Below are 144075 nucleotides of genomic sequence, written 5' to 3'. Positions count from 1 at the left end.
CAAACGGTCTGTTCTGCTGCGACTCTGCTCTGATGATTGTATTTGTTGATAACTTCTGGAAACTACGGAGAGATTCAACAATCTGCCATTGGATCCCATCAAGAAAGAACAAATATGACTGGACACTCTCTCTCTTAACGTGGCTCCGTCCCAGGTGAGTGCAGGTGGAGCTTCCTGTCCTCTTGTCCTGCGAGTCTTGAGGTGCTGAACTGACTTCATCACAGCTGCAGCTCAGTGCAGCAGCTGCTCTGAAGTTCAGACTTTACTTGGTAATAAAACAAGTGTTGATGAAGTCAGTCCTTACACATGACTTAATGAACCACAGCACCGGAGGAACCTGTTCTTACACTGAGCTCAGTTGTTACTAAATGTTTCCATCTCACAGTTACAGGACAGACAGCATAATACTTGTTTTTGCCAGTAGGTGTCAGTGGCAGCTCATGTATGCAAAAGGCCTTCCTGGTTTATAGCACAAGACCGTCAGGATATCAGCAAATGAGCAGATATTTATTCAAGACTGTTTGTATTTCTGATTCTGCTTGTGTAAAATAAAAAATCTGTAATCTGGGTTTTCATAATTCTGTGTGTGTAACATCAAATATGTTGTCTTGCTCGAGTAAGATAAGATAAAGATGAGATAGTACTTTATTGATCCCCAGAGGGGAAATTCGGTTGTTGCAACAGTACAAAGACAAGCAAGAAGCAAGTATCAAGAAGGCAACAAAAAGAAACAGGAATAGATACAAATAAAATTACATAAAATACAACTGATACACAAAAGGAAGAGCGTACTAAATGAAGAGTTGAACAATTCATACCCAATAATTTAACTACATGTCAGCCAGAGTTCCTTTGCACAGCATTATTTCTAATACTTCCCTGGTTTTTAAAATGTAGACCATCAAAATCTAATAATAATCTAATATAATGGTCCATTGGCGCTCCCTAGTGGCGTAATTAAGAGAGTGAAGTGATATACCTGTGACGGGGTTTCCTCTCGCTTCTTTATCCAGAGAGAGAGTACAGACACGAGCACGACAGTAGCGTTAGCAGGTAGCTCTCGAGAGGGAAATAAAATTGATTCATGGCTTAAATTAAAGTACAACCTATTAACAGTAGATGAGTACAGATTCTCGGAAACTGGAAAACAAAGTTATCCAACAGCCAGCGGCGAGTGTATTAAATATTCCGGTGAGTTAGCTGCTAGCTAATGTAAACAGCTAATTAGCATTATTGGTTTTGCTAAATTAGGAGAACTGTACCTCTTGTATATGTTAAAAACCAGTCGGGTTAAGCTTATGACCAGATGAAAGTAAAGAAAAATATTGTCTAAAGTGAAATTATTGATGTTTATGCACTTCAAAAAGTTAAGTTAGTGGTTTATCAACAGTTAATATATATTTTCTGTCCTTTTGTTATGATTGTTATGCTTTATACCCATTAATCTGTGCAGATAACCGAATGTTTTGGCGTGTGTAGCTCTTACAATGAATGTGGTTAGTTACAATATTATATTACACTTTAACATGTACAACTCAGTGATTGCTTTGCACGTTTTGTGCAGGCTGTTTTTTTGTGTGTGTTGCTGCAGACATAAGTGGGTTGCTCAGATCTCATCAGGCGCCATCACTGCGTCCTTGTCTCCATCTCCATGATCTCACCGCGCACTGGATCTTCACAGCAGTCATCATCTTCAGTTCTCATCTCCAACACTCATCAGACAACAATGGACAGTTTCTTGCTATGGGTGGTAGGAACTCGAGTGTGTCTCTTAAAAAAACATGGAACAGTGCTGAACAAACATTAAAGGTCACATATTATGGAAAACACGTTTTTCCTTGCCCATATACAGTTAAGCACAAGATTATTCATACCCCTGGCAAATTCTGACTTAAAGTTACTTTTATTCAACCAGCAAGTTTTTTTTTGATGGGGAATGACACAGTCTTCTCCCAAAAGATAATAGGACAATGTACAAGAGGCATCAATGTGGGAAAAAAAAATTCTCAGCTTTTGTTTACATTTGAACAAAAAGTGGCATGTCCAAAATTATTCATACCCATTACAAACTGTCAGAGTCTATGGGAAAATCCAAGGTTCTATACCATTCCAAATAGTCCAAGCTGTTCTAAAGCATCCTAATGACCCTGACTCATTGGGAACAGCTGTTTTAATCAACTCAACAGGTGAAAAACAGCAGCTCTCTGCAGGTGGTTCGTGGACAGTCATGGCTAAGACAAAGGAGCTCACTGAGGACCTGCGGCTGCGCATTGTGGCTGCTCACAAGTCAGGAAAGGGTTATAAGGCCATATCTAAATGTTTTCAAATTCCAGTGGCTACAGTGTAAAGTATTATTAAAAAATACAAGACGTTCCACACTGTGGAAAATCTCAGAGGACGTGGTCGGAAGCCAAAAGTGACACCTGTGCTGGCCAGGAGGATAGTGAGAGAGGTGAAAAAGAATCCAAGGATCACCACCAAGGCCATCCTAGAGAATCTGGGCCCTGCTGGTGGCAACGTCTCAAGGCAGACAGTCCAAGAGACACTGCACACTGCTGGGTTCCACAGATGCAGACCAAGGAGGACGCCACTTCTCCAGATAAGGCACACAAAAGCCCGCTTGGCCTTTGCAAACGCTCATCTGGATAAAGAAGATTTCTGGTCTTCTGTTTTACGGTCAGATGAAACAAAATTTAAATTGTTTGGCCACAATGATGTAGCCTTCATTTGGCGTATAAAAGGAGAAGCCTTCAACCCTAAGAACACCATCCCCACTGTCAAACATGGTGGTGAGAACCTAATGCTTTCAGCCAATGGACCAGGGAACCTAATCACAGTAAACGGCACCATGAAAAAAGAGGAATACATCAAGATTCTCAACAACAACATCAGGCAGTCTGCAGAGAAACTTGGCCTTGGGCACCACTGGACATTTCAGCACGACAACGACCCAACACACACAGCAAAAGTGGTGAAGAAATGGTTAGCGGAAAAAAAACATAAACGTTTTGGAGTGGCCCAGCCAGAGTCCTGACTTGAATCCAGTTGAGAATCTGTGGAGGGAGCTACAGATCAGGGTGATGGCAAGGAGACCCTCCAATCTGAAAGAGTTGGAGCTCATCACAAAAGATGAATGGGCAAAAATACCAGTGGAGACATGCAAAAAGCTGGTCAGCAATTATAGGAAGCGTTTGATTGCTGTAATAGCCAATAAAGGCTTTTCTATTGATTATTGAGAAAGGTATGAATCATTTTGGACATGCCACTTTTTGTTCAAATGTAAATAAAAGCTGAGAAATATTTTTTTTCCACATTGATGCCTCTTGTATATTGTCTTATTGTCTTTTGGGAGAAGTCTGTGTCATTTCCCATCAAAAAAAAAATTGCTGGTTGAATAAAAGCAACTTAGAGTCAAAATTTGCCAGGGGTATGAATAATTTCGGGCTTGACTGTATATATATTTTAGTCATCCTTCAGCCTAGCAAACCCCTCTGCTGTCTGTGCAAGACAGCCACCATTGTTGTTCTTCGCTGCTGCAGACTCTGAGATGTCGGAGGTTAGCGCAAGACACGCCAACTGTTCTGTTATTGGCTGCAGGAACCAACCATGTCTTTATGCCCTCTCAGCATCGGAGGATAAAAAGAAACAGTGGTTAGTGTTTATAACGTTCAAGCTGCAGCTGCTGTTAACTTGTTCGTCTGTGTTAACCACTTCACGTCAGATTACCTCAACAATGAGTGTCAGTACAAGGCTGGCTTTGCCTCCAAACTGACCCTTAAAGATGGATCCATACCAACTGTACTTGACCCAACAACAGCTGTGCGACAGTGTTGCCACTTTGTGATGATATTTACAGTTAATTCCAATTAACATGTCGCACTTTGCTAACGAGTGTTAGTTAGTAGAGGCATTGTTTAGTTAGATTTTTATGTAGTCTATTGCGCTTTGTTGATAAATTAGCTGCCTTGTGTGGAGAGAAAGAGAAACCGATATTAACGGGTATTTTATGGTGATGTGTGTGTTTTTTTGGAACAGAATTCATAACCGTGTTTATTGGAGTAGCATGTGTATGCAGAGCCGGAGGCTGCAGATGCAGGACCACAATTCTGGGACCGCATTTTATCAACATGGCTGACGACCGTAGCGTGAGTTTTGAATGTGAATCAAATTATTTGTTCAGGGCCTTAAAACATATTTTTTCTTGAATTTGACTGCGAAATTAATGTTTTACTGTCATACGATCAATATGATATGACTATATTAACTACTATGATTAGTCTGAAAGGCACTACAAACATTCATCTGATAGCTAATGATAGCTTGCTGGAAACAAACTGTTTGGTGGGAAAGGAGAATTTGTTACTTCTAATGAAACTGAAGTGTGATTTTGCCAAGACCAACTAAGTGATGACTTAATTACTATGAAAAATAATTTTAGTCTGTGCATTTAAATACACTTGAAAAGAGGATGAAAGCAATAGTCTGGATGATATGGGAAAAACATTACGTTTTCATTAAAGCCTGTTTTTATTGTATTAATGTCTTACCATTTTAGTTGTAACAATCAAGTCTGAATAACATCACCGCCCACTATTCCTTTTGTTCATCCCTGTCTCCCACAAGCAACACCCACCATCATTCAATAACCCAATCACACGCTTCCAAAACCCCGGGCAATCTAAAACGTAAACCCGGAAATACCTGTATGTGAGAGGTGAGTTTTGTGTGTTCAGTGGAGGAGAGGAATGCCAGCTTACCACAGCAATCAATCACGTTGTACAATCCGCGTTTTAGTGTTTGTGCTGGAGGACAAGCCTTGCCTTCTGGAGTCGGTTCAGATGGAGGATTTCAACGTTGGAGTGATATTTTCTTCCCATATTTCTGACAGAGTTTTCCCTGGAGTTACCGATCCGTGCGCCACAAGACCCCGGTTTGTGTCGATTACAGAAAGGTTAATGAAAACACAGTAACTGATGCCTACCCCCTTCCCACAATCCAGGAGATACTGGATAGTCTCGCAGGAGCTGCTGTATTCTCTTCACTGGACTTAAATAGTGGATACTGGCAGGTGGAAATGGACCCAGAGGTACAAGAAATCACAGCCTTCGTCTGCCCTCTAGGTCTGTTTCAATTTAAAGTTATGCCATTTGGACTGAAGAATGCCCCTGCTACATTCCAGAGGCTCACGAAGAGGGCACTCGGAGAACTGAAAGGAGCCATCTATTTCGTGTACCTGGATGACATCATCATTTTCTCCTCGTCTTGGGAGCAACGTTTCTACGACGTCCAAGCTGTCCTTGACAAACTCCAAAGTGCTGGCCTGTCTGTCAACATGAAAAAAAGCAAGTTGTTTAGGACCTCTCTAAAAGTCCTCGGCCATCTTGTCTCTGCCACTGCAGTTCATGTGGATCCGGACAAAATTGAGGCTGTGCACAGCTTCCCCATTCCCACCAACCTGAAAGCCTTACAGAGGTTCCTGGGTATGGCAGGGTGGTATCATCGATTTGTCCCCAACTTTCCACAGATTGCTGAGCCACTTAATGCTTTGAAGAAAAGGTTCCTCTGGTCACCTGCTTGTCAAACTGCCTTTGATACACTAAAACAACATCTGGTAAAACCACCTATCCTGGGCCATCCAAACTTCAATGCTCCATTTGTGGTGTATATGGACACCAGTGAGATTGGACTTGCTGCAGTACTAGTCCAGAAATCAGACCACAGAGATGATGAAGTCCTTGCTTTTGCCAGCAGCAGCCTTAATCCAGCTGAGAGGAATTATGCTGTCACTGAGTTGGAATGCTTGGCTGTGGTGTGGGGAGTTGAAAAATGGAGGACCTTTCTGGAAGGTCGACTGTTCACTGTGGTGACTGATCATGACTCTCTTCTGTGGGTGTTTAAAACGACCAAACAAAGCACTGGACTCATCAGGTGGGCCCTCAGGCTTCAAGAGTTCACATGGAATACAGAAAAGGAAAGAACAACAGTGTGCCCGATGCCCTCTCCCGAGCCCCAACAGAACATCAGCCAACCTTACCTGTGTGTGCTACCATTATGGCTGCCTCTCCAAGACCATCTAAAGAACTTCCCATCTCGATCAAGGCAAACTCTGGTACAACGCCCCTGGGAAATGCTTGGGATGGATTTGATGGGTCTGTTTCCCAAGAGCTCTAAGCAAAATGTCTATTTACTTGTGTTCGTGGACTACTACTCCTGGTGTTGGAACTGTTTCCCCTATTAAATGCCACTGCAGAAACCATCTCACAGGTCATGGGTAAGGACATCTTGACCCGGTGGTTCATCCCTGTCTTCCACAAGCAACACCCACCATCACACCCTTCCAAGACCCCGGGCAATCTAAAACGTAAATGGAGGATTTCAACGTTGGAGTGATATTTTCTTCCCATATTTCTGACGGAGGTTTCCCTGGAGTTGCCAATCTCAGTGGAGCGCCCCAAGACCGACACTTTAAACCGGACTGACTCACTGACTGACTGACTGACTGCCACGGTACTGTAAGTAGGCCTACACTGTTTTGCATCTTGTATTCTTTTTTATTGACGGCGAAGAGAGACGCTATTATTTCAGTTGATTATTTCATTGTTTGGTTTGCACTGAGTATCCGCGGTAAAACCCGGACCGGATTATTTGAGTTGTGTTTTTGGTTGTGTATACCGGATTGGACTGAACTGTGGGGCTTGTGTGAAACTCTGTTACAGACTTTTCACCAGAGTGGATCGAACTCTGAGAAGTGGACATTTACACACACCATCCGCTCACATTCATATTGTTGTGTTGTTCTTTGACTGTGTAAATATATTTTGAAAAGCTGTTTTGGGTTGTGCTCCTTCTTATTGCTCGTTGCTTTTGAAGAATGCATTTAATTACTGTGTGCTTATTTATTGTTTGTATGGGTTGACAAAACAGTTTTTGTTCTTTATTATTATTATTTGTCATACTTGCCTCTGACTGGCACCCTGCATTATTTTATATATAGTCAAACCCGCTACATAGTTAAGTTTAAATATTCTCATAATTTAACTGCTTACTGTCTGTTTACCCCACAATTAGTATTATCAGACAGTTTACTTTATTTTGATTTTCTTTTGTAATGTTGGATGACACATTTTTCATTTTTAATAGGATTTATTTTCGGCCTTTTCTGCAGGTCTGCACCTTGTTAGATCATGTAAATTACTGTATAGCTGAGCCTATATGAAGTGATTTTGTGGACACAAATTACAAATACAATCTTAATAAGCTGATGAATGTCCTGACCTGACCTGATGTCCTCACTGACCACCTGTCATGCTCAGTGTGTATTTTATGACGTTTTATTTTTCTGTTCAGAAAAATGTTTTTCATTGTTTGTGCTTTTTTTTGTACTTTAATAAAGATTCTATTTCAATATCTCAAGAATTTGAATGTTATATTTCATTTATACAAACAATATATATTTGGGTGTAAAAACTTTAAACTGTTGTTAGAATTCGTATTTGGGTGTAATAAACCTTTAAACTATAAGTTGTTGTCAACAAAAAAGTGGTATTTGGGCAGAAAACAGCATTATTTGCTTTTTCAGTTGTCCAATAGGGGGCACTGTCGCAAAAACACAAGGGTCCTAGAAATGCTGTCCCAGAATTACGGTCCTGAATCTGCAGCCTCCGGCTCTGCAGACACATAGTATTGGGGTTAAATGGTGGAGAGCAACAGTTTTCTAACACATTGCAGATTAATCACATTAAATCCTGTGTTTCATTATGTTTTGTTTTTCTTCAAAGTCAACCAGAGTTTATCCTCAAAAAATATTGTGTCAGTTCTTGCTGCCGATATCTCGGTGCATGCTTTATGAAAAGTGTGTGTGTGTGTGTGTGTGTGTGTGTGTGTGTGTGTGTGTGTGTGTGTGTGTTTGTGTGCGTGTGTGTGTGTGTGTGTGTGTGACTCAGGTGGCTAAATGAAGATGTCTGATGAACCATTTCACTGCTTTTACACCGTCTTTGTAGGTTTAGGTTTTTAGAAAATGACGTCTCTGTTAGGAAGCAGAGTGTCGAGGTCGTGTCCAGTCTTCTTCTCTCCACATAACAAAGGAAGCTCCTTGTGGTTAAAAGTTTGGACCGGTGTTATTCAACTTGTGTAAATGATATCACACTTCACTGTACAATCACATTTTCCATCTTTATGCCTTTACCTTTAAATGTTATCAATGTTCCTCGTTGAACCTCGTTGTGTTCTTTCCTTATAGCTCCCCCTGGGCTTCCAAGATGATGATGTTGATGATTACCATAATTACGATGAGGAAGATGACGAAGACAAACATGAGGACGAGCTAATACAACGATTACAACATGTACAAATTTGGAAGAGATCAAGTGGAACTTATGACACGTGACTGAAAGAATAAGGTTCTTTTTTAGTTTAATACAATTCAAAACTTTTCCAGCTTTTCTAGTTTATTTGTTGAAATGTTTTAGTCATAAAATCATTTTAGTATGAAATAAAATAAGAAATGAGCTGAGCTGCACGGACATGAACAGGCCAATTATCGCATAATAGTTAATGTTGCAACTTTATGCTTTTTACACGAGACAAGTCAACTGTTCTACACAGACTCCAAGTTAATCCCCTCCTGAGACCCAAACCAAACTTTGAGAATTTCACTAAATTAAGTCTTTGTGATGAAACAAACATGTTACAGTGAACTATATATTTTACAGCATGTCCTTTATAGTGGACAACAGGACGTTCATTATTTTTCATATTTATTGCTTCCTTCAGCATCAGATCAAAACCCTGCTGCAACATCAGCACCATCTAAAACAATCATGGAGCTAATTGAAATGAAAAGTGAGTTAGTTTGAACAGTGTGAACCTTTCTGACAGCATTCGGACAATTTCCCACTTTTAGCAGTTTCACTGGTGCTTAGCAGACACACTGGATATCAACTAGGAACACAGGTTCGTTCTCAGGAAAAAGAATGACCTCATTACAACAGGCGTCACTCACTTTGACAACGGATACAAACTTATTTCTCAAACATGTGTACCCTGATCCAGGTGTCACAATGTTTTTTAGCCACACGAGCTAAACTTGTGTCCGTCAGTCCAAAATGTTTGAAGCCAAAGTTTCAGAATTTCCACGGGAGGTACCGAACATAACACCACGTCAGCTGAATCCCCACCAGCCTTAGCAGTGCTTTTGTGTCCTACACTCTCCACTGCACCACACTCTGCTTCTTCATTTCCTCATCATCTGAACGCTCAGAGTCTCTATCCACAATCCTGAGCAAAATGTTGTCTGTGTCAGTCAAATTCCTGTCGCCTGTGATTCCATGAACTTCATATAAAAACAGATTGTTCGTACAAATGTCCACCACGGAGGACATCAGAAAAGTACACTGTTAGGGGGTTAAACTTTTATGCATTTGAGTAGAAAGCTTTGCTTTGTCAGTCAGTTGAAACCCTTTCCTGTCTAAAACACATCAACTATGTTCTGTAGAAACATCATACATGTGTATTTTTCACTATTTACCTCTTGCTCCAGTAAAATGTGGCTGCTGAGATGGCAGCCAGTTTGAAAAGGCAGAACTCCTGTTGTGAATGACACACCCCAACAAATGATAGCTCATTGGAAAGGCCAGGATGTCCTCTACGTGGCACAACAGGTTTCAGCACAATAGCTTTTAAGGGTTTAGAAATATCCTTTGGACACTCATGTGCCCCACAGAGGACAACAATGTCTTGCTGGCTCTCAGGAGGATATAGTAAGATCATGTAAAGTACATCTCCATCACAGCTCTCGGTGCCTTTTTAGTGTTATAAAAAAAAGTCCTAATATCCACTCTTTCATTACCAAACTCATGTAGATGAATAGAAGTTGTGGGTTTCCTGATGGAATAGACTTTATTATTGTCTGTGGAGGTTCTCAGTCCTCCTGGTCATGGCAATCCGAAGCTTCATCCAAAAGGCAACTGGACTCGGTCGAAGCTCTTGAAGACGTTTCACCTCTCATCAGAAAGGCTTCTTCAGTTCTGAACTGACTGGTGGACGGAGCTAGAAATATAAGCCTCTGTAGGTCATTAGTGTGCTAATAGATGTGTAATCAGGGGAGAGTCGTTAACCTGGGCTGTTGACCTAATGGCAACGAGCGTCGTGAGCACCCTCTGGCGTTGATGGGTGGTCACATGATCCTGAGTGTGAGTGTGATCTCAGCTGTTTGGGCAGAGAATTCAACACTGCGTTGTAAGTGGGTGATAGGTGGTGTCTTAGGCCACCACCTCTGTTAAGGGATGGTTTTTCAGAGAGATGGCTTCTTTGACGCCTCTTCCAAACCAGGACCAGAACCTTGCTGTCTTCAAAGGAGTGTCCTTTGTCCTTTTGATGTAGGTGGACAGCTGAGCTGCTCTCCTATGCTGGGCCGTGCGTTGAAGTGTACAGGAATATTGTGTTTGTTTAAAATCCTCCTGAGTTTCTCCGATTCTGCAGACAGGTCGGGAATAACAACGCTGTGGCGTTTGTTCTCTTCCTTCCTGTCGGAGTTGTGTTTCAGGAACATCTCAGGGAGTTTTAAACTATTGTTACGTCCACTGATTGAACCCTGTCTCTTTTTGGATGACAGCTCTGTGTTCTTGCTCTCTCTCACTCTGTTTGTGTTGCGGGTCAGCCGAGCCCTCCTGCTCCCAGTTTGCCACACCTCTGAGCCGAGATCTCACACTCCTCACACCTGAGACTCACCTGTCATCAGTGGAGCTGAGGATGTAATAAATCCCAGTGTTTCTCCCTTTAACTTGTGCTTCAGACGCCAAGCTGTATGGTGCTACTTGTTGTATCTTTGCCTGTTAAAAATCCTGATCTGTAGCGCCTCCCAGCATTGTCAGTGTTTTGCACTTTTTTAAACCTTAAGACTTTCAGTGAACTTTAGAGAAGTAGCTGCTCGGGATTCTCTGCCGTGTTTGTTTGGCACATGTTTCTCCTGTTTTGTGGTCCAGGAGTTTAGAATTGTGTTATTTTGCAGGTTGGCAACTAGTGAGTGTTTAATAGTGAGTATTTATTTTATGTGTCTTTTTTTTCTTTTGTTTTAGATCAATTTATTTTTTATTTATTTTAAGTTATAAAGTTATATTAAGAGCAGGATGACCCGCACAGGGACAGTTGATTGACAGCTTGAGAGAAAAAAATAAGAGAAATAAAATAAATGAAATAATTTAAACATATAAAGAAACTAATTAAATAATTAAATAACAATTCATTTCCCAAAATATTTAAATGTGTTCTTTATGTAAGTTATAAATGATTATAAACATCAGTATAAATTAAATAATGCTTTTACTTTTTATTTGTCTTGATATTCCTTCAGCTTTTATTAATTTAGCTTCATATTTCCACATATTTGAATAACTTATTTATTCTTTTAACTACACTTCATTATCCCACATTTATTTTATTTTACAGATTAATTATCTTATGGCTCTCTTATGTCTTCACATTATTAAACTCTAAAGAGCGATTTAATCACAGTAATATTTAAAGTAAAATCAATCAATCAATCAAATTTTATTTGTATAGCGCCAAATCATAACCAGAGTTATCTCGAGACACTTTACAGAAAGAGCAGGTCTAGACCGACTCTTTGTTCTGTTATTTAAAGAGAGGCCCAACATGAATCCACCATGAGTAGCACTTAGCAATATTCGGCACATTGGCAGAAAAACTTCCTTTAACAGGCAGAAACCTCGAGCAGAACCAGACTCATGTTGAACAGCCATCTGCCTCGAAAATGGGATAGAAGGAGATGCAGGATAGAGACAGGCAAAGAGAGCAACAACAACATATGTTCTTGTTACCACAACAACAGGTAATACATACTTATGGTTACAGTGCCAATAATAGTGGTACACTAGTGTGAAAATTCGCGCAACAAAATAAATTAGCGAGAGAAGCAGAGTAATGATAAAGGCTGCAGTAATCGTAACAATTGAATTCGACAGGTCTACTATTAGCATTAGCAGCAACAATAATGATACTATGGGGAAGACTGATGTTAGTAGTTGTCCAGGTCCACAGCAGCAGGTGGTCTGCAGCAAGGATCCCCAAAAACCTACAAGACAAGGGAGCACGAGAACTCCCGGGAAGATATATGGTTAGTAATGTTAATGGGACCAGAAGATACAGAGTTAATGAGCTTCATTAATATGACAGAGAGAGAGAGAGAGAGAGAGAGAGGAGCTTGGTGTGTCAGATGTCAGATCCCCCCGGCAGTCTAAACCTATAGCAGCATAACTATGGGCTAGTCCAAGCCTGAGCCAGCCCTAACTATAAGCTTTATCAAAGAGGAAAGTTTTAAGTCTACTCTTAAAAGAAGAGAGGGTGTCTGCCTCCCGGACCTTGACTGGTAGATTGTTCCAGAGGAGGGGGGCCTGGTAATTGAAGGCTCTACCTCCAACACTACTCTTAGAGACTTTAGGTACCACAAGCAGGCCTGCATCCTGGGAGCGCAATGTTCTAGAGGGGTAATATGGCACTATGAGCTCTTTAAGATATGATGGTGCCTGACCATTAAGAGCTTTGTAAGTAAGAAGAAGGATTTTAAATTCTATTCTAGATTTTACAGGAAGCGGAAGAGGAAGAGGCTAATACAGGAGAGATGTGATCTCTCTTCCTAGTTCTTGTCAGCACACGTGCTGCAGCATTTTGTACCAGCTGCAGAGTTTTTAGTGACTTATTAGGGCAGCCTGATAGTAAGGTGTTTCAATAATCCAGCCTGGAAGTAACAAATGCATGGACTAGTTTTTCTGCGTCGTTTTGAGACAATTTTTGTCTGATTTTTGCTATGTTGCGAATGTAGCCCGTGGAATTAGATGCCACACAGGACACATTTACTTCAAGGGTTCTTTGAGCGCCACATTTATTTCTGACCACATCTGTAACAGGTCATTCTTTAACAGAGTGTTTCAACTTCTCAGTCCAGGAGCAAACAGCCTGTTTGTGGCTGACTTCTAAAAAAAAAATGAATGAGGAAGGAAGAAATAATAAAAAAACAAAATCAAATACGGCAGTGGACTGGGTTATTACAGAAAATATGAAATAACCTGTAATAATAATCTGTTAAATACATATTTTACACCATAAACCTTGACTGTATCTGTACAAAACAACCAAGAAATGTACAACATATTTTAAGCTTCACCAAACCTATGTGGGACTTCCCTGAGATTGCACAACTCCACACATGGTCAATTACCATGTACTTGAGAACACCATGGTTGACGACAAACATTCAAAATGCCAGGACACAAACTCCAGTAGTACCTGCTACTTTACACGACGGGACCGTCCACTCTGCATATCTCCGGGTTGTCCGTTAAACAGGAAAAACAACTCTGGCGCACATCGCGGGGTAACAATAACATTACCAACTACTGCCGCCTTGTGGCCAAAGTCCGCAATAACAAGTAAGCCTGTGACAGTGCACTTACAGTCTGTTGTTACTCAATTTAAAGGACATTACACCAAAAGGAAAACAACAAAGATCACATGTACTAACACTCAATTAACTAGGGGAATTATATCAACCCTTAATGGAGAATAATGCTGGATTTTACCACCCAATTACACAAAGATGAAAGAAGGCTGTCCTTGATATTTGTTTTATGTGGGAGATGAAGGACATATCCTGATCAAATAGAACTCCCAGATTCCTAACAGTAGTGCTGGATGCCAGGCTGATGCCATCTAGGGCAGCTATATCATTAGAGAAAGAGTCTCTAAGGTGTTTTGGGCCGAGCACAATAACTTCAGTTTTGTCTGAATTAAGTAGCAGAAAGTTTCTAGTCATCCAGATCTTTATGTCCTTAAGACATGCTTCTAGTTTAGATAGCTGATTTGTTTTGTCTGGCTTCATAGATAAGTATAATTGAGTATCATCTGCATAACAATGAACATTAATGGAGTGTTTCCTCATGATATTACCCAGAGGAAGCATATATAAGGTAAAAAGAATCGGTCCGAGCACAGAACCTTGTGGTACTCCATGACTAACTTTGGTGTGCATAGAGGACACATCATGAACATTAACAAACTGAGATCGATCTGATAGATAAGATTTAAACCAACTTAGTGCAGATCCTGTAATGCCAATTAAATGTTCTAGTCTCTGTAACAGGATGTGATGGTCTATCGTGTCGAAAGCGGCACTAACATCTAACAGGACGAGTACAGAGAGAAGTCCTCTGTCTGAAGCAGTAAGTAGATCATCTGAAACTCGCACAAGTGCTGTCTCAGTGCTATGGTGGACTCTAAATCCTGACTGAAAGTCCTCAAATAAACTGTTGTTATGAAGAAAGTCACATAATTGATTAGCGACTGCTTTCTCGAGGATCTTTGAGATAAAAGGAAGGTTAGATATAGGTCTATAGTTAGCTAAGGTGCCTGAATCAAGGATAGGCTTTTTAAGAAAGTGGCTTAATTACAGCTAGTTTAAAAGACTGGGGTACATAGCCCGTCGATAAAGACATATTGATCATATCTAGTAAAGAAGCGCTAATTAGTGCTAATTGTGTTTATAAGGGTTAGTGTGTGTGAGGAACACAAATGTTCACATTTGTTCTCTAAGTTTAATGTGTCTGTAAACACATGTTTATGAAATGCTGTAAATAAGCTCATTGTGTTTAATAGTAAGGGTGGACATCTTCATTTAGAGACAAATGTGTAAATCTCAGGAAGTTTGCTGAGCTTTTATTTTGGTAGTTCATTAGAGTTACTTCCTCTTTGTGTCAGGATTGTTCAGTGGAAAACATTTGTGACATTAAAAACACAATCAGCCAAATATGAACCAAAGTGAAGCCTCGTCCAGCAACATTTAGACCCCAGGACTGAAAGGAGACTCTCCCTCCTGCAGAGAACACAGACACACTGAGGAACCAGATGACAAGAACATAAACCCAGGAAAAAGAGGTCGAGTGAATGTGGTGTTGAAGGTGTGGAGGTGGATCAGTGTGTCAGAGGAGACTCTGTAGAAGGACAGAGTGCCAGCAGGACAGTCCACATACACTGCTACTCTGTGAGAGACAGAGGAGGAGGAGGGAGGGAGGAATGTTGTTCTGTTATTGTGACGGACAGAGAAACTTTCTTTTGAGCACATCAGACTCCAGGACTGATCACTCCATCCAAACCCACAGTCATTACTGTCTCCTTTCCTTCTGACTCCTCTGTAACTCACTGATATATGAACCTTTTCTCTCCACTCGACCTCCCAGTAACAGCGACCAGTCAGACCATTTCTACACAGCAGCTGAGGCCATTGTTCAAATCTGTCTGGATGATCAGGATATGACTGATCCTCTCTCACACATGTCACCTTCCTGTTGTTGTCAGACAGTTTGAGCTCTCTGTGTGCTGTGTTTGAGTCCAGAGTGAGTTCACAGAAATCTGATGGAGAGAAAAGACACAACACAGCAGCAGTTTATCATCAGACACACCTGAAGGGTTTATTCTTTGTTAACTGACAGTCTGCTGTTTGGTCATCATGAGTCAAACTGATTCCACACTTACACTTCTTCAGACCAGGCTTTAACCTCTGCCATCCACCATGGTCCACCCTGGAGGAAGAAACACAGTCAGAATGATTTTCTATCCAACATGAGTCCTAACTGCTGTTCAACATGAAGCAGTGTTCCTCAGTTTGTCACTGTGACAGAGAAACAGGCTGAAACTCATCTGTGTCAACTGTCTGCATCAGTCTGTCACTTTATCTGAGAGAAGAAGAAGAAGACATTGGGCCTCATTCACTAATATCTGCGCAGAAATGTTCTTACTCTCTGCAAAAAATAAGTACTTGCGCAAAATCACCGTCGGATTTATGACACGTGCGTACCGGCCAATTTTGTTCTCACCACCGTGCGTATGATAGTAAATCAGAACCATTCTAAATCGACAGGTGCGTGTCCGCGATCTGCCATCAGCATACTGCCACGCCTCTATTTCTCTATATAAGGACATCTGTTTGGTGCCGCATGAAGAGAGCGGTGTTACGGAGAAGCTGAAAGAACGTGAACGATGGCCTCAAAAGGTAAAAAGAAAAATTTCACATCAGCAGAAATAGAAAAAATTGTAACAAAAGTGTTACATTTCAATGTGAACATTTTCATATGGTCTACTCTATTGTAAACTTAATAAACTAACTCAACTGAATATTGCTATATACATATATATATATATATATATGCTATAATAGAATATTTTAATTATATGACAATAAATTATGAGGATGACACAGCATTTACGTTTGGTCCATACATTAGTAAATTCAATTATTGTTGTCTATTAAAGCCTTTTTTTTCAATAAATGAAGTTTTAATATAGTATGCATTTAGTTAAAAGGGTGTGTGTTAACATTCCCTAGGACATTTCTTTCATCATTTGTGCGTACGCATGGTCAGAGGGAGTTCTACATTTGTTCGCAGAGTACGAAGAAATTTAGGTAAGAACAATTTGATGAATCCAAGATTTGTGCGTCAAATGTGCGTACGCACAGTTCAAGCACAGATTTGTGCGTACGCACTGTTCGTAAATGAGGCCCATTGTGATCTCCATATATGACTTCAGGCCTGTTACTATGACATCTATTGTCATGAAGTGTTTTGAGTGGTTGATGGTGACACACTCATCAGAAAGGAGGTAGATGTGTTTTTAAATCCCTTTCAGTTTGCCTATAAGTGGGGCCTAGGCACAGATGATGCTATGAATACTGTCACACATCTGGTAAGCAAACACCTTGATGACCCTAAATCTTTTGCACGTCTGTTGATTGTTGATTTTATCTACGATTTTACCACTGTGCAGCCACACATGCTTACATTAAAAATAAAACAGATGATTGTTAATCCTTTCATCCTAAAATGGTACCATTCCTTCCTGACACACAGCAGGTCAGGGTCAACAGCGTCCTCTCCAAACCCAGGTCTATCAGCACTGGTGTCCCACAGGGCTGTGTCAGCTCCCCTGTCCTCTTCACATTGTACACAATGACTGTATAAGAACCCATCCTAAGAACTTCATTATTAAGTTCTCTGATGATACAGCCATTATGAGCGTGCTGTAAAGTCACAGCAACCCACTGAACGACTGTGGGAATTTTCCAGGGATCATCAAGGGGGTAACTCTTCTAAATTTAAATTTATATGGGGGGGCAATTTAGTTTATGACGTTTACTTGGTGAACCCCGGCTTCCCCCTGGAGAGCAGAGAAGGATCATCTTATCTTGCTGACGAAGGCCAGGTGACTGATTGAAGTACCATGTGGGGATGGGGTAGGGGGTTTGTTGATGTTGTATATAAGCTTGAACACTGTAACAGCAAGGGAGAGAACTGCTGTACTTCTCTCCATGCTGCATGTAAAATGTAAGTAAAGAGACTTGATTCATAACATTGAGTTTGCTTGTTCTTCACAAATTATCTTCAGGAGGAGAATTTCCCTCACACGACTTCTCTGAAATAGAGAAATTAGTGCAGTGGTGTTTTTTATTGTGTAATTTATGTTTTTGAATGAGTTTCATTTGATGTACGGCTTGTCAAACCTTTTAAACCATTAAATGTGGTTTGGGGCCTACCAAATCAAACTGACTTGACTTGAATTGAATAGAATATGTTTATTGTCATTGAGCAGGTATATACAACAAAATTATGTGTCACTGCCTGAATGGGGCTCAAATAGAATAAGATGGGGAATTTCCCTCACACTTGGTGTCAGAAGTGGGATGGACATTTCGCTGATCGACTCCTGAGTCTGGACTGAGGGTAAACTGCTGGCAGGGGTCTTTTTTGAGACTCAGGGTGACCTCCCCACAAAAAAGGGTGATAGGAACCCGCCTAAAGTCAGACAAGGGTTTCGAACAGTGGATGCTCCATCTTTTTTTATTGGGGTGAGTACGGTGTTATGAATAATTTTCTCAATGGTAACTGTGTAATTGTTGTGTGATAGGACAACTGTTTCCTTGTAATTCCTTTGTGGTATTGGAAACTAGTTTCAGCGTAATTCCAGACAAGCGGTTGTGAAACTAACGTATGGTTGTATTTCTCTGATGGATTTCCTTGGGGGAGCAGAGCCCGTTGGCATGTAAATCCTTTGTGGTATTGTAGACCAGTTCTATGTAATTCCGGAAAAAAGGTTGTTAGAACTGACAAGGGGAATCAAGAAAAGAAAAAAAAAGGGTAAAAGGGTGGAGGAGTATTAGATAATCCTCACAGAAGTTAAATATGTTTGGTTGAAACATAATGATATTACAGTAATTTAACACATTATAAGGGTATAGCACATTGTGATAAAATGGGCGTAAGATTGAAAAATCAAAGAAATATATAAAGAATAAACTTTGTGGTTGTTCATTCAGTGTCTAGTACATATTCATGTGTACTACAGGGGTGCGTTGCTCGGAACGAATGTGTCGTACAAACCACCTGGCTGAATAAGTTACCCAAAGGTAGTGTATGCTTGATAAGATCCAACCATACTTGTATGGGAAGATTAGTGTGACTGTGTTTTTTTTTGTGGATGATAAGCCCATTGAACGTGCAAGCATATCTGTCCTACTGAGTCAGTTACCTGACCTTCTTTCAGGTCCTGTTTAATTGATTGTAGACAAATGGGGAAAAATGTGGTTGAGGATGTTTCACTCTGGCACAATATAACACAGGGTTTTTTCCTTTAATAGGCACATTGAGTAATGATTGTTTAAGAAGATGTAGAGCATGTTTAGAAGAAAGGGAACAGGGAAAGAAAGTGGGGAAGAAGCAGATGGATTGGCAAGGTTTCCAAAAAGTCAATAGCTGGTGTGATGGTAAAGCAAAGGATGGAAGATGAAAGGGTATGTAGAAAACAGAGAGAGAAAAGCAAATGCAGGGTAAGAGATAGGGCTCTCCTGCCTCCATATGCTGTTTCCATTCCTGCAGGCCTCCTGGTGACGAGAGACATCCCCCAACAGTTGAGTAGGAGGGGGAAGGGGCAACAGTATACCCTGACCTGTCCAAACTTTAGTTGATTGTTTGATTATTGGTTGCGGAGCTAAGGGACAAAGGGACTGTGCAAACAACTGCTCATGATGATGTGTCTAAATCTCAAGCCAAGGCCAACAGGAGGAGAAGCACACAGCCACTGGGATCCAGAAGTGTTGGTGGACAGTCCATGGCAGCAACTGTTAGGACACACGTCCTGCATGCTGAGAGACAGAAGGAGATGGGGTCCACATCAAAGACTTCAAGGAAAGTATGGCTGCAAGCTGAGGTGGTACAGATGTGAAGGTTTTGGCCACATGTCACATGATTGGACTTGTTGTTCACTCCCAGGATTGCTGTTGACACAGCCATAGGAGACAGCGGAGGCAGGTCAAAGCATTGAGCCGAACACACACACACACAGGCATCAGTGACACTTATAAACAGGTTTATAAGTAGCTTATCAATGTGCCATTGTGGAATGCCCTAATTCACATCCTTGTCTTTCACAGGTGTTAGCAAATACATGTTGGTTTTCTGTGATTGATTTGGCAAATGCATATTTAGCATTCCTGTTGGTCCTGACTCACAGTTCTGGTTTGCGTCCACATTCAATGCTAGGTGATATATATTGAAAGCCAATGTGTGGCAGCACACTTGTTCAGTATGTTGATGACCTCTTGGTGTGTTTCCCCTACACAAGAGTATTATCAAGCTGACACAGTGTTGTTGCTGCAGTTTGTTGTGCGATCAGTGTGTTACCTTTTCTTTTTAGGCATAGCAGGCTATTGCCGTCCATGGATTTTTGATTTTGTGGAGATCTCCCGAAACAGCATTGACTGACTTAAGAAAGTTTTATTACTCTCAGATTAACAAGGAACTGATTTCATTTATACTGATACGCATACACCTGACCCATCAAAGGAGGGCGGAAATGGACTAATGTTACTAAGGGTGTAAGAGGGCACAGAGGGAAGTGGCATTGGCATGTCACCACTGCAGGGTCCGGAGACCCGAGAAGAAGACAAATATAAATTGATAAAGAAGAACTGTTCAAGTTATATGTTGTTATTGTTAATGTACATTTCCTATGGTATTATTTGTAGCATAATTGTAATTTCCTCTGGTGTATTGTGGTTTTGATTTTGTTTTGTATTTTTTGCAAATTCATGAAATTTTAACTTGATTACCCTATAACATGGTGTGTGATGTGAAATTTAATTCCCAATAATGATTGTTTACACTTTGTGTCAAAAGGAGGGAATGTGGGAATTTTCCAGGGATCATCAAGGGGGTAACTCTTCTAAATTTAAATTTATATGGGTGGGCAATTTATTTTATGAAGTTGACTTGGTGAACCCCGGCTTCCCCCTGGAGAGCAGAGAAGGATCATCTTATCTTGCTGACGAAGGCCAGGTGGCTGATTGAAGTACCATGTGGGGATGGGGTAGGGGGTTGTTGATGTTGTATATAAGCTTGAACACTGTAACTGCAAGAGAGAGAACTGCTGTACTTCTCTCCATGCTGCATGTAAAATGTATGTAAAGAGACTTGATTCATAACATTGAGTTTGCTTGTTCTTCACAAATTATCTTCAGGAGGAGAATTTCCCTCACACGACTTCTCTGAAATAGAGAAATTAGTGCAGTGGTGTTTTTTATTGTGTAATTTATGTTTTTGAATGAGTTTCATTTGATGTACAGCTTGTCAAACCTTTTAAACCATTAAATGTGGTTTGGGGCCTACCAAATCAAACTGACTTGACTTGAATTGAATAGAATATGTTTATTGTCATTGAGCAGGTATATACAACAAAATTATGTGTCACTGCCTGAATGGGGCTCAAATAGAATAAGATGGGGAAAAAATCTAAATAAAGTTAAAGTTAAAATCACACACACAAGTTTAAAACATGTCTACACAGTACCTACGTTAAAGGACACTAACAGATACAGGATTATTGCACTAATAAATGGAGCAATGCCTGCCAGACAGTTCAGGCAGGCAACTCATGCTGCATTAATTTCACACTTGACATGCATCATTCTCCATAATCACCTGACAGACGCTTCCCCCCAGTTTGGTGGTCTATTTAAGCTGCAAGATTTCCGGTCTCTCCCTCTGCTCTGTCATTGAAACCGCTGCCCTGCACCAGTACTGTGCTCATACTTTTAGCCCCACCACCACCCCAGTATCCACCTGCAGGCTCCGGCTATGGAAATATTGGGCCCTATCGTTCACCCAGTGCAAAGCACTGCAGCGCAAGTGTCATTGCTATTTTCCACCCAATGCAGTCATCATTTTCTCGCCAAGCGGCCACGTTGTGTAAATAGCAAGTGATCTTGCACCCATGTTAGCACCCATTGGCATGTTGGTCTTAAAGTAAGGTGTGGTCAGGCAAACGGGTGGTAAAAAATAACATGTCCTGCCTCGAAACCTGGCGCAAGCTCTTCTTGGAGTGCCTGTGCAGCCTACAGCACCATGTCTCCATTAAGAAAGTAAAATCAGGCTATCAAGAAAGCAAAGAAAATAATAAATGTATTTATAATGCACCTTTCAAAACCTGTTACAAGGTGCCTTACAGGTAAACATTAAAATACAAGGAGTAAAAACAGATGGACAAAAAGAGTTATATTAAGATGTTAAAAAAAACATTAAATAAATAAATAAATAAAAGCACACCAGTTCAGAGAAAGCCCTAAGGTAAAAGAAAGTCTTCAAAAAAGAGGACAACGACTTAGCTAATCTGAGATCCTCTCGAACGGAGGATGCCCGATCACCTTAAGTAACAAGGCGAGATTTAGGAACAGACGGAAAGTTCCTGCCAGAGGATCTCCAACAGCAATCTAGCACGTAAAAAGTGAAAAGATCACAGATATTAGGTGGTGCCTGACCATGTAAGGCTTTAAAAACCAGCACTAAAATCTTAAAATTCTGAAATTAACTGGTAGCCAGTGAAGGTCAGCAAGAATTATGTTATGTTATGTTATGTGCTCACTTCTGTTTGAGCGAGTTAAAAGCCAAGCTGTAGCCTATGAATGCTTTCCTTACTGATTGTAACTGATTGTTGTGTTGCAGTTATCAAGCCTAGCGCACCGCCGTAAAGTATTTCCCTGCAGCCCCCGTAAGGTGGGGGGCCCCGCAGTCCATATGGCCCCCGCCTGTCAACAACTATTGAAAAAAGAAAAGTATCTATTGGGGATACCATTTACAGACGTGGGACGTGGATTTCCGGGGCGGCAAGTGTTCTGGTTTCTGTTTGTAGTACACTTGTCATCCAAGTAATGTTGACCAATAACGTGAAACAGTCACGAAAAACAGTCCGTGTGGAGAGGAAAAGCAGGCGGAGCGTAATCCGTCGTAATGACATCCCGGCTCCCATCAGCGGCTATATGATTTAGCTTCTTATTAATCTCTATAAACAGACATCTGCATGCTAACAGCTAACAATCTGTTTTAGATCTATAGTTCAACTTGAGAGAAATTCCCCGACACGGTGTCACAAAAGCTGTTCAGTGTTTAGATTTCCCGACTTCCTTGAATGCATCAAAAATGATCGATCCGATCTCCGTTCAACAGACTTAAAATTTTAAAAGTTTTCTTCTCCTCTTGAGGACAGACCTGACAAAGCTTCATTTTGACTTTTTACAAATCTGCATCATGAAAGTTGAAATTTCGGCAAAAGTTGAGACCCATTAATTAAAGTCAATCACAAGAAAAACGGTTTACTTAACGCGAAACTATGCAGCACGCGAAAAAGGAAGTCCTGACTGGAAGTCATTTATGCTGTTTATCCCGCATGTTCACCAGTGTCCGCAGAGGCTATATTGCCATCAGACTATAGCCGATGGGATCTGATCGAGGACATACCGGGGTCTCCCTTCCCTGACGTTGAGGCTGTGGGGCGCACAGTGGTTTTAAAACACAATAAAGTAAAAACCGTAGCATGTCTTAAAAAGCTAATAATGTGGTCCAGAGTCCTGCACGGGTCCAGTTTTGCAAACCCGTACCCACCCATTCCCGCAAAGTTTATTAACGGAACCGACCCGGTACCCGCATTTATCTCCAATTCAAATCCAGACCCGACCCGTTAATATAAGACCCACGACCCGACCCGTGATTAATTTAGACACACAAGGCTACAGTCCCTCACTTTCAAGTGCTTTATTTTTGTCTGACTGCTGGGGTCAGCCCTCTGTATGTGTATGTGAGTTTTCCATGGGTTAGTCTTAACAGAAAACGATTATTTACATTAGAAACGGGACCTTAATTAACACACAGCGATAACAATCATATGAGCTGAGACGAAGAGACGGAGAGCGAGCTAGAGGGAGAGATTGCACCCAACTTACATCTGTAACATGATGTTAGTTATTATTTTTACTAACATATATACTTATTGCCTGAGGGTGACTAATGACTACGTTTTTATTTCAAAGAAAATTAAGCATGAACCGCAATAGGGGGCCTGTGAGTGACTTTATCGATCAAATCACTTCCTGTAAAACTTACAAATAAAGTTAAAAAAAAAACAACAACAACGCCCGGGAAACACTTCAAAATAAAAGCATTGTGTACAAACAAGGGGAGTCAGAATTCCAGATCGGGCTTTTGCTTTGAAAAAGCATACCGGAAGAGTTGCCCTACTTTACTTTCCATGCCTGTGACTTTAACTACAGGAAGTGATGTTAATATTGCTGTCAGAGATCAATAGGATTCATCACAATTCATTTTCACCATGCATCCTGACCGAGAACCGCGTGTGGCTTGCGATAAAAATAGGCGAGCCTCCTATTCGCTACATTTTCGGCGCATGTCGCGCTGGTAGTGTGAAGACTCTCATCTGTTCTCACGCATTTAAAATGAAAATGAACACGTCCTGCAGCCATCACACAGACGCCACGCTTCCAATGTTGCCCACAAAAGCGCACATTGACCTGATACTACATACTAGGTTTTGACCTAGCCTTATTACTTGCACAATTGGTACACCTAGAAACATTTAACAAATTATAGGCAAATTAATTAAATGGCTGGGTTCTCTGTTCCTGAATCACAAATCCAGCTGAGGAAAAGTCTCTTTCGCTTGCTAGCTTGATGCTGGGATGGCGAGCACATTCCGCATGATCAATCCCAGGTTTGGAAACTTTTTAGCACGCTCCTTCCACCAACACAAAACTTTGAAACGATCCTCCTTTGGTATCTTACATTCGATCATCATCGCCTGTTGATCGTGGACGGGGTCTCTTTTCTGGTGAGCATGGGCCCGGCAATTGCAGGGGGCTTTCACGTTTCTCCTTGATTTCTTGATAATAGTAAAAACGAAACGTAAGATCAATGCTATTTTAAGAGGAAAGGCAAACAAAAGAGTAAGTACCGGAGAGAATGGGTAAAACCGCATTAAAGGGTCATTGTTTAAAAAGCGCAAAATAAATACTTCTTTAGTATACTGTAAGAAATATCTACAGTTAGGCATATATATTACTTTTTTAAAACTCTTAATAACGCCTGCAAGCCCCCCCACCTTAGCGCTTACTGCTCTCATTGCATTCCCGGTCGTCCCAGACAGTCTGAAAGTCATTAATGGAGACGTTGCGAAGAGTAAACCGCCACAAAACTGCAGATAGTAAGACAAACCGAAGACATCGCACAGCAGATAAGACAGCAGGAGCAGCAGATGGCACTCAACGGACAGGAGGTGACACATCGGCGACCATGACCATCAGCAAATTACAGGAGCCAGCAAATGTTGAAAGTGAAAGAGAGCACTGGGCATTATCAACTACATGAGTCAATATATACCAGACTTGGCTACAACAGCAGCTCAGCTTTATGAACTACTGAAAAGAGAAACCACATGGATGTGGGATCAACTTTAGCGAAAAGCCTTTCAGCAACTCAAAGAGGCCCTTATCATTTCACCGGTCTTGGCTCACTATGACCCACAGAGACAGACAGCTGTATCCGCAGACGCAAGCAGCTACAGGACAAGGGCCATTCTTCTACAGCTGCGTGACGAAAGCTGGAAGCCAGTCGCATATTGTTCCAGGAGACTGTCAGACGCAGAGACCAGGTACGTGCAAATTGAAAAAGAATGTTTAGCAGGAGTATGGGCCTGTGAGAGGTTTCACAAGTATTCTGCAGTGTCTACAATCGTCTGCAGGGCCTTCCTGTCAGCCACAGAGCTGCTGTCGTACCACACCAGGATCCCATGTGTCAGTATGCTCTCAATGGAGCCGTGGCAGAAGGAGAGGTTGACCTTCATTAGTGTTCTCAGGAAGCAGAGCCACTGTTGTGCCTTTTTAATCAAGGAGCAAATGTTGGTAGACCATGTGCGGTCAGTGCGGTCTAAGCAGTCCTGTAGCTGTTCAGAAGCTCCCTCTGGGCATACTTGTACAACTCTGACAGCTTGTTTGACCGTGTTGATAACAGGTCTGTATGCTGAGTTAAGAACAAGGAGATGTGGTCAGATTGGCCCAGATGGGGGAGAGGTGATGATTTAAGCCCATATTTGATCTTACTGTAAACATTATCAAGTGTGTTTTTACCATACTGTAGGTTTGCTTGATTGAAATCCCCACTCTCTCTCTCTGTGGCCACTCTGTTGTTTACAGATTGCAGTCAGCAAGTAGCCTAATGCTGTTTTAGTATAAGCATCTGGAGGTATACTGCATTAAAAATGACAACAGTGAATTCTTATTGCACAAAAAGAAGCAGTCAGCAGTCAGTGAATGCTGAGATCATAGGTGAAAAATTCAAAATTCCAGTTTAGCTTTTTGAGAAACTTTGTGAAACATAAAGCTCATCAAGAATGTTAACAGGGTTTTTCAAGATGGCGGCGTGAGGGAAGGTCACGTTCGGGGGAGCTGCTGCGCTTATTAGCTAATTTATTCACTTAACCCTACAAAAATAGCACTCCAACCTCTTAATGGTTCATTAGCCTAACATGAACATTGACAGCTACTTTCTGAGGCAATCCGACAGCATGCCACGTAAGAAAAATCAAGCTCCCGATGATGCTGAGCACAGCCAGCAGGCTGGCGAGGTCCATGCAGGAGCTAGCATCATAGCCGACACCGGAGCCGAGGCTAGCTTACGGGCGCTTCGCGAAGCGGTGGGCGAAATTACAGCCAACATCTCTAAAGTCATCGACGAAAAACTCGGCCCACTGTCAGAGCTCTTAAAAATACACAGAGAAGAACTGGACAGCCATGAGAAGCGGATAACCGAGGCCGAGCAGAGGATTTCAGCGCTGGAGGACGTCACAGACCCGGTGGACGGAAAGTTGAAAGCTCTGGAGAAGTTGGTGTGTGAATTAAGCGAGCGGTCCGACAACCTGGAAAACAGAGGACGACGCAAAAACATCCGTATCGTCGGACTCCCAGAGGAGGCTGAAGGAGATGACCCGACTCAGTTTTTTGAGGCTTGGCTCCCTAAAATCCTTCACATTGAAACGAAGTCGGGCCGCGTGAAGTTGGAGAAAGCACACCGCTCGCTGGCCCCGAAGCCCCCCTCCACCCAGAGACCGCGGCCGGTGCTGGTCAGGTTCCACAACTACCAGGATAAACAGCGTGTGATGAATGCGTCGTGGGAGATGGGGAGGAAAAATCAAGCGCTGAAACATGAGGACGCGACGGTGATGATATTTCAGGACTTTTCAGCTTCCGTTCTCCGCAGGAGAAAGGGATACGACGGAGTGAAGAAACAGCTGAGAGCGCTCGGTGCTGACTACAGGCAGGTCTACCCCGCGTCACTGAGAGTCACCTGTCGCGGATCCACCAAGATGTTTCACGACCCAGCCGCGGTGGAGAAATACATCCAGTCACTGAAGGATGCCCCCCGTGATGATGATGTGTGAACATTAATCTAAGTCTTCATGCTGAGCAGCGGATCTGTCGGACTTTTAGTAAGTTTTGCAGTTAGATAATGGATATGCATTACACTTGATTTGGAGCACTGATGATGATGTCTTTTAGCTTTGTAGGATCAATATAAGCAATGCCTCCGGATTTCCCGGATAGATATCTTTCTTTTGTTGCTAGAGAAGCCTTTCGCTCGAGCTCCTCCAAGTTTAGGAGAAGGACAGCATGTACATTTTATGCCAGTGTTAGGCAGAGGGTGCCTTAGATGCACTATTTTTTGTTATAACCTTTATGATGTTCTGTTTTTGGTTTTGTTCTGTTCGGCTCACATCATTATGGATTACATTACAGGCAATGTGTTCAGGCAATATTTTAGTCCATAACCCATAATCACGTCAGCTTTGAAGCTATGCACTTGGAACGTAAACGGTGTTCATACACCTGTCAAACGGAAAAAGGTTCTAACTTATCTTAAAAAGGAATGCGTTGACATAGCGCTACTGCAGGAGACACATTTAAACGACAGTGAACATCTGAAATTACAACAAGGAGGTTTTGGACAGGTTTATTTTTCATCTTTTACTTCAAGGAGTCGAGGCGTGGCCATTTTAATCCAGAGGAATGTACCATTTAAACTTCTAGACTGTAAAAAAGACACAGCAGGTTGTTATGTGATTGTGAGAGGCATACTACATGGGGAAGGAATTGCTATAATGAATATTTACAACCCACCTGGATACCCAAGTGACCTTCTTACTTCTTCTTTCTCTAAAGTGATAGATCTTAATGTCAGAAACACGTTTATTGGAGGAGATTTTAATTGCCATTTAAATCCTATCATGGACAAATCTCCACCTGGTAAATTACCACTTTTACCTCAAGCTAAAACGATCTCAGCACTTTGTGAGGACCTAGACTATGCAGATGTATGGAGAGCCCAACATATTGCTGAGAAAGAATATACCTTTTTCTCAAATGTCCACAAATCCTATACCAGGATCGACTATTTCTTTCTCCGGAGAACTCTACTGTCGTCAGTTATCTCCAGCTCTATAGGAAATATAGTAATTTCTGATCATGCTGCTGTGTTCATACAATATAATTTAGAGAACCCAGTCAACCAAACCAGACATTGGAAGTTCAACCCTTCTATCCTAACAGACAGCAAGTTCTTATCTTACTTTAGAGAAGAATTTCACTCATTTTTTTCTGTTAATTCAGCCTCCACTAATGACTCCTCATTGTTGTGGGAAACATCTAAAGCTTTCTCCAGAGGTATTATTATATCCTATATGTCCACTAGGAGGCGAAGGCAGGATGGACAAAGAAAAATCTTAGAGTCCAAACTGAAACATGCTGAGAAAGAATATGTCAAAAACTCATCTGTACAGAAACTTAAGGAGATTTCTGCACTTCGGTGTGCTTTAAATTTATTATGGACAAAAGATGCAGAAGGTAAAATCAGACTTGCCAAACAAAAAATTTACGAACATGGAGATAAAGCTGGGAAATATCTGTCATATTTGACGAGGAAGAAGGCTGACTCCCGAGTTATCTCTTCAATCATAGACAGTCGGGGTAAACAGACATTTAACACTGTAGCCATTAATGATGCATTTAGAACTTACTATGAAAGTTTGTGTAGATCTGAACTACAAACTGATTCAACTGAAAAAATGAACAATTTTTTCTCCTCTCTTAACCTTCCTAGCTTATCTGAGGACCAGAAAGCATTTCTTGAAGCTCCTATGTCTAAGAAGGAGGTACTCGATGCTATTAAAGGGTGACAGTCTGGTAAAGCCCCAGGTCCAGATGGATTCAGTAGTGAATTCTACAAAGAGTTCTGTGATTTGCTGATTGACCCACTTCTAAATATGTTCAATGACTCTTTTAAGAGAGGCGTTTTGCCACAGTCTTTGAGAGAAGCGCACATCTCTCTAATTTAAAAAAAAGGTAAAATCCCCGAAGACTGTGCGTCATACAGGCCTATCTCCTTATTGAATACTGATCTGAAACTCCTCTCCAAAATATTAGCAACAAGACTAGAAGGCTTACTCCCTATTCTTATAAATGATGACCAAACTGGATTCATTAAAGGTCGTAATTCATATAATAATATGCGCAGATTATTAAACACAATTCAGGTTTTTCAACAGCAGTCTTTTAATGGTGTAGTGCTTTCTCTGGACACTGAGAAGGCGTTCGATCGCGTAGAGATGCCATACCTGTTTTTTACACTACACAAATTTGGCCTGAGTGAAAATTTTATAAACTGGATAAAGTTACTTTATACAAATCCCCTGTCTGCAGTGCTTACCAATGGGTTGCAATCTTCTAACTTTCAAATTTTTAGAGGTACAAGGCAGGGGTGTCCTCTGTCACCCCTGCTCTTTGCCTTAGCAGTTGAGCCACTTGCTGAGGCTATCAGGATAAATGAAAACATACATGGTCTCACCTTGGCCACTAGACAACACAAGATTACTCTTTATGCTGACGACGTCTTGATTGTTTTGACTGAACCTGAGGTATCTATTCCAACCCTTATTGAGACCATTAATATGTTCAGTACTTTTTCTGGTTACAGAATAAATTTTAATAAATCGGAAGTGATGCCATTGGGCTGTCTGAAACAGATACCTAAAACCCCATCTCCCTTCCCGTTTAAATGGTCGCCAGAAGGTTTTGTCTATTTGGGAATACGTGTAACACCCTCGTTTGAACAGCTATACAAAGCAAATTTCCCACCCATATTTGAGCGTATAAGGCTAGACCTAGAAAGATGGAATACCCTCCCAATTTCCTGGTTAGGCCGTGTCGCACTTCTAAAAATGAACGTTCTCCCTAGGCTACTTTACCCCATACAAATGATCCCAGTCATGTTCCTCCATAAGACTATCAAACAGTTAAATAGTTGGTTTAGCTCCTTTATATGGTCTAAGAAGAAAGCACGCCTGAAAATAGCTACGCTATGTCTTCCATCCTCAGAGGGGGGTCTCGATCTCCCGGACATTAGAAAATTTCAGCTTAGTGTTCATCTGCGTATCATAGCTGACTGGGTGCATAATAAGTCCACGTCTCTCTGGTTGGATGTAGAAAGTTCAATGTCTAAACACCCTTTGGTTAATCTTCTGTTTATTAGGAAAAATACATTTTTGAAGTCTGCTTGTACTAACCCTATTACAATCTCCACAGTTAAGGCATGGTATGCCATTAGAAAATTAGAAGGCAGATCTCGATTCACATCTGTATTCACTCCAATATGTGACAATCCTGACTTTCCCCCTGGAGTAATGGACAATAACTTTCGGATTTGGGAAAATAAAGGAATATCTACTTTACACAAACTATTGGAAGGCTCTACCATGATGTCTTTTAGTCAGTTGAAAACGAAATATGATATTCCAAAACAGGATTTCTTGTGAGAGATTTTGTCACGAAGGATACCTCAATCCTTCAGTGTCAGGATATCTCACGCCTAGAGAGACAGCTCTTTTTGCAAAAATCTGGCAGTTCTATTAGCCAATTCTATAATATCCTTAAGGAGTATAACATCACAAACACCTCCTCTCTGAAGGGCTTATGGGAAAGGGAACTTAATGTTAGGATAACAGATGATGACTGGAATGATGCTTGGAAAAGTGCTAAAATACTGAATGTCTGTAACCGAGTGAGAGCTATGCAACTGAAGCTCCTACACAGGGCTCATATCTCTCCCTCTCAACGTCATAAATACAACCCTAATACATCTCCACTGTGCCCCAAGTGTAAGATAGAAACTGGTAGTCTGACACATTGTTTGTGGGATTGTAGAGAAGTACAACAGTTTTGGCAGGTCATAGGGCAGGAAATTAATAAGATTCTGTCTATTAACAGTAATAATAACCCTTTATACCTGCTACTTGGTATATCTGACATGTCCATCACTGACAAATTTAAAAGAAGACTTTATCAGACACTTGCTTTTTGTGCTAGAAAGTGTATTCTTTTGAATTGGATCACAGATAAAGCTCCATCTAAGGCTCAGTGGCAAAGGGTTGTATTTGAATATGTTGTGTTGGACCATTTGACATGTAAACTTCACAGCAATGATGATGCCTTTCGTAAAACATGGGAACCCTTTCTGTCATATGTTGGTCTGAATGTTTCCACCATTCTCACAAGAGGGTTTGTATCATAGCTCAGAATGCTGTATGGATTTGAATATGTATGTGAGCCAAATGTTTGTCTTGTTTTTGTTTTTTTGTTTTGTTTTGTGTTGTATTACCTGTTGGAAAACTAATAAACATATATGTAAAAAAAAAAAAAAAAAAAGAATGTTAACAGAACAGACATAGAGAGAGGAAACCAACAAAGAGCCACTGTGTGAAGGTACAGCAGAGCAGTGTGTGGGGAAAAATAACTGAAGAGAAGCAAGGTCAGCAGATAACACGTGGTGGAGAAGAATGAACCACAGTTGTAATGGGTTTACGATTTAACTTTACTTAAATAGACTGACGTATTGTTCGCTGCAATAGCACCCCCCGACCCTGTAGAGGCACCTGCAGTGTCTGAAGTCTTGTTGTCTGTCCATACCTGAGCGTGTCAAGTCTCCAGTGTGGATTCTCCCGTCCAGCAGACAGCAGCTTCACGCCTTGTTTTCCTGGATGATTGTAGCTCAGGTCAAGCTCTCTCAGGTGGGAGGGGTTGGAGCTCAGAGCTGAGGCCAGAGATGCGCAGCCTTCCTTTGTGATCAGACAGCCTGACAGACTGGAAATGAAATCATGTCATTCAGAAAATATTACTGATTTTGGACCATTTTTAAACATATAACCTAAAGAGGGATTGAACTGATTGAACAGATCGACTGTCAACTGACCTCAGAGTTTCCAGTGAACAATGTTGACTCTGCAGTCCAGCAGACAGCAGCTTCACTCCTGAATCCTGCAGGTCATTGTTACTCAGGTCCAGCTCTCTCAGACTAGAGGACTGGGAGCTGAAGACTGAGGACAGAGCTTCACAGCTTCTCTCTGACAGGTTACAGCCACTCAGCCTGAAGAAGAATCGACAGAGAGCAATCACAAACAATGTTTGTTTATTCTGAATTTTAAAAAAGCTACTTTAAATTTATGTGTGTACCAATCTCGAAACTCATCGACTTTCACCTGACAACGATATAACCTTTGGGAGTGACGATGAATTTTTCAGTCATTCGGGTTAAGTTAATAATAATAATATATCTGCAAAATAAACACAGTCATTTCTTGGTTCATCACATCCCTGGAGGAGCAGCTGTGCATTGGTTACTTTCATAAACAGGTCTTAAGTTTGCTTAAATATCAGCACCATAATGTAGATCCCTAAAAACTCAAATGACACTTCTTTAGGTCAGTCCTCAAGAAGAGAAGAAAAATACTTTTTAAATGCCTGTTGAAGAGAGGTTGGATCCATCATTTCTGAAGCATTTGAGAAAATTATGGAAATCTATCAATGTCTCAACACAGCGTCAAGCTAGTTTTTGTTGCTCCGCCTACTTTTGCTCTCCCCACGGTTTGTTTTTCCTGCATATGCCAAAACCTGCGGATAACGTGATTGTTCAATATAACTCGGACTACAGCTGTACTTCAAACGCAAACCACAACACTTCCTGGACTAAAAATCCACGTCCCTAGCCGACAGATTCTACATTTCTAAGTAAAATGTGTAAATAGCGATTGGGTGTGTACCCACAGAGCTTTGTTGGAGGCCTTGACCACTGGCAGCAGCCTCAGAAGAGCCTCCTCTGAAGCACAATATTTCTTCAGGTCAAACACGTCCAGATCTTTTTCTGATGACAGTAAGATGAAGACCAGAGCTGACCACTGAGCAGGAGACAGTTCATCTGTGGAGAGACGTCCTGATCTCAGGGACTGTTGGATCTGCTCCACTAGAGAACGATCATTCAGTTCATTCAGACAGTGGAACAGATTGATGCTTTTCTCTGTGGAGAGATTCTCACTGATCTTTGTCTTGATGTACTGGACTGTTTTTTTAATGATCTTTGAGGTACTTCTTGTCTGTGTCAGCAGACCTCGCAGGAGAGTCTGATTGTTCTGCAGTGAAAGACCCAGGAGGAAGCGGAGGAACAAGTCCAGGTGTCCATTTGGACTCTGTAAGGCCTTGTCTACAGCACTCGTGAACAGATGTGCATGAGATTGTTTTATTTTTCCAGAGGTCTGGGATGTTACTTCTTTTTCTGACATCAGGTTGACACCAGAGTTGATGAACGTCAGATGGACATGAAGAGCAGCCAGAAACTCCTGAACACTCAGATGGACGAAGCAGAACACCTTGTCCTGGTACAGTCCTCTCTCCTCTTTAAAGATCTGTGTGAACACTCCTGAGTACACTGAGGCTGCTCTGATATCGATGCCACACTCTGTCAGGTCTGACTCATAGAAGATCAGGTTTCCTTTCTGCAGCTGCTCAAAAGCCAGTTTTCCCAGAGACTCAATCATCTTCCTGCTCTCTGGACTCCAGTGTTGATCTGTCTCAGCTCCTCCATCATACTTGATGTTCTTCAGTTTGGACTGAACCACCAGGAAGTGGATGTACATCTCAGTCAGGGTCTTGGGCAGCTCTCCTCCCCCTCTGGTCTTCAACACATCCTCCAGAACTGTCGCAGTGATCCAGCAGAAGACTGGGATGTGGCACATGATGTGGAGGCTTCGGGATGTCTTGATGTGGGAGATGATTCTGCTGGCCTGCTCCTCATCTCTGAATCTCTTCCTGAAGTACTCCTCCTTCTGAGGGTCAGTGAACCCTCTGACCTCTGTCACCATGTCAACACAATAAGGAGGGATCTGATTGGCTGCTGCAGGTCGTGTGGTTATCCAGAGGTGAGCAGAAGGAAGCAGTTTCCCTCTGATGAGGTTTGTCAGCAGCACATCCACTGAGCTGGACTCTGTAACATCAGTCAGGATCTCATTGTTGTGGAAGTCCAGAGGAAGTCGACACTCATCCAGACCGTCAAAGATGAACACAACCTGGAACTCTTCAAACCTGCAGATTCCTGCTTCTTTGGTTTCAGTGAAGAAGTGATGAACAAGTTCCACCAAGCTGAACTTCTTCTCTTTCAGCACATTCAGCTCTCTGAAGGTGAAGGGAAATGTGAACTGTATGTCCTGGTTGGCTTTGTCTTCAGCCCAGTCCAGAGTGAACTTCTGTGTTAAGACAGTTTTCCCAATGCCAGCCACTCCCTTTGTCATCACTGTTCTGATTGGTCCATCTCTTCCAGGTGAGGCTTTAAAGATGTCTTCTTGTCTGATGGTTGTTTCTGGTCTGTGTGGTTTCCTGGATGCTGATTCAATCTGTCTGACCTCATGTTCATCATTGACCTCTCCAGTCCCTCCCTCTGTGATGTAGAGCTCTGTGTAGATCTGATTCAGACGGGTTGGGTTTCCTGCTTTAGCAATCCCCTCAAACACACACTGGAACTTCTCCTTCAGGTTAGACTTGAGCTCACGCTGACAAACTGCAGGAAAACTTCCTGAAAGAACAAACAAGAAATGTGATCAATAAGTTGAAGCTATAATCAATCTGATGATTTTCAACTTAAACACATCAGGGTGGTGTTTATTTCCCTCCTCTCTGAAATCTCTTCAGCACATCAGGTGTGAACAGTTTCTCACAGTTCATAGATCTGATAAAATGTGTGCATCATATTAACAGCAGAGTTTTAAATGTGACCCTCTCCCATGTTGCCTCCATTTCCTCTTTCCATCATGTTAAATGTGTTAAAATCCTCTTACTGCTCTGCAGACAGTCAGCCAGCTCCTCCTGCTTCATTCTCCTCAGGAAGTGCAGTGTGATCTTCACAAATGCCTCTCTGCTGCTCCTCCTCTGCTCTTCCTCCTCGCTGTTCAGCACCTCCTCATCCTCCCTCTGACTCTCTAAGCATTCTGGGTAATCTGGACTCAGACCCCTCTTGATCTTCTTCAGCTCGTTCTTCACAAAACTGACAATGTTCTCCTCCAGCAGCTGGAACAGAACAAGAAGTGAACTTTGACTTGTAGAAGTCAACATCGGATCATCAGTGACAGACAGAAAGCCTGCTGGTCTGCAGAGTGCAGCATGGAGACTGGATCACAATGGTAGTTCAGTATTTAGTCTGTGGATGGTCCTGTCTCCTAGAAATGAAGTTGATATAAAATGAGATTCATGTTGGAGAAATATCCTGGTCTGGTTTCACACAGAAAAGATCTGCAGTGACTTTGGACACGATGTGTTTATTAGAATGAAGCTGAAACCACAAACTGTCATTAACATGAACCAAAGTGTTTCTGTTGTTTCAAACACAAACTGGACTCAGTCTGTGAACTCTGCTCTCTGCTGCCAAAGTCTGTGTGAGACCACCATCCACCACGACCTCTGACCTCTGACTCTGTGCTGCTCAGCAATGTAACGCTTCATTCAGTCAATAAAACATTGACTGTGAACATCATTCAGACAGAGATGATGTTTGCAGTGTAATCAGGAAACAATTCAGTAACATAAAAATGTCATTTGAAGTCAACTTTGATTCTCAGTAGTAGCTGTGTTTGTTCATTTACACACCATAAATATGGAGTCCAGCTGTGTTTGATGCTGCTGGGCAGACTGACCAATGGGAACCTCTGATCTCTGCTGCTGAACTCTGTGGAACAAATATAATATAATATACTGTATATAATATAAAGACACAGTGTTACATGTGATAGATTCTATCAAGTGGATCCTGTTAGATCCTCCTACAAACACAGGACACACATGAAGGTACATGCTCAGTACAGTTATTGATGTGTAAAATAGTTTCCTGCTGTTGGATCCTGATAGAAACACAAACACTGATAAATGTTCAGGTTCAGACATAAAACACTGCTGACATGTTGGATTTTAAAGGTTTTAATACAGAACAACAGAAACATGTTCTGTTTTAAATTCTTACCTTTGACAATCAGAGTTATTTACATCTTTGAAACAAAGAGGTGGATCCATAGACCGGTCACTCTTGAAGGACACACAGCTGGGCTCAGGTCCAGGAGAATCTGGTCTCTCATGTTCAATACTGAAAGAATCACAAACTCTGATGAACGTTCATAAACACTGAAAATCTTCCAGAATTATTGCTGCTGAAAATTATTAAAGTTTAAATACTGATCACAACAAACTGTGAGATAAATGATTACTTTTGATCCTCAGACTGCTGTCCATCTTTGAAATAAATAAGTCGACCCTTAGACTGGTCACTCTTGAAGGACACACAGCTGGGTCCACATTCAGGTCCAGGTCCAGGTCCAGGTCCAGCAGAGTCCGGTCTGAGCTGCTGCTCTGGCCTTCAACACAACACACACAGAGCTGTGAGTGTGAATAATGATGGTGGAGTGATTTGAGTGCTGAGCTCTGACATGGAGAAGAGTCATGGACAGTTAGAGATCCTCATCTCACCTCTGAGCTTTGGTCTGGCTGTCATGTTCCCCACACAGAGTGGTTTTAGAGGGAGGGGCTCCCTCCTCTCTGTCCTCACACTGACTCATAGCAGAGCCCCCACCTTCACACAAACACAACAACATGCTCATTCATTACAACCAGCTTTACATCACAGAGACACACACTGCTCTCTACCACAGTGTCATTCCTGATTCTACCACCAGATGGCACCAAAGGAAGAAATGATTCAAAGATTTCCACTGTGGATAAATGGAGAAGAATATATTCCTTTTTATACAGCTGTACTTTTTGTCCACTAGAGAGCTCATATGGATTCATTTATAGTTCACTTCTGTTCAAAGTGAGGACATGCAAAATCTTCCAGTTTAACATGTGGCAGGAGAAAGAAAATACTCACCAGGTGACTTCAGATCCACGTTCTACCTTCACCTGTAGAGGAAACACAAAGAGAGAAACTGCTGCTGATCATTTTTCAGAAGTTCTTCTTCAACAATCTGAGGACGCTGTCACACTCCAATAACTTCACAGTCAAAGTCTAGAAACATGAACATGACATTAAATCAGTGTAACCTACAACCAGAGTCCAGGACAGTCCAGTCAGGACATGAATGAATAAACTCAGAGGGACACAGGATAATATCTGATTTCACTGCAGTTCATACTTCTGTCTGTCAAAATTAATGTCATCTTTCTCTAACACAGAATAAAAACATAATTAGGCACATTAAAACTACCATAATACATAAAAATAACAAAAATAACAAAACTAAAAATTACGGATGACACAGTAAAAGATACAAAAATGTAATAAAAATATACATTGTGCAAAATTGGATTGGAAAAAAAAATATATATATATATATATAAATACATGTATATATGTATAAATACATATACACAAATGTGTAATATAAGCTTCTACGACTGAGGTTAATACACTTTGTTGTTTTTATAGTTTAAACAGTCTGATGCCGCTAACAGAAAGGACTTCCTGTATCGTTCAGTCCTGCATAAAATAACTAAACTAAGATAAAGTAGGTGTGGTGGAGTTATTAAATGAAGGATGAACATTTTATACACTGAAAACATTTGGGAGTGCGATTTACTTATAAAAAGCTAGGTAACAATTTCCACACAGAAATTCATTGCCATTTTTACTCTTAAATTCCTTAAGTAGTTTACTTACCATGGTAACTAAACTACTTAGAGAATCAAACCAAGTATTTCTTAATGAAATTAGTAAGTAAATGCAGTGGTAGTCTGTGTAAAATTTACTTACAAAGAATGAGTAAAATCCACTGATGAAAACCAAAACTTGCTGGTAAACTTTACTGATGAATCGTGAGTAAAATTTACTCATGAAAAACGAATTTTGCTTCTAAACTTCACAAGAATTTCTTGGTTAAACTAAATGCTTATTTGTATGTAGACTTTATTGAGAATATCCTCTGTTAAATGTACTAGGATTTTCTGCATGGAAATTGTTACCTATGTTTTTTCAAGTAAATTGCACTCCCAATTTTTTTCAGTGTAACCTCTGATAAAAACATATCTGTAAGATCTTTACAAGCTCAGGTATGAGCCATGTTGACTTGAACGTTTGATAACACAGACTGAATCTTTGATTCAGCTTAACTTTATTGATCAATAACACTTATGTCACCTTTCGCAGTCAGAGACATGATTTGCACTGTAAATAATTTATTGATTATGTTGATGCAATAATCTCCATGAATCTGAGGGCAGACAAAAGTTGTTTTCAGCTTTGTCACGTAACAATTATTTTTCTTTTATCTCAAAGGAGATTAGACAGCAAAAGAAATCAACTCATTTCATCTACTACCTGTGTATTTTATCAAATATGTTTTTATGTCTCAAAGGAAGCAAATTATGCAGCACCAAACCTCTGAAAGCAGAAAACAAGGTTTAAACTAGTGCAATAGTGTCTGAAAACTGTTTCACAAGTTTGTTCTGTAAAAACATGTTGAGACGCTGCACAAATTCAGAGACGTTAAATATTTATATTTCTGTTATTCTTAAAGAGCGTCTGTGCATCATGTTTCTACATGTCATGTGTCTGCTCTTTTATAGTCGCTATAGTCGTGTCATATTTTATGTGCTCTCAGTGTTTGATGATGAGAGTGTTAGAGCAGAAGTTTGATTTGTTTCATGTTTGGATGAATTAAACCTCGATGTTACACATTAACTACATCAACTACAATGAAAAGACAGAATAAGAGTGAACAAGTTAAATCTGAACAATCACATAATGTAGACATGTTGTGATGAAGATGCTCCATTATTCCACAAACATCGTGTGCTTGATAACAGTTTATATAATGTAACATGTATTGTAACGTCTCTTTGAGTCACACTGGTTGTAAAAATGTGCGTCAGTTTCAAAGGGCCTGAATGGAGTGACCTTTGACACTGTCATAAAACTTCTGAAACAATAAAACTTCTTTGTTGTTTAGATGTTAGAGATAATTATTGTTCACAGTCAGTGTTGCGATGGAAGACCATTTTTGAGGTCACTCAAGTGTGATTAACCAACAAACCAAATTCTAGCTTCAGTTAAAATAAGATTTTCTTGTTTCCTCTGATGTTTTGTTCGTTCCACCAGTTCAACACAACACATCACTGCTTCCACCATCTTTACTTTACTTAACAGCCGATCACACAAACATGAAAACTGTTGGTTACGTTACCTTCTGATGGAGAAAATAATCTGCATGAAGCCGATGAGTGACGGTGAAATTAAAAAGCAGCTTCAACCAGGAAACCAAGCAGAGAAAGAACAAACATGTAAGTGACAGCAGGAGGTTTCCAAAGGTCTGTAGATTCACATACAGCCCCGACTCTCTGTGCTCATCTTCACACTGAAGTGTTCTTTAAGGAAATGTGATCACAGAGCAGCTCTGAACTTTGGAACAACTGCAGTCAAACTTTAATAGACTGTTTAAAACTTTATCAGTTGGATCATAAAGGTCTTAATTTACAGCTTTATATCTTTTATTTTACAACGAGGAAATAAAATGTTACATGGACTTTATTACTTTAGTCAGTTGTATTTTCATGATACGTGGGACAAAGAATTAATAATTATCAATAGTCACAATTTATCCTGTTTTTCTCATTATTATTGTTTAATGTGATAACATATTAGTCGTTAACTGGACGAGCAATGCTTGCTAATGGCATTGAATGTCTTTTAAAGACAGACAGACAGACAGACAGACAGACAGACATACATAGTGTGTTTGTATAGAAAAAGTGTGTGAAAACTGTATACAAGTACTGTGTGTGTAAAAATTGTATGTACTGTATGAGGACAGTGTGTTTTATGGGGACCGCTTGTGTAAAGACCGTCTATATGAGTACCGTGTGGTTATGAGGACAGTGGGCCCTATTTGCATGGTGGACAGTGCACAGTCTAAAGAGCATGGCAGGATCTTCTGTTTATTAAAGTTGCATTGCATGTGTGTGAGTGTGTGTCTGTTTCTGCCTGTATTTGAGAGAGCATGCATTAGCATGAGCGTGCATGATGGAGAGCTTGGTGTCGGTCTCTGTAGTTTTTGGCCCGTGTGTGACTCGAGCAGGAATCTCCCTAAGGTGAAGCAGGTGTGTGTGGAGGCAGCGGTGATCTTGTCTACCATCTTGTCTTCCAGCACTTCCCAACAGATCGGCACCAAACTGAAAGAAGTATCATGATTAAAGGAGACGAGGGAAACAGAAGCTTTCCGTCTCTGTCCCTAAACAACATTATGTCACTTTTTCCTCATGAGTTGGAGCGCTGCTGTGCGTCCCAGAGTCAGTGACAAGCAGAGACTCACACATACACAGAAAATAATGCAAATAAAGCTGTAACAGGGTCGTGTTGAGGATATTTATTTTATGCATATAAATTCATCTTTTTATTTTGTTTTGTTGTTTAAACGTTGTTTTTATTTTAATATGAAGTCGTTAATATTCAGTGCAGGGTGACACACACAGAGATAGATGATTGACAGCTTCAGAGATAAAATAAGAGAAATAAAGGCTTAAAAATTGAAAATGAAATACATAAAATAATTTAAACATACTGTATGAAGAATCAAATTCAATAATTAAATAACAATTTCATGCACAAAATCGCTAAATGTATATTTCAAAGAATTACAAATTATTTTAAACATATAAATTAACAAATACTTGTGAAAATAAAAAATGATTCACATTTATTTTGTTTTATTTTACAGATTTATTATCTGATGGCATTCTTATGTCTTCATATTATTAACCTCTAAAAGAGCGATTTAATTATATAGTTCAAATACACGTGTGTTTATAAGGGTTCGTGCAGGGGTAAGGAACCCACGGCTCCGGAGCCACGTGTGGCTCTCTTTCCCCTCTCCAGTGTCTCCCTGTGGCTTTACATTTACATACAATTTTCAATTTCATACAAGTGTTTTTAAATTCTCTGTAAACTGTAAAAAATGTGCAGTCTATGCACCAAATCATTATTATTAGTCATTTTTTTACCATATCCTGCGTCTACGGCACCTTTCCAGTCTTACCGGTGGCCAGTTATGAGTCTCACTGGCTTGAGGAGTCATGGATGTCAAATCAATAAAAAGAAAAGTCTCATATGAAAACTGAGAATTTAAAAGTGCATGGACACATTTGTTTCCTTTCATGGTAAATGGACTGTAGTTAGATAGCACTTTTCTAGTCTTTGTGACCACTCAAAGCTGCTTTTACACTTAGTGTCACATTCACCCATTCACACAATGATGGCAGAGGCCGCTACCTAAAGTGCCCAACTGTCAATCAGTAATCACATTCATACCCGCTGGCTATTCCACCGGGAGCAATTTGGGGTTCAGTGTCTTGCCCAAGGACAATTCGACATGTAGCCTGAGGGAGCTGGGGACCTTTGACCTTTCAAATGAAAGACAATCGACTCTACCACTGAGCCACAGCCGCTCCAACACTGCTGGCTTAGTGGCATACTTATGATATATACTTATTTATTTATCTTTTGCACCAACGTGAACCCAAAGTAAGCCTGCAGCTCTTCATTGCCACTCTATCTAAAGGAGGCATCGCAGTGGACTTGTTCCCCCACCAAAGTTCAGCCTTGTGTTGTGCTGATAAAAGCATTCCCCAATAAAAATAACAAATATGTAAACAGTTTTCTTTATTGTTCTAATTCTATAAATGTAACAAAATATGGTATTTCAGTAATGGAAACGTTACAGGTTAAAGTAACAATCATAAAATCACCCACTGGAGAGTCGTCATGTGTAAAGTGTTAAAACATATCAATGAATGCTCATTGAGATCTATGAGTAATGATTACAAACTAAGACTGCGTTACTTTTATTGTAAAGTTTAAATATGTTTTGCCGGTCCAGACAGATTCTTTGGGAGGACGGGCAGGTAAAAATGGCTCCTTTAACAGAAAAGGTTCCTGACCTCTGGGTTAGCTTGTGAAGAGTAAAATGTGTTATAAAATAATAAAATGTGTGAGACTTTTTTAATATCAACTTCACCCTCCATATTTCATTACAGACCTTAAACAGAAAAAATATGTTTAATAAAAAAAACCTTTATACACGTGCAGTACTGAGTGTGACCACGAGATGGAGCCAGAAAGTCAGTTGTGATGACAGGTGAAGCACTGAGCTCTGCCTCATGTCAGCAAGGCGGGAAACAATCCTCTGCAGGAGTTTAAATGTTTTTATGACTGTCGGGGAGACGAATTTAAATCTGAATTTATTTTAAATTATAAAGTATTTAAATATCAGCCGACAGAAACACATCTCTGTCAAACCATCAGGAAATGTATATGCAATAAAAAGAAAAAAGTATGCGCTGTGTTTTCTGAGCGTGTGTGTGTGTGTGTGTGTGTGTGTGTGTGTGTGTGTTTGTGTGTGTGTGTGTGTGTTAGGGTCAGGGGGTGGGTGGGCGAGACTTGAGCTCCATTTATAGACAAACTGTACATAGAGAGAGAGAGGAGTCAATGTGAGCGCACATGTAAATACAACTGCTGCAGAGACTGAAGGATTTCACACAACATAAACCTACAAGAGAAGAAGAAACAAACAAACAAACAAACAAGAAAGAAAGAAAGAAAGAAAGAGAGAAAGAAAGAAGATCCACCAGGAGAGAAACTTCATAAAGTAAGTGACATTAAAGATGTTGTATGTGACTCTGGATAAAGTTTTGATTCCGGGTGTGAGTCTGTTTGTCTCAGTTTATTCTATAAATCATTTTTTAAACAAGAAACACCAGTTGTGTTCTTGCAGAAAAGATAAACCAAAACAAATGAACTCTGACTGCAGAGAAATATCAGACAGCTGCTGATTCTGAGGGGAGGCACGTCACATCAGACACATCAGAAGTAAAATGAAATTATAAAAACAAGTATAATAAATAAATCACCACTTCATTTTTCACTTTCTGTTATTTCTATGCAAGTTTCTGGTTTTAATTGTAGAAAACAACGTGGATGCTTCACCTGTCAGTTGGTGTTCTAAACACTTTTACGCATGTGCATGTCGTTGGTCCCACGTGTGCATGTTTACAGAGCAGCTCCCCCTGCTGTCGTTCCCAAGCACATGCGTTTATCGACCCGAGACGTAACATTAAAATACAAATCTGAAAAGAGGAAGAACAGAGAGACTTCCTCACAGCGGTGATAATTATGTTTGTCCAGTCAGAAACTGCTAATGTTAAAAAAGGCGTTTTTGAGACATAATAAAAATTAGTCATTAAACTTTTGTCCTGTGAGAATGAGGATTACAAGTCTTTTTTTTTATGAAGTACAGCAACAATGCTTGCTTAAAGTTACAGTCGCAGAATAATTAAAAGAATAGTCAAAGACAGCAAACTTACACAAATATAAGGATTTTTGCACTTTTATAAAACTTAAGTTAGCTAGCATGAGACCATGAGCATGAGCATGAGACACCATCAGAGGTCAGTCGGCCTTTATTTTACTGTCGCTGAGATCCTGGACGTGAGCAATTTATTCTATGAATTTGTTTGTTTCTTCTTAATTTTGTGGAGGTTTTTTGTGTGTTTTGGTTTTATTGGATTTGTTGTTAGGGGGGAAACTGTTGTGGGGGTCTCTTTTGGTATTTTTGTTTGTTTAGGGGGTTGTTTGTTTTATTTTTACCCTAAACACTTTAAGAAACGTCTTTATTTAGTTTCCCTCTTTTACACTCTTCACACAGTCAGCGAAACAAAATCAAGGTGGACTAAACTGTGCGTTACTTTTTATTGCTTTAACATAAAATGCTCTCAACTCACCATATTCACACAGCGGCCATTTTCCTCTGATGTCACGCTCAAGGTGGGAAGATCACATGCTGATCACACGTAAAACTGTGTTAGTCGTATAGATGGGACGTGACACCTGTTTTCTTTGAGCTGTTTCTCGATTACTGAGCTACTTCAAAAACATTGGATGGTAAAAATCTAGTAAAAACTTTTCTGCCATTGTCTTCTCTGATGCTGTGTTGCCCCCTCACCTCCCCTCTGCCTCCACACTGCCCCTACTGTTCATGTGCGTACTGCATCTTGCGACAACATAGTGTTACTGTAATTTTTGAGGCCGTGCTCAGCCGATGCTCCAAAGAGGATTAGTTTTCTCTTCGATGAGGAAAGTTTACGACAGTTTCCCTCTTAGTGTTTAAACGTATCTGCAGAAATTATGAACAAAATAGAAAGACACATACACAAAGATGCTAATGACGAAACACTTCCTCATTATATACAGAGGCACAGGGTAGTCAAAGATGTGTGCAAAGTGTTGAATTTTAGGTGTGGGAATTAATGTTGTGTCTGTGTGTGTGTGTGTGTGTGTGTGTGTGTGTGTGTGTGTGTGTGTGTGTGTGTGTGTGTGTGTGTGTGTGTGTGTGCCCGTGCACGGGTTTAAAAGAAAGAGCACGTCTATTTCCACGGTCAGCAGGACTTCCAGTGTGCAAACATGTGCCTCACACAGACACACCCACACACACACACACACACACACACACAAACACACACCAAATCTGCCATCAAATATTGACACACTCATAGCTGGGAAGAACACCGGCTCTGTTGATTTGATCAGCCTGAATTTTTCCGTTTGCGTTTGTGTGTGTGTGTGTGTGTGTGTGTGTGTGTGTGTGTGTGTGTGTGTGTGTGTGTGTGTGTGTGTGTGTGTGACTGTGGTTGTGCACGTGTGTTGGATCACTACATGACACCTGATAGCTGTCAATGCAGTAGAAGGTCACATAGGGTCTCCCTATTTGGTCTCGTCTTCCCGTCCGCCTCTCACATCCGTACTGCCCTCGCTCAGGTGTCAAGGCGCCTCACAGGATGACATCACTGAATACTCTGACATCATGCTGGTTTATGACTGCCTTTAATTTATATTTTTTAAACAGTTTGGGTTTTTCATTTACAGCCCCGGGCCTTAGATTTAGCAGACAGTTTGCAGAACAATTGTTGGGTTATATTGGGACCCTTCGTACCCGCACTGATGTGTTTATTTGTACACTTTGCATTAAATTAACGAATAGTTTTACATGCTCCTGAAGCTTTATGGTCGTTTAACTACAGTAGTGATTGAAACAGGAAATTAAAGGAAAGGAATAATTGATCATTTTCTACAGTAACGTAACGCTCTTTGCTCAGCTCCTTTTCCATCATCCTGACCGCTGAAAGCACTCACATCAGGCTTCGGTATTGATTTCTGATATTTATTAACAAACGTTCAGTGAAGTTTTTGCATGCTGTTTTAGAAGTGAAGTGAGTCCTGCTGCCTGATGGACACTGTGTACAAAAACAAAGCAGATGATTTATTTGTTCTTTCATATTTTGGTTTGCGTATCTTCAGTAAAACAGCTCGCACCTTTGCTGTAGCTCAACTCCCACACACAATGTTTTACAGCCTCCCAAACACAGACAATGGAGGATTATAAACAATGATTATGGGTGTGTCCATTCTCTGTTTTACCTCCATATAACTTTTTTTACTGCTGATTTGTTTACAGCCAGTGTGATCAGTCGATCAATAACTGGTGTTATTTTCCCTGTTGGACCTAGCAGTCCAAGTACTTTTCTAGGATGTTATATTACTTATACTTATAACTTTAACTCTTTATATTTGAAGATGATAAGCCAGCCAGGTCCTGTTTTTAGGGTACGGTGGTCCAGTGGTTAGCTCCGTCTCCTCACAGGTTCCTGGTTCAAATCCCTGTTCGGACGTAGTGGGCCTTTCTGTGCGGAGTTTGAATGTTCTCCCCGTGCATGCGTGGCTTCTCTTGGGTACTCCGGCTTCTTCCCAAAGGTTGTCTGTCTCTATGTGTCAGCCCTGTGATTGACAGGTGACCTGTTGAGGTGTAACGGGCCTCTGGCCCAATGACAGCTGGGATAGGCTCCAGCCCCTCCGTGGCCCTGAACAGGATAAGCAGTTCGGATGATGTATGGATGGATGGATAATGACGTTTTTAAAGACTATTTACTCAAATGTTTCATTATCATGTGGTTTCACACGTCCAGATTCTCCGTCTGTTTATCACTGCAGGAAAAGTAGAAAATCCAACAGTGTGTGTTTTGTGTTGATCATTGCTGTATTCTGAGCGGATGTCCAAACTGCAAAAATTACACCCATGATATCATAAATCATAGTTTACACTACAGATTTCTTGTACTCTGCAGGAACACATATCGTGTCCCCATGTTCCCATAACCATGCTAACTATGCTAACTATGCTAACAGAACACAATAGAGAAAATACTGAACCTAAGATGTTGTACTCCAGCAGAGCTTCACTTCCTGCTGTCTGCTGGACTCATGTTCTGTTCTCATACGTCTCCTGTTGTCTCCTCCTCTTGTTGTGTCTCCAGCGGTCATGGCTCCCAGCTTGGCCCAGGCGTACAGGAGGAGGTGGTGGATGGCGATCACGTCCATCATAGAGAACCTGCTGTTCTCTGCCGTTCTGCTGGGATGGGGCTCGCTGCTCATCATGCTGAAGAATGAAGGCTTCTACTCACACCTCTGTGTCGGTAAGACCACCATCCGAGCAGCTGTGCAGGATGTCTCTGAGATGTCAGACATGTTAGATACTTTTCCCTCTCTGACCCTTTTAAAGCTGCAGTTTAACTTCTTATTATTTTTTAAATGGACATTTATAGAGCATTTCTATTGAAGCTTTACATGAGAAGATAAAATAAGACCTCAACAATAACTCGTGTATGTGCACTTTCTTGCATCATGAAAAAGACAAATGCGTGTGCAATTGATTCCTTCCTGTATCGTACGATTAACAAAAGCATCCTTTCTTTGAACTCTAATGTTCACCAGTTTACGAAAACAACTCGTTGGCAGTCTCAACGAGTTTCCACATCAATTAACTTGGTGAACACAAGAGTAGACAAAAGTTCAGGGACACCACAAAACAGAGACTTGAACAAAAAACTTCAAGAAACAGACATGTTTTATTTTTTGTATTACACACAGATCTAAATCATGCAGTAATAAGAAGGAGTTGTTGAAAGTTGTTTTGTCGTTTAGACACAGTTATCATTGAATAAAGTCTTCTCAAATCCACCTTATGGTCTCGTAAGACCCAGAAACCTCAGCTAAGCTCCGAGTACGTCTTGGTGAAGAAGTTCTCTGACCTCCTTGTAGCCCATTTCTGGTTAATGTGGAGATTAATTTTTAAAGCATAATTCAATCTGAAGCCTGGCTGTATTGACAGATAATCTGGTGTAATTTTGTTTCATGTCCAAAAAAGGGCAAGCTATATCCTGTCTGCTGTAATGGGCCATATGTTGGCCAGCTCTGAACCACCTGTGGGTCATAAATCATTGCTGTATTTGACAGAGTGTAAGTGGGCTGTGAGGAACGACACAGTTTGGCCAAGTGGGAAGTGATGGTGTCATAATTACTTGGTATAAATATTACATCCCACAGTGTTAAAACATCTATACCAGATTAAAGAAAACAGATTTAAACCATTTAAAGGTCATAAGTGGATCTAAAAGATTTTACATGTAAATTGATTTAAACACACAAACCTGGAAGAGATTTTAGTGTTCATCTGCCAGGTGGATTATTGAAGTCCAATTCAAGGAAGGATTTGTCTGATGGACTAAACAAAAAATCCACAAAATGCATTTGTTGGATTCATATAACATTACATCAGCCCTAATACAGCCCAATCAGACAGTTTGAGAATGCTTTGGGTCATACACCGTGATGTTTACTCTGCTCAGGGTAGCTGTTGGATTCTCTACCTTTAACACTTTCTTCCATCTTGACTTGTGTTTCACAGAAAATGAGACGGTCCACACCAACGTGACGTCCATGGAGATTGGTCGCTGGCGGAGCTGTGTGGAGCAGGAAGAGGTGTTGAATCTCGGCTTCACCATCGGCTCATTCCTCTTGAGCGCCGCCACTTTACCGCTCGGGATCTTGATGGACAAATACGGGCCACGCCCACTGAGGCTCGTTGGCAGGTACGACTGACAGTCCTAACAGTTTTAATCTGAATGTGACAACTGATGAAGTATAAATTACATGCGCATCCCTAATGTGCTTTGATGTCCATTGTCTGTTTATATTTTAGTGCCTGTTTCGCGGCCTCCTGCGCGATGATAGCTACTGCTGCACACAACCCAGAAGGTACGACAACACGTATACACACCAACATACGCTTCTTCAATCCAACCCTGCTACTGCAGCAGATCTATTTAGCCACAATGATACAACAATATGAGGATAGTTCTTATATGTGTTTATTCATTTGTTTATAGAGAGAGAAATGTTATTATACATCAGGAGGAAAATGAAAGATTTAAACATGCAGGATAGCAAGGATGCTAATTTACATCTGTAGTTCCCAGACAGAAAACAAAAACAGAAATATCACATGTGACAACGTTTCAGGTTAAAAGTTATATCAGTATCACAGTTTTGGTTGCATTAAGCCATAGTTTAGGACGGGTCTTAAAAGTTGAATATGAAGGCCTTTCCGATATTTACTTTCCTTTACAGACGCCACGTTGGTCCAACTGTTGCCCCTGCAAAGCCTTTCATATGAAACAAGCATAACTGATTTTCAAATCTAAATAAATTATATGTTATTATATGTTTTGAATGTTACAATGAGGAAATTAGAGAACGTTTTTTATCAAAACGTTTATGCCTTTATCGTACAGTAATTCTATTGATATAAGTACCGTTACACAAGTTAGTGTCCAGTTATTAAAAAAGAACTCAACATGTAAAAAAAAAAAAGCACTGAAAGCCAAAAGAACCAAACAACAATAAATGTAAAAATGGCCTGACTAATTGAGAATGACCCACAGCTACTTGAACTCATTGAAAATGTTAATCTCCTTCCCTCTCTGGAACACATTCAGGTGTGTCACCTCTACTGGTAGTTTTGTAAACATCACACACACACATTTTTCGGCATTCAATAAGAGACAGGAACCAGTAAGCCAGTACCGAACTTGGGTCATTGTCAAAGTCAGAACTGGAGAATATGTCTTGGAAGTCTTTTTCAACTCTAAAATTACTGCTTCATCTGCATACAGTCAAATACTGATGTTTTCATGTACATTAGGTCGGTCATTAATTTGTATAATAATAAAATGTGGCCAAGAATAGAGCCTTGTGGGACCCCAAGTGAAACAGAGTTTATAATTGACATGTTGGTTACTTTCAGTTGGGCATGATTGACAAAGTTACAAAAATAAAAGATTGTCCCTTTAAAGTTTCATTATATCTTATGGTTTTCTCCCATCAGTGCTTTCTGTCCTCATCTTCCTCGCTGTCTCCTTCAACGGCTTTGGAGGAATCTGCCTGACCTTCACCTCACTAACAGTACGCTTCCACCCACGCATAGGCAAACACACCCACACACACACACACACACACACACACAGTTACACAGTGTATTAGCAAACAAGCTGAGAAGTGTTAGAATTGTATTTACATCTGAATGTTGCTGAGAAAGGTTGATCATAAATGTGTTGTGTTTGCATTTTGTTTGCTCCCACATGTACTTTCAGTTCTCTTTTTAACGTCCTAAAGTGCAATCCCCCTTATGCACATTATTTGGGTGCAAAGTTTGCAAGGCACAGAGGGGTTGAATTAGGTCATTTGATTATTCTAAGGTCCAGATCAAACCAATCACAGTGTCATCTCCCATTCCCTTGAAAAGCCAGGTACATCAGCTGATTTCAGCCTTTCTTTTTATAGAGCATGCCCGAAATTGGACTCTCTCTCTCTCTCTGCATGCCCATGTACATGTAGAACAAACACAGGACACTGTATGAAATTTTTTGATGACTAGATTAAATGATCTTTGCTGCAACGATTCACGTATCTTCTTTAAATATTGGAATCCCCGAACACAGACAGGATCCGTCAGGATAAAATCTATATCTACAAAAATAAAGAATCTCGAGGCACACAATCGAATTTTCGTACAGAAAGTGTTCTGGTTTCTGTGTGTGCTACGTTTGTAGCCCGAGTAGTGTTGACCAATCATTAATCAGCAGGCTTCGTTGTATGCCAGAAAAACAGTCCATGAGGAGAGGAAAAGCAGACAGAACGCAATCAACTTGAGACACATCTGTTTGACGCTGTGTCGCGAGAGCCGTTCAGCTGTTCTTCCTCGACTGCACCATAAACGATGGCTCCGCCCTCCGTCTCATGTTAAAGTAGTGTTCTTCTCCTCTTGAGGACAGACCTGACAAAGCTTCATGTTGTTCCTAATCTGCATCATGATGTTGTTCTTTAAGCAAACTGAAGAGCCGTTAATTAAAGTCGATCACAAGAAAATCTGAAGTAAGCCTCAGAGATTCAGCGCAAACAGAAGAACGGGCGCTTTAACAGGGAGTTTATTTTGCAGACATATTTGGAGGGCAGAATTTCACTTCACTCTGATGTGCAATCAATCAATCAATCAATCAATGATTGATTGATTGACTTTGATGTGAACACACGGTCGCTTCTCAAGCTGCTAACTGGACTGTAAACAATGCAGCGCACGGAAAAGGAAGTCTTAGCCGAAAGTCCTTACTGCTAAATGCTGGTTATATCAGACTGTCCGGAAAGTTCACTGCCACTCCCGTTGGGTTTTGTGATTGGTCAGGATCTAGCTCCAGTTCTTTGTGCGTCAGTCAAAGATAGATAGGCTGTTAATCTTTATTTATTTTGCCGCTGGATCACACCGCTTATTCTCTGATGAAAGAAGAAGATTCTTGTTGTTCAATGGCAGAGTCGCTCTTTGTCACCTCATGATAGCAATGCGCCAACAATGCACCTGACAAATGCTCATTATAAGACCAACACGCCCCTCGGTGCACAGACCTGCACAATTACATGTGTTATTTACACAACGTAGACGCAGGGCGTAAAAATGACAAATGCTTCAGTTTAAACTATCAGTTGCACTTGCAATGCTCTGTGTGCTGATTTGGGATAGTGCCCTAAATGTCTCACTGTCAGACTAAATGAGGCCAGCTCCAGCAGGGCAGACAGAAAGGTTATGTACATCAGTTGAAGGGAAGTGAACCTGTCTGGAAATCATGAAGCACGGTCAGCAGTAAAGAGTGAGAGGAAATGTTGGGACAGGGACACGGGACAAAGGTCCCCACTGTCTGGACTTAAACCTGGGACGTCACAGAAACACGGTCGATCTTTCTGTCTGTCACAGTAAAAACACCTGTGTGACGTCACAGAGGGGTGTGTGGCCTGAAGTTTGAAGGCTTGAAGGTTTTGATCTCCAAAGAGTAGAGCAGCAAACATCTGTGGTGTCGTGAGGACTTTTCTGTTTTGAGTCGGATGTTCCAAACTGTTGTGTACCTGTGATTAGAAGCACGTGTTCCTATGTGGGGGTGGGGATGTGTATTTTGGAAAACACATGCTGTTCCACCCGTTCTAAATTCTGCTGCGGCCTCTCAGCCAATCAAAAACCTGGGTGGTGAACACACCCTCAAAGCCCTGTCCCCGCCATCAGCCCTCCTCTCCTGCTCTCTCCCTCCCACTTTCTGACCTCAACCTTGTCCTGGACTTGACACGGTCACTTTGATCTCACTGCTGTCATTCTTGCTCTGGTGTGTGTGTGTGTGTGTGTGTGTGTGTGTGTGTTTTATCTAGTTGATAAGCTCTTACATAAATACCTGATGTTAACAAGCAAATTCCCAGCTAACCTGACTAGCTCTGTAAACTTTGATAGGACAGTTTGCAGAACAACAAACTGACTCACAGGAGCACCCAGTGCTGTTTGAATCTTCCAAGATACAAACGTTTAACATAAAATGTTATAATTTCAGAGATCTAAGCAAGGATCAATATCATCCTATTTCTTTTAAAACTACAGCCACATGTGTAGCTCTGTGAACATGCTGGTATAATGTTTGCTGTGTCATCATTGTAGTGAAATCTGTTAGCATACATTTACTTATTAGCAATTACAAGTACAGCTGAGGCTGATGCAAAAGCTATTACATTTACAGATATTAAGTCATAAAGATAGACTGTATATAAGAAGGGACTTAGCCATTGTGAAATCACCCAATGCTTTGCACAGCAACACATATTAGATGTCCGATATTTGCATGAAAAATTCCCCAAAAAGCACCAACAACGAAGGAGTGCTCATGACTGGACATCTGCCCTTGAGCTAGAAGTGCAATCATAATTTTATGTTATCATGTCATGTTTTTCAAGCTTCATACACGAGACATTGAACAAAGTGGACTGTCACTCTCAACTTGTTTATACCACCAAAGAAAAACGACACCCTGCCATCCGCAGGAGCTCACAAAACAGAGGTGAAGCCCAGTGTTCAGGCCAAGTCAGAAAACAATGTCTGGGGACCATGAATGTATTAAATTGCATGTTGAGATATTTAAATGTAAGTGTAAGTGTATTTAAGTGTGTCTCCTGCCTGTAAACTGTAAACATACGCCCGACGCTGCTGCTGCTGTCGTAGATAATGCTGACGAGATGATCGGCGGCTGTTATCAGTGGCACCTCGTCCCGGTGCTCATTAGCACTGTGGCCATATAAACGGGCAGTTCGTGGAGCGGACGTGCCGCGGAGTGATTTCTCTCAGCGGCGTAACCTGTAGCACAAACAAGTGAAGTGTAGTATGCCGACAGGAAGTAGGAGACGGTTAGCTTTCGTTTCAAGAAGGTCTGTCGCTGGGCTGGTCACGCTGATTAAACATACATTTGAACACCGTTAGAAACTGTAGATGATATACCGTATAAGTAACAGCTCACAGGTCTATTTGTATTTTGTTCAGAAACGTCGTTAGAAACACTGACAGTGCAGGAAGTAGTGTGCTGTTTCTGTACCAAGATGGAAGGAAAAGAGTAAACTGTGATTGGCTCGCCCAAGAGTACAGGAGACCACTGTTTAAGTCCCGTGTGTGGTTTAAACCCAAATAACGATCCCTAACAAAGTACTGTTGGTGCCTTAACCCAATGAAACTGACCATTTTGCAACCTTAACTATGATCATGGTTATGTTTATGAACAAAAAACACTTTGTTTAGGAACAAGATAATATTTTGGATTAAAATATTGAGTTAATCAATTGATTAATTAATCAAGTAAACATGTCATTTGGTTTTAAATAGGACACGAAGAGCATGTCCTATAAAGTTATATTTGACCTTTAACCAATTAAGCAGAGTAATACTAGCCAACCCCAGCACAGTAGGGCGGGACTAGGCAAAAAAAAAATCCCAATTTAAAAGTGAAACAGCTGTTTGTTGCCTCTCTGTAATAATATGTTAACCATAGCTTATTTGCCAAAACAAAGAACTTTTTCTGACCTTAACTGTTCGGTGGCTGCCAAGAAATGAAACTAATTTAAGAGCCGTATTTTGGGAGAGAGGTTGGTCCGTATGCAAAGAAGGTCCTGTTGTAGGTTTTCCACATATTTGGTTCAACTTTTGATTTAAACCTCAGCCGTGCACAAGAAAGTAAGAAAGAATGGTAGGAGGCATGCTTTGGCAACTGAGGGCAGGAACAGATGGAACAGCTAACGGAAAAGGGCTGTGGTGGAAAAGAGGGAGGGCAGATAAGAATGGAAAAACAGAGCTGGAAGAAAATCAACAACGACACTGAAACATTATGAGAGAGACCGTCGGAGCAGAGAGGTACAGCTTTAGTGGAACTTAGAGGCTGTGGACAGAGAGACAAACATACCTGCGATACTTTGTCATCAACATCTTTACATCAGAGCATTTGAGTAGGCACAAAACACATTGTATAACTTAACCTACATCTACAGGACATCATCATAACTTCAGGTAGAAAGAAAGATACAACCATCCAACAACTACTGTGACAACTACTGTCACTGAAAGCTGGATTATCAATCACACGGAGTGGATTGTGCCCTAACAGTTCACTCACTTGGAGAATGTGCACCATTGAAATACAACAATAAGTGTCCTGCATTGCTCTTTATTATTGTAGTTGTGTCTATTAGAGAGGACCAATGTCAAAGGCAAGTTCTAAGCTTATGTTGTGCTCTAACATAAAAAAGGAAAGGAATTTAATGGAAACTTTAAGATGCAGCGTCCATATAAAATAAAGAAAGGTTTGAATTCAGTAGTTTAAGAGATCGTACACTGGAATAAACTTACAAAAATATGGTACTATTTTGGGATATCCGAGTAGACAAACAAGAGTAAGCACTAGTTCATTTTGTCCACTGATATAAAACCAGTATAGCCAATATTTTCAATGGCTACATTATAAATCAAAATGCCGTTTTTTGTTTTCCAATATTGGCTAAATGAGATTGATTGTTACATGTGAATGAGGCAGCAAGGAAAAAGGCAACCCAGACATCAGGAACAACGGTGTAATTTTAATTGTAAAATGGTCATACAACAACTTACAAGCACAGGCAGGAAGTCTAAAAAAGAAGAAGCTGAGTGTCACAGGTGAATGGGAATAGGGCAGGGAAATGGTAGCAGGCAGGTAAGAAGCGAGACAGGTGACTAGAAAAGAAAGTTTGACGGTTGTAAATCGACAAATGCCCTTCTTCGTAGAAATGCAGGACTCTGTAAGTGGGAGTGTGACTGAATGGAGGGACAATAAAAGTCTAAATAACAAGAAACACCATGGCAGCCATTGAGAGACCTCATTTCTTTGCTTGGGTAAATTACATTTTAACACTTATGTCACTCATATAAGACTGTAATAATATAAGGATCATATCAATGGTGTTCAAAGTGATTGATCCTCAGCTGATAGCATAGAGTGCTGCTCTTTGTGTAGATACTGTGGTTCAAACTGGATCAAAGTATCCATTGGGCACATAACACAAAGCTAAAGACAGAAGAAGAGCAACAAATGCGATTAACCTCAAAACTTCTGCAGGTTTAAGAGGAAATGTTTTCTAAAATATGGTTTGTGGATTATCTTGACACTGTTTGTAAAGTGTAATGCATAAAACTATGATCATTTAGGGTTAGATTTTGTCAAGATTGACAATCCAAACAATTAGCTTAGCTTGTCTGCAGCGCGTTGTTAGCATGATCTATGATGCTAAAATGGCAGCTTACAGTTTCAGCTATTAGGTTGGGATTTTCCACTAGACTCTGTGAACAAGCTAATGTTAGCTAACAAAAACAGAGACCGTATAAAAAGATGGCCGACATGACAGCTCCCTAAAAGTGAAGCCAAACCCTCTCTATTGCCCCCTGCTGACTGGCTGCAGTATAGCTCATAAATCCAGCCTCCTCCATGTTAACAGATGGGACATGAGTCAAACTATAAAATCAAATATTTCTTTCGTTTCTGTCATTATAGTTAGTTCTTATCATGCTGATTTATGTCCAAGTGTTCATTTTTCTGACAAGTTTACTTTCAATTAGTTATTTGATGCTATAAAAAGGGGGTGTGGCCTCATGACTGACAGCTCTGTTGACAAATGGGGCTCCTGCAGCGTTCTGTTCCCGAGTAGCAGAGTAGAGGAGGAACGGCGAGAGGAGACGTAACTAACACTAACACTACAGTCATTGAACTTTCCATCAGCGTGAATATCTGCTTCAGACCGACACAAGAAGCTGTTCTGCTGCAGACTGAGCCCAAGCTTTTCAGTGAGAGTGTTTTTCACTTGGCAGCAGCGCAGACTGATGGATATACGATCAGTGACGTTCCAGTATAGAAACAAACAGTGAGTGTAAACTGAGCATTAAAGCCTACAGTGAGAACAGAGACATGTGCTGCGCTCTGTGTGATTGGCGGCTCTTCAGCTGCCTCTAAAGTTAGAGAGCACACACACATACACACACACACACACACACACACACACACACACTCCAAAAGTTACCATCTGCAGCTTAAGAGAACGTTCACAAGCACACAAATCCACTGGTGGCAAGCTGTCAAGACAAAAGGAAGGTTACTGTCAGTGTGTGTGTGTGTGTGTGTGTGTGTGTGTGTGCTTGTGCGTGCATGAGAAGGACAAGTCAGAGGACTGGCAGTAAAAGCACATGCTTTCTTACATTAACAGTTGGAGCTGTAAATACTTACTGCTCATGTTGCTGCTGTGCCGTGTGTGTGTGTGTGTGTGTGTGTGTGTGCGTGCGTGCGTGCATGTCTGTGTGTGTGTGTGTGTGTGTGTGTGTGTGTGTGTGTGTGCGTGCTTGCGTGCGTGTGTGTGTGTGTGTGTGTGTTAGTCACCTTAACTTACATACCTCATATCAAAGGCTTGTGTTTATGCAACAGCGCCGACTGCTGGTTGTGTTTTTAAAGTGCATCTGAATCACTCAAAATGTACTTTATTTCATAACAACACATACTTTTATATTTATTTCATCTGATGTTATTTCACAGCATCAACATTAATATTTACTGTTAACGTGATAATGTTTCCTCTTTTTCTTCCAGCTGCCCAACATGTTTGGGAACGTTCGATCGACCATCCTCTCCCTGATGATCGGCTCTTACGCTTCTTCAGCCGTCACCTTCCCTGGTGTCAAGGTGCTAATATATACACAAACACACACAGAGACACACACACGCACACAGGTAACAAATATACATACATATCAAACTACTGGAAAATCTTAAAAAGCCCTGATTGTTTTCATAAGCTTGCTTGTCATATTTAATACACATTTTTGCAAACTGTGCTAAAACATAACTTAATATTAATAACATAATGAAAATACGTGTGATTGTGAGGTGAGAGGTGCAGCTTGATAAGAAGTTAAAGGAGCAGCTGAGAGACAGCAAAATGTAGAATGAGGAACAAAAAACTATGAAAGAAAAAAGAGAAACAGGATCGTCTGCTTATTTTGAACCTCATCGAGAGTTAAATATATCATTTTGTCGATGTCCTCCATGTCTCCGGGGCAGATCTGTAAAATCTGTTTACTTTATTTATCAGTCCACAAATGTGACCAATCATGCGTTTTAGTCGCGTGAAGTCATTTACGTCACCAAAGTCATTTCTCTGATGTTCATCGCTGATCTGTGTGATCGTCTCTCTTTCGTGAGCTTTATAATAATAATCTTTATGGAGACTCTATACAATAAATCAATAATAAATCCAACACTCGATGTCTTCAGATCATTTATGTATGTGTCTGTGCTAAAATGTAGCTTTCAAAGAGTCATTTCACCGTGAGATAGTAATCCCCCTGTTCTTTCTTTCAGCAGCAGCCGAAATAACGAGTAGAACAGCGTGAATGTAATAAATATCGTGTAGATTCTCCTCTGCACATATGGGTAACATTGAATGTGTGTGCAGTGCAAAATGAGCTTTTCATGCACAGTGACTTTAGTTTTTACTCATTTTATTCGACCTCTTGTCACAGAAAGACAAACAGCTCGCTCAGCCAATAGATGGCTTTATCACAGTGTATGTGTGATGTGTTGAACAGGAAAAAAAGCCTCAAAACTTTCATTGCAACTTAAAAAAAAGCTGCAATGAAATCAGGCATTTCAACAATCATGGAAAAAGCCTGCTATATTCTGGAGGGACTGATTTATGCGGCACCTTTCACACAAACATGCAGCCGAGCGGGCTTCACGGAAGAACAAGCAGAAAATAAGAGACAGAAACTGACGACAACAGATCAAATTTAAAACAGTAAAAACAACAAAATGTTAGAAATCAATACAAATCATTAAAAGTTAAATACAAAATAAATACCTGAGATAAACCTACTGTACAAACAATGATAAACACTTAAAACATATAAAATGACTCAACATTAAAAGCCAGATTTAAAAAATAGGTCTTTCATTTTCTTTTGAAAATACCGGCAGTGATGTCGTTTAACATATTGGTGTGCTGGAAGACCTACAGGCTATACAACTAATGGAGAATGTAAATGATGTTATGGTCAACATACATTTGATTTGATTTGATTTGGATATTCACCCGTATGGAGCCGAAGTATACAGCCAGCGGAGAGAGGCTGCAGTGTCTTTCCTGCTTGCAATGCATCCTGGTACATGTAGGCAATACTTGGACAGCTCAGCAAGCAGGAGCTTTATCTGTCAGCATAGAACGTGTTAAGGAACACACGTGGGAGGAAAGAATGAAGAGAGAGAGGAAGGAGGAAAGAATGAAGAGAATCTGGAACTAAAGTAGGAGAATTAGAGATAGATGGAAGGAATCGACTGAATTGGAGAGGAAGACGAGAGAGAGAGGAAGAAAAAAGCAATTACAATGATACAGTGAGGTCATCTTTACAACATGCTGATTATCCTTTTTCACGTTACGTCTTCCTTCTCTCCAGGTGATTTATGACCTCGGCGTGTCGTTCCGTCTCATCATGTGGGTGTGGTCAGGCATGGCCTGCATGGTCTTCCTCAACTGCTTCCTGAACTGGCCCGGTGAATCCTTCCCTGCACCTGAAGACATCAGATACACGTCAGTACACTCGCCGTCCTGGAGTCGCGACTGTAGACACAAAACACTTCTTGGATCAGATAGATTTAGCTATGTTTGAAGAATACAGCTTGAATTGGAAATATTATTCACTTCAGTCAATAACAGAAGCCCTAAGCGGACATGCATCCATACATCACATTTACTCTGTTTTCCTGTGATAACAAGTAATTCCAGTTTTTATTTCGAGATCTCTTATTTATCTCGTTATCTCGAGATTACAGCGCTGCACCACGGTAACGTCAGATGATGATACCTCGTATCCTCAGAGATGCAAAAGCACACAACAATACAGAATCAGCTTAACTTGCCTCATCAGTGTGGCCAATGGCAGCATGGCATGTACCTGCTCTGTAACATCACAGTGAGCAGCCTGTTGTTCTGATTTATTGTTCTGACAGACAATTATCCCGTTATGACGAGAAAACCAGCTCTGTTGTCTCGAGATAACAAGATAAAATGGTCGAGATCTCGAGGAAACAACTGAAATCAACTCGATGGCTTTAATTTATTTATTTGAAAAGAGAATATTTACGTTAATCAACATCTAACGGATGTAAATGCACCCAAGTTAACTATAAATTAGTATTTATCGTTTGTCTTTGTCTGATGTGTTTAAGCATCCTAGAATAATACATAAAATCTACAAGAATTAATCAATTACAACCATAAAAATCTGTGAGATATTCTTGTCCGGCCTCTCGCTTCTTATTGCCACTTTTTTTTTTCTTTGAAAAACAATGAACCCCTTCAAAGTCCGCCTTTTAGCTTTTTCAGGTCCTTTATTATCAATCTCATTGTAGTTTCATTGACTCGCTTTTTCCATCTTCATTTTGACCTCTGGGATTCAATGAATCTCTTCTCTTGTTGTAAAAGAAATGCCACTTCTCTGTCACTTCCTCCAACACTCTGTAGGTTAAAAAGTCATCATATGCAGATATACACGCAGACCAGGCCTCCCTTTGCTTTGTATTCTCATTTCGAGAGGGCTGGAGTTATTTCAGATGTCTTTTTGTACATTTAAATCTCTCTCTCTTCTCTGGACAGTAAAAAGGTGAAGCTCAGTGGGTATGTGACGGAGGATAAGGTGACGGGGGAGACCTACGTCACCCATGTGAGCGTCATGGAAGACATGATGGGAGCGAAGAAGCCAGAACCCGAGAGCAACGACTCCCAGAGAACAACCCAGAGTAAGTAGCATCGTCGTTAACATCACATTTACAGTCATGTTTTTGTGTCACACAGCACATGTGGAGAAGGGTCTATGTAACTCTGCAGCTGTGTACTTCATTTCCCACAATTCAATTCTATCATGTTCTGATTGCATCACCAGGGTTATTTTATCAGGCTTAAGGAGGCTCCTCCACGGGAGAATGAAACTGAAGAGACCTCCGATTTCAGTTCCAACTGCTTGATAGAAGTCAGATCTTTAGATTACACAAGTCAAAATTTTGCACCAAAAACCTCCCATTCATTCTTTAAAAGGACTGAAGTCTGACACCCTCTCAAGTCTCAACACATTTTAGTCACAGACTGTAAGATTTTGTAAAGACTGGGTTGTTGCAGGGTCACTATTTACAAGATTTAAACTAGATTCTTATTTTCCCCATCATGCGTGTGGTAGAAGAAAAACAAACAGTGGAGCAGCAACAGAAGCAGCTTCTGGCCACAGCTGCTCTTGCGTGTGCATTGGTTTGAACGCTACAGAAGCATTTCCTTCATCATCACTTTGAACTTCAAACTGTTTCAAGTGAGAGTCCAACTTTCACGTCACATTCAGTGGACATGGTGACAGCAGCCCTTCCTAGGCCCTATCCCAAACTCCACCCTAAAGCCTAAGCACTGAACACTCACAGACTTTAATGGCGTCAGGCGTGCAGTGTGTGAGTGTGTGAGTCCATGAGGGTTTGAGAACTGCATAAAAATGAGGAATGGGACACACCATCATGGCATCACATGTTGCCTGGAAACCAGATGGGCCATTAAATCTAATAAGTAAAAAAGCCGACCTGCAGCATGTGTTTGTGTGTACAGTGTTTAAATATTTTAAGATAAGATAAGCTTATCTATAAAATATGTACCAAAAGTCAGGAAGGCATTAATGTTAATCATTTGCAAATATTTAATTGTTGTCACTTACAGATAAACGTATTTGCGTTGTCACCGTCCATGCTCACATTGTTTACATTTATTAATATTTTTTTGGTCAAACTTTATTGAACTACTTCAATATACGAACAGCTGTTTACATTTAGTGGGGGGGGCTGGACAATCACGTTTGTATACATTATTTGTTATGAACCCTGGGTAAGTCCCCCAGGAAAGTCTGCAGATATGCGTCTGTAAAGTCTGCATCAGAGCCCTCACACACTTGCTGATCTGACAGTGGGACAGCACGAAGCACTAACTTCATCTGAACGTCAAAATAAGAACAAGACTGAATGCAGACTGCTTTGATGACCAAACCTGTAATAATTTACCGGACAAAAAGTTTACAATGTCATAAAAAAAAAAAGAAAGCAATAACTTCAAACTCATCTATCGACCCTTTTAAAGTGAACAATTGTTACGAACATTTCAAATACACTGTTATACTGAGATGTTTATCTATCTAAACATCTTTTAACAGACACAAACACTCTGCCTAACTTCACACACTTAAAATACTAAACATAGTTTCATCTTATGGTTGTGTACATCTCCTCCACACAACCGACTTTGACTCAGCTTATATTTCATCGTGATCTGATAATGAGATAATGACAATGACTCCCGACCACAATCGCACAGGTTCTGTTGGCCGAGTACGCTGCAACTCATGGTGTTAGCCTTACCGTCATACAAAAGCCAATCTCTCCTCACCCCCTCGTCTGTGATGCGCCACTTCTCCAGGTTTTTCATTAAGCTGTACAGCCTCCCTAATCTTCATTCATCCTTTTGGGTTGATCTACACCGACTATATGCCGCCACATTCTTAAAAGTTGGCCTCTCTTCCCCGGTTAGTGGGAAGGTTACAGACGGCTGGATTACAGCTAGCCAAATACAATTAGTGTAACCACAGAGACGGTGCACAGCGAGGGTCAAACCAAAAATTGCAATACAGGTAATGGCGGTCATAGGTTGCATGCTGCCACCAGCGTGACGCAAATTTTAACGCTCTCTTACAATTCATGACTTCTAGTGATATGCATTGAAGAGTGGAGTCGAGTGGATTAGAGTAAACAATGTTGAAATTCAGCGACCTGCCAGTGGCGCCTGGTCTTACTTATTTTACTCACCAACACACTGTAGATTTCCTCATTTGGCGAGCGGCAGCTGTTAATTTTGGGCCCTGAGTCCATACCAAAGCTTTAATGATTATATTACACATTGACGAATGATCTTGACTGCATCTACCACCGGTTAAAATATCAATATAAACTGATGACGTTGGAATGAGTTCTTCTGCTGTTGTTTCCTCTACGCTACCTTTTAAAGTGAAACTGGTTCCTTTACAGTCGTTTGACACTCACCATCGTCTCTCTCCATCTTCAGGCTCTCTGCCGCTCTCTCACTCCATGTGCTCTCCCATCTTGCTGTGGAGTCTCATCACGATGGCGATGACCCAGCTGAGGTTGATCTTCTTCATGGGCGCCATGAACAAGATGCTGGAGTTTCTGGTGACACATGGCGACCCTAACCGTACGAATTATATCCTTCATTAACTAATTTCATTGATTAGATGCTGTTGGAATAATTTTTATTTCACTGAACTGACTGTTGTGGTGATTCGTGATCTGTTTCAGCCTCAAAGGAGCTACAGAAGGAGGTGGAGGACCAAGGTAAGAGTCAAAATACTTTCTTTATGTTGAAGGAGATTATGGTATTTTTTGTTGTTTATTTTATGTCCTATTTTTGCATGGGTGTGTAAATGAATAGTTGGTTCAAACTGTTCTGGAATTGCTCCAGTAGATTGCTTCAGCCTGAAGCATCGCTCTCTTCAAAGCCACCGGACTCCATTGAGAAAACCAGTCATGCAGATTACACAATTTGGTTGTGCACCACTTCCTCAATCACACAGTTTGTTTTTGTTATTGTTTGTCTTTTGTGTTTAAATGTATTACTATAAATCCATCAAAATATTTTTGAAACACACAATTACACAAAAAATAACTCATGGAGGCAGTGGTAGACCAGCAACTCTAGTGTTAAATGAATGTTTTTGTAAATGAAGTCTGGTGTCTTTAAGAAGAGAGCAATGTGACGTCGGTTTCTGGTTAAAAAAAATCTTCTTCCTCTGTAACAAAAAGGTCTATCTCTGAATATCAATCTGAGCCTGTCAGTGGAAACAACAAGAACTTTCAGTGGACGGACTTTGATTGGGAGTTTTAGCACCAAAGGATTACGTTACAGCCATTACAGCCTGTTTCATGGCTGCAGGCTGAAGAAATCTGTTGGAGCAATTCCAAAACGTTTTGTACCTATTAGTCATTTAGACCACAAAAAGTTTAAAAATGCGGCCCTGGTTCAAAGACACTAGAATGTGTGGAATCCAATCAAACCATGACCATCAGATTTTTCATCTGCAACTGTCATCAAGAGCACTGAGGTCATGTCCATTGTTTTTAACCTCGAATGTGATTACAATCTACAGTCCAAGCGTACACAGTATTTTGAGACCAATCAGTATCAGTGTGGCGATGGCTTCGACTCACCCTCTAAACCTTTATATTGGGAAATTACACCTTAAAAGCTTCAATGTCTCTGTGAGTTTCCGTGGCCCTCACTTTGTCCCTTTCCTCCTGAAGTTGGTTTCTACTCGTCGATCTTTGGTACGATGCAGCTGCTGTGTCTGCTGACGTGTCCTCTGATTGGCTACATCATGGACTGGAGGCTGAAGGAGTGTGAGGAGGAAGAAGCAAACACACAAACAGAGAAGTGGTAAGAGGAAGGCTCAGTTTTAATATGTTGTCTCTATGTTGTATATCAGTGAGAGAGAAAAGTGTTTGTTTGTAGTTTGGCTTATACTAACTTGCTCTTTAAACATTTATAAAGTATTCAGTTGATGTCCATTCTGGCTCTGAAAAGATCTTGTCCTTGAGTGGCCTCAACTGAACCTTCTTGATAACAGCACTGTTTCAATTTCTGCATTTGGACTCACATCCGCACCTTCTCCTTTGCTCTTAATATTTGCCCCCTTCAGCCAATCAGATCCACCAAAGAGAGACAGAAAGATCCAGAAACTGACCAATGCCATGAGAGCGTTCGTCTTCACCAACCTCCTATTGGTCACCTTTGGAATAATTTCCTTGATTGACAACCTGCCCCTTCAGGTAAGGAAGATACTGTATTTCCTTGCATGCTAGTACAATAAACCACAGCCTCTTTGTACCGGCACACAGGGATCAGTATTTACATTCTGTCTTTCTGTCTGTTAGGTGGTGTCGTTTGTTCTGCACACCATAGTGAGAGGATTCATCCACTCCTGCTGTGGAGGTCTCTACGCTGCGGTGTGAGTAATAATTATTTCATATTAACCCTGAATCTGAAATGTGTCATGTTAAAGGAGCTGATGCAGTAAGAAGCCTGCATTCAGAGAATTCACAAAGAACCAATGACTGTTTATAAAGATGTCTCCATCCATCCCACTATCCCTCCATCCATCCTTCCCTCCATCCATCCCACTATCCCTCCATCCATCCATCCATCCCACTATCCCTCCATCCATCCATCCATCCATCCATCCCACTATCCCTCCATCCATCCATCCATCCATCCCACTATCCCTCCATCCATCCCTCCATCCCACTATCCCTCCATCCATCCATCCATCCCTCCCTCCATCCATCCCTCCCTCCATCCATCATCCATCCATGCATCCATCATCCCACTATCCCTCCATCCATCCCTCCCTCCATCCATCATCCATCCATCCATCCATACATCCATCCCACTATCCCTCCATCCATCCCTCCCTCCATCCATCCATCTATCCCACTATCCCTCCATCCATCCATCCCACTATCCCTCCATCCATCATCTATCCATCCGTCCGTCATAGATTTGCCATCCATCCATCCCACCCCACATCCCTCCCTTCATCCATCCATCCATCCATGCATCCATCCCTCCATCCATCCATCCATCCATCCATCCATCCATCCCTCCATCCATCCATCCATCCATCCATCCCTCCCACCCCACATCCCTCCATCCTTCATAGATTTGCTGTTGAATTAAGACATTTCTCCTCTTTCTTTTATTCTTTCTTTTATTCCTCTGATGTCTGTTAATCTGTTTTTTATTCCCCATCCTCCTCCAGGTATCCAGCCAACCACTTTGGGACGCTGACAGGTATGCAGTCAATGATCAGCGCTGCCTTCGCGTTGCTCCAACAGCCGCTGTTCATCCTGATGGTGGGACACCTGAGGGGAGATCCTTACTGGGTATGAGCACAGACACACAAACAGCAGAATATAAACACATACAACAGGTTTTATAACAAGCACTAACATGTCTCTCTTTAACAGATCAACTTGGGACTTCTCGTTTTCTCCCTGGCTGGCTTCCTGTTGCCGGGCTATCTGTTGTATCACCGTAGAAACCTGATCTTGGCCAACACAGCGCGTGATAGGCTGGCTGCCAGCCAATCAAACAAAGAGAACGCTCCTCTCACCCAGTCACAGAACGGAACCGCTAAGAGCAAAACCAATGGGCATGTAGCAAACGGTCACACAGCAAACGGCCACATTGCTTATGACTGTTAATTTAATTAATATGATTCATTTATTTTATTATTATGACAGTTGTTGAAGTCATGGTTCAGCCTCGCTCTGGTTTGAAAACTGTCACAACTAGAAATAACAAAACAAGACAAAAAAAAATCACACTGAACAAATTTGTCTTAAAACTTTATTAAAACACAAAAAGATAATAGCCATTAACAGAGTGCTGCAGAAATGAGTCATAAAAGTTATTCTAGCACTTTCTGTCCCCTCATCTCAAAGTCAGCGTTTGTCGAATGGGTTTTTGGTTAGATGTCTAATACGGGTGTGTTAAAGGTGAGCTCAGACCAAAACCAAAGCAAAGTCAGTACAAAGGTGACCCGCGTTAGCTTCATTTGATATTAAACTTAATTTTGGCCAAACACTGTGTCCTGAGATTGCTTTAAAAATGGTTGATCCGAACTCAACATGCTTTTTAAAAGTAGCTTTCTCTTTCGTCGTGTGGCCAGACGTGAGACAGCATGACTTTAATCTTTACAAATCTATGTCATGATGTTGTTCTTTTGGCTTCATTCCGACACGTTATTGCAATAAAATCACAGGAAAATCTGTTTATTTTGGGTTCATAGCGCTGTAGTGAGCCATATATCGGCCCACCTGTGGCTTGCTAGATGGAGTGAAACTGCCACTCAGTGGAGACGGATGGATAGGCGCTCCACAGCTGAAACAGAACGCTGGTAGTTTATCAGAGAAATCCTGGTACTGATCCGAGCTAAGAGCTCATCAAACTGGGCACTGGTCAGCTTCAAGGAGCTGGCAGCAGCAGGAAAGTTGAACCCTGGTAAATACAATGAAAGAATCCAAGCAGTAGATCCGACCCTCCAGATGATGTTTTGAAATCAGACCTGATGGTGTTCGATTTTTTGACATATCTGAAGGGGGGGAATTTCCGCGAGTTTTGTTTTACAAACGTGGTCAAACTTGTGCGAGTATCAAAAATTTGCTTCGCTTTTGGTCTGACCACACCTTTTTTTACCCAGACACCCGTCGGCTATCACCTGACGATGATATATCCTCTGGGAGTGACAGCCAACTTTTTGGGGCTTCTGGTGTAGCCAGTGGTTAGCGATAAAGGACTTCCGGCCGAGACCTTTTCCATGCGCTGCATTGTCTACAGTCCAATAAGCAACTTGAGCAGCGTGAATAGAGAGTAGCGTAGAGTTGGAGTTGAAAGGTGAGGTAAGAGCTGGTTGTTAGCTTCACTTGCATGCAGACGTCAGGTGAAGCCTATGAGACTCTTTAGCTCTCCACAAAGATTGTTTTCCTGCATACAGACAGTGTTGGCTGAAACACTCGTTGAGAAAACTACTCGGACTACAAACAGAAACCGAAATGCTTCCGACACCAAAAATCATGTGATTTGCCTTCAGATTCTGCATTTATATTGAGAGAACTGGAGCAGTGCTAACGTCCAGGTTAACCAACTAAAATATCTCATTCCTGCAGCACTCTAATGCCACATATGGGAAGGGTTTTCTATGGAACAAGAAGTTACATTTGTAACCCTGATGCCACTAGTTCCCTTCATATAATGTAAAAATGACAAGTAGCTGAAGGTGGCTCAGTGGTTAACAATGTTGCTACACAACAGAAAAGCCTGAGGTGAGAATATGTACCCATGATGGACCATTGAACTGCGTGCTGGTAAAAGCTTCAGTGCCCAAACCTTTAACTTTAGCAATAATCGACAAAAGAGCTTAAAAATTCACGGACCACACCAGCGTTTCTGCATGTTTCAACTACTGGAGCAATTTCAGCTGCCTTTCAAAGCGTAACTTAACTTTCAGAATATTGAACAAGCTTGAAATAATCTGCACGGTCAACAGCAAAAATACAAGTTTTTTAAAAAAGTCCCTCACATTATTATTATATACGCTATCATAAGATTTAATCATCAAAAAAGATGATGAGATAATTAGAGCCAGACTGTCGCTTTTGAAAAGAAACACACATTCACTCAGGGGATCAGCTTCTCGCCTTGGGGGGTACGGTAAGACCAGCAGCTTTGGCTGCTAAATGTTAGCTTTAACTTTAGCTAAGAAATGCTTTATAATGGACATCGCACAGACTCTTTCCTTACTTCACAGCATGACTCTGTGACTATTGTTCAAACTACGGGTTCAAAAATAAGAAGCAACCAGAACCACTTTGTGCTTCTATTAACAATGGCATTATACAGTTTTTATTTCCCTTTGTAGTTTCTACTTTTGAATTACATGCTGAATGTAGCATGCTGAAATGGAAGCAACAAGCAATGTGGTGAGCGACCTGCTTAACTTATGAAAACTGGATAAGAGGGAACAGCTAGTCTGGTTCTTTTAAGAATAATATAAGGGTACCTTTTAGCTAAAAGAAATAATATTATTGGAACAGTAAGGGAACTTATCGCCGCGTTTGCACATCATCCTAAATATAGAGTTGCACTACTTTAGAGTTATTCTTTATGTGATGATGAAAAATAGATCTAACTTATAACGTGATTGTACTTGGTAGGTTTATATTTATTAATCTGTTGTTGTCATTAATAATCTCAAGGTTCTAAACATTGTAGTAGCTGACTTTTCTAAAATGTATCAAAGACAATGTGACACGTGTCTCTGGTTGTCATGGAGAATTAGCTAACTAGCTAGATATTTCCCTCTGGAGTCGGTGGAGACCAAAAACAGAGCTAAAAGAGAGTTTATATTGGATTAATTAGGTTTCCAGTAAAACAAATTTAATGAGCATGTTGCCTGGAAACTGAAGGAGGAGTACACAAGCAGGTGTTTGCTTATATATCAACTTAAACCATTTCAGTTGATTGTATTGTATTGAGTCGTTTTACACCTTGTTTCAATTGCCTCAAAAAGCCTAAAAGCTCTTTTGGCTTTGAGAACTAAAGTAATGCCAAAAGACATCTGAGGGTAATTGAATCACTTTTGTCTTGTGGTGGTTTCATTCGAAACATCAGCTCAAATACTTTCACCAGGTGAAGTTCACAGAAACATCCTGGCTAAAGCCTCATTATCTCCGCTCCACTTGTCACATTGTCAGTTTAATATGTTGTATACATTGCCATTATAACTCTTGGGCAGTTTGTAACATTAAACGGATGGTTCATGTTTTTTGAAGTATGTTTGTATGAGGTACTTTAATTAACAGTAAGTTTTCCACATACACTACATATCAGTCAGCACTGCACTTTGTTGTTTCCATAATATTGTATTTTCTTTTGTTTGTTGTCTTTTGTTTAAACTGCCGACACATACAGTTGATCCGATACCGTGCGCTGCATGCGTAGGTATACAGGGCCGTTGTGCAGAGTGAGACATAGTGCTGACATCTGACATCAATGTGAAGTGGTGATAAAACTAAAATCCAGCGCATGCTAAAACTGACACGTTTGTTTGTACGTAGGACTCTTTTAAGTGGCTAAAGTACGTGGTACTCCTGACCCCTTCTGCAGCCGTGCTTAGCTTCATGTAGGAACTCCGGCCGGCTTCTCCTAACAGAGGCCGTGCTGACTGTTACTACTGTACGTAGAACACTTACTATTGATAAGTACCTCAGACAACCCCACTTCAAAAAACCTGAACTATCCCTTTAACAGTCACAAAACAGCTGATGTGCTTTTCGTCTCTTTTTGACGTTTCATTTGGTTCTATAAATGTGACCATACCTGTTCGTCTTTAGCTTATACTGTTTAATAATGTAGAAGTGCGTTACCAAAGTGTATAGTGGGAAAGTGTATTTTTCATTCAGTTTAGAAAGATTGTTTTCATGCCCGCGGTTCTTGTTTGCTCCACTTGATCGTCCAATGGTGGATATTTGAGCCAATCACAGCTCTGTTCAGGCCAGTGTTTCAAAAAATGTTGTGTAGTGATTAAATGTAAAATAGTTGCATGCGTTAGAAGTGCCTTATGTTGAGCCCAGCAAAATAAAACCTTAGATCAATTGATTTAAAGGCAAGAGTTGCACAAATAAAGACAGCACCTTATTTCAATCATGTTTTTTGTCATGCATACTTCAGGTGCTCCTAAACATAAAGCAACAAATACAGAAAAACGTTCAAAATTAAATTAGACACTACAGGCTTTAGAAAGGTATTTATTGTATTATATTCTTGCTTTGATTGCATCCACCTACTGTGTGTTATTACGCAGTTATCAGCTGTCACGTATTCAGAAAACGGAGCCAAAGCTTTAGCAACAAAAACATGTCATTCAAATCAAATGACATGACAGGTTTGTTTAACAGGTGAATGTCAATGAAGAGTTTAATTTAAAACTGTTCACTGTAAATAGCTTTTCTCAAACGAGGAAAATATATTTTATGTTACATTACTTCGTTTCTGTCTTGATTTTGATTGTTGCTTTGATTTGTTGTGGAGAAATATGAAGAAATAAAAATGTTTCATGAAATTGTTGTTTTTCTGTCAAATGTTTTAAAATATTTGCAAGAAACCCCCAAAAGATCCCCCGATGCAGGACCACACATAGACTGTTTAAATAATGGAAATAGCCAGCGTGACATCACCCGTTGGTTAACTTTAAATAACCGGTCTCCTCATCATCACAGCCTCCTGCACGGGCCGACGAGTGAATAAATGTTTGAACAGCACTGAATAGTCTAACAAGTCAGGGCGCTATTATCATGCAAGAATCAGAAATCCAGGATAAGAGAAAAAGTGAGGATTGAACTAGCCTATAGTGCATCCTGGTTTAATCCGTTTCACACAGGCTAAGCCTTGTGATTTTAACAGCATTATTGAGTATTTTAATTAATATTTTAATGATTGAATTCATGCAGGATGATAAAAATACATAGGCAACATAAGTACAAGGAACAGCCTAACTGTGTTATGTCCCCGGTCTAGGGGAAACCTAGACACAACATGATGAGCGACCCCCACTCTTCCCACTCCCAAGAAATACCAGCAGCAGAGTAAATTCAAATTCAAACAGCAGTTTAATTGTCTTGTCAGAGTGAGCAATGCCCAACACAACAAACAAAAGCAGCTCAATTAGCCCTAACCGTACCTAGCAGAAAACAAAAGGGAAAACAAAAGACATGTTGCTTTCCTGAGCTCCTAAACTAAAAACATGAGAAAAAAAGGAACAAACAAAAAGGGTTTCTCACTCCTACATTACCTGCTTAAAAAAACTCAGGCTTCAGCAAATCTTAATCCATCAAAAACCACACAACCTAGTACACCGGAACTAATGCTGGCAGTTGAGAGTGGCAAGGAGAAGAGGGCGGAGCAGGCTGCAGTCAGCTGGAATTTAAAAACTGGGACTCCACTGGTTGTCCAATCCAGCAGCAGCAGCCTCAAGCAGCAGCCAATCCAGCAGCAGCAGCCTCAAGCAGCAGCCAATCCATCAGCAGCAGTCTCTTGACCAATGAAAGTCAGCATGAATCAAGCCTGGCTGTGAGCCTGGTCTGGAGCAGGCTGGCTACACAGAATAAATCTCCATGGTAACGTATGTGCCACTGCTTTCGGTGAAACCGAGTTTCAGCCAGGATAGCTGGAAAATCCCGGTTTAATCAGCAATCTAGTTTTTGTGAAAAAAGCCAGGTATGGCAGTGCAGTATACCTGCTACTTAGTGCAAAATATCAATAGAATAACACAGGAACTTAACTCACCGAAACGCTGGAGCAGAGACTTCTTGGATGGTTGGTACAATAAATCACACAGAGAGAGACAGATTATTTGTCAATTTTTGCATTAAAAAATGCCCAAAAGGCTCCAACAACACAAACACGACAAAGTTACGTTCAGTGACTGAGGCTGTGTTGACGTCTAGCAGACAGCCAGCAGTGTCCACCTGTCACTCAAGTGACCCCGACCCTATGATTTAAGGCTTAATATAATTCAACTTAAACCTGCATTCTTTGTTATGGCCAGCAGGCGGTGACTCTAAAGCCCAATGAGCCTCCTTCTGTCTTGATTTAAATCAGTAAACATTTTCCGATGAGTTGATGGTCTCAATCTCTAATTTCAAGTCTTCTTCAACACAGCATGATATTCATTTTGTAAATTGTTCTAACATTCAGAGTGAAACCCGCGATGGACAAGTTGCTACCATGGCAAACAGAATGTCTTGTTCAGTGTTTGGTTTCGGTTACAGACACTCGGCTGCTTATTTTTCAGAAACTGCATTTGGTTTGAAGGCTGGTTTTTGCTCTTCAAAATGCAATGACCATAAATTACAGATGCACCTTGCTAACCATGCTAGCGCTAACCTTTTGTTTGCTAACCCCTCGCTCCCCTCCAGCTCCACCCTTACGTAAATGAATTCTGAAATATCAATGCACATCCTGGACAGTGTGCTTTAACTCCAGGCCAAGATGTATTTAAAAGAGGAGTGCAACTCAAAATCAAACTGAAACAGGTGAAAACAGGTGAAAACACGTGTCGATCCGCAAGGAAAAAATCCACACTAGACCACAGAAGAAAAGCACGGAAGACTTAACTAACGGTTTGACAAACGACGAACTGGCACAGAGACATGGGAAGACCAATACTAAACACACTGGGGAGGTGAGGTTAATCAGAAACAGGTGAGACAATCAAGGGGCAGGTGAAAACAAAAAGGGCAGGGCACAGAAGCTCGAAAACACACAAAGGCAGGAAGCAGAACATCACAAGGGAGTAGATAACAAAATAAAACAGGAAATGCATCTTGAACAACAAATACAAATTAAATACATAACCAGACAAGACTAACTCATGACACCTTGGTATTTTACAATTAATTTATTCCCTTCCAATTGTATGTTACTGTTTTACATGCTGATGTTAGCTAGGTAATTGTTGAATGCTAACGTTAGCTGTTGTCCACAGCTGATTGATTATCAACTATGTTGTTTTACTTTGTAAATATGGCCATGATGTCCCTCTGGATTTTTACCATTCATTATTTGTAGCTGTTAAACAGTAGTCTGACATTATCCTTTGATAATAACAGCATTTGAGCTTTGCACCCTGAATGTGGTGTTAGAAAAAAAACGCCTCCTTTTGAATAGGATGAAATGCCAAGGATGAATTATTAAGACCTGGATATAGCACAACGGAAAAAAATTCCCCCTGTGGCCCAAAAAGCAATTTCCCCCATCGACCTTAAGTGTTAAATAGACGTCTGTAAAACTGTTAACAGAACATCTCTTACTGAAAACATGGTCGAATTGTTGATCCACTGAGGTTTTATGTTTGTAACACTTTCCTTGATCTTAAAGGGGCTATATGTAAGATTTTACATATATTCATCAATCAAATATCATTTTTTATTGCCAGTGTGTGGAGGTATAGTAGATGAGCTGATAAATTGTGACGTTCCCCATCTTCCTCCATCGGCCCGAGCAACCTGCGGGCTGATTTTTATGTAAAGCACTCGGGATGGTTTTTCCAGGAAACAAGAGGATGTGACGTATCTGCGCGTTCGCAAGTACCTCTGCCGAGAGCTCATTCTACGCTACGACAGTCAACAGTGTGCAACACGAGACAATGCAAGTTGTGAAATGGAGCTGGATAAGGCCAACAACCAACCGGCACCCACAACAACACCAACACAAACTACACACAAGAATAAAAACAAAATAAGTTTTATCTAGTGAAGCCCATCTGACCAAACAGGAATGTGACCAACGTCAGGAGGAAAACTAGAGTCAACATCGGCAGAGCATGTTAATCATGGAGACCTTCGATTGCTTTTGGAGATCAAGACAGACCCACAACTTATTGTTGTCATAGAAAAAAAAAATCTGAGTGCAGCGTTCTCTCACCGGGTGCAGCGTTTTTTCTCTCACAGCACAAGAGCTTCATCCCAGTTGCCCTGCCCTGCCTGGCTACTGTTCGCTGATGCTTGTGATGATTTGCCGGTTCACCGCGGCCGGAGTCATGCAGTCCACATTCAGCTGTTTATTTATATATTTTTTCTTGTATGATTCAGAGTAAAAAGAAATTAACTTAAGGTATGATTCAACAATGCTAGTTAAATTTTTTCAACTCACATTAGCAGTTTTTTTTTTTTTATCGCTGTAGGTAATTGCTCCTCCTGAATACATTGTCTCCTGTTTCCATCCCAATTCCAATAATTATGTGTCATGCTAAATAGAAAAAAAGGATCCTGGATCCTATACTAAAGGTTTGGACCGGAAGAAGTAATATAATGATCAATAACCCTTTCAGTATACATTTATCGTGTAAAGACAGACTTGACCAACTCTTTAAAACTCAGCTTCTAGCAGAGACACACATGGTTTCTTTGTTTGACCCAATGACTGTATATGAAGACCCCGTATGGGAAATGGGTCATCAAAAGATCATCCATTGTATTTTTTTTTTTTGCCATGATTGCCCCCTTAGTTTAAGAGCTTTATGGACTCACATGCCAACTGCTAAGGGGCTTCAATACACACAAGCACATATGCACAAACACAAGCATGTGGGCCACAATCCAATTCCATGTATGATTTCCTGGTGGCAGGATTTTAGTTTTGTTATTATTTTGGAGATTTTCTCTCTCTTTCTCTCTCTCTCTCTCTCTCTATCTGTGTGTGTGTGTGTGTGTGTGTGCGTTGATGAGGAGCTTGGCTGTTTATCCTCATAGCCCCTGCTGTCATTTTAATCTCTCCTTTGTGTAGCAAGTGTGTTTCTCTTTCTATGTGTGTATGTGTGTATGTGTGTTTGTACGTGGATTCTCATTATGTGGACACTGGGGCACTTACAGCAGCCTACCGTGCACTCACACACGCACACACACCACACAAACATACGTTACTGTGTCAGTGTGTCACATGAGAGGATTAAAACCTCATGTCAGAGACAGCTTATGTGCCAGCCATGCTTAGTGACAATAAAACATTACCAGGGTTTTATTATCCTTTGCAACTCAGTCAACAAGCGATGGGCAGATTTGCTGTGCTGGGGAATAAATTTAATCACGATTTAGTGCAATCATGACGTTCACTCTCAGGGAGGCGCGGTCACATCTGAAGAACCAATAGAATTCGTCTGCAGCTTGATTGACATCCCTATCGTCCAATCAGCGCTATTTTTATTGCGACAATTCTGCCGTTGGACCCTGGCATCAGAGTTTTGTAGTACTGACAAATATGTCGGCCTCTGGGAATCTACTGCCCACTAATATTATGGATATATGAGAAGCGAACCATAGATGGGGTTATATTTATTTGGTTTTCTTCCTTTTAACTTCCGTGTTGTCGGAGCACCTGCAACGAAGTTTCAATCCCAAGCCAACAGTTAGTTAAGCTAACTGCCTGTAGCTAGCTAGCCGACCATTTAACGTTATCTGTAAATTAGCCTGGCGCTGGGATAGCTAACATTAGCCACCAAAGCAAGACCCGCACAGCTTGTTGGCACCGCTGAATGACTCGTTTGGATAATGATGGATGTGTCGAGTTGTCAGCGCTGATTGTAACCCCAGGAGATGACAAAACGGCAAAGACTGGGACATTAAATTCACCGTTTGTGGACCCAGAGCCCCTGATAAACCCCTCACAGGTGAGCTGAATTGTTAGCCTGCTGCTAGCCAGATTAAGCAGTGGAGTATTTTATAGCTAGCAAATGTTACATGTACAGTTACAATGAGCCTTAACAATCACACTTCATAGCTTCTTAAACACAAATAGTCTTCTCTTTGTGTAATGCTTGTGTGTTATAAATATTATTATTAATTCTCTCAATAATTTCCGTTATGGTTCTGCCGCTGTGACTCATTAACGTTAGTTGTCTCCACCCTACTTTCATCATTATGGACTCGCGATAGTCAGCACTCTATTGTAAGCCAGCTATCGTTAACCCCAATTTAAATTGTAGCTAAATTTTGTTCCTTATACCAGGTCTGTAGGATTATTATCGTCCTCACTATGCGTCCCCACCCTGGCTTCAGTACTACTCACTGTCCAATGTGGGCTGGATATCTTGCACAGAACGTTGTGCCATATCCTTAATTTGCCTGTGAACGGCTGTTTTTCTTACCGATAATCAAACCAAGAAGCCATTGCACCATTATATATGCACGCCGATTTACAGGTTGGGTCCGAAAATGATTGAGAAAACGGTTTAGATGATATGTTGAAACGTTCACATTGGCATATCACAACCGCAACACTAAATTATTAGATTTTTAATTGGAGTTTGGCGTGTCGTTCTATCCGTCTTGAAAAGAGAATGGCACACCTTTGCCCGGCTGAATCATGTCTACTGGGCTGTCAAACCAAGCGCTGCTGGGCCGTGTGACTGAATCAATTAGGGCTTTCGTGTCACCTGGCTCAGCTGTATCTATAAAACATCTATGCATGTTTTTTCAACGTTTTTCCATGGGATACGGTTTCATTTTACCGCTGCAAATATCGATTTAAATCGCTACTCAAAATTGGCTCATAATGTAAAAATTAGGTTGCTGACATCTATGGAAAAAAGGCATCATTTTGCCGGTTTGGTGCATGTACCGAGGCAGTAACTGCTGCCGTGACTGCAGCGGGCCATACACACCCAGGCTTTATGCGTGGAAATGCTGGCAATGCTGTAGGCTCCTTTAGATGTAAGAAGGTGCCATTGTGTCTGTGGGGGGTTTGTTGCATTTACAGTATGTGAGGGTAGGGATTCTGCCTGATGAGTAAGGATGCACAGGAGAAATTTTGATAAGAATCAGGTTTATGGCCAAATATGTTTACAAATACATGGATGGGTTTTGGTGCATAACAATACACAGTGAGAATATACATAAAATACAAAAACTTAAAGAAAAAAGATATATGAAAATAAAAAACTTTCCTGGTGTAATGAAGAAATAACTATCCTATATTGTATTAAGTCTATGGAAATTCAATTCAAGTTGCAATACAGATTTGAGTGAATTGAGACCATTTAATAAACCATCATTTAATGCAATCCTAGATTGTTCCTGCATGTCAAAGCAGATGCATCCCTCTGCAGGAGTTTGTGTTCAGAACTGGGCATCATTCCACTCTTAAGGTTGGCCTTGACATGCCATAACGTGACCTACTGTGGCGGCCTGCCAAGCTCATGCAAATAATGAGTAATGAACAAGAAGCAAAGTCTTGTATTCCTGTTGGTTTGCATGACAGTGTGTGTGTGTGTGTGTGTGTGTGTGTGTGTGTGTGCGTGTGTGCGTGTGTGTGTGTGTGTGTGTGTGTGTGTGTGTGTGTGAGTGTGTGTGCAGACTTTACACATCCACACCTGAAAACTGAGTTGAAATTCACAGAGTATAATTTTTTATTATTATTATTATTAAATTTTAGGTTCCACAATTCTCCAATTCGATTTGACTTTGGATTTAGTCATTATTATTAAGTGCATATCTTAAAATGACTGCATATTATTAAAAGTACTGTACACTTGCCAAATAAAAGCCAGAAGGCTACTTTACAGGGAACTTAAGATGTGAAATCAATCCAATTTAAAATAATAACCATGGTATAAAGTTGCAGAAATCAAAACACAGACATGGGCAGTAAAAAAGGCAAATGACTAGTGACTATGAATAGTTTATTAGTTTATTTGACAGGGGCGGTGCACAACACAACTGTTGAGAGTTAGCTATATAGCTAATTTGCATCTGTGGTCACTGGGCAGAAAGATTGGATTTGATTTGGATTTTGTGAAATAGGCCTTATAAATGCATTATTTTTTAAGACATGTACAACGTGCAGATGTTATTCTGTTTTTGCATTGTTCTTTGGACATGAATACAACACATTCAGATTAGTCTCAGTGTGGTTTTTACCGCAGTTTGTGTTGTTAACAATTAGCTCTATTCATTAGTCACACTATACACACTCACACTTAACTAGGTTAATTCTCATTAGCCATGTGGACAGCTTAGTAAAAAGGTTGTCTTTTCAGAATAATGACCAAAACCGGAATAATTTGTGCATGTAAACAGTCATTACAACTTTTACTGAGATTTTTACGTCTCACAGGGAAGCCAAAATGTTTCCACAGCGGTGGCTTCAGTGAAGAAAGGGGACTTTTTTGTTCTGTTAAACTTGTTTCTGTTGTTTCTCTGGTTCATCCGCTTACAGCAGTGACCACAGTGTCTCTAAAAGTGCATCTACAGTCACTGTTATACTTCACTGTGTGGTCTTGGCCGGTTTATCTTTTTTTCTTTCAAATTGCACAAATCGGCAAGGATAAAAAGCAAAAATATCAGAATTGCACATACTGCCCAGGGTTTTTCCTGGCTCAAAACACATGCACATGTACCATGTGTGTAATTGTATAATTAAAGAAAGGACAAAATAAATAAATACATGTGCACTGTCAACTTTTTATTGAGCTAATGTGTTCATTTGCACGGTTAAAATCAAAGTAATTTAAAATAAAAATGAACAATAAATTAAAATAGTTTTCATATCCATGGGTCAAAACCAGAGGCAGAGCATTACAGCATCCTGTTTGTCGTTTTATGAAACTTCTTCATGCACTCCTTGTAGTCCAAGGCTTCCTGCTCTGGTCCATCGATGGCCACTTTTCTACACACATCCAAGTGCCTTGCCTTTAATCTGCACTAGTTACAGAACTGAGAAATCCACCGCATCCCGACAGTAGCATAACATATCATTTTTTAACTGCTGGTAATGATCACATGTTGTCTGCAATTTTTCACCTGCCCCCTTAATTCTCCTTCTCATGAACTCGCTTTGAAAAGTAATTGCTTATTTTGATTTTTCAAGCCGAATCGATGACAATGTTTTGAAAACTGATTGGATGTTACGCTAAGGAAAACTTGATGAGAAACTGGACGAAAAGAAACAACATTCACATGTTTAAAGACACACAAAATATCAAGTCATTGCCTTACCTGTAGCTAATAAACCCAGGGGTTCTCCGTGGAAAACGTTTCACTCCTTCTTCTTTCACTTTTCTTCCTCTTTGGCAGTTTTGGCAGCGCCTTTACTGCTGCACTGAACTGATTATGATACAGACGTAATCAGTGCTGTCCTTGTTGGAAAACTGCGTTCTTCATAAAAACACCCGTCAGGCTTTGACGAGAGCCGGGGGTGGTACGAAATTTGAACTAGGCCGGGGCGATATGGCCTAAAAAATAAAATCTGATTTTTTTTCACACCAAATCCGATTTTTACAATTTTATTCTTTTTATTTTACTTTCTTTAAAAAGTAAAAAAGATGACAGAATAATAATTATTATTTATAATTAATTATTTAAATAATTATACATTTTTGATTATCACATACATTTTGTTTTTATTTGACCAATACAAATGACAGCAAAGATGAAATTCCAAATAGGGATACATTTTTTAAATAAATAAAAAGGAGACTCTTGTATGTCAGAATGTATGCGTAACTATGAACTACGGGAGCTCATAGGCTCTGCAAAGCTATGGCGGTGCCCTGCTGTGTACACCCAAGTTAAGTAAAAAACGATTTTCATCTTTTAAAATCTTCTTAAACCATACATTCGAATGAATCGATAAAATCAATTTATCGCCCAGCTCTACCGTAAACATCGATACAGGTTGAGCGAGACGGGTCAGAGCAGTTAATGCTGATGAACGGGACAGCAGTAAGATGAAGTGTAGGAAGACAGGCCATCGATCATGCCAGGCCTGACAGGTGCACTCATCTGCTTATTGATTTGAAAGTCTTGAGTCCATAAAGTGAACATCAGTGTACAGGTACCGTTTGTGTGTAGGTGTGTGTATGTGTGTGTGCGTGTGTCTACCTGCCTGTCTGAGTGTCTGCTTCAGCTGCTGAGCTGTGACAGGAGGCAGAGGCAGGTGGCAGCTTCACTGAGGCTTGTTGGTGTTTCTGTTGGTGACACATTCAACACAGTGTGTTATGGTTTTATTCAGAAGATCTCTCGTAGTAAAAGCTCAGTGTGTATTTACATTCAATACTACTCTTACTGTTGTTTCACTACAGCACAACAACTAGAGATTTTTGACAAAACTAACAAATAATATTACTGCAAAAAAATGACATTCAGCTACACTAAGTGTATAGTTAAAATGCATGTTAGAAAAATGTACAATGCAAGGTCAATTAATCCTGTACATCACTATTGAACAAAAAGAATGCATGCTGGGGCGCTGTTTAGCTCAGTCGGTAGAGCAGGCGCCCCATGTACAGAGGCTACAGTCCTCGTCGCACTGATCGCAGGCTCGACTCCCGGTCTGCCAATCATTTGTGCATGTCATCCCCCACTCTCTACTCCCAACATTTCCTGTCTATCTTCAGCTGTCCTATAAAAATAAAGCCAAAAAGGCCAAAAAAATAATCTTAAAAAAAAAAAAAATAAAATAGAATGCACGCAAAAACTATTTAAAAAAAAAAGCCACAATCATGATTCAAATCAAGGTCGCCACAAAATGCATCAGTGGATTTACAAAAAACGTACTTACTTACTACATAATGCTAACTAACAGTGTTAATGCAGCTCCTTCAGACAGTCCTGTCCTTCCTTCTCCTCTTTGTCCTCATTATGCTCCACTTGAGACAATACAATGTCCTCGCAATGTTAGCAATTAGCATGGCCATTGCTTAAATTAGCAGACTGTCTGACATTGTAGCCATTGATGTCATCTTCATTTGTTATCCAAGCGGCCCAAACCCACCAATCAAATCGCACAAAAAGGTCAACGATCATCATCATCACTTGTGTCACTGGAACATCACGATGTAAATGAAAAATATGGATATATATAATTTTCATACTTAAAAGCCAGATCGATGTCTCAATATGTGTCTGTATATCAGTTTTTATTTCGTAAATATTTTTTTTCAGAAGATTTCTGGGGGGGAAATGGGGGGGCTTAAGACCCTGGGAGCCCCCTCCTCCCGTCGCTGCTGTACTACTAACCCTCTGTGGATGTGACGTGATTGCTATTATTGTCGCTCGGGCTGGCTCACTGTAGAAATCCTCAACTGAAAACAAGCTGAACTCTGTCAAACAAGCTAGCAGCAGCTCTGCTAGCAGCCCCACCTGACGTCCAACAAAGAAGAGCGTCTGATTAAAGCAAATTCAAATTGAAAATCGGTGTTTCTCAGTGTCTTTACTGGTTGTTATCACAGCATTAAGGAAGAGCTAAATATGTTGTGAACAATGAATCATGAATTAGCTTTTTTTTGTGAAGCTGCACAATAAATCAAATATAGATCTTGATCAGGATCTTGGGTTCACGCAATTCAATGACTATAATGAACGTTATGGACTGCTTTATTGACATTTAAAATACATGCACCGCTCATAGAAACTCTGCTGCACATTTAAATAAGCACTTCTTAGACTTTAGGGAGTGACTGAGATGTTCTTTCGGGAGGCAGCCTGTGCTTAAATTTACTTAATGTGTGCCTGCAGTCCAGAATATAAGGATTATGTTAATACGTCAACCAGGCAAAATTAAAATTTAAGTTCTAGAGTAGAAGGTAATGATGTAAAGCACAAGCAAATCATATGCAAAAGTGCATTGGACTTGTGTCTGCTGTAGAGCAACCAAACTAAACACCTGAAAAAACACCACAAACTGCAGCACGATGAATCAACTGAGGCCAGGAAGACGACGACAAAAAGCAGCGCTCTGCTTATTTAATATTGGGTGAAACATTTTGCTGTGATTTTGGTATATTTTGCCTCGATGAGATGCACTGTGAAAAAGTCTTACTTTGATTAGTACGTTTGCAAGCATGAAGCACAACATGGAAGTTAAAGCTCTGTGTATTTACATGTGAAAAGGCTATAAAATATTTACTCCCTTAAATCCATAAATAATCTCGACTTTGATCAATATGATATTGAATGTAATTTGGCCACAACTGTGCAGCAGGAACTAAATTCAGGCCCTGGTTTTGTTCCAGAAAAGGTTCTTGGTCCCTCTGGACATTTCCTGCCGTGGAAACGCCCTCAAACATTTGTCCTTCAGTGTTTGGGCTGTAAACGGGCTCTGTTAACAGGAGTTAAGGAAGTCCAAGTTTCCCCTATAATTGTTATCAGGCACCGGTGATTGTTGGGGTTTGTGTAGAGTTTTAACTTTCAATTTGTTTTGTGCAACAACAGCTCAGAACCAGAATTATTTACAACAGTGCAATACATAGGAAAACACAAGATTGTTGTCACATCCAAGGTTTATAATCATCCTGACTGTGTGGATCACTTGATTGAAAATAGATGCATGTGCTCTTTCACCAATGCTTCCTCCACTCTTTGCATTGTAGGTGCAGCATCCTGACCAACCACCAGACCCTATCCACTTGCTCTGTGACCCAGGATTACTGCCTCTGTATTTCATCAACATACACAAAGTTGCACACGTCACAAACAAGGAGGCTGCTGGATGAGAAAAAGTGCTTCAAACCTAAAAATCCTCATGATGAAAATGGCCCTGGGAGTCTCAGTCTTCAACACATAAAAAAAACAAAAACAAAAAATCATTTTTTTGGGGTAATTTTTGCTCCAGAGAGGCTGAATCCTCCAAGGGATTGTTGTGGGAGGGCGTTATCCAAGCCTCAGTGCACTCCGCTGGGGAAGGAAGCCGAGGGAAGCCCCTGGAGAAAACGGCCTGAAGCGGGGAGTCCGACAATTACACAACTAACAGTCCACGAACGCAGCACAACAAGGAGACCAGTGGAGGGAATATGAGATGTTCTATGTTGGACTCGCTGGCTGATACATGAGATAATACCATTATCTAGTCGCACAGATTAAAACATTTCACGTACATGGATACTAATGGATGTTCTACTGGGATTTTCCTCCGATGTTTTGGAAAGAACCACGTCACCACTTCCTGCTTTTTGTCTTCCAATCACATCCCCGGTGCAGCAGGAAGGTGAGCTGGTCTGAATCAGCCACCGACGGGGTTTAGGGATGCCCCGACACAGGAAAACCAGGCTGCTCCACTGGCCCGCTTACAGACTCCTGTTTCTAATACGAGTCCTGGACTGAAAGCAAATCGCCTCCTTCTCTGACGGAGAGCAGGAGAGAGGGGTTGTCATTTTTTATTTGCCAGACTTTTTCTCACATGGCTACAGCTGCCCAGACTGTTTATTTCCGTGTGACTTTAAATTGACTTGGATTATCGTATATTTCACAAGTAACATCTGCACTTTTTCTCAGAGTCACAGAGGAAGAAAAATAGAAAGCAGAGTCCGATTATCTCTCTCTTTCTTTCAGCTTCTTTTCATTTCTTAAACAGGTCTACCTCTGCCAACTCTTGTACCTCGCTTAACTCCCAATTACAGATCAATTAAATCAAACTGGACCCAGTTGAATTAGGCGAAAGGTTCATTAGTTCATCTGTCAGGATTAGACCTTGCCACAACTAGATCCCTCTAGAATAAAAGTAGTGTATTTAAAAAGTGATCTCCAAATGTTTTTTTAACTTTAAAATGACAGACATGTTTTCTTAATTGCACTGTTATTTTTCTTTCACTAAGCCTTTTATTCACACTGCTGTCCTCGAGCAGATTTCTTCTTTTTAGCCCCGTTAGAATCATCGGTTTTACATCTGCTTTTATTTGTAAACGGTTGACATGTTAAGGTAGAACAGAATCCAAGTAGTGCTTTGTTTTTAACCCTGAAAGACGTCCGGACACCCCTTCCTCCATAAATCTGTGGCTTATTTGTTCATCCCGCCTTCCCACCTGTTTTTCTGACTGCAGGGGAAACAAAGCCTTCACAGCAGAGCGACCTGTAAGCTTCTTTAAATCTCAAACACACACCCACGGTAGATCAGGATTGACCTTAGAACTAAGAAAACAAGCGTCGCCTCCCATCTCAGTGTTGTCATAATCAGGAGTGTTTTCTTCTGTCATCAAGTCTCTCCTCTCATTTTGTATTGCTTCACCCCCGATCCACTCAGAACCCCTAAAGAAACATTAAACTCTGAATGAGACATCCCTTGGAGTAGCAGTTGCAAAACAGACTCACACACTGCCACTCACAGGAAGTGATGCCAGGTGGCAGCAGTAAGAGTGGAGGGCGGGGTCCATCCTCGTCTCCCCTCCCCCACGCCGTGGTCCCACCCAGCAGACCCTTGCGACCCTCCCGCTACGTCCCGGTGTCTGCGGCTACGTTCTTCCTCGTTGGCTCCACCACGCTCTTCTTCTGCTTCACGTAAGTGTCCCACGCACGTACAGACCTGATTAAATTACCGTTTCATGTCACAAACTGAAATATCTATAGCATAATAAACATTATATTAGGGATAATGGAGAGCAGGACCTGGTTCTTTGCACAATAATTCGGTTTGCTTGATCAGATTTGTCTTGATCTCACTCTGATTGTTTCAGTTCTGGAGCTCAGAATATTCTTTAGATCAATATATTTACAATGATCATATGACTAATACGATGTCCACGTTCCATTTTAATATAAAATGGCATCTTGAAATGAAACAATCTCTAGCCAGATGATCATTTTGACACTGTTTTAAATCTTATGTCAAATGTCTGGTTGATGAACCAGCTGGACATGAGAATCTTACTCTTAAAAGCTTCACTCTGCTCATTCAGACAGTAGTAGCATAAAAAATGCAGAATTTAACTGCACAAAAGCAACAGCATAGACAAAAAAAGGTCCACAGCACCTGTAATTATTCATCTTGAGTGAAGGCTGTTGATGTTTGCTTTTTACAGGACTGAGGAGTCGACTGACACGTCCTCACACTAAGAACAGATCAGCTAGCGTAGATGTTTGCGTCATTGCCTCCCATACACACTTGAACACAACCAGAGAGTTTTCAGCTTTCAGAAATCACAGGAGTTGTTTGAACACTGGGCTGAACGTAGCAAAAGTTTTAAAATGAAAACATTGGTGTAGACATGACGTAGCCTTTGCATGATTTGAGGGGTTGAGGTTACATACCCACAGAAATGATCACAACTCTGCAGTTCTTTTAGCTCTTATGTGTTTTAGTGTCTTTCAGCTCTTTGTTTTGGTTTTATGACCCTTGATAAGGATTCAGCCTGCAACACGCAGCAACACCAACAACTGTAGACAGACAAAGGCTATATGCACACTAATAGGTTTCAAAATAATAACGTTTGCTGTATTGTCACGAGCGCTGCACGATTATTCACAATAAACACATCGCAAATGTCTGAATTTATTGCACTGAATAAGAAAAATGATGTTATTCAAACAAGCCATGCTTTCTCACTAAGCATGCAGTAAATGTTACATGGTGTCAATTTAAAGATGGAAAAAAAGTCTTTGGATTAATTTTGGATTCAGGAGGGACATGTTACCAACACACAGGTACTGTGTGAAACACGTAGAACAGCAGATAGACATAGAAATGAAGAGTTACAGCTAATATGCACTCTTTAGTTTATCGCACTTCTTATCGTCATCACAATATCTAACAACAAAATTGCACAACGTTTCGTTTTTTCATATGGTGCAGGCCTAATTTGTACCTAGTGTCTCCACTACTCTGGCCGATTCAGCCACCTGAACAGAGACTTTAAAAACTATCATGTTAAGTAAAACGTGTCCTAAGTTTATCATAGTCATTAAAACAACTTATCACAACCCTTTCAAAGGTCTTACCCCAGTTAACCTAGTTAGTTAGTTAGTAGTTAACCAAGATTATGTCTTTTTTCTGGTGCATTTTTCCAATAAATGTCCGCAGCTAGACTCAAACCAGGGACATTGCAGTTCACGACAAACACCAAAACCCAGCAGTAATTTTACCTGGGCAAAAGAACAGATGATTATTCAGAATATATGAAATATACCAAACTGTAATCAGGCTGTGGGTGTTTTGTGTCAACTAAGAAAAGTTGAGTTTGGATGCAGAACTTTTCAAAAACAGAAACGTGGACCGACCTGAGTTTGTTTCTCACATATAAGCAGGCTTTTCAGGCCTTTAGCCCCCTGAGTGTTTCTGACAGAATGCTAAGTCAATGGTGTTATGGACTGTCATCACTAATCCTGCTGACAACTCACCCTGAAGTGTGTGTATAAGTGTGTATGTGTGTGTGATAAGAAAAAATGTTGGTGAGAGCTGAAGTGTGTGAAGCGGTGTCTATGGGGGAAACGATGTGTACGAGGTTTAATGTGTGAGAGTCAGATTGACAGGTGTGTGTGTGTGTGTGTGTGTGTGTGTGTGTGTGTGTGTGTGTGTGTGTGTGTGTGTGTGTGTGTGTGTGTGTGTGTGTGTGTGTGTGTGTGTGTGTGTGTGTGTGTGTGTGTGTGTGTGTGTGTGTGTGTGTGTTTGTGTGTGGTCAGCGTGGTGGGCAGTCAGCTCTGTGCTTCAGATTAGTGAGGAGAAAATAGGCCAACATCTGTCACCCTGACAAAAGCCCATCATCCAGTCTCTCACTGTTTGTTTCTCCCTGAGTCGGCCTGTCGACACTCGCACACGCTCTATAAATAACAAAGAAACCGCCATGGAGGCCATAGAGCAGCGGTGTGGCTGTAATCATTCTAATATGTTCTTTCATTATTAGGGCTGCATGATATATTGTTTAAGAACCGCAATTGCGATGTGCGCATGTACAGTATTCACATCGCAGAATGTGTGATATTAAAGCAAATTAAGTGAAATACGTCCAACTGCTACTTTTTTGTTGCTCGGTGCAAAACAAAAACTCGGCAGTTTCTCGTTTTCAATGACTCATCTACAGGAAAAGTCCGTCTGATATCACATCAGTACAGCTCTTCACCGGAGCGCACAGAACTGACCTTGTGCATGCAAAGACTGTTTGTCACCTGCCTGTAAACTGTAAACAAGCTCGAAAACTCACGTCTCCTGCTTTCTGTTGGCACACACAACCTCACGCCGTGTGTGTGCTGCAGGTGTAACCGCTTAAAGTAAACACTACGCAGCATGTCCAGTCCGTGAACGTTCCGTTTGTGTAACCACAGCGTTAACCAGCACCGGAACAAGGTGCCGCTGTTATCAGGAATCAGGAATCTCACTTACAAGCCACCTCGCGTAACGGAGCCTTAATCATCCCGCCGACAGTATCGGTCAGCTGCTCCGTTACGCGAGGTGGTTAACACTGGGGCTACATAAACACAAAGAACGGTTTTGTTATAAATAGTTAATTTTATTGTTCAAGATAACTGTTCAGTCAGTCACCACCACAAACACAATCTCCTCCTGTGAAAGTTAAACTAGCTCACTCAAGAGTTAATGGATCAGACACAGACTGTTTAGCTTTGATAACTTGGTGACCACTTGCCTTTCTGTAGCTCCACCCTCATCCGAATTTGGTCACTTCAGCGGTGGCCATATTTCAGCTTCATTTTCACAGTCGAGAAACCATTGGGTGACGTCACGGTGAATACAGCCATTTATACAGTCTATGTCAAAAACATATTTTTGTTTATTTGTGAGCAGTTTTTTTTAAAGATGTGACAGAATCTTGTTCTTGTTTTACCTCTGAGCGTCATGCCTCGTCTTCCCTCTTCCTGTTTCAGGTGTCCGTGGCTTTCAGAGCGATTCTCGGTAGCCGTGCCGATCTACAATGGAGTCATCTTCCTGTTTGTTTTGGCTAACTTCTGTATGGCCACATTCATGGACCCCGGGATCTTCCCCAGAGGTGAGTGCCAGAATGTTTCAATGTCCTACGCGTGTGTGTGTGTGTGCTGTTCTGCAGTGTTTACATTGCTGCCCTTACAAAATGTCAAGTTTGGCTTCATTTCATGTTTTTTGCTCATCTGCACACAAATAGGATTTCCATTTAATCCGCTCAAAAGTTTGTTTTCTATTTCAAAAGCCTAAAAAAGGTCCTTTAAAAAAACTTCTCGGCTTTTGTCAAACAAACAGGCAGGTTCTGTGTCAATCACTGAAGCAGTCACAAAGCCAAATGTGGAGGCAGAAGTTAACAGGCGATTTTGTTTTATGATTGTAAACTAATGACCTGTTAATTATTTAAACTATTATCTATGATTTTCTGCAGTACCATGTTGGAGTGAAGAGTTTGAGGCTGCAGGAGACTAGCAACTCCTGTGTTCTGTACAGTATGTACTGTTTTTGTCAATGGAGTCTGGTGGCTTTTGAGAGATAGATGTAACAGCTGTTTCTGGTTATAACAAGGCTAGGTCAAAACCTAGTATGCAGCTGACCACATCAGGTCAATGTGCGCTTTTGAGGGCAATGTGTTACAAGGAGGCCGATGACAACGTGTTTGAAAGCAGGTGCGCTGCAGACATAGGTGAGGACAGCGGACAAGCAGCAGAGGAGCAGCCCAGCGTACTCCCCGAACAAAGTATCCAGAGCCGTATAGACAGAGAGTTGTGTCAGTGGAGGTCCAATATGCTCCATGATCCGCCATTGCAATGTCGCGACTCTCTCTCTCTACGGCTGTGAAAGTACCATCACTCACTTACTTAGTCAGTCAGTCAGTAACTCAGTCAGTCACATACAGACCCGTGTGTGGGGCTGACCCCGGCGGTCAGTCAGTAAAGGATATTGCTGAAACAAAAAGCTCTGTGTCTCTTGGGATTCTTTCTGTAATGTTGTAATACAACTCATACAATAACAGTCTGGACCTTGTGGTGACAAATACAAGCACATTTAGTGGAAATACTTCTATCAGGCGCATTTTCCCCCAAGGAGGGTGAAAGTTGTCAGCTGAGGTAATTAGGCCCAGCTTTAAAAGTACCACAATGAACCTGAATGAAGTCTAGTGCATCAATGCCTGTCTGTCTGTGTGTGTGAAATGTTGAGGCTCAGACAATCATTTGTGTGTGATCATGTTCATATCTTCTCTTCTCGACTCTGCAGCGGAGGAAGACGAGGACAAAGAGGACGATTTCCGTGCTCCGCTCTACAAAACGGTGGAGATCAGAGGGATCCAGGTCAGGATGAAGTGGTGCTCAACCTGCCGCTTCTACAGGCCGCCGCGGTGCTCCCACTGCTCCGTCTGCGACAACTGTGTGGAGGTGAGCTCACTCTCACACATTCACTTATAATAAATTAGCACATTATTTATGTTCTCTGGACAGACTCTGTGTCTCATCACCTGTTACAGCAGCAGCTTGAACATTAAAAGACAAAGATTTTAAAGCCAGTCCAGTTGAGATAAAACTGCAGCAGCTTCCCTGTGACGGTTTCTGGATATGTCTTTAAATGAACAAAACACTGAAGCCAAGATGCAACCAGCACTTTAGAGGCATGATGCATCTGCAATATGTTTCTGTAATGTACACAAAGCAGCATACACAGAGCGATTGTTATGAGTTAATGTTAATCATTCGAACTGAATCAGGCTACATATAGCTGAAACCAGTCCATCAAAAAGTCTCGCAGTCTTTAGCCTTAAGACATCCTCACATCTTTCTCTTTGAAGTTGAGACATTAATCTTGATCCGTTTCTTTTTACTGCAAGATGTTTTAAAAATCAACTTTAAATTGAGACTGATTGCTTTCCATGTTATTCCTAGTGCATTTATACCTTTGTGTGAAATATGTTCACAACATCTAATTACTGCCAACATAGCAGTTCAGTAGGCTATTGGATGTAACAGCCAAGTATAACAGCTTGGACCCCTTTCACGCATGCACTGCACTCCTGAAAATTGCCAGACATTTTCCGGGTGGGCTGCATGAGTGAACACAAAACTGCCGAATTTTTCACCCCTAGTAAAATAGTAAAATGTCCGCAAGAATTTTTGAGTGAGCTGATGTGCAAACGCAGCAGGATGTTCACCGCGAGCAGGTGGGCTGATGACGTTTATATCATGCGACTGGTGTGAAACCGGAGGAGCGACACGTTACAGGATAATAAAAAACGTCCGAGGTTGAAGAAGAAGGTTCATTTACAAGACGATTCAGCAGCTTCTGGCTGCGAGGGCCGAAGCTGAAATTGTTCGCCTGTTGCCAGGGGCCACAGCGTACATTTTACGTCATGTCCTGCTCCACCTCCCCCTGTCTGACAGGTAAAATCTCCCGGTGTGAGGGGCAGACTGTCCTCAAATTTTCTGGAAATTGTCAGGAGTATGGAGTAGCCATCCACTGGGAAAACGAGAGTCCGCATCAGGTTACAAGGACTGTCCTTATGAGGCCCATGACAATGGGTTTGAAAGCAGGTGCACGCTGCGGACGTGGTGAGGACAGCGGACGAGCAGCCCCGCCTACTCCCCAAACAAAGTATCCAGAGCCGTACAGACAGAGTCGCGTCAGTGGTGATCCAATATGCTCCATGATCCGCCATTGCAATGTCGCAACTCTCTCTTGTCAGTCAGTCAGTCACTCTCCCACCCACCCACCCAACCACCCGTGTGTGGGGCTGACCCCAGCGGTCAGCCAAAAAGCCAGCAAAGAGGCTTGTGGGAAATTCCTCCCCTGGAGAATATTTTGGGATGGTATCCCCCTCACAGCCCCTCAAATTGCCTTCTTGTGGTTGGAATAAGGTTGCTAGCTTGTAGAAACCTTTATCTGAGTCCTTCTTGAGATGAATAAATGAAAACCTGACGCGTGTTTACAACAGTTAACAGAAGCTAGAGTCAAGCATCCTCTACGACATCTTAAAGTTGTCCTTGTTTTTACACAGCTGTACGTGTTGTTTAATGTAAATTGCAGCTGCTGTGTCAGACAGGAAGTAAAGAACTGATGAAAACTGTATTGTGACTTTGTATGTTGACTCTGCTGCAGCAGCTTTTTGACCACCTTGCCTTTTGCAGGACTTTGATCACCACTGTCCGTGGGTCAACAACTGCATCGGCAGGAGGAACTACCGATACTTCTTCCTCTTCCTCCTGTCTCTGACGGCTCACATCATGGCCGTGTTCGGCTTCGGCCTGCTCTTCATCCTCTACCATCGCCAGAATATCGACCGCCTGCACGCCATTGTCACGTATCCTTTAGCAACCTTTCCCATGTGTTTTTGACCGGTCCATTTTCGATTGACAGGTTGTTATAGTTCCATCAGATGTCTGAACTTCAGTGTTCTCTGCGTGAAAGGAAGTGGAATGGGCTTTAAACTGATTTTATCTGACTGGTTGTATCCTGCTGGTCCAGATTCTGTTTATGAGCAATGTTTTTATTGATTTAAAACATCCCTGGGCCTGGCAGAGGTCTATAAATGAATAAGCCCCAAAAGAAAACAAGATAAAACCAAAATAATAATAATAAGTAGATAAATAAAGTTGAGTAAATAAGGGCTTTTCTACCCCCACCCGCCCATATCCCCCGGACCTTTAGGAACAGTTTTATAAAGGAATTTATCGTAGTTATTGTTTGTTTCAAGTAAGTAATGTTCTCTTGTCTGCCTGGTGCAAGACTGACCAGCGTTCAATCCTTGCTTTGTCGGTGAAGTCAAGAAGCCATCCTTGCACAATGAGGAGCTTTCCAATTTAAAAGTTGTTCTTTGCCCAAGTTGCTGAAACTTTGGGGGAAATCTGAGAAGTTCGGTTTGGACAAAAAAATATTTAAAGTATCGGAAAAGATCACTTTCAGGCTGACCTGATGGTCCAGAGCAGCAAATGTCAATGTGTGTCTTACGTGTGTAACTCCGCTAACAGGCCGAGCTGTCCATTTATACACAAGAAAAAGGAAAGTCTGATATGCACATTACCACAAGTTCCCTTTTAATTACCTTGTCTGAGCTTAATCTCGCTGTTGAATCTGTTTTATATATTCCTTGACCTCCTGTGCTCTCAGGCTGGCTGTAATGTGCGTTGCAGGCCTGTTCTTCATCCCTGTTGCCGGCCTCACTGGCTTCCACATAGTGCTGGTGGCCAGAGGCAGGACGACCAACGAACAGGTGGGGCACTGACAAATCCAGATTTTAAAGTATTCAGTAGGACATCTTATTTGTACATGTTCAAATGTTTCCATAAAGTTTAGTTTAGCTCATTTTTAAATGAATGTTAATTCTTTCTTTATGTAACTCTCCATCTCTCTGTCTGTGTCCAGGTAACAGGGAAGTTCAGAGGAGGCGTTAATCCGTTCACCAATGGATGTTGGAAGAACGTTTCTCATGTCCTCTGCAGCTCACAGGCACCCAGGTGATCTTTTACTTATTTATACTTATTTTATTTAAGCATGTCATAACCGTACAAAGGCGTGTCTCCACCTGTAACGACACTGTAAGACTCAGAACCAGATATTCCTCTGACTTCCTCTAAACACACGGCCCAACTAAATAAAAAGACAATCATCCTGAGACATTAACTGATGCCAGGATCCTGTTTGTGGACATCACATCAGCTCTGATGCAGGACACGCCCTTTCATGTATTTTAACTTTTTTTATTTTTTTAAGATTCTTAAAGGTACAGTGTAGATTGTTCTGCTCACTGGGGCACTCCGCAGGCGTTTCAAAAACAGTTATGTGACGTTGCATCATTTGTTTGTCAGCTAAAATTGAGAATCATTAGTACATAAATAGAATTAATGGATTAAACTATCTGGTGATGTCATTTAGCAAGCTAGGCAAATAGCATTTCCACACAGATAGAAGTTCCAGGAAGCAATCTAAGATAAGCCAGCTAGCTTTAACATAGCTGTGCTGCATGGATCTAGTTTTGGTTGCCTGTAACGTCAGCTGATAAAGTAATTTGCACACAGCGAGCTGGCGATTCACCTGGTTGAACCTGGATGAATAAGCTGATGTTACCCACTCAAGACAGTATTTAGCTACGTTTTCCTTCTCAGTTATAGTCCTGGACTCTGTTTTGTACGATTCCAGCGCCAGAAGGTTCCTATTAACACAATTTTACTAGTTTTTGTTTCTCGAAAGTTTATGACTTTATAATCTCACAAATTTGCATTTTGTTCTGGCAATTTACGACTTTAATCTCAGATTTTCGGAATATTACTCTTCTCCACCGGCTGCGCTTTATTAACTTCACATTCTCTCACTTCACAGCTAAAACATCTCCAACATTTTTTTGTGCCACATTGAACCTTCCAGTTCGTATTTCCTCAAAGTACGTTTATCGGCACCAAAACACAGGCAGAATCCTTGTATGTGAAATTCTACAGGTGATTCAAAAGGGGTCTTTGTTAATTAAAAGCTGCCCTGATGATAAACCGCATGTTTCAGTGCTCTGTTAGTGTATCACTGCATTGTAAGCACGGTTTACTTGTATCATGGTTTATCTGTCTGATGAGGAAACCCACCGTCCCTGTGCTCTCTGCAGGTATCTGGGCAGAAAGAAGTGTGTGCAGAGTGTGTGTGTGCAGCCTCCTTTTCTGCGGCCGCAGCTGACGGAGGCCCAGCTGGCTGCAAAGATCCTGGACAACGGCATCCAGGGAGACCTGCACCGGGTAAGAACAGCAGGACGGGGCGCTCAGAGGGACAAACTTCATATAGTTTCATAAATACAGCAGTGCTCTCATCATGTTTGATTTGACTTTAGTTTTAAAGATAAAAGAACAGCTTTTACATGTTGGTGGACAGGTGTTATGTCAGTGTGCTTCTCATTCAAATCTGTGCCAGGTGAGTTTGCATAAAGGCAGGTCCAGATGGCAGCAGGAGGTTTAACGGCTGTTTGAAATTCAAAAGCCAGAAATCCTGTAAGGTCACATCAGCTAACACAAGCACATCTATCGGTGCCGACAGTCTGTAACGCTTCATAACAAAGGACCCAGAGAAACGAGACGGAGTGCAGACTATATTGTTCACTGTGTCCTGAGCTTTTGTACATTAATCAGACCCGACAGGATGTCAGTTTTTATTATTGTGGCTCGAGTTTATTGAGTTTGCCGGAAGTTTTAGGGACAAATGTGATTGTATTTGTTCTTTGCTGTAAGGTTCACAAATCCCAGAACCGGGGAAAGCATGATGTTTGACAGGTTCCTCAGAATGATCTCATTTCTAATCTGTGTTTTATCAGCTTTTATTATTTATCACACATCTTATTCCCTCCATAAATATGATTTCACTTTGGTTTTGCCAAAAATGATTTCCTCGTATTCTTTATAATAGGACAGTGGCACACCTCAATTAAATTCAACTATAATAATAAAGTATTGATAAATATTGGTTTATCCTGATATACAATTTGATGATGCTGCTTGTTTGAAGAGTTTCCTGATAATAACAAAAGTCTGAAGAAAACAGGTGTTTTATTTGTTAAACTTAAAGTTATAATCTCAAAGATCTCAGTTTCGTTCTCTTTAGCGGCACCTGTGGCGATAAACGGTAATAACAGGAGCACACTTCAGATATCCAGACAGTGCTGCATGTGTGACGTCCACGGTCGGCTCCGGTTGTAACTCTTGAGTTTCCTGGCTGACGGTCGCTTTCCTTTTCAGACTGTTTGCTTCATCTGAGCGTCGAGTTTGTTTCTTCTTCTTTGGATTTTCACTTCTTGTTGAAGTTGTATCTGTAGTCATCCATCTTTTCTTTGTTTTTTCAGCCATAGTAGATTACTGTTTACTCGCAACACTTGCAGAGAGCGGAGAAGCAGCCGCTTAGCTCCGCCTACCCTCTCTGGCAGACCAACCACTGCTGGCTGATGGAAAACGCGTCACTAACTGGGCGCCGCTTGTGATTTTCTCTGCGAATGTCGCCACAGACACCCAGTCTGTGATAATACTATATACTGCAAATGCAAAGCCGGGGTCAACAGACACACGACGTTAGGAGTGGCCCAGCCGCTGCTAACATTAGCTAAGATGATTGCTCTGACAACTTCCAGACTTCTGATGAATACAGTCCTTCATCCAGTTAAAGATAAAGTTCAACAAATTACTCAGGATCTAAAAATCTAAGTTTTCAGTATAAATGATGTCATTTTTCTTTTTTTAAGTGTCCGAAGCTCTGGGGGAAAACACAGGTCAACTTTGAACTTAAACCTTAAAACTGCATATTGACTGGCTGTCCCACTTATTGCACTGTTTGATAAGCTGCTTTTTATATCAAGTTAAAATGTGCAAAGTGTATCATCGTTATTGACTTGTATCCTGATCCCGTACTGAGATCATTTTATTGCCCAGCCCTACGTGGCTTATATTTCAGTTAACTAAATGCTATCTCTGAATCTTCTGTTTTTTCTCTCGTCTTTAGTCCAAGTCCAGTCTGGAGATGATGGAGAGCCAGTCATGTGACGCTGAGCCTCCTCCTCCTCCTAAACCAGAGCTCCGCTACCCTGGAATCACCCGTGGGAACACAGAGGGTAATAACGCTGTCGAACACACTTCTTCATCTCTGAATTTGCCTCAACTAAACATTAATGTGACTCTATGAAGATTTCACAGTCTCATTATTCATTATTTCCCCTTCTACCCTCCTGCAGAGTGCAGTCTACTGAACAAAGCCCCTCCCACCCCCACCATGTACAAATACAGGCCCACCTACAGCCCCGGCAAGAACCACACAGCGCTCACACACGCGTACGCTAACCAGGTAATACACCCACTCACACACACACACACGCACAGGAGACACAGCCAGGTGATGAATAAGACCCAAAAAAATCATATCTCATGTTTTTGTTTTGTTTCTTCCTTTTGATTTCCTGTCGGCCATCTTGGTTTGGTTTCTCAGTGGCTTTCTGTTGATCAGTATCAGTAAGTGATTGTTCTGAAAGCACTTTTCCCCTCTCTCATCACATCTTGTTTTCTGTTCCTGTCTGTTTTCCCTGGATGTGGGTGAAATACTGTGTGAGGAGGCTGACACACATCGACCAAGTGATTGTAGCTGGTCCAGTTGATTTGATTCTGCTCAGTATTTGTACCTATGTCTGGTTCATCTCCTCCCACCTGTCACTCCAACTCTCTGTACTCCTGCTTTGATTATCCTTCATTTCTCTTGTTTTTCCTTCATTTGTTTCCTTTAAGTTTGTTTTCTCCTCCCTGATTAGAAACATGTCTCCTTCAGATTCCAGAGTTTGTCAAGAAAGATAAGTTCTCTGTAGCTCTGAAATGTTGTTAAAAACTAATTTGTTGCCATGATTTCTCAAATGTGCCCCTTCAGTATGGTCCTACAAGTAGCATCAGATAGAAATGAGATGAATTAAAAGTAAATATCGACTTGTTTCCTTCTTTTCCTTTGTTGTGGTCTTTCAGAGATAGAAACAGGAAGTGCATTCAAACTTTTAATCTCTGTAATTAATTGCTTTTGTAATCACTATTCATAAAAGTACAAACAAAATCAAATCTCATTATTATTTATGTTAAATTCAAGTTCAAACAAACCTTTTAAAAGGAATAAATGATGTGTGTGTGCGTGTGGGACTTGACACTCCCCTAGATGGTTAGTACTAATGTAACACAGTCATTCACACACTAATGCCTCCTGTTGCTTTTTAGGGACTGTTAGGCCGGAGATATACTTGCTTATAACTACTCATTCGTGTGTGCATGATGGCCGCCATTCGTTCCCTGCGTCTGTTTGGGGCATTGGCTGTGTACGTTCTCAAACATTAAGGCCATGTCCACATGTACACAGGTATTCTTCAAAATGTAGCCTTTTCTCTGCATTTTGGCCTTTCGTCCACACAAACGCCGTTTTAGGTCACTGAAAGGGGACCAAACCCCTGACTCAGCTCCTCTACACGAGTCTCATGTTTTACATGTTGAACCAAGTTTGTTTTTCAAAAGGGGCCAGGTTTCAGCCAGGCGACGATTGTGTGAAGTAAACTAACACTTTAGCAGATGAAGTATCTTTGTTATCTGACGTCCTAAACGATCAGAGTACAGGGCATAAGTTAGTGTCAGCTCGGCTCAAAGCCCAATGAAAAATACACTTTAAAGAGAAACTGATTCAGTGCTTTAATTACGAGGTCTGTTTGTTTTGTAGACTACTGTGAATAATTCAGCCTCAGGTAAAAACACAGAAGGGAACGTAAAACTAAGCTCAGCACCTTGAAACCACCTAGCAGCACCTCATCTCGCAGCCGTCATGTGCCTGCAGTAAAAACAAGAGAGATGCAGGTTTTTAACGCTAAACTGCTTTAGTTCTATTAGAAGTTTAAATTACCGGCTCCTTTTGTTTCTTGGCATCTAATAAAAACCTCAGGTTCATTTTGAGACTTAGTTTGTGAAGCTTCAGGCCTGGATAAATCTGTTCAGAGAGAAAACTGCTGATTACATTGATGAAGGTGCAGTGACTCGAGACCGAGACGTCCAAAACCTTTGTCTCTCCATGTTTTAGTTTTGGATCTTTCTTAATCTTTATCAAAGTAAACATGTGGGATGTCTATCAATATATATATATATATATATATATACATATATATACATATATAGGAATAGGAAGCTTTGGCACAACAATATCAGTACTCCCCTGTAAAGAGACGAGTTCGAGCTACAGTTGTAGTGTCGAGATGTCACCACTAGAGGGAGTTCCAGCACTGCATAACTCTGGGTGAAGCCTCCTCGGTGCTCTCTCCTCTTATTTGCTCAGCTTCTTGTTTCTTTCCCTCCCTCTACCCTCCTCTCTTCACCTTCCCTCCTCCTCCTCCTCCTCCTCCAGTTAAGTCGAGGGGAGAGCGTTGGCAGTGCCAGAGACTCCTCCTCCTCCACCTCCTCCCTCCTCCAGGCCAGCCAGCAGCCTGGTTTCCGCTCCCAGCCCAGCCTGGACCGGAGGGACACTTCATCAGACAGAGTGGGAGGGGGAGGAGGTGGGGAGAGGAGGGAGGGAGGGAGAGAGGCAGGGGGAGGGGGCATCCCTGGCTACACCCTCGGCGGACGCTCGTATCCCTCCTTCTCTGACCCCACCGTCCTGTCAGGAGTGGCGTCGCGATCTTCCAGCTCCACGCACACGTCAGCAGGTGCAGCACACGTCTCAGACGCAACCACCACATCCACCAGCTTCAAGAGCTTAGCCAATCAGACGCCTCCGCCTCATCACCCGTCACGCAACGGGAGCCTGTCATATGACAGCTTACTGGCAGGTGGGGAGGACTTTGACAAAGGTGTAGTGGCGGGTTCAGCAGCCCCTGAGGTTTCCTCTGGGAGACCCTGTACGCCGGCAGCGGGCGGCTACACCTCCCCCTTCCTGTCGTCGCAGCAGAGAGTCGCTGAGATGCACTCCCAGTCCTCCCAGTCGCCCCATCACCACCACCGCTCCTCCCACCACCATCACCACCCCTTTCTCCATCGCTCTTCCTCCTCCACCTCCTCCTCCCCGCCACCTCCTGCAGAGAGGGAGCGCCTGCTGGGTGAGGCCCTATCCGGTGCTCACCCCCAACCTGCCAATCAGACCTCTGCTCCACCCTCCTCATCTGCCCCGCCTCCCCCGCACCATCATCATCACCATCACCACCACCACCACTCCCATCATCACCACCACTCTTCCTCCTCTTCCTCTACCTCCCGCCCTCCCCGCTTCGCTGCCCCTCACGCGCCACCCCACCACGCTTATCCCTACCGCACCCGCTCCACGGACACCCCCCTGGGCTCCTCCACTACATCCACCACCCACCCTCCCCGCTCCCCACACCCTCCACCTCTGGGCAAGTCGCTCTCTTACTCGAGCGCTGCCGCAGCTGAAATGCAGTACCGGCTGGTCCGAAAGGCCTCCGCGTCAGCCGGAGCGAATGCAGCGGGGGTAGGAGGAGGTGGAGGGATGGGAGGAGGAGGAGGAATGCAAGCGCCGAAGTGAGTATGAGTTTCGCCTTTTGTCAGGACGATTGGTTTGCTGCTAACCCTGAAAAAAACCACCTGCCCGCCTGAAAACCTGACTACCTGATTGACTGCTCCTCCTGCTCCTCTTCCCTTCTCTCCTCCTCCTCCTCCTGCCAGATTTCCTGTGAGTTTCTCCTTCTCTTCCCTTTGCTTGTCTTCCGTTTTTTCACACTGTTAAATGTGGGATGTTCTCTGCATGGTTGTTCTGGTTGTTTGCATCACTACCGCCTTCTGCTCTGTGTTAAATTTTGCACTGACTGATAAAAATGACGATTTTTTCCCAACTGATGGGCTCAAAATTAAGTGTATAAAATGAAACTGTTGAAGTTATGTTCACTGACTTTCACCGTTTGACATGAAACTGCAGTGACATAGAAACAGAAATCGAGTTCATGTATTCACACCCAGGAGGTAATTTAGCGTAAGAATATGTTTATGAATTAAGATGTAAGACAAAAAATACATTCAGGGTGTTCACATTAAAACATGATTATATCAAAGACTGGATAACAGAAGTGGATGTAGCCACCAGGTAAGAAAATCAAAGCCAATCTGAATTTGCCTTTATCTCACCATCTTTGTCCCTAAAAAACCAAGATGGCGGCCGGAAAAGTGCCGTACTTACAGGTTCAGAAGGGTAGTCCAAAAACAAATGAGGTGCATCCACTTCTTACATGAAGTCCATGCATTAGTCCACATTTGTACCATTTCTCAAATCTAAACAAAGCTTTAATGCTAGAGGTTAGATTAGGGAAACGTTTCGTCTCTGTTGTCTGGTTGTTATAATTGATCAAAAGTGCATGAAAGTTTGTTTTCTTCACTCAAACTTCTGACGATCAGATTGTTGATCCTCTGACATGTTGACGTGTGTTTCTCTCTGTCCATCGTCCCTGTTGCTTTTCCATCCTGCTCACTGTTTGTGTTGTTTTCAGAAGTTTCACAGCTGCATGGCTTCAGTTTTGCTGCATCGTTACTTTGAGTGTCTCTCTGTGTACCTTCATTTTGATGAAAACGATGTGTTTCAGTTTAACATCTTTTAGGGTGAAGAAAATCTGTCTCCAGCAACTGAAAACCATTGTTGAACTGTCTCTTATATAAATGTGACCGTCTCCACACTGAGATAGAAGCCTTTTTACCAATAAGCTAAAGCAGGACATTTTGGACTGTGCCATCAGTTTAACTTTGGATTTTTTAATCATTTCTTCATACACAAAAACTGACTGGTGCAACAAAGCTCTTAAATCCATGTGTCCAAACAGCAGCTGTGGCTCTTGTAGTAAGAGTGAACGTACATAAAGACTGAACCCGTGTAGGTTATTGAATATTAGTTTTAAGCAGATTGAATATTAATTTTAAGGTGAAACAAAACAGTGTTTTGATTCGACTGATGTGAAAGTTACTTTATGACGCATTAAAGAGACGTCACGAAACGTCTTCTTGTGTCGTTCTGTGAATGAGAACAGTCCGCTGTGTCGTCGCTGTAAGAGCTCCAGGTGTGACAGAGGGCGGAGCAGACACACACAGTCGACGTAGGCCCATAAAAAGTAAACCGCGTACCTTTCTGCGGAGTCATACGGAGGTGGAGGCGTGTTAGTTTGTTGTTTAACCGCAGTAAAACAATCAGAAATATTGTCTTTCTTCTCTGTTTCACTGCTTCATTTACATTAATGCCACTCGGTCAACCACAGCCGCTCTCTCTCTTTTGCTCATGGCAGCGTCAGATTGAAAATCCGACTGTAGATCTGTTGGTTTTTTTCAACAGCGTCGGTACCTTTTGGTACTATCAAACGTAAAAATAACAGAGATTGTATCATTTAAAAAATCCTGCTATCTTAAGTATCGACATTTTATACAACCCTGGTCAGGGGTTGTATAAAATGAGACCGGCACGTCTTGAGGGAATGTCTTCAAATTTGGCACAAACGTCCACTTGGACTCAAGGATTAAATGTTTACATTTCGATGTCCAAGGGTCACATGAATCTTTAAGAAAAACTTTGTGACCATTTCTCAGGAGCTCTAATTCTGTTCACGCTAATGCTGATAGGTTAGAACGACTGCACTTCTTCTCTTAGTCCTCAAACTCCTTTTTGTGTTTGTTTAAAATCAGGGATGAGCTGATCCAGATGAAACATCTGAGTCGGACGAACGGCGGCCAGCCCTTCTCCCCCACCTCCTCCTGCTCCGCCCCTTCCTCCCCCTCCCACCCAGTCGGCCTGTCCGCCCGGCCCCCGCTGGCCTATCCGAGCTCGGCATTGATGCAGAGTCCCGCCCATAAGCCCCAGGGTGGCGGGGTGAAGAAGGTGACGGGCGTCGGGGGCACCACCTACGAGATTTCTGTCTGAGTTGCAGCCAGCTGCTCAAACACCAATGAGACGAAGACGAGAGGCGGTCGTCTCTTCCCGCCGCGGAGGGAGAGATTAAATAACAGAAACCACTTGGACGTCTTAGGATGAAATGAACCATATTGTCCAGAGCGCACTCCTCATTGGCTCATTGACTGTGGAGTTAAACTGTGCTGAACTGTCCTGCCTCCACCTCAATAACTGCTATAAAGATGGCGGATGTAAAGCCAGGACTTGGAGGCTCTGGGCTGTGACAGACTTCTTTATTTTTGGACCAAACAGGAATGAGGGTTTGGCTCATTTTTGTGGGTGTTCTCCTCACTGCAGCTCAGCAGGTAGCACAGGTAGGTCTGGGTCTTACATTATACAAGTACAGCAGCGCAATGCATAACCACTGCCAGGGTGAGGAGCTCGATCCCCCGCTGAGGCCCCCAGGGAGCTCTGGAGTTATGAAGGCTCATGTCAGCACGTTTGGACTGAAGCTGCATTAAGGGAAAAAATGTGCGGATGTTGATATTTCCTCATTTTCACGCTCGTATTTAGAACACAAAACCCTGTAATGATGCTCATAGTAATAATGTCTGTGGAGCTCAATCAAGATCAAAGTCGAGGGCTTCCCACAGACGACCAGGAAACTAAATCTGGGATCAGTCAGATTCTTAAAGGGGAGTTACGATATTTTAAAAACTGGACCTTAATTTGACATATTTTTGTGTCTTGAGAAAAAGATTTTGGAATTGCTTCAGTAGTCTCAGCCCGATGGTCACACAGGCTGTAATAGCTGCAATTAAATCAGAATAATATGTGGATGTACTTAAACAGATGAAGTGTCTGACAGCATTACAGAAAGGATCTCTACAGAGAGACGGACTTCTTTGTTAAAGAGGAAGTCACTAGTTTTAACCATAAACAGTCGTTGCATCGCTCTCGACGATCCACCAGCCTCCACTGACAAAAGCAGTTATTTTTCCTGCACAGGAGTTGCTGGTTTCAGCTGCTTCAATTGATTAATATGTTTGTGTGATTGTGTGTCTTCACCTTTTCAATTCTTTGTAAGGATCTGAAACATTATTTGCGTGACTCATAATAACAAGAAAATCTTCAACCCGTCACTTACCAGCCGGGGATAAAGTGTCTGTGGGCGGAGGACAATGTTTTGAGGCTTCCGATGTGTCCATCAGATTTATAAGAAATCTCATTTTACAGATTCTACATAAAAATGTAGAACTGTATGCTAATTGCACCTTGAGTGACAAATTAGCTTGACGCTGTGTCGCGGAAGCCGTTCAGCGTTTAGATTTCCCGACTTCCTCGAATGCACCATAAATGATGGCTCCGACCTCCGTTCAACAAACTTCTTATTTTAAAGTAGTTTTCTTCTCCTCCTGAGGACAGACCTGACAAAGCTTCATGTTGACTTGTTCCTAATCTGCATCATGATGTTGTTCTCTCAGCAAACTGAAGAGCCGTTAATTAAAGTCGATCACAAGAAAATTGGTTTCTTTCTCGGGTTCGTGTAACTTACTGTTTACAGTGAAACTGGGGCAAGTTCAGTTTATCGCTGACGGTGGCTAAACCAGAAATACAAAGAAGTAAGCCATCGTTCCCAGATGATGTATCGCCGTCAGACGATAGCTGATTGGTTCAGAGATTGATGGATAACCGTTTGCGAATATCCGGGCCAAGACTTCCTCTTCTTGTGGTCGTCGTTTATAGTTCGACTGCAGCTTGGGACACGGAAATGTAAACAGATGTCTTTATTCGACATCTCTCAACCCCAATTCCAAACAAACTTACTGGTGGAGGCAGTGGTTCTGCTGCATGTCCTGTGGTCTGCAAAGTAACTAGCTGATGCATTGCTCTCCCAATAATCATGGTGTTGGTTAAAGTGGCTAGCTTGAATCCAAGACAATATATTTGTAACACGAACACAAAATACTTTACGATCAAGTCAGCAGTACACCTCGATTCTCATGTAAAATGATTGTTTTTATCAATGGAGTCTGGTGGCTAGAAAGAGAGCAATTTAACGGCTGCCCCTGGTTTTATAAAAAGCATCTTCCTCTTTAACAGAAAGGTTCAACTCTAGGATCCTTTCTGTAAGGATGTCAGAAATTAGTGGCAGAACATCTGTCCCCACGATGCTGCCATTACAGCCTGTTCAGTGGCTTCTGGTTGAATCTATGGAAAAAATTCCAACACTTGTTTGTACCTATAAGACATTGAATCCTCAAAATATGTCGAAATAGAGATTTAAAATGCTGTAATTCCTCTTTAATATTAACGTAACTGAGATCTGAGGCCATCAACTGTATCAGCGTCAAACAAACGGAGCGTGCTGAGATTGCATCGGAGGTGTTTGTGTTCACTTGTTGTGTGATGCACGGAGTCAGTGATGCGGCCCACGCAGAGTCCCTGCAGCCTGTCGTCTCGTTCACAACCTTCCTTTTCCTCTCATGGAAACGCACAACGCGACCCGACAGGAGGTCAAAAATCCAGCGATGAGGAGGATCCACTCTGGACTCGTGACAATCGACCGGCGGGTGGAGGGAAGCGTCACGCGTGAACTTCTCGATTGATCGATGTCGCTGCGTGATGAGACTTTTGCCTTTTTGACGGAGGGATGGAAAAAAAAAAGACAACAAATGCTGATTCCCTGTTTCTTTGATTCATTTGTTGATTAATTCCTAGATGTGAATATGATTCCATGTTTGTACAGGATGATGTGATTTTAAATGTGGATTTCTTTTTTAAACAGTGGCTGCAGCATGCACTATTACTACGAGCCACTGTAGGCCGCCGTGTTCTGCTGTGTGTCTGTTTGAACAAACAGGAAGTGAGAACCTAAAGTGAACAAGGAAATCATGTTTTGGCCTTTTCTGTCGTTGATGCGGTCCTTAACGAGGCAGATTTTTCTAGAAGATTAACTCCTTGAGCGATTGCCTTGAGAATTAAAGTGTTTTTTTATGTCACTTATTTAATTTGAAATTGTTTTATATGAATTTGTATGGAAATATAGCTATTGATAAATGAAGAGTTTTTAATGTTGACTCAGAGCGGTTGTGTTGTCAGAGTCATGATAAAAAGAGCCCTTCTGATTGGTTGAAGCGCCCAGCGCTTGAACTGTCTTATAAATAAGTCGTAAGAGTCCAGTCATGTTTATTTAAAAGATTCAAGACCACCGGGATTGTTTCAGGCAGATCTCATCTCCACTCATGACTTCAGTTTGTAAAAACTTCACATGGAAATATTCTGTACTCTACGACAGAGTATGAGGGCCACTGTCAGAGGGCTGCCCCCTAGTGGAGGGTCAAACACGGAGCCCTCTTTAGTAACACAGTGGCCCTGATCCTCCGTCTCACTACTGAAACTGTAAACTAGATGTGAAATTCCTTCTGGTCTCCAATTTAATGTAAATTTGAATTCATTTGCGAACGAAGGTGCTCAAGATTCAATTAAAAGGAACTTTCACAAACTTTCTTTGTGTTTTTATGAACTCGAAAGAATCTGAAGATTAGAAACGCATTACTGAAAGAAACATTTAATATGGGAAAAGTGTTGCTCACAGCAAGTCTGTCTTTCAGCTCTAGGTCGGATGTGACATTACAGTTACTGGTGTTTACAAACACAAACACCATGTTCCCCATGAGTCTGCTTCTGCTCGAGGTCTCTGCCTGTTAAAGGAAGTTTTTCCTGCTCGTGGTGGATTCATGTTGGTCTCTACAAACAAAACCATCAGGAAGAAGATTTATTTCTATATGTTTATATTTAATGTGTGTAAGCGCTGCCACAGGGTCGGTGTCAGACAACAAGATTAACAGCACGCTGCAGAAACCTAAATATTCACAGAGTGACACGTTTCGCTGAAAGCAGGGAGTTCTGATACGAGGTTTTCTTTCCTTAAGCTGGCTCAACAAAGGCTGGAGCACCAGTTAGACATAACCGGTATCACGAAGGTGGTTATGAACCTTCTCTGTTAACCCAGGCTTCCTGCTTCAGGCTCTGAGCACGCTCACAGAAAAAGGGCTGTTTTACGTGTCATTTGACGCCACTTCTGCACTAAAAGGAGCGATCATCGGCCGTCTGCTTCAGTCAGACTGTTTAAATGAGAAGCAATGATTAAAAGTAATTACGGTAAAAACCAACACTGCTGCAGCAAAAAGGCAAGAGAGAGGAATGCTGCAAAAAATGGCAGCATTAATACGTAAATGAGTGTATTTATTTAATCAACCGCTACGTGTTACTGTACCTGCACGGCTTCGTTCTGTGGCTTTACAACGTTACGGTTCCTAAAGTTTACATTTACACACGAGCTCAGCTGAGGAGCTCAGCAGACCCGACCGATCTCGCTTCATAGTACACCCCCTGGAGATTTGTCATCAGGAAACACGACTTGCACATATAAAGGACGAGATCAGCAAAGAGAGGGGACATACCAACTTGTCCACAGGGGGCGCCAACATCAACACAACATTAAAGTTCCACACAGGAGCTTTAAACGTCCTCTATAAGTACCGGCATTTGAAAAACACTGTAGGAAACTTGAGCAGACTTTGAGGAGCTCTGACAGCTGGAGAAAAAACGAAGCATCTTTTGGTTGTTTTCTAATTCAGACATTAGCAGATGTCTGGAGTTCAACTGACTTTCACTGTAGACAAACATCTTCATGTTGACTCCTGATGGCAACAAGTGCACCAACACATCAGTACCATGTAAGCCAGTAAAACTGACGAGCAACCAATCTCTCATTTGTAAAAGTTGTACTGGCAGAGCGAGCAAACGCAGTTTCATTGAATCGACTTATAAGATTTTATTATTCTGACTTCCCATCTTGTAAAAAGTTTCTCTGATAACGAATCAAACTACAATCAGTCTGAAGAAAGGAGGCTGCATTCACACGCTTCATGTGCACATTGTTTTATTGCATGAATAACAAACACAGGCCGACTTCTGAGGTGTTTTCAGCTGATTTCTCCAGAAACAAAGGAGCGAACAAAACAAGAAGCTGGAATGAAATGCAACATGACCAAAGTGTACAAGACATAAAAACAGATTTAGTAACAAAATCACGATTAGGAATAAACTCAAAATGAAAATCTGAACAGGTTAAAAATGTACTACAAGCGATAAACAAAAACCTGATAAGGAATGTTTGAGGAAAGAAAAGGAAAGAAAAACTCTTTTTACCGGTTCCAAAAAGAGCTTAAAGGAAACGGGTGAAGGCAGATTGTATGAAATAATTAAAAACTAACGTGGAATGTGATGTTTCATTAGGGCCAGTTTGATGCTAACATGCTCTCAGTTCATCATCATGCTCATACAACGGTTTGACCAGTAGTTGCTCACAAAAGAATTTAGGCAGTAAAAAACATAAGCACAACAGAATCAGTACAAAACCTGAAAGTGTTTCCAAATAAGGAAATGTCTCACAGTTCAGCATTAAATTATATTTTAGAAGCAAATAAATTGAAGGAAAGGAGTGTGAATCTGTAAAAATTAAATGTGTACATAAATTTAAAAAAGTAGAGTTGAGCTTGGTTCAGTCCAAAGAGCAGACATTTAAATCCACATAGACGAAAAGAAACGCCGTGTCTCTATGAGCTGAAGAGGACGTCAGCATTTTTAAATCTTTAAATCGTTGTTTTTTTCCACCGACAGACTGTGTGACCACATCACAGAAAGGATCCCTACAGAGAGACATTTTTGTAAAAGAGGAATATTATTTTTTGCCCCTAGGAACAGCTCACTGACTCGCTTTAAAGACACCAGACTCCATTGACAAAAACAGTAATTTTACCTCGCAGAACACGGGTCACTGGTCTACCGCTGCCTCGACTGGTTAGTCTGTTTGTGTTACTGTGTGGCTTTAGTTACACTGTTAGCTCTGATTCAACACAATATTTGTGTTAGACAAAATAACATAAACTAACAGATCAAGACAGCAGTAGACCAACCACTCGGTTCTGCAAAGTAAAATGACTGTTTTTGTCAATGGAGTCTGGTGGCTTTGAAGAAAATGATGTAATGCCTGATTCTGGGAGGAAAATTATCTTTATCAAAAAGGTCCGTCTCTGTTAGATTTTAGCTGTGGAGCACCTCTCCATCTGTCTCCACTGAGTGGCAGTTGCACTGTATCAGTTGCACGTCGGCTGAAATCGGGTTTACTACCGGGCTACTTACCCAAAATAAACCAATTTTACTGAGATGCTGAAATAACCTCAATATGATGCAGATTTGCAAAAAGCTTGTTGTCTTGCAGATAGACCTGACAAAGCATAAATTCAACAGCTTTTAAAATGCTTGTTTTTTGAATGGAGTTTGGCTTGACCATTTTGAATGCAACGTCAGCACGTCAGGAGAAATAGTATTTCACCAGACAGTGCTATTAAAACTGAATTTACGCTTTGTCAGGTCTCTGTGCCAGACGACAAGCAAGCAACTTTTAAAATGCTTGTTTTTTTGAATGGAGTTTGGTTAGACCATTTTTGATGACACGTCGGGAGAATCTCAAGTAAAAAATAAACTGCCTTGGCTGCTTATGGAATACTGAGTGAAACTCTGTCTACACAGCAACAACTGTGTGTGTGTGCGTGTGTGTGTGTGTGTGCGTGTGTGTGTGTGCGTGTGTGTACCTTTGAGTTTTAACTTACATAAACATACAATTAATCATAGAATAATTATTAAAAAATCTACTCTGAATTAAATTAGTTGCATAAAATAATCTTAATCAAAAACAACAAAGTAGCATCACATTCATTGCTCCCTTTCAGTTCATTAGTAAATGCTCGGCTCTCTCAGACTTCACAGCTTTCACATGTACAGTGTAGACTACACAGGGCACAGGCCTGATACTGACACACTGGACCAGGTGTTAACATTACAACCTGCTGCTGAAGCTCTGGTTTGCTCCTCCGCTAAAGTGTTTTATTTGTTCTTTAATGATGGGAAAGCAGAGCGAGGTCACTGCAGCTGCACCGGGGTCACGTTAGAAAGTTTAGAGTTAAATGTTGCTGGAGAGAAACAAACTCTGAAACATTAAAAACAGAAAACAAGATAAAGGTTTGGACTTTTTCTTTGTAGTAATACTTTGAGGAGGAGGAGGAGGAGGAGGAGGAGGAGGAGGGTTGACCAGTCTTATTCTGCTTCAAACAAACTGAACACTTTGAAGAGGAGCGACATGTTTCCATCCAGAGGAAGTCCAAGCTGAGAGATACAAACCGTCCTTATTTGTCCTTCTTGGACTCAAGCTCGTCCTCCTGGGCGTCGCCTCCCTGCTGCTCTGGCTCCTCCTCCTCGGGGACCGGGGGAAACTGGGACTGGCCGAGCTTGTCTCCTTTGTTCTTGTTGAGCTTCTTGGATTTCTGGTAGAGTTCGTTCAGGTTGAACTCCCGGATGATGTTCTCCTGGTTGGCGAGAGACGGAGACGGTTACTGAGGTGAGTTTGTATGAATTTTTGAAGCAAAAAAAAACCTCTTTAAAATTAAGCTATTTTACCAATAACCCACAAAACGGATTTGTTTCCCACACATAGACTAAACCTGGGCAGGCCGTGCAGGTATACTTTCCTACCAATTAAAGCATTTTGAGTAGGGCCCCGTTTCATTTGTTATAAAAGCTCACGTCCTCTCCCTCATGTGATCTTTAAAGAAAGCGTGTTTTTACTGATCCAGTCTTTAACTCCAGCTTTCATGAAGAAGAGGACACAGCGTACGAATCAAAGAGATTCATCAAGTGCCGATTTTATCCATAGGCCTTGAAGGGATCTGTTTTTATCTTGTTATCACAGTGGACAATAAACAACGCTCCTAAGTTTTAACTCCGCCCCTTTAAATGAAGCTGAAAATATAGCTGAATGTTCAGCAGTCATGTATTTTCTGAGAAACAGTCACAGATCTGAAGTCTGACCAGTCTGACCTCAGTGAAGCTCCACGATACTGCTCTACCCTTCTTGTCCACCTGGGGGCGCCGCATCACCTCCTTCCCCCCCTGAAACAACACCAGGGAGGGGAGCTGTTTGGACAGCGGGGATGTAGAAACTCTGTACCTATGGAGCAGAAATAAATCCACGTGAGACATCATGTTCACATTTCTCGCTGCCTCCTTAAGAGTCTTAAGATTGACAGACTTTTATTTTGTCAAAAGAACAACAGAGAATAAAACACAACTTACTTTTTGGAAACCTCTCCATAACGTCCGATGTCCACTTTGCCAAACTTGAGGCCGGCGCAGTTATACCTGAAACACAAAAATAAGTTACTCTGCTTCATGTTGCAGAGTGGACTTCATGCTTTCACCGAGGAGTCTTACTTCAGAGAGAGATCGGCGTAGACTGAAGCGAAGGACTGACACTCTGGAGACCAGTTGGCGAAGAATTCAACGATCCACGTCACACGACTGTCTCTGTCCAGCTCATCCTGCACGCACACACACACACAAACAACACACGCTTGTGAGAAGTTGGTTACAGACAAGCAGCTGCTAAATCCACCACGTTTACTCACGTCGATGGTTTTGTCACTGAAGTATTTGATGTACTCTGGTCCCATGTAGAGAGGAGGCTTACAGGTCATCAGAAACACTGAGACACACAAAGAAGCAACACAAGAGGTTAAACATCAGGATATTTTCACAGAACCAGTGCTGAAAGCATCAATTCATTAGGGCTTTGTGTCTATTTAGAGTTTTTCACGAGTGCAAGTCCCACGTGTTTACATATTTTGGGACCTGGTAGATGCTTCAGGCAGCAGCTGTTAAACGGGCTGAAATGGCTTCAGGGAAAATGTTCCAAATCAAAGTGTGTCCACTAAAAGTTGTTATTTTCCACTGACAGGCTCAGATTGTTGTTCTCAGTGTGCGACAACATTACAGAAAGGATCCCTACAGAGACGGATACACCGGAAACAGACGTTACATCGCTCTCTTCAAACACACCAGACTCCATTGACAAAAACTCATTTTACATGGCAGAATGCCGGAGCTGCTGGTCTGCCTCTGCTACAAACACTCTTTTGTTTTTGTAATTGTGTGTAACATAAATGTTGTTTGTTCAGAGATAACAATTTCTAACACCAAAGTCACACAATTATTTCAAAAGAACAAACTGACCGAGGCAGCGATGGACCAGCATCTCCTGCTTTCAGCAACATAAAATTACAGCTTTTTATCAATGGGGTCTTGTGGCTTTGAGGAGAGCGATGTAACGTCTGTTTCTGGTTAAAACAAAGAGGTCTATCTCTGTAGGGATCCTTTCTGTATTGTTGTCAGACACTTAGAACAACAATATGATCAATCTGATCGATCGAGGATTATGTTGCAGCCATTACAGCCCGCCTTGCACCTGCCGGGAAGCCACTAACTGAGATTTCAAAACTTTTTCTCCAAGGAGTCATTTAGATCCAAAAATTTGAAATAATAAATGCAAGGTTTAAAGAACAAAACGTTTAACTGGATAATTTTAGCTGCCTTCGTCATGTAAGCCTGGACACAAACTGCCAATGTGTTGGTCTGTTCTCAATACTCGTTGACTTCCTGGCAGTGGCTCTTAACTCCAAACCCCTTGGCTCCTACAACAGATGTAGTTAAATCTTTGAATCTAGTCTCAAACGAAAGGATGCACGATTTATATTATTTCCATTAAATACCAATAAGATAATTTACCTGCTTCTCACAGCAAATACAGATTAGATTACTGTTAATTTCACATTGTTGTGGTTTAGTAACAAACCAGACCTCGGATTTTGAGACGTGCATTTCTGAGGACGAGTCCGCAGATATGCGTGTGTGTAACAGTAAAGGTTGCACTGACCTATGCAGAGTGTCAGGTAGAGCAGTCCCATCCTGATGTCCAGTCTGAAGAACAGGATGACGTTGGCCACTTTGCTGAACAGGATGATGTTGCCAACATGCTGCTCCACGGTTACTGACATGAACAGATACAGACACACGTTAAATTATTTCATTTCCAAATGCCACAAAAAAAACATTTAAATCAGCAGAAGATAAGGACACTTATTTTTTTATTCAAAATCTAGAGCTGTGCCATTTCTAAGATTTAAACGGAAGAGGTTTAGTTGAACATGAAAATAGCAGATATTTAGTGATCATCATCCTATTGCTGACCTGGAAAAGTGTATGCTAAAGACAAAATTCACTCACTGGCTCGTCTGTTCTTCATCATGACAATGGCACTGAGGAACATGAGGATCTCCACCTCTCTCTGTGAACACAAACATGACAGTTAACCAGTCTGTTCAAACTGGTTTCATCCCTCCAGAGTCGTACAAACATGTTTTTATACAAGGTGTTGACAGTCAACATGTCTCACTGTTTTCTAGCTCAATGATGATTGCGAAATAGAGTGTGAAAACATTTACATCACTACCAGTCAGCCTACCCTTTGTGATACAATAATTAAACATAAAATGGTCATAAATCATAACATCATTACATGAATTCTGCAGCTGTAGGTTGAGTGCTATGAAAAACTATCTACAGTGCAATGTAGCAGGATGTTTTCAGGACGACCTTGAAAGTTGCATCAGGTGTGTATACAACAACATGCAAGCATCTCCTCCAGAATACCAATCTAAATACAAAAATTAAGAGCTTTAAGATATATGTGCTCGTTGATGTAGATTCTTGTTTGCAGACTAAGATGCGAGACTTTTAACACCTTACAATGGGTCCAGTGTTGAATTCGGTAAACTATCTAACCTAGCCTGACCCTATCTTCTACCCCTATAATTTAGCTTACCAAGCTTAGCTAGCCTACGCTGCACCAACAATGGAAGGCGTAATGCGACTAGCTTCAAGTTATTTCTGTATTTAAAATATGCCCATTCAATAAGTTTGCATGTGCCGTATATAATATGCCGCTTCAATTAATAAATGTGAGTTATACACTAAGTTATATGACGTGATTTTCTCTGCCTAGAAACAAAAACGTATGACTTTTCGTTTTCTTGAAGGGAGTTTGGCCTGCCCTTCTCTCCTTATAGCTAATGTCAGCTAGCCAATGCTGTCAGTCTGTCCAACGAACAAACGGTGTCTATGAACTGAGCAGCGACCATAAGCTAGCTAGTTGATACCACTTATTGAAAAAACCCTGTAAATTTTGTACGGACCCAGTCGAAGTCGCAGGAGTTGCCGTCCTCTCGCTGAGTGGAAAGATGGTCGCAGATGCCAGGCGTTTTGCGTACAGCTAGAAAGGCTACAGACATGAAGAGAGACGCTATATAGTAAGGCTTCAGCAGCCACTTGTACACCTGCGGCAGGTGGTACAGGAAAGCAAATAACGGCGTCAAAAGAGCCATTTTTTAACTGTCGTTATACAATTAAAACAGGAATTGAACCCCGAAAAGGCCGAGGTCGCCCGTGATGGAACCGTTAGCTTAAAATGAATGCACGACGCTAGCTTGATGTTCAGCTAGCCGTGTGAAAGTGGTCGGAATACCACTTCCGGTTTACATGTTCAAAATAAAACCATTTAAAGTTACATGTCACGCACCGTGTGACATTTACATGAATTTAATGGCATCAGAAAATGTACACCAAGTAAACATGACATTTTGTTTATATTTATATACGTTTTTGTGTTTTATTACAACCACTAGACCAAAATTTACATATATTGGCTTTTAATTTGAAGGTGCAATACCTCATTTCCTATTCGCTGTGGTTAATTCTTCGTAGCTTGGTTCAGCTTTGCAGTATGCAGTCGGCAAAATTGTAAAGAAATCCTGATTTAAATGGGGCGGAAATAGGTGTGGAGGTCAATCCGGACAATGTGTTATAACAGGCGCTGATTGGTCGGGGCAGAGAACAGGTCACTGCTGATTGGTTCATTGTGGTGCGGTAATACCTGTCCCATCGGAAGAATATTTAGGAATTTACATCAAGGATTCATCCTAGACTGTATAAATAAATGGATGGCGAGGTCACGCATTTGTTTGTCAACTGCCTTTTGAAACCCCGAGTTCAGAATTTCGGCCTCCATAATGTTGGTTTTCTGGAGTCAGAAGTGACCATACTGGCATTTGGATTAGACGTTGGCACTGGAGAGAAGCGGAGATTGGCAAACTCCAAGTTATTAAAGCTATACAGTCTGTGCCCAAAACTCGGAGGCGGGCATCCTAAATTGAGGAAGTGTAGTTTAGCGAGCTCCCTGGCCTCCACCAGATGACGTGTTTAAGTAGCCTGGTGGAGGTTTTCAGGGCCCATTGGAGAAGTGGATCGCATCCTCCAAAGGCACAGAGCGAAATTGCATTTTTTTTTCCTACCATAATGGCATTAGCTCCCCATAATACCATGATAGGACTGAGGTTGAAAATCGGCGAACTGGTCCTTTAATGTAATTAAAACTTATGAGTTATATAAAATTCTCCCCGGTCAGTTGTCATGAAAGAGAAATGAGCTACAGAAACCAAAACAAATTCTTTATACCAGGCTGTGAACATGTTTATTTATGATGTCAAGTTGGACATTTTAACACGTGTGCTAATGAGGATTGACTCACTTTTGGAGTAAGCATCGAGTGGACACTCGGGGAACTGCAGTTTGGAACTTCCTTGTTGCCGTTATTTATCAGCAATGCAGGTTGCTTGGGATTGAGAAGCTTCAATGTAATACCTTCACCTATGTGTCCACCAGGTCCAGTAATGTATAGGTTCTGCAGTGCTTTCATAACGCTAAGCTATCCTATGTTCTCTCGAGATCTCGACTTATTTATCTCGTTATCTCGAGATAACAAAGCTGGTTTTCTCGAGATAACGGGATCATTTTCTGTCGATCTACTGTGACCATGCTGCCATTGCCCACACTAATGAGGGAAGTTAAGCCTGTTTCTATGTTTGATTTGTGCTTTTGCACCTCTAGGATATGAACTGTCATTAATTCTTTATCCAGGAGAACCATTGTTGTTATCTTGAGATAACGAGAAAAATAAGTTGAGATCTCAAGAAAACAACCGGAAATTACTCGTTATGACAGACAGGAAAACGGAGTAAATAATATGTATGGATAAATGTCCGCTTAGGGTTTCTGAACAGGTTAACCCAACCCAAAATCCAAAGTACAAAAACATCATCTTGTTTTAGCTGCAGCCTTCTTCACGACAAAAATGTCCTTGTCATACCACGAAAGCACAGATAGCTAAAAATAAAAACAGTCTGGGAGAAGCTTTGCTGTAGCTATTTCCTGTATACGTCAATGTCATGTAGAAAGGAGCACCTCCTTCAGCAGGGACAAAAACAGGCAAAACTGAAAGCAGTCTTGTGAGTCTTCAAGAGTATTGGGAGAGAAACACCTGAAACATGTCCAGACTATTGTGAGAACATTGTTTTTCTTGCTTTGTGGTTCATTTATGTGATGGGGAGGTGATATTTTTAAAAACACCAAAGCGAGCTGAGTGTAAGCACACTACAAAATAATCAGGTAGCGCATGTGTGAAATACAGAGGTGGAGGGGCTTGGCAGGCTATTATTTTTCAAACGGCATTCTTTAGAGATCACAAGAAAAGTATTTCATGATGTTGAGATGACAGTTCTTCTTCTTCTTCGTTATTGTGTTGCACTGGTTCCGAATTGCATACTGACTTGTGAAACTTCTACATCTACAGGACAACAGCAATGAGTTTTTATCTGTGTTAAAACTTTCTCGGGGATATTTTCAGCACTGTTATTGAAGTCCTGGTTTAATCTCCGTTTGAACCTTTGACAGCCAAACTGATCCACTTCCAGTGGATAAAATTAACCCCCCAAAACCTGAACCGCTGAGGAACGCTCACTCGATGTTCATTCCACCACGCTTCAAGGAGCACAGGTACATCTACCCGCTCTGCAGCATTCCTCACAGCACATGTCACTTCACTGTTACAACTCAAGATGTGCCAGAGACCTGCTCACCATGGAGGGATTACTGCATGGGCTTACTGGACCAGAGCCTCATTTCTGGTTGGGAAATAAGTAAAACCAACAAAGAGACACAAATTGAGCTTAAAGACATAAAATGAATAGAAAGAACCACAAAACATCCATGAATGAGACTCGAAACTGCCAAAAGAGACACAAAATGACCTCAGAGACGCAGAACAACCAACAAGTGACACAAAACGACCACAAAAAGGTAAAAAACAAACTTGTATAGACACAAAAATAACCAAAGAGAACCACAAAACAACAACAAAGAGCCTTAAAGACCAGAATGAGACTCGAAACTGCCTAAAGAGACACAAATTGACCACAAAGATATAAATATTCTTTTGTGAAACTTCTGCTTCCACAGCAGGACAAATACGATGAGTTTTAATTTGTGTTAAAACTGGAAGAAAGTTATCTTTGTACATTTTTCTTTTAATCACACCTGGTTTAATCTCTGTTTGAACCTTTGACAGGAAAACTGATCCAGGGCCAGTGAATGGAAAGAACCACCCACAACCTGAACGACCAAAGACGCATCGCTCGATAGACTTTCCTCAAGGCTTCAGGGCCAACGGGTACATCACACATCAAGATCACTGAACTGATTTCTCAAAAGCTCTCCAGGATTGTTGTTTGTCTTCTGGATGTTGAATACTTTGTTCAACATCCAGAACTTTGTTTTTTGCTCGCCGTCTGCAGTCATCGATCTTTTTTGTTCGGTCACATTTTCACTACCAGAGAGCGGAGAAAACAGCACTGCCTCACCACAAAGTGAACTGAAGTTTTGGTTTTTATTTTGTCCACAGGCCTGAGGCTCAATCACTATTCTGTTACCAAATTAGGAAAAACGAATAAATAAATAATGTTTTTAATACCTTAAGGGTCTGTGTCCACTTACGGCGCTTTTTAAGCTGGCAGCGCTCACAACCTTAATTTCAGAGCGCTTCTCGTCGGCGCTCTATGTTGCTATGTTACGAAAGTTGTCTGGCGGCACTTCCACTTCACTCAGTAGTGATCGTTACGTGTGTTTGAAATCGCTCTGTATGCTTGATATCAGCTTTAGTTCAATTAAAATTTACAAAGAAAACATAAAAACAATGTAAAGGAATCGTGTCCTGGCGTTAGCAGCAGCTCTGCACCAGGAAACTGTATCCTTGAAAACAACGAAGGGAAGGGATTTGATATCGTTAGACCTGCCCGTTCTTGATTTTGATTGGTCGGTGAGGGAGAAGTGACATTGATGAGCACGGCGGTGTTACAAAAGTTGAGCTATTTCCAACAGAGGGCGCAGTGAGCATAGCGACAGACAACAGCTGACGCCGAGGGTGTTGCCCTGAGAATGCTGAAAACACTGAACTGCTTTGGTTCGTAAGGAAATTTGTGCTGCCAGTGCAAAAAACATGTTGGTGGACACAGGGCCTACATGAATGACAGTATGGTCACATGCTAACATTAGCTTTTGCCTAACAGTAGCCAATGGGTTATCAACCATGTTGTTGTGACTTAACACAGGGCCCTATGGCCGGATGGCCCTCCTATTGTTATGAGTCAAATGTCTCTTCGATTGCTACATAATCAGGACATGGTGAAATGTCATATGTCCTGCGTTTATTTGACGTGTAACCTTGAACACAGCAGTACATGATGATAACAGCATATGAGCTTCCCACCCTGAGGTTTAGGCCACAAAAAATGGCTGCCGTGTAAATATGGGTCATTTTTCACATAATCCCTCCATGCTGCTCAACCTGCTCTGAAAAGAATCATTTCTGTTTTTACCTTCCAGCATTATGATCCCTCAACTCCTGAGCACCGGTTCCTCCAGGTGTTTTCCCTCCCCGTGGGTCAAGACACCTCCAAAACATGGAAAACGTTCCAGTGCCTGAACTCCACAAGCTGTTGACTGACGACGCATGTCATGGTTAAACCTAAAGTACAGACCGGTGTGAAAAGATAAAACAAAACTGAGGTTCTTATGATTAGTCTTATTTCTTGTCCCAATTTCCCACTGGACTTGAACGCAGCTCTCTGCTGTTTGCTTTGTGCACTCCGCCTGTTTGTGTGATTCATCAGGATATCTACAGTTTATGAGCTCATCAAAGACGCTGTGGATTAACAAAGAAGGTTTCATGGTTTTTAATAAATCTGCTTTTGTACCGAAGCAGAAAAGACACAAACAAATATCGTTAAATATTATATTTCCGACATGTTTTATATAAAATCATATATGTACGTATATAACACAGAAGCAGTTACTGCATTATAAATTGTTGATTTAAGATATAGTTAAAACATGTAAGACAGGATACAAATATATTTCCAAATGCAGAATTTACTTTTGACGGATAAAAACTGAAGACACTTTAAATTGAATTATTATATTAGATATCAGTTATTCCTATTTACATGAACAACAATCACAGATATCTACATCTGAATTTCAACATGTTGAAAAACAAGGAAATGTAATTCAACACTTCAGATATCAAAAAATGAGTTTCAGATATGTCAGATAATTTGACAGATATCTATCTATCTATCTATCTATCTATCTATCTATCTATCTATCATCACTTAGATTTTAACAGCATTTATAAACTCACTTGACAAATATATATGTGTTATGTGTCTCAAATAAAACACTAGTAGCATCATTATCTATATCCTACAGAATAAATGATCATTGTGGCTTAAAATTAGATTTTTGTATCCAACAATTTTCATTTTCTTTCCTTTATTGTTTCAGTTTTCACTTATGAGTAATTATGTTAAATAAGTGTATCTACACATGTATGCTCCAAATATGACTCAACATATGATAAATAAATAAATGGGGATGTATTGCATCTGTAGGTGAAACCATGCCATGATGTCATCCTTAACTCAAACAATGACATCATTTTAGCACCTCCATCATTTTGTTAAAAAATAAAATAAAATAAAAAATAACGTTATTTGTGCCGTTTTCATCCGATATCACACCTCCATATTAAGAATATGCAGAATATTTCATAAAATTACTTGATGATATTTTGTGCCATAGCAATGCCCCATTGCATATAGGGAAGCTGTAAAATAAATAAATAAATTTAAAAAAGTTCCATCATCACTTCCTCCAACGCAAGCAGGAAAATCATGTCAGTAGCACATAGGACGAGGAGGAAGAGCAGCGGGAGGAGATCGGAGGAAAATTTGATTAAAAAATAATAATTCTCTGAAATATTCAGTCTTTTGTTATTTTTACAGTTAAAATAGTCAGAATAGCTGTTGAAATAGCATTTTACAATGCTTTTTTAATATAATTATAGGCTTATTTATTTATTTTCAGAACAAAATGTGTGTCATTGTCTGTGCTCCACTTCCGGATCAGCAGCCGGTACTGGATCGGTTTCAGGATGCAAGTCTCCGATCGCTCAACCAGAGGAAACTGACTCCAGACCAGCTCTCAGCGCGCGACTTTGCCTTCTCATCTCCTCCAATCAGAGCCGCTTAGTCAGCCCTGGCGTAAGTGTGTCAGGCGTCAAACTAGACTGAGCTAGACAGAAATATTCAGGAAGTTTATCTGCGTCTTCAAAGTAAAAGTCCTAAAGGGTGAAACGTCAAATGAAAACTTAGTGAAAAGAAAGGTGAAATATTGATTAAAAAAAACAAAAAAATGTTAATTTTCCTGAAGTATTTTTGCAGCAAAACTTGATACAGATGTTCTATAAATAGTTCTGTCGTATTTTTAGTATAATTTCCATTACTTTAGTCAGCTAAATCTAACTGAAAAGTTTTTTTAAATTATACATTGATTTTCCTCTATTTCTTCTTCATGATAATTTATTGTGTTCGAATCAGGAATTTACTAATTCTAATAAAGAAAAGATAATAAATAAACGAATAAATAAATAAATAAATAATAAGAGATTATATTCTCTCCATCAAATGTGTTCCCCTATGACACACTGTAAAAACTGCATTTTCTGTTTCCAGAAAAACCCCAATAAACAAGACACTATTGTTCTATTTAACTTATTTACTGAGAAGAAAAAAAGTAGGCTAATAGTTCCCAAAATGAAATAGAACATGGAATTTGGTATTAAATTCACTATTACAATGTAATTAATTTATGTTACATTCTGTATGCAATGAGATGATGGTGATTTGGCTAATAATGTATTTATTATTATTATTGTAATTTTTTTTACTGGAAGAACTTAAAAATAAAAAGTTCTGCATATGTGCCGGTGAATTTATCATTTTTTTATTTTTATTTTTGTTAATGATTGTTTAAAAAAGGAACTTTTAAGTGTCCGAAAACATGAAGAAACACGTAGTCATATTAAAAAAACACAAGGAGGTCTTGGTTCTGTATTTGTATAAATTTAGAACCTCTTTTATATCCCCTATTTGTATTTTACATTTGTTTATTATTTGATGCTTGTTGTCTGATTGTTGTCTTGATAAAAAAAAATCTAGGTTTAAACTTATATCATGTCATTTATGATAGTTCTGAAAAAAGTAACAAGTTAAAGAAAAACTTTTTCACGGTTTAGTTTGAAAGGCTTTTGTTGTGAAACTTCCAACAGGAAGTTTATTCTATCGCACTCGCCAGCTTGATTCCGGGCTGTTTCATTATGGTAGCTGTCCCATCTAGCGGCTCGTAAATCAGGAATCCAGACAGGATTATCAGCAGCAGACACCGCCGAGCTGCCGGGTGATATCTCCCGCTACAATTCACCTCCAACACCCGGACCGCCATCGACACTTCCATCCGGACCGACGTGAGGAGAGAGGTAAGCCGCCTCTCTCTGCCTCTCAGCCCGCTTGTCATTTTCAGCTCCCGTTATTAACGGTAGCTGAGATTTTTTAATGAGATTTCGGCACGTTAACGCTACATTTTCCCGGTTTATTTAGCTTCCTGCACATTATTATATATTATACGCAGTTGTAATAAATAAAAATATATAATAAAATATAATTAAAACATGGTTGAATGAGGCCTGTAATTAATTCTAAGCCTCACAGTCCGGTTGAGCAGAGCAGGTCGATGTTATCCAGAGGACAGTGATGTGCCGTTCGCAAACGATTCGGCCTTAAGAACTGACTCCGTGTGACAGCCGATTAATTTTTTTCTTAGATTTTAAATGTATTTTTTGTTTGTACATTTTTAAAAAAGCATAATACTAATGTGAACCTATGACATATTTCTCAAAATACCATCCACAAATATCTCACTTTTGCAATAACATCTCACAGCATGATGAGACTTTGTGTGTTGTGCTGGTTGTCACACCACTTCCTCCCCTTCATGGGAGCACACAATTAAATCGGGGATAGAAATTGCATTACAACAAACAAGTAACATTTTTTAACACATTTTGTGTTATTATTTATTAGCCACATTATTTAGTTGTGAGTAAGTTTTCTGACATCTAAGATAGTTATTCTTCACAAATCCCACTTATTAATAATCAATATGACAGGATATTTCAGTCAGTTATGAAGATGAGGACATGTGTATATTTATTTCCTGCATGAAACAAGGAATCATTCACTACGCCTAATTTATAGTAGTCTATATTTTTATATAAACTATTTCCTCAAATTTTATGGCAAAGTATAATAACACAAAACAGTTTAAGTGACATATGTGCACACATACCAAGGTCAATACAAAAAATCTAAAAGTGGTACTTAATGAAGAGACGTATAGGAGCCAAAAATAACGGCTCTTATTCCTGAGCTGAACCAAATGATTTGGCTCACTAAAAAGAGCTGAAATTCCCATCACTAAAGCGAGCAGTGATTCCCGGTGGTTAGCCTTCATGGCTACTGTACACACCGCTCACAGTCAGCAGGTGGGCCAGGGCTGCCCACAGAGGAGGCTCTCAAATCATTAAAACACAGTGGTGATATTTGTCTGCTATCATTCTGCTTTTTGTGTGGCATTGTAAAGCTGCTGTAGTCACACCCTCTGGTGCTGTGTTGTTCTATAATGTCTCTATAACAGTTCTATGATACTTCCGCAGGGACTCTTTACATGGCAGCCCTCCTACCCTCCCCTGGTACCGTGCAGCTGCAGCATCCATCATCAGGCCTCCACACTAACGCGATGACGGAGGGAACCGAGCCCCCTCACGTACTGACACAATGCTGAGGAGACGTTTAAGGGCTGTGGGAAATCTGGAAATCAGCTGCTGCCGCATCATTTAAAGTGACTTCACGTTTCATTTATGAGACTTTCCTGGGAGAAGGAGCCGCTGGGAGCAAACTGGAGCTGGTCTGCACTTGGAATCTTGCTCAAGAGCACTTTGGTTGAGTGGATGAATGAACCTGAGAGGAAAGGTGGACTCTATTCTTCACCTTTACCTCACATTCTTGAGCGGACGCTAAACTAATCTGAGGCTAATCAAAGTAGAATCATATCTATCATATCTTTTTATATTTGTGAACTAACTTTAGGCCTTCTTCTGCCATAATGGACCTGTTCAGCAGATGTAGTCAGAGTATTTTGTAGAATAGATATATTATAAGGTCAAAGGTCATCCATATAACTCACGGCAGACGCTTGGATCATTCTGACACCACGATGGTGGCCGCCACCATCCCCCCGTGCCTCAGGACTGCTGCGGTCTAACAGACCTTTTGGTTCCCACGTGGGAAGGAACAGGAGGGTGGTGGTCCGCCAGCACAAGCACGATGGACTACCACGCTGAGTGCTGCTTCTGCGATCCAGAGGAGGGTCACGGCGGTCCGGATGAGCCGCCACTCCACAGCATCCACGCGCCCAACCGCATCCGGCCGTCCTCCTATCGAGCCTTGAGGAGCGCCGTGTCCAGCCTGGCTCGCATCGACGACTTCTTCTGTGAGAAGATCGGTTCAGGCTTCTTCTCGGAGGTCTTCAAGGTACGTCGACAGACTGAAATGAAATCGCTCTGTGGTTTAAAGAATCCTCTGTGATCTTTTATTCAGGGATGCACCATCTTGGATTTTTGCCGGTATCCAATATGCCGATATTTTCCCAACTCATTTTGTCCAGGTGCTGATGAGACTAATGATGTATGTAGATAGTTCTTTTCCTCCTCCTCCTTCTTTATTTTTGTGTTACGTTTTTCAAGTGTAATCCTTTAAATGTTGAGGCTTTTATCTTCTACAAGTTAGTATTTTCTTTTTTCCCAGGCTTTGCTAATATACAATACACAACATTACCAAATCAAAAAAGAGTTCATCTTTGCACCTTGTTCCGTTTACAACATTCTCTGTTCCTGTCATTTTCCGAACTCCTTTATCTGAACTTTAAATGTTGCTGCAAGTTTAAAATCCTTCCTCCTCATATTATTAGGAGCCTGACAAAACCTTAAAACGCACCAGTCTTTTACAGAAATTCTTGCATGTCATTGTCTCACCTGCACTTGAAGAAACACTCCCTCGTCAGTGCATCCGCTTGCTTTTCTTAATGCAGCGCTGTTATTGTTTTGAATTCCCAGGAAGCAGGAAGGTGGGAGTCTAATCTATACAAGTTAATGGCCCCCCACCTGCATCACTTCCCCTGTAGCGGAGCAGCTCAATCCCATTAAGAAAAGCTGCTGTTTGATCAAAGAGCAGAGCTTTGGATCTGAGTGTTTCACTGCTGCTGCTTGTTGTCTTCAGGAACTGCTTTAAACAAAGGCTGATGCAGTTCAAGAAGAAGAAGAAGAAGAAGAAGAAGAAGAAGAAGTGTTTGCTCTTTTTGGTTGATGCTAAAAGTAGAAAAAGGAGGATCATTGCAGGACCTGGATACAGAAGTAATTAGATTGTTAGAAGTAGGTTAGCGTTCCCCACCTTCAGACTGTGGAGCAAAATCTTTAAACAGAATGCTAAAATACGACAATACTTCAATCACCGATCATTGCCTTTTTATTGGTCTCTTTGTTTTACAGGGACACTGACATTTCCAAATGTATCCCAGAGGACGCTAGAACTGCTAAAAAGCAGCAACACCAGTAATAAAAGCATTGATGCTACAATCAGCAATAAAAGCAGTGAAAATATGCAGATACAAAAAGAGCAGGCTCGACATAAAGATCAACAAGAGAAGCAACAAGTCAACAAACAGCAATAATACATAATGTTATGTAACGACTGACAAAACTGTATCTGTTACGTTTTTCACCTGGAAAATGTCGTCTGTAAAAAGACTCCAGCGGATCCATGTTTTTCATACATGTTTGTGATGTTTGCACAGATAGTGTATAAGTGTGTGTGTGTGTGTGTGTGTGTGTGCTGTCTGCTTTGTGGTGACAGTCTGGACCTGCCCTACAATCAGCCTAAGTAGATTACTCACACACCTCCGTCCAGACGAGAGTTTCAGCACCGTTTCAGAACTAATCTCCGCCCATTCTAACGCTCCTGAAACACTGATCGCACGAGCAGTCATGTAAACTGAGCATGTGCGTGCCGGTGTAAACAGCTACACATAAAGCTGATAGGGCTGATAACACACAGGGATCACAGTAGCCTCTGTCCTGTGCATGTGGGCAGTAGTAGCATCATACATTTCAGAATGCAACTGCACAACAGCAGCTAGCCCAGACAACATGGTCAGCAGTGTCTGTATTCAGTTATTCACGTTGAGTTAACACCTGCAAGTCAAAGTTGCTTCCAGAAAATTCTCACCTGATGGGGGCACATTGAATGAGGGAAGCACATTTCCAAAAGCCGTGGTTTTGGGCTCCAGAATGTCACAATATTGAGGAAGTTTAAACACAGCAGAAGTTATGTTTTTATTTAAAAGAAATCACTGTATTAACGAAGTCGACAAAGACACAGTGACGTCACCCATCGTCGCCATCTTGGTTTTTGTCGCCAGAAGAGAGCATATTTGGATGTCAGTGTAGATGCATGTTGCTAAGTCCCTTTCCTGATTGCCAGGTAGCCCCTTGTCAATCACACAATAGTGACGCCCTAAAGCATCAATTCATTCATCTATCCGATCTATGCTAATTTCTTTCACTGATCCATGGTCAGGTCTTGTGGCAGAAGGCTAAGCAAGCCCAGATTTCAATCTCTCCAGCAATGTTTTCAGCTCCTCCTGGGGAATCCTGAGGGATAAACAATCCCTCCAGCAAACTCTGGGTCTTTTTTAAATGGGGGGACCAGAAGATGTGCTCCAACTATTGGGGTATCACACTAATCAGCCTCCTGGGGAGAGTTATTCCAGGATGCTGGAAAGGATGCTTTGGCCCACCGTCGAACCTCAGATACAGGAGAAACAAGGACTTCCTCCTGGCCTTGGAACGGTGGGGTGAAGTGTGACACTCCTCTTTACCGTTGCGGTTGACTGACAGGCTGCTGCAGCGTCTACTGTCGTGCTGGCGTTGCACTGAACCGTCGTAGTGAAGACGGAAGCTGCCCTGTAAGGAGAAGCTTTTGATCTTTAAGTCAATATATATTCCAACACTCCCCTTTGGACGCGAGTTCTGAGTTGTGAGCAAAAGAATCAGATTGCAGATGAAAGCAGCTAAAATGTGTTTCCTCTGCAGGTGTCTGGTCTCAGCCTTAGATCAGATCAGACATCCGGAGGGAGCTCGGACAAGAGCTTTTCCTTCGTATCGAAAAGAGCCAGTTAAGGTGGTTCGGGCATTTGATTAGGAGGCCTTCGGGTGCCTCCCTTTATAGGTTTTCTGGGCACATCCAACTGGGAGGAGGCCCTAAACCATACCCTGCTATATAGTCTGCTTTACACCCTAAATGGGACCATGATTTACAAAATCAACATCGTGCTGTATCGAAGAAGACTTGAAACAAGCGATTCAGACAAAAAGGTTCATGAGAAAAATGTTTACTGAGGTAATCAATTAAGAAGTAGGCTCATTTTCATCTGCTTCTGTTAAATCTGGTATCTTTCGGCAAACAGTGCAGTTGCCCCCTGGTGGCCATCAGAAGGAATGCAGGTTTAAGGCACCTTCGCATTGGCTTCACGTTCGAAACTAAGAGGCTTCTTCCACTTCTTATCTGGTTTTGGGTTGTTGACAAAAGCCCTCTAAAACAATTTTAGTTTGTAGAAATACAGTTTTGAAGAAACGGTGCAAACTTTCATGAAGTCTGGAATCTTAGTTTTGAGAAAATATAAGTGGTCACCAACATTTTCAGTTCTTTATCCCCATTTTTCCTCACTTTTACTGAACTCTGCTGATCATTTGTCCTGTGGTGCGACATTGAATTAATCAAGAAAAATCAAACTTAAATAATACATAAACAGCATATGAAAGTTTCCAAGTGAATTAGTGGAGTTATCAGACTTTTTAATCAATGCTCGTCAAACTTTGCTTTCATTCAAAACTGTCACTTATTATACCTAATTAACGTGAGTGATTATTATAGTTCCTACCAATGCAATACTCCACAGTTATCTAAGATATTTAAGATAAAAACAATTGTTTGGGTACGTTCATGTGTGTCACACCACAGGACATGATGTCACACCACAGGACATGATGTCACACCACAGGACATAAACTGCAACTATTGAATTAAAGAGTTCAATTAAAAAGTTTATTATTCTCAAAAACACTATCAACCATTTTGTCAGAAAGACGTTTTGTCAAAAAAATGCAGAAAATTGTTTTAATTTATGTAAATATTTCATTAAAAAAGGGAAAATTATTTTAAAAAAGTCTTATTTCATAATTTAAGATGCTTTTCAAGAGGTCTTGTCCTTTTGTGTTTTGGTCCTCATGGTGTGACTTCTTTACTGTCACACCATGAGGACATTTTCTGTTACACCAGACGACGTTTCAGCCTTTTGTGTCAGCTAACGAGCCTACTATTCTTAGCTAACCTGCCATTAGCAGTTAGCAAGTCAGATTTGCATAACTTTACAAAATTATGTACTTAAAAAAAAAAAATGTTGATAAAAAATATAATTTATTGCTGTCACACTAAAGGACAACAAACTTAACACATAGTACTTCAGAAAAATTAAAGTACTTGAACAACTCTGAAACCGACCATCTACACACGTCACTGGCTTCGCAGGAGACTTCAGTGTTAACAAATTTAACGGGGTCCTTAAATTGAATGAAGATGTCCATGGAATTGCCCGATTAAAAATCCAAATATGGTGTCACACTGCAGGACATCGTTTTTGGTGACCAAATGTCTTAAGTTCCTTTTCTTTTGGACATTTATGGATGGAAAAAAATGACTGCAAGTAACTAAAATAGACATTTGTAAAATTGTGCCAGAGGGTTTTAATTTAAATTTATAACAGGTGTAAATTATTGAACCATGACGGTCTCAGTCACATCATTGGACATTTTTGAGATTTGGCCGAAAAATGTAAAAAATCTAACAGCACAGCAGTTTCTAAAAGAGCAGGTTCATGTAAAACACTAAAATGTTAAACCATTTACAGCATTTTAAAATAGTAATTATATTCATTTTTATATCGTGTGACAGTGAAAATGCCATGTCACGTCAACAACCCTTTTACAGTATCTGTCGACTCAACACAGCATCATCATCCACCCAGCCATGACCATGCACAGTTAAGCCATGTAACATGCTGGTTGGAGTATTTGCTCAGGGTGGGGGTTTATACAAAGTGGATTCCAGGGCACATTCCTCTGCTCTTATCTGAAGAAGCCAAAGCTATTAAACACACTCACACCCACAAACAGAGACATCAGAAACCAGAGGAGCGGTGCTCGGTGTATTATTATACGTTGTGGACTGTAGCATTTCAATGCTAAAATATCTGTATATTTAATAGAAATTCAGATGAACGGATACACCTTATTAATAATGTAGTGTAACCCTTAAAAGTGTCACTTTCATGTGTTTCCTTTTCTACGTAGATCTGATGCGGATCAGCCAAAACATTGAGCAAAAAAGTCATAAAACCCTTTAAGTCGACCCAAAACAACCCAACAGTTTGTATTTCTGGAAAAGTATTATTTTTTTAAAGTCCCATCATATGAAACGTTAAAAATATTGGCTTTTATCTGCCTTGCTGCTTTCTCATCTCATCACCACCAAAGCTGACTACATTCAAAAACAGACAACAGAAATGAAATCAAAGCTACTTAAAAGTGGATCACAGAGGCGCAGTCTGCGGCGCGATCAGCCCAATAAAGCCTAACCTGTGTGCATGATATCAGGGTTCTTACGCAGGTTATATATTCATAGCATCACAAACAGCCATATATTCAGTTTGCTGAACATTCATGAGCCATGCAGAGATTTATTTATCAGAAAAGGAAACAGATTTATTTTCCTTATTGTTGTCATGGACACAGTGATTAAACAGACTACATGCAACATTTACTTTACTTCGGACATGTTGAGGCATCATATGATGACCACTTGGTCAATTCCAAAAGTCGTGAACCCAATTGTCTTCCCAGCTTGCTGCATGAATGAGCTGTCACTATGGAGCTAATTTTTCCCGGTATTCCGACACCACATGTAAGCACGGAAACACCAAAGATTCTAAATGTACCAAAGCCTCATGAGCCCCCAAAATGCCCCCTATATGAAGCAGCATTAACAGTGTCACCGTTTATTAGGGTTATTATGTCCCTCCAGGAAGTTGCGATGAAAGACTTAGGTCGGCTGTGTTACACTGAAGGGCATATTTTACTGTGTTCTCGGACATCAGAACTTGGAGACTTTTTTTGCTATCAAGCTGCGCCGTTCGAACGAGGCTTCAATTTGACTGTCCCACTTTAAAGAGATACCTAACCTGAACTCGGATCAATGGGACTCTTTACAGTGTGAACCCATGATAATGAATCCAACACTCGATGTCTTCTTGTGATCGTTTATTCTTGTTTACGTGCTGAAAACTGTTAGCCGTCCACTTAGCCGCTTCCTGATGCCTTGTGTTGAGTCGACTGACCAACCAGAGGCTCTGTCACTGAAGTTTGTGTCAGCACTGATCTTAAATAGTCATTGTGCATTCAGACAGGAATCCTTTCTATTATCAGCACATGAAATAAAGAGCAGTAATATGTGGATTCTCCTTTGCACATATGACTAGCATTGAATGTGCACGTGCAGTGAGAAGTGAGCTTTCATAGCTATTGATTTTAGCGTCATTCAGTTTTTCAGCGTTTTATTTGGCGTCTTGACACGGAAATTATCCGGAAGTGATGTCAGAACACGAACGCTCGCTCAGCCAATAGATGTCTTAGTGGGAGTGTGTTTGTCCCAGTCACTCACAGTGGATGTGTGATGTGGTACGCAGAAAAAAAGCCACAACTTTCATTGCAACTTTTTAAAAAAGCTGCCGGAAAATCAGGAATTGTATGCCGCAACAATCACAGGAAGTTCAGGCAAAATCCTGGAGGGACTGATTTCTGTGGCCGTCTGTTTCCTGTTAACTGTGCACAGTGTGTCAGCGTGTGCGAGGGCGTGTGTGTGTTCCTCCTCCCTGCTGCTAGACCAGGCCTCAGTAATGGCCCGGTGGATTTGTGCAGATCAGGAGGAGTGATGGGAAATCCAGAAAGCCTATTAGTCCTACGCTATTAATACACACACACACATGCACACACACACGCGCGTACACACACACATAGGCACTTGCAGGTCCAGACACTGAATGGATTGTTTTGTCCACCTCAGCCAGCAGAGCTCTACAGAGCAGCATTTCTCTGCTTCTGCAAGTGAAATTGTGTGAGTGTGAATGACTGGGTTCTCAAAGCTGACGGACATGTTGCCATCAGTTCTCTCTTATTAGCAAAATAAGGTTGCAGCTTTTAACGTCACCAGGTACGGGTTATATCAGCGTATTAATGCTTATTTTCTGGGGAATGATGGAGGGGTAAATAAAACCTGTTGTCAGGATTGTTTGCTCTCTCTGTCTGCGCTCAGACAAAGTTTCAAAGCTAATGAAACTAGTATCAATACTAAGGCTGTGCAAAAATATCCATGTAGAAAAGTATGACCTCAGTGTCGTTCTCTTTGGCGATAAACGGTAACTGCGGGAGCACACCTCCCAGATATCCAGACAGTGCTGCATGTGTGACGTCCACGGTCGGCTCCGGTTGTAACTCTTGATTTTCCTGGCTGACGGTCTCTTTCCTTTTCAGACTGTTTGCTTCATCTGAGCGTCGAGTTTGTTTCTTCTTCTTTGGAGTTTCACTTCTTGTTGAAGTTGTATCTGTAGTCATCCATCTTTTCTTTGTTTGTTCAGCCATAGTAGATTACTGTTTACTCACAACACTTGCAGAGAGCGGAAAAGCAGCCGCTTAGCTCCGCCTACCCTCTCTGACAGACCAACCACTGCTGGCTGATGGAAAACGCGTCACTAACTGGGCGCCGCTTGAGATTTTTTTCTGCAAGAGTCGCACCAGACACCCAGTCTGTGATAATACTATATACTGCCAATGCAAAGGCTTTCATCAGTGGGCCACAGGCTCAGTCATCATTGTGTTAGCTCATTCGGCGATAGATGGTGTCTTAACAGACATTTATTTACATGAAAATCTTCGTGATCACATTAACGGATTTTAACAATCTTATGTTTCCCTCACATTCCTGTGATCACAACAATCCTCCGCTCCTGTAGATGTCGCTGTAACACTAGTAGGCTGGTTTCTTCCCAGCATCGTCACTTCCAGCGTTACTCCAGAAGCGAGCATGGTGGAAAAAATAAAAACAGACGTGTGAGTGCACATTGGTTTTTCAACCAAAACAGAGACTAATGATTTGGTTCAGTGGTTCCCACCACCGCCTCCTTAATGATAAATCTCAACCCAAATAACTGAAATCTTTCAACCACTCAAATCTATTTAATGAAAAATTGTGCAGTTTGGACCTGAGACGGAACAAAGCACACAGTACAATGTGACCAGCAGGTGGCATTGTCTCAGAGGAACACATTTATTCTGCAGTTCATTCAGTTTGCCGCCTTTTTTCAACAGAAATAAACCAAAAAAGCGCACCATAGGTGCAACTACTGTGGGGCTTATCAGGTTTCAGGAATGTAACTGTAGCTGGGATTACAATATCAGTGGAAACATGGAGCGTGAATTAATTACATTACTACTGCACGCATGTCATAGGAAACCCATGTCTTTCAAAATAAAAGCGCAGCATTGACTTTTTGCAACAACTAATTTTTTTTTTCAAGCACACATCCGCGACACACTTTTGGGTCCCGACCCACCAGTTGACAACCACAGATTTCTTACAATCTCCCTAACAAGACACCCCGCAGATAAGCCTTTTTCTCCACACACCTGCACCTCGGTGGTACAGTGGTTAGCGCTCTCACCTCACAGCCAGAAGGTTCCTAGTTCGGATCCCAGTTCAGACGTAGTGGGCCTTTCTGTGTGGAGTTTGGAGCTAACATGCTCGTTAGCTTCTCTGGTGACTCTAAAATTGCCTGTAGGTGTGACTGTGAGTGTGAAAGGTTGTCTGTCTCTGTGTGTCAGCCTTGTGATTGACAGGCAATCAGTCCAGGTGTAACCACGCCCAATGACAGCTGGGATAGGCTCCTAACCCCCCGCGACCCTGAACAGGATAAGCAGTGTAGATAATGGATGGATGGATGGATGGATGGATGGATGAATAGATGGATAGATGGATAGACAGTTGGACACTAAATCATGCAAAAATAGGGCACAGGTGCACAGGTGCAAAAACACCTTCCACCTTGTCACATCTGCACATTAAAAACGCCTTCGTAAATTAGATCGCTTACTGCTTGAATCTGCTGTTACAAGTAGAAGTGATTAAAGTATAAATAATTGTTTCTTGTTGTCAGATAATATAATATATATAATATATATAATAAATGCTTAAATGACTTCATGCTGGCTCAGATGAGTTCTAGCTGTTTGAATCTCTGAGCTAGTAAAACATGCTAACTGTCGCTCCTGTTGGTGAAGCAGCTCCTCTCTATCTCCCTCTGTGTGACCTGCTGTCTCACTGCAAACCTCCTCTGGTTGTTTCCCAGGTGCAGCATCGGATCACAGGGCAGGTGATGGCGCTGAAAATGAACACGCTGGCTAGCAACAAAGCCAACATGCTACGAGAAGTGCAGCTCATGAACAGGCTTTGCCACCCCAACATACTCAGGTGGGTCACAATGTTTGTCTGTCCACTCCGGGCATAAAAGACTTTTAGTGTAATGTACGGAAGCCCAAAGCGGACATGCATCTATACATTTTATTTACTCTGTTTTCCTGTGATAACCGTGGTAACAAAGGTTATTTCTGGTTGTTTTCTCGAGATCTCGACTTTTATATTCTCACAAAGCCCAAAGAGGTGTCTTCAGATTTCTTCTTTTCACCCGTCAACAGTCTTCATATTTGATTTAATTAACCCCTTAGACTCAGATAAGTCAAACTTAGAAAAGAACATTTGTGTCATTTTACAATGTTACAATGTTGTACAACGTTTTTTAGGGAAAATTAATTTGCAAAAGAAAATTACCGTAAATTCTCAAATAACAGCCGGTAGTCAAATGAAAGCCGTCTCTCTATAAATAGCCGGGGACGTGGTACAAACAATTAACCAAACACAGGCCGGGAAAAAAGTTAATAAAAGAGTCAAATCAAATCATGTTTAAATGTATTTTATTATTTATGCGTGATGAATTTAATCATCCTATTTATTTACAAATCTGAGGCAATAATCATACAATCATGTTACTTTAACAAATCAACACCTTGTTGTTGTGGATTACTCATCTAAAGTCTTCGGGGGAACTCACTAGAGGATTGCGCGGATTCCACTAAACCCGTGCAAATGACACGTAAAGACTCCGCCTCATTCTCCGAGCACACGCAGCGGGTTGAATGAACCCCAAAGTGTGCTGCAGAGCAAACAGCGTCTCTGTGTTCCGGTGCTGTTTGTGCATATTTAAATGAGTCAACATGAAACAAATTTGGCCCCTTTCAATGCAAATGAGCCTCGCGGCAAAAAGCACCTAATCCACAAACGCCAGTGCTAACAGCACCGTGCAGTTAGAGTGAGAATATTACCGCCTGCAGAGAGCTGGTGGTAATTGCAGCGCAGCTATTATAAGGGCTGTCACGCTCTGAGTTTTACACTGATCACAAAGGCAATTCCACCTTTTGTGTGATCTGTGCGAGGCTCAACCTTCGGAACCCCAACGAGCTGCTGTTGCGCGCTCGTTTAAGAAATGAAGCTGCGTTACAGAGTGTGAAACTAGCAAACACCTGTCAAGTCTAGACTTAACAATAAACTGTTAAAAGAGCTGCCCCCTCCTCTCCCTGCTCATCGTCGATCTGTGGATGAGTTGAGCTCCGTCAGTGTGGAGCTCCGTTAATGCCTGAGAGCGCAGCACAGTGCTGCAGAGAGTGACGGTGCAGACAGCTGCTCTCCACAATCAGACACAAAACAAGAGCAAACTTGTGAATCGGACCTTGAGACGGAGCACATAGCGGGGGCAAATGATGCACAGTTTATGGAGCTATCAGTGGTGAATTCCCCCCAAAGTGTACTGTTTTAGTCACTCCTGGTGTAATACCTCAACTAAACTATTGTAATAACGTACAAATGTCACAAGGTGGCAGTAGCTACATTTAAAGTTCAAGCACCTTGCAAGACAAGTCACATAATTTTCCACAACACGAAGGAGACAGCGAGCTTGAGGAGCAAAAGTTAAACATCAAATTCAAAGAAAGGGTTCTGCAATATGCGGAGGAAGACAGAACCACACGTACAGAGAGACTCTCTCTAACATAGGCCTGGTCCATGTAACGGCCTGATACCCTCTGTAGCTGAGGTAAAGAAAGGCCCCGCCCACTATTTGAGAATTTACGGTATACGCACGTTTGCCAATTCCTCATCCATTATGGTGATACAGCAGGTTGCATGTATAAAAACATTACAATATAGGCTATACATATCTCAGTTTCCACTTTAAACATATTCAATTATAGAATTTAAACCTTGAATTAGTTTACTTACACAATCAAAAGTTTTATTGAATGCATAAAGTGCTAAAATTTTCTAATGTGATACACACGAGACGATTTTACTATAAAATGATAATAAATAATATTAAGTCATTTTATGTTGCTTCCACCCTGTAAATATTCCTCTTGAAGTATCAGTTAAAGTTTTTTAGCCATAACTTTTTAAAACTCGTGTGGGTCACAAACTGACGACCTCCATGTTTGATGTCTCATCCGAAGCTCCTCTGGCTCTGATATTCTGCTTCCTGGTGATTTATATGTTCACTACATGCGTCTGGTTGTATTCATCAGGTGTTTGAGGGAAACAAATGATCACACTGATCATGTAGAGGTCTCAAAACCTTCTGTGGAAAAGATGATTTCATGTGCTAAAGGGTGAAGAAGTCTGAACCAGTGAATCTGTTTTTGCTTGTAAAATTACTCAGATAAATTGATGGTGATTAATATTCCTTTGATACACAAATCATTGCAGCTCTAATCTGTAGCATCATATAAAATATGAAGTGTTGTATGTTTAACATCATATTTCTGGACCTCCTCAGGTTTCTTGGGGTTTGTGTGCATGAAGGTCAACTCCACGCCCTGACCGAGGTAACACCAACGCTCTCGTCTTTAAAATTGTCAGATTTCTTTAGAGTTGCCTCCCTCGCCGTTTCTCTTTCAACCTGTCCTGTTTCATTCGTACACAAACATATTTGTGGCATGAAGCACGTTAATGAATACACAGCTGCAACAACAAAAGTCAAAAAGATTCCTGTCAAACTGTCCATTGGCACGATGGATCTGTTAGTGATGATGGTAGTTTACAAAGAGTCCAGGTGACGTGCACCTTTTCATAAAAACATGAAACTTGGTACAATTTACTTTTTGGGGGGCTGAACATTTTTAAAGGTTCAGCTATTGCAAAAACAATGGGCTGAACCGAGCATGACCCCACAGAAAACTTGATCCCTTTCCTCTTTTAAGGGTCCAAAATTACACTTCATACGTATAAACATCAGACACTCTCCGGGTGAGGAGTTAATGGTGAATTCAGTGATGTGAGAACAATGTGGAGGAGACTGTGAAGCCTCAGGTAAAGAATATGTTCGACTATGAAACAAACAATCAAACAAATGTGTCGTTTTTCTTCTTTTTAAGCTCAGTTTCTTTTGTTATATTGAACATTCCTCTCGCGTTTACCCGGGGTGGGGATCAAATCGATACAGCATAATAATACCGCAATATTTAATCGATACACAAACGCCAAGTATTGATCTTTCATACTCTGAATTTCTAAGGTATTAATGAAAATGTAAATTAAGCTTTTATAAACATTAGTAATTTACTTTTCAAGTCCCCCAGTTGCTGAAAAGTTGCCACATTGTTGCATCATGGGAAATACCTGTAGGTCCAGGACACACACTGTGCTTTCAGTTGAGTTGGACAAACTAGCCTCTAAAGCAGGTTCGGTTTGTCGGGTCCCTGAACTTTAAGACTAACAGGTTTTTATGACCGTTTTTATAACAAGCCCATTTTGCTGCAATAAAAATCGTTGCAGAAAAGGCTCTTTATCGCATAATAATCTATATCTTATTGTAATACTAGAATGTTTGAAATCGCATTAATATCGTATTGTGACTAAAGTATCACGATAATATGGTATCGTTGGGTCTTCTTGTTTCCCAACCCTCTCCCACATCCCTGAATTCACCTTTAACCTTTAAATGTATCCGAACAGATGTAGATCATCTCATTGTGATCATTGACCATCAAAACAGGAGATTTATATTTATATCTTCTCAAATATATTGTTATGCTCAATACATACATACAACATTAAACATACAATTCTCCCACCACAGCCATTTCTCTATAAGTGAAAGGTGTATATCTTGCTTATTTTTTGGCTGACCGCCGGGGTCAGCGCCACACACGGCTCTGTATGTGACTGACTGACTGACTGACCTTCAGAGCCGTAGAGACAGAGAGTCACGACATCTCAATGGCAGATCATGATTGGACCTCCACTGACGCGACTCTCTGTCTATATGGCTCTGGATAGCCTGGTCAGCCACATGCTAGGTTTTGACCTAGCCTTGTTTTGACTATTTCTGTAATTTTTCTACTCAGACTCTTGAGCCATTATTAAAAGATAAAGTACACTTATTGTTCCCACACAGTGGGGAAAAAGAACGTATCCTAAACCTTCAACGTTACAGTCAGATAAAGGATTAAAGAGATGATTCATCAGCAGCTGCAGGCACTGAAACATTACAATAGCACAGAGTACAGCCCAAGCCTGCTTTGTGATAACGCGTAATAAGATAACCTTTGTTGTCATGCCTGCGTAAGTAAAATGATTGAGGTTGAATGACACAAATCTAAACGTGTGTGTGCGCGTCCTGAAGCTGTTTGAGTGAAGCTGTGTGTGTATTGTGGATTCAGCAGAGAACCGTGTCAACACAAGCTGACCCCGCCCCCTCTCTTCTTGTCCTCTCTTCTTGTCTTCTCTCTCTCTCTCCGTAGTATATAAACGGAGGGAACCTGGAGCAGCTCCTGGACAGCGATCTGTACCTGTCGTGGAGCGTCAGGATCGGTCTGTCTCTGGACATCGCCCAAGGGCTGCAGTACCTGCACAGCAAGGGCATCTTCCACCGAGACCTCACCTCCAAGGTACCGCACACAGGGAAGACATGCTATGCCAGAGCAGTAACATCCTGTGTCTGAGTACGAGGTGTTTTCCACTTCTGAAAGGAATTAATGATTCTGTTTGTCTAATTAAACCTTCTGAACAGTACTTAATGTCTTGCTTTTACCTGAAGAGGCATCAGGGCACTCGATTCAAACACCTGCAGAAATGTCCACCACGGAGACGTCTGCATAATGAATAAATCTGTTAATGGATAAAACAATATGTTTAAATAATGAAATACAAATAAAAACTTGAAGCATTTTCATTTATTTCTTTTATCTTTATTCCTTTAAATGAAGTTTACTTTATTTAATCTATATAATTTGACATAATGTCATTAAAAGCCTGGACAGGAAGACCCGCCTAGAGCCGGATGATTGACAGCTTGACCCGTTAAGAAATAGCGAGCACAATATGGGAAGAAAAATGGCAGGGCATAAAAAGTATTTGAAATGATATAAAAATGACAAAATAAAAATAAATGACATGAATTTGAACTAAATTATAACACTACATGTATAAAATAAGTAAATATCTATATTTAGAATATAAACGAAATAAAGGAACAAATAAATGTGAAAATAAAGGAACATTTATTTATTCTTTTTTTAAATTTCTCTCTATATTTCCAAATGTTTTAATAACTTAACAAGTCCAAGTGTACTGTAAGTTTTACAGTTGTCACCTGAACAACAGTTAAGAGCAGAGGACTGATGTTACAGAGTGATTAATGAGATAACAAGGACCTCCTGTTCCTCCTGTGCAGAACTGTCTGGTCCGCTGTGAAACCGGCACGTTCACTGCTGTGGTGGGAGACTTCGGCCTGGCAGAGAAGATCCCTGATTACAGGTCAGTGGACGGGGGGAGTTTATGTTGTCGTCCTATGTCCTATACTGTCGTGTGTGACAACATTACAGGAACAATCCCTACAGAGACAGACCTTTTTGTTACAGAGGAAGAAGATTTTTTTTAACCAGAAACAGCTGTTACATCGCTCTCTTCAAAGCCACCAGACTCCATTGATGAAAACAGTGATTTTACCTTGCAGAACACAGGGGTTTCTGATCTACTGCTGCCTCAATCTGTTAGTTTGTTTGTGTTGTTTTGTGTTACAAAAATCTAGTAATACTAATAATAAGTAATAATTATTAATAATAGTAATTTGTTTGACAAGGTAAAAGTTCTGTTTGTGTAAGTAGAGTCTGGTGGTTCTGAAGAGAGAGATGTAAAGTCATTTTGAGGTTAAATCATCCTCATCTTTAACAAAAAGGTTGAAGAACGGTTCAGCAGACATGTGATGACCCTTCATTACGTCTTTGTTGCAATGGATTATATTTTAATATACTAGCGGAGACTACTTTTAGTTTTTGGAAAGCATCTATAATATTTAAATCATAGTGTAACCTCACAGAAAGCCCTGTGCAGAGACTTTGACCTCACTGGATGGCTTTGCTCCTTTGCAGTGACTGCGTCGGGAAGCAGCCTCTGGCCATCGTGGGCTCCCCCTACTGGATGGCTCCTGAAGTCCTGAGAGGAGAGCTGTACGATGAGAAGGTAAACCTGCTTTTTTATCAAGGTTCAAGGTTTTCTAGACACTGGCTCTAAGAACATTCTGCTGGGCTCCGTATGTACCAAAAAGGTTCCTACAAGAAAAACTTGAGTCAGTCTTTTGCCATATTTAATGTATTTTAATTATTGCATGCAAAATTCATACAGTTAAACTAGAGTTAAAAATATTACAAAATATTTAACATGGTCTAAGCAAAGTTTATTGTTGGTTTTCTTTGAGTAACATGGGTTACTTTTTTATATTTCCAAATATTTTCATTAACCTAATAAAACAGACTAAACAGACTACACTCATACAGATTATGACTTTAGTTATGGCGCTCCTCTGACCCCAAAAGGAAAATGCAGAGACATTATGGAACAAAATCACGAAACTCGAGCTGTTAACACTTGTATGTTTTGGGTCCTTTGTGCTGATGGAGTCTGAATATAAAACACATTAAATCCTACATACTCTCACAGCAGTAGTATTTGTGACATATCAGCTGCAGTGACCCAGAACTGTTCTCACTGGTATCAACGGTCTTGTGTGAAGTGTGGTGTCTTGACTCCCTCCCCTCCGCTCAGGTGGACGTGTTTGCATACGGCATCATCCTCTGTGAGATCATTGCCCGGATTGAAGCGGATCCTGACTTCTTACCGCGGACAGAGGTTAGTCCAAACTGCTCTTTAGACTCATAGACACTAGGTGCAGTTCGTTGTGTGTGTGTGTGTGTGTGTGTGTGTGTGTGTACACAACTGATTCCTGTAAGGTGTCATTCTATTTTTTATACAATTTTATTCGTTACATTTTACAGTTATTTACATTTGATGTGCAGTGATTCTTTATTTCATATTTGTAACAACAAGACAAGAACAATTCCACCAAGTCACCAAAACGCTACGTAATAATAGCAATAATACTTATTTCTGTAGCACCTTTCATGGCAGCTCAAAGTGCTTAACAATAGGGTAGCCATGTAGCTTCGTCCTACCCCATTAAGAGCTCGTAAACAAGGAGGACCCTAGAATCTAGTCTTAATGTAAAAGGAAGCTAGTGCAGGGCAGTTAATACTGGACTAATGTGGTCTCTTGTCCTGGCTCTGGTTCACAGTCGAGCTGCAGAGATTGAAAAGTTAATTGCATGTGTGCGTTTGTGTTTTTGTGCAGGACTTTGGTCTGGACGTGGATGCATTTGAGAACATGGTTGGGGATTGTCCACCGGTGTTCTTTAGCCTCGCTGTCACCTGCTGTAATGTAAGTGTACAAACACACACACACACACACACACACACACACGCACATCTGCTGGTATGACCCTCCTGCATTGTTTGAGATACGATGTGTTCTGTTAAATACTGACCTTCTTATTCTGTTATAAGATGTGCAGCCGTGTAGTGTCGGTCTCATGAGTCGATTTTGATCATTTGCAACGTCTTTAACGACGAGCCTCCTTCAGGCGCGGCTCACCTGCTGCAGTGAAAACAAGATCTCGGGTGAAAAAATACAAAACGCAAGTTTGCAGCTCACCTCTCATTGTCAGGAAATGTTCAGGTGCATGTGTGAAAGAGGCTCATCTTGCTCAACCACAGCGTTTAAAACACAGACGACAACAGGCTGAAGGAACCTTAAAATACTTGAAAAATGTTCCTGGGACTAAAAGTTTTGTGGTAAATGGTTTTAATGATTTAACGATACTCATGAATGTGATTTGTCCAAACGATATATATTTATGTGTATCTTTTTTGTTTGTCTTGCTTTCAGATGAGTGCAGAGAGGCGTCCTTCATTCTCTGACATTGTCTTCACACTCGAGGGCATAGAGCGAGAAGAAGAGGGAGAGAAGCCCATCGCACTCGGTAAGAATATCACGTTCATTATTTTCACTTTATGTAAAAATGCATTATTTACAGCCCCGTCACTTTGGGTGGAGACATTACAATGGTGTTTATTCATTTCAAATAACTGTGCAGCCGCCTTAGATCCAGCGAGGATGAACACATGAACCCCTCTTCTTCTCTTTAAAGGGGAATGATGGGATTTTTGAACCTGGGCACAATTTATCTTTTCAATTCAAAGGTTTTTACAACTATTTCAGTAGATTGCTTCAGTCGGCAGCCATGAACAGGCTGTACTTGCTGCTATGTAGTAGTTTGGGTTTAATGTGCCCAACTGTCTAAAATCATTACAGATAGGATCCCTACAGAGATAGACCTTTTTAAAGACTTAGATGCTTTTTTGGACACCAGCATCACTTTCTTTAAAGCCTCCAGACTCCATTAGTTTGTTTGTGTTATAGTGTGTTCGTGTTCGTTCTGAACTAACCATTTAAAAACCCACAGTCGAACAATAACAAAGAACAAACTAACAGGTAGAGGTAGAGGCAGTGGTAGACCAGCAACTCCCCTTTTCTGGAAGTTAGAATAACAGCTGTTGCCGATGGAGTCTGGTGGCTGTGAAGAGAGCAACGTAACAGCTGAATCTGATAAACACAATAAGACCTTACTCTTTAACAAAAAGTCGATGTCTGATGGGATCTTTTCTGTAATGTTGTCCGACACCAAGAATAACTTAGACTGGGCACATTTACCATCCGGGATTATGTTGCAGCCATTACAGCCCATATTGTTGCTGCAGGTTAAAGCAATTACAATTTCTATTAGTCATTTTGATCCCTTGTCACATGACCCAACATGTAGAAATATGGCCAAGAATCCCCCTTTAATTTAGGGATATTTGATGCCGGCTCTCTTTAAGACCATGAAATCAAGGTGTAAAGCAGCAGCAATTTAAGGCTCTCATCATGTCAGCAGATATTGTGCTTTAGAAGTGCATATTTGCACAAACTTTTAATAAAGGTACCTCAAAACCTTCGAGGCTATTTGGGCACCAAGTTAAGGAAACAACAAACACTACTGACAGGATGTTTTACACATTTCTGTTGTTATTTCTTTGTGTCACAGACTAACAGGTTTTTTCTTTCTCTTTCTCTCGCAGAGCTAGTGGCAGCAGACGTTAGCCCGTACCGGCGTCTCAGCTCTCCCTGTCAACCTGGTGACCGCAGCCAGCACCGGCAAGGATTGGCCAGGAGCCAGTCAGACATGTTACCCCCCGCAACCCTGACCCCTCCTCTCCATGGGACCCCAGCCCGGGTAAACCCCTTCTCTCTCCGACAGGACCTGAACGGGGGCAGATGTAAGCTCTTAGACACGCCCAGCAAGTCCGTCATCTCCCTGACCTTCACCCTCCCAGCTCTTCGTGACCCGTGTGCCTCCCCCCACCTCCTCAGGGGGATGCCGGGGGCCAGAGTGCCGCCAAGAAGATGCCGGTCGCTCCCCTGTACCCCAGAGCTCAGCCGGACTGTAGCCTTGCCAAACGACTCAGAAGGAAAGGAGGAGGAAAAGGACGAGGACATCAGAGTGACAGCGGTTAAAGGAGAGAGTAAGTCAGGGAGGGATGAAAGGTTGCAGGTAGACCTCATAAAGGTAACTGTGAAGAAAGAGTTGTTAAAGGAGGAGGAGCGTGAAATGGGACAGGACTCAGGTCTTCCTGTCGGGCTGGAGATGGTGTCTCTGGAGCGGTTAGAGGAGGAGGACGAGGAGGAAGAGGAGAGTGTGTGTCTAACAGAACCCATGGACTGTACCAAGTCTCCGGAGCCAGCAGAGGGAGTCTTAAAGTCCACACCTGGAAGAGCCCTGCTCACCTCCACTTCCTCCTCATCCCTACCGACCAATGGCTGGCGACTTCCCATCTCCAACGGACCACCCTCTTTACCTCCTCTGCCACGACTGGACAACAACAACGGCTCGGCAGCTGTGATTGGCCAGCAGGTGCAGTGGGGTGGAGGTGGGTGTGCTAATGGTTACAGCAGAGCCCAGGCCCTGTCCTCTGAACCGAGCAGCTCCGCTGAGCAGGATGAGGTCATCTCTTGTCCTGGCTGCTGTCTGGTGAGTTTCCCTTTGGTGTGCCTCCGTGGTTCAGCTGCTGTGCCTACCCCCCGCCGAAGGGCTTCATTACCACGGCAGCGCCCTTTCCGGAACCTCAACGGTACCATAACTGGTGGCAACACTTCGTCAACAACAGCAGCCGCCACAGCAACCAAAGCTCTACTTTGTCACAGCTCAAACGGACTAGTAGCAGCCGGGCCATCAGTGCCATTTGAGCCTGGCCGGTCCCTGCCGGAGGCCCAGACATAAGCTTGCTCAACAGGCATGATGTGCACTAGCACCTCATGTTAGCGGACAACACAGCAACACTAAATGTTGCTTTGCTAAAATTGAGAACCCAATTCTGACCCCTGCGTATGAGATGTTGTTAGTTCTGTGCAGTCAAGGCAAACAGTAGTTGTCTGTGATTGAGTGCCACCTGGTGGGCTGGAGGATTAAACACAACAAATCAGCCACAGCAAAAAAAGTTCCTGTGAAGTAAGAGAGTGTGAAGGCAGGCAGAGAACACCAGATAGGTTCAAACTAGGGCTGTAAGCAACTCAGAATTTTGTCAGACGAATCAGATTTGACTTTCATACAAAGTTTCAACAATTTGTTTCTTTTTCTTTTGGTTCAGCACCGAAGCAAACTCTTATTTCAGCCTACATGAGTCTCATGTTTACGTTTATCTAAGTTTTCCATAAGCTAATAAAACATTTTCAGGCGACTACTTTCTTTCTGTTTCAAGACAAGTTGTCATCGTTTTTAACTTAAGCGTTTAAACAGATAAAGGACTTAAGTCAGCTAGGGAGCTAAAGTAGGCTGCATCTTTGCTGACAGTCCCTGAAGCCCAAACAAACTTGATTAATGCCTCAGATTGTTTTGGAGAGGATGATACCTCTGCTGATAATTCATCTTCCGGTGAAAAACACACAGAGGGGTCACTTTGAAGCTTTGTAAGGTTTACAGCCGGCCCTGCTGTTGTCCCTGCATTATACAAAGATGCAGCCAAAGCATAAAGTGCAGAGATTCGACTGACAGAATGTGAGTCTGCTTTGGGGTTTTTTCCTTCTGATGATTCAAATCATCGAATTACAAAGTGGCAGCTCTCGTTCAAACAAACATTCAGGGTCAATAACTTGATTGATGATTCTGATCCAAACAGAGCAGCTCGTCTGACTTACAGTGGTGCACGCCTCACTCAGTTTGCACTCAACGGTGCTAAATGCTGTTCTGGAGGCTGTCATGGGGGAAAGTGTGTGGGGCCAATTAAATAAGCTAATTTTTTAGCGTACTTGCAGTTTCTTACAACTCAGTTTTGTATAACTTACATTTCTAAGGGCAATGATAACAATGTTTCACTAAGCTAATTGCTGAGACCCGTGAAGACACTGACATGATTAATGGGAGATCAGATCTGCCAAGTGAACTCCAGGTTAGTCCGGCTAATCTGGAAAACACAAACAGGCCGGCAGTACGAAGACCAAAACGTTCCAATGTAAACATCCATCACAGTTGACAGACAGACGTCCTGCCGTGGCTTTGACGCTCTTCTGTAGTTTTGCGTGGCAGGTCTGGCAGTGTCACTCAGCAGACTCACCGCTGAGGGAAACACTGCTGCCCTGCACTGTCAAGGTGTGTTCAGACAAAAAGTGAATCTAAGCCCTGCGTCACTTGAAAAAGTTTGATGGGGGAAAAATGTGTGGTTAACAGAACCAGCGTCTATTCGCTCATCCAGGTATGTCAGAAAACCAGAGGCTGAAGCATCTGTGCTCGTCATGTTATCTTGAGATTCACACAGCTGGGTTCATTTCCCCTCCTCCTCCAGGATCTGTGTCGGGCTGGTTGAGGCCGACCAGTGCCCAGTCTGAAGAGCTGTTAGCTAGGATCAGTACCAGGATTTCTCTGATGGACACCATCGGCTGAAATCTGACTTACTTATAATAAATGGATTTTGTCGTGATTTAACAGCATTAAAAACAGTGACAGGAAGCTGAAATAACTACATTATGATGCAGGTTCATACAAAGATGAAATTTTGAACTTAATTTTAAAATGTTTCATTTTTCAATTGAGTTTCTGCTGCAACCTCAGAACGTCAGAAGACTCTCATCGCTGTTAGGCTTTTGATACACGCGACACAAATTATTATCCTGAATGAAAAAAAAATGAACATGCTCATTGCCGTGTTTGTGTTGTGCAATTCACAACGGCCGGCGGGAATGAGCCTTTATTCTTGTGTATTTTCCTCTGTGTGTAAAAATGAGCTTTACTTTTTGTCTGAACACACAGGCCAGGTTCTAGAGGACAGAAGATAATGGATGTGAAAGGTGTTTACCTCGGCCAGCAGTGTGGTTCACGAACATGTGTGAAGAACAACACTGTTTTTGATTCTATTTAACTGATTAACTGTAGCTAAGTGGGGGATATTTATAAGATAAAGATGATCTACTTCCTACATTTTTTATAGCAGTTGACCTGAATGAGTGTGTGTGTGTGTGTGTGTGTGTGAGAGAGAGAGAGAGAGAGAGAGAGACTGGTATCTGTTGCAGGAAGAAACTTCCTGAGCTTGTCATGTAAATTCTTTATTTTTGCACTTCAGTTTGGAGCACTTTGCAGTGAGACATCAGGCTTTTACTAGACGGTGCTTATTTGAATCTGTGCGACTGGTGTTTTCTGTGTGTGTAATAACACAGCTTTCATCCTTTGACATCTACTCCCCCTCACATGTATCTCATGTATGTACATGTACATTGTGATTACTCTGTTGTAACATAAATAGTGGCATGTGAAGCAGGTATGAATATTTATTGTACAGATCATTCCACACACTGTGTGTGTACAGTATGTGCTTCTGAGTGAACGGTAGAATGGTGGCTACTCGCAGGATAACTTTTATCCCGTCGTTTCTGATGTTGAACCTTGTTCCTCGCTTCATTTCTAGTTTGGTTCTGTTGGTACAGCTAGAAACCTGCGTGCAATAATCTGTAATAAACAAATATGGTTGTGCATAAACTCTCTGTGCTGCGTGATTATTTTTCAATCTTGATAGTTACATGTGAATGGGAGGAGAGGTGGGTGCACACAGTGTTTTTATGAAAAATGAACAAACTCAGGTTGGCAGACAGGAAACGCTACAGGTTGACACAGTCAATGATCACTTTACATCAGTCCCTCATGAAGCAGAGCTGCAACACAGCAGAACAAGTAGCAAAACTACCACACCTAAGTTTGAGTTAAATTTTATGACTTTTATTTCATAATGTCTCGTGCTAATAACAAAGGGACATGAAATTATATTCTATTTGTGGAAAAAGTGGCAACAAAATCAAAGTAAAAAAAGGCTAAAAGAAAGGTTAAAAGTAACTCTAATAAAGACATTATAGTGAGTTGAACTATTTATAGGTTTGTGTTTGTTCTCTAAGAGCTTATTTATTCATTTTATTCTGTACATTTTGGGGCTCCATCCAAGAAAAGTATAACAATCAGTGAGACGACAAATGATTGAACTGCCCATAAAAATAAAAAGCAGACGTGACGTGTCATATTAACTCACCGTTCAGGAACAGAACCACATGGCGGCCATCTTTCTTGGGTTCTGTTTTTTAAACTCTTTCCAATTGGAACCCACATGAAGCTTAATCCTGTTTTTTCTTTCAAGTAATCAGTGAAGGAAAACTGCGCCTGACTCAAATGAACTAAAATCATCATGAAGAAGTTTGATTATTAGAGCTGCAAGGGAACTAATACTTTCAATCAAAGTAATCTCATGAGGTGCATTTATTCTGCAAAAATGTAAGAGTCATGAGTTCAATTATAAGCGTAGCCCGAGTTGAGATGGGATTATTTAAATGTTACAATGTTACAGTTTCATTTAGCAGACGATCGAGACAGGATGTCTTGTTTTATTCATTTATTTATTTATTTATTTTAATAATAATCATCATCAGCAACATCAACAAGATCAGTATAGTCATCATCATCATCATCATGAAAATCCTCAATGTCATCATCATCTATAGCATCAATATCATGAAGGTCAGAGGTGTTCATAAAGAGCTGGGTCTTTAGCTTCTTCTTAAAGGTGAAAGGGACTCTGCAGACCGAGTGGAGTTTGGTAGCTCGTTCCACCACCGGGGGGCGACAGAGGAGAAGAGTCTAGTTAGAGACTTAGGGCCCTGTTGTGATGGGAGTACCAGGCGCCTTTCATTAGCAGAGCGTAGTGGGTGGGACGGAGTGTAGACCTGGATGA

The 144075-nt window shown here is 41.3% G+C and overlaps 5 protein-coding genes across 5 annotated transcripts; 3 read left to right on the top strand and 2 right to left on the bottom strand.

The window, feature by feature from the left end:
- Nucleotides 1–14616: 14616 nt before the first annotated feature.
- LOC138604895 (protein NLRC3-like) lies at nucleotides 14617–36512 on the bottom strand. The gene is made up of 9 exons (XM_069676930.1): nucleotides 36320–36512; nucleotides 36025–36171; nucleotides 35414–35492; nucleotides 34609–34837; nucleotides 32549–34346; nucleotides 31698–31871; nucleotides 31415–31588; nucleotides 15544–15590; nucleotides 14617–15420 (listed from the first exon to the last, which is right to left on the bottom strand). Exons 1-9 carry the CDS (start codon nucleotides 36412–36414, stop codon nucleotides 14852–14854), a joined length of 3312 nt encoding a protein of 1103 aa, XP_069533031.1. The 5' UTR covers nucleotides 36415–36512; the 3' UTR covers nucleotides 14617–14851.
- A 5801-nt stretch (nucleotides 36513–42313) lies between these two features.
- Nucleotides 42314–64960, top strand: slc43a1b (solute carrier family 43 member 1b). The gene is made up of 15 exons (XM_069676763.1): nucleotides 42314–42450; nucleotides 46169–46327; nucleotides 47599–47782; nucleotides 47893–47948; nucleotides 49078–49154; nucleotides 56201–56293; nucleotides 58063–58196; nucleotides 59262–59404; nucleotides 61749–61895; nucleotides 62000–62035; nucleotides 63002–63134; nucleotides 63397–63526; nucleotides 63632–63705; nucleotides 64516–64639; nucleotides 64724–64960. The coding sequence occupies exons 2-15, from the start codon at nucleotides 46174–46176 to the stop codon at nucleotides 64958–64960; spliced, it is 1722 nt and encodes a 573-aa protein (XP_069532864.1). The 5' UTR covers nucleotides 42314–42450; nucleotides 46169–46173.
- Nucleotides 64961–74073: 9113 nt separating this feature from the next.
- On the top strand, nucleotides 74074–103302 carry LOC138604849 (palmitoyltransferase ZDHHC5-A-like). The gene is made up of 12 exons (XM_069676872.1): nucleotides 74074–74481; nucleotides 81181–83080; nucleotides 86396–86517; nucleotides 87705–87862; nucleotides 89603–89775; nucleotides 90582–90684; nucleotides 90837–90928; nucleotides 92065–92191; nucleotides 93936–94044; nucleotides 94165–94274; nucleotides 96345–97471; nucleotides 99608–103302. The coding sequence occupies exons 2-12, from the start codon at nucleotides 82917–82919 to the stop codon at nucleotides 99840–99842; spliced, it is 2520 nt and encodes an 839-aa protein (XP_069532973.1). The 5' UTR covers nucleotides 74074–74481; nucleotides 81181–82916; the 3' UTR covers nucleotides 99843–103302.
- Nucleotides 103303–104743: 1441 nt separating this feature from the next.
- LOC138604991 (thioredoxin-related transmembrane protein 2-B) lies at nucleotides 104744–111235 on the bottom strand. Its single transcript, XM_069677045.1, has 8 exons — nucleotides 110966–111235; nucleotides 109998–110058; nucleotides 109648–109761; nucleotides 108344–108420; nucleotides 108150–108256; nucleotides 108012–108077; nucleotides 107757–107886; nucleotides 104744–107245 (listed from the first exon to the last, which is right to left on the bottom strand). The coding sequence occupies exons 1-8, from the start codon at nucleotides 111152–111154 to the stop codon at nucleotides 107066–107068; spliced, it is 924 nt and encodes a 307-aa protein (XP_069533146.1). The 5' UTR covers nucleotides 111155–111235; the 3' UTR covers nucleotides 104744–107065.
- A 9180-nt stretch (nucleotides 111236–120415) lies between these two features.
- Nucleotides 120416–142827, top strand: LOC138604969 (dual specificity testis-specific protein kinase 2-like). The gene is made up of 10 exons (XM_069677018.1): nucleotides 120416–120649; nucleotides 129687–129808; nucleotides 132219–132267; nucleotides 134185–134331; nucleotides 135117–135199; nucleotides 135814–135904; nucleotides 136487–136570; nucleotides 137069–137155; nucleotides 137663–137756; nucleotides 138895–142827. Exons 1-10 carry the CDS (start codon nucleotides 120443–120445, stop codon nucleotides 140091–140093), a joined length of 2163 nt encoding a protein of 720 aa, XP_069533119.1. The 5' UTR covers nucleotides 120416–120442; the 3' UTR covers nucleotides 140094–142827.
- Nucleotides 142828–144075: the final 1248 nt, after the last annotated feature.

The sequence above is a fragment of the Semicossyphus pulcher genome, unplaced genomic scaffold (assembly GCF_022749685.1).
Source record: "Semicossyphus pulcher isolate SPU_LCO1_2020_fin unplaced genomic scaffold, fSemPul1.0.p SCAF_27, whole genome shotgun sequence".
NCBI classification, from domain to species: Eukaryota; Metazoa; Chordata; class Actinopteri; order Labriformes; family Labridae; genus Semicossyphus; species Semicossyphus pulcher.
The sequence above is the reverse complement of the archived record's forward strand: the minus strand, read 5'-3'. Positions and strand labels throughout refer to the sequence as shown.

What these genes read in the sequence shown, in the direction of transcription:
- LOC138604895 (XM_069676930.1), bottom strand. Translation starts at nt 36,414, where the DNA reads ATGAGCATGTTGTTGTGTTTGTGTGAAGGTGGGGGCTCTGCTATGAGT. An exon ending in AGCTGGACTCCATATTTATG is followed by an intron (nt 34,838 to 35,413) that starts GTGTGTAAATGA and finishes GTTCTGTTCCAG; the next exon opens with CTGCTGGAGGAGAACATTGT. An exon ending in AAGGCCTCCAACAAAGCTCT is followed by an intron (nt 31,872 to 32,548) that starts GTGGGTACACAC and finishes ATTCTTCTTCAG; the next exon opens with GCTGAGTGGCTGTAACCTGT.
- slc43a1b (XM_069676763.1), top strand. Translation starts at nt 46,174, where the DNA reads ATGGCTCCCAGCTTGGCCCAGGCGTACAGGAGGAGGTGGTGGATGGCG. An exon ending in CCACTGAGGCTCGTTGGCAG is followed by an intron (nt 47,783 to 47,892) that starts GTACGACTGACA and finishes TTTATATTTTAG; the next exon opens with TGCCTGTTTCGCGGCCTCCT. An exon ending in TCACCTTCCCTGGTGTCAAG is followed by an intron (nt 56,294 to 58,062) that starts GTGCTAATATAT and finishes CCTTCTCTCCAG; the next exon opens with GTGATTTATGACCTCGGCGT.
- LOC138604849 (XM_069676872.1), top strand. Translation starts at nt 82,917, where the DNA reads ATGCCAGGTGGCAGCAGTAAGAGTGGAGGGCGGGGTCCATCCTCGTCT. An exon ending in ACGCTCTTCTTCTGCTTCAC is followed by an intron (nt 83,081 to 86,395) that starts GTAAGTGTCCCA and finishes TTCCTGTTTCAG; the next exon opens with GTGTCCGTGGCTTTCAGAGC. An exon ending in CCCCGGGATCTTCCCCAGAG is followed by an intron (nt 86,518 to 87,704) that starts GTGAGTGCCAGA and finishes TCGACTCTGCAG; the next exon opens with CGGAGGAAGACGAGGACAAA.
- LOC138604991 (XM_069677045.1), bottom strand. Translation starts at nt 111,154, where the DNA reads ATGGCTCTTTTGACGCCGTTATTTGCTTTCCTGTACCACCTGCCGCAG. An exon ending in ACTCCTGCGACTTCGACTGG is followed by an intron (nt 110,059 to 110,965) that starts GTCCGTACAAAA and finishes TTGTGTTCACAG; the next exon opens with AGAGAGGTGGAGATCCTCAT. An exon ending in CTACCTGACACTCTGCATAG is followed by an intron (nt 108,421 to 109,647) that starts GTCAGTGCAACC and finishes TGTGTGTCTCAG; the next exon opens with TGTTTCTGATGACCTGTAAG.
- LOC138604969 (XM_069677018.1), top strand. Translation starts at nt 120,443, where the DNA reads ATGGACTACCACGCTGAGTGCTGCTTCTGCGATCCAGAGGAGGGTCAC. An exon ending in AACTCCACGCCCTGACCGAG is followed by an intron (nt 132,268 to 134,184) that starts GTAACACCAACG and finishes CTCTCTCCGTAG; the next exon opens with TATATAAACGGAGGGAACCT. An exon ending in ACTTCTTACCGCGGACAGAG is followed by an intron (nt 136,571 to 137,068) that starts GTTAGTCCAAAC and finishes GTTTTTGTGCAG; the next exon opens with GACTTTGGTCTGGACGTGGA.